We start from the raw sequence: 122,210 nt of genomic DNA on the forward strand, positions 1-122,210 counted from the left end.
GCAATGTCCCTGGTTCTACATGTGTGTTAATAGTCTTCTTTAGGATTTGGAGACACACAGGAGATGTTAACACTTTGATGTTTTGGTTTGCTCAGACGTGCAGTTTTCTGCTCTTTGTCAATGTGATTGTTGCACATAAAAAGTATCATATTGAACCCCGTGTCCCTCTGTTAAACCCTGCTTCCAGCTGCTGTCGTCTAGAATTATTCTTGAAGACACGATGATATTTTTAAGGCATCTTCATGTTTGATGTGACAGCGACTTTCATCTCTCAGCACAGTGTATATTGAAATAGCAGAGTATTAATAGACCAAAGCAACACAGACATCATTCATGCTCGTGTGCTGCAACAGACACATCCTTGCTAAAGGTGAATGCAGAGATCCTCCCTTCACATGTTACCTTTTCCCTCCCCTGTGCTTCCCTCAGTGATGGCCTCTGCTGAGCAGCCGTGCTCCAGCCTCCACCAGCAGCACTGCGCATAAGGCAACACACCCACCTTTGCCCTCCTGCCCAGAAGTGAGAGAGACACCACCATGTACAGCGTGGAGGACCTCCTCATTTCACATGGATATAAATTGCCCAAGAGTGGCCCTCCGTCTGCCACGCCTTATGACAAGCGCCCTGCCGAGTGCCAGCGTGAACTCGTGGACAACAGGGCTGGCCGGGGGACGCTGAACGGGTACGAGGCGGACAGGGGGGCATCTATCAGCGGCATCTACGGCAGCAGGCAGGCACTGGTGAAGGGCTACCCTGCCACAGACAACGAGAGCCTGATCCAGAGGAGAAAAGAATTCGGCATTGGTATCCTAGGTGACGCTCAGCCCTTGGGTGATTCTCTTGCCACGGATAGTGGGTGAGTGTTTTTTCCCTCTCTTTTGTGATCCCACACCCCGTACCTTCCCTTTTTTCCCGCTCCCCTCCTTCTCACTGGGGCCCTTTGGTATTGCATGCAAAACTGAGTCTGCACTGCGCAGGGTTTTTTTTTTTCTCTCCTCCTCTTTCCTTTCCCCTCCTTCCAGAGCTGCAGAACATTGTGGCTGCAGCAGCACCACTGCCATATCTTATGCAGCGATATGAGGAATTATGAAAGGTGCCTTTGCACTCGTTTGAATTGTTTGCATGCCCGTATCTAAAGCTGGTTCACATCTTTGCCGAGCCCACCCATGCACCAGTGTCGTCTCCATTACCTCCAGCAGGCAGGCAGGCAGATGTGAACAGCGGCGCTAGACGGTGAAGAGCACCGAACATGCCTCAAGACAGGCACGTAATCACTCCACTGTAAACACTGGCACACTGAATCACACCCAGCACGTGCTCTGTGATGTAAGCATGTTGCTGGGCAAGTGTGCACAGTGCAGCTCCCCTCAGCCGTACAGTAGCATACGCTGCTGAGGATGAGCCATTGACTTTGCTGCTTAAACCAATGATCCAGGGAATAAGACACTGCAGATGTGAGATGAATCCCTTGAAAGGTTAATTGTAATTCATTCATTTTAGATTTTGTCTTCTACATTATTTTTATTAGAGCAGATAGTTTATTATTAATGGGAATTCATTCATTCATTTTTTATTATCAGGCAAGGAATTGTTAACCATGTATCACCAGTTTTAGACAGCGCACACACACACACACACACACACATCTGATTGATTGCATTTTTTTTCAAATTTGTGTTTTATAAATTCAAACGAGGGCCTCAAAGCCATGAACTTGCATTTCACCGCAGCTGTCATCAGGGTGTGTTCTAACATGTATGGATGGGACTGATGACTCGGGGATGTGATGGAGATCAGTTTCATCCATTTCCACTCAGCATCAATGCACCAACACAGCATGAACATCACCACTACTACTTGAGCGAATGAAACAGTTGAAATGACGGCATAATTCAACAGAATCTCCTTCCCCACAAAGTAGAAGCAAAGCTCTGACATTTAGACTTAATCTGTAATGATTAAGTCTCCTACCAAAATTGTTTTTTTGGGCTGTGTACAATACATTTACAGCCAACAATCCAAAAGCCCCTCAAGGCTTCTTCAGTATTCCTCCTGAATTATGCTCTATTCTGATATACTGCTTTAAAAGTTCAGTTTATAGCCGTGTTATATTTCCCAATTTCCTAAGAGTTAATGCACAGTTTTAATCTCTCTAATTGAGTTATGTGATCAGTAAACGTAAGGTATTGGAAAGAGGTATTTCTGATCACATAATGAGATGTCTAACTTGTAAACAAAGCCAATTTTTGCTTTCGACTTTAAGAGCCACAGCTGCTGCCCAGATGACCAGCTTCCAAGATAAGGTCAGCACAATTTAATATACAGATCATATTGCAGGAGCCCCACAATTTCATGGTGTCTTCAAGCGACTTGGAAGCCGCTGACTTAAGCACTTCTGCCTGGTATATGCCGGCCACCCTTTGATTAAGTTGTGCTGGGAAGGCTTTAGCTCCAACGCCGAAAAACAAAAGCACACAACCGACATGGGCATGCAGCGCTTAGCAGTACCTCAGCTTGTGTGAAATTTAAACAAAGGTGAGGTTATTGGCCTAGTTTGGCCATGTTTAATGTGGCAATGATATGGCATTATTGGTTTTTTTAAATATATCTGTGCAACACCTCTTTACTAATTATGTCTGTACCCTCATTTACACCTTAACATGTGATGTGAATGACTTGCATTTACGCCGTGGATTAAAAAGTGTTCTTGTTGTCTTGATTCTGGCTGCATTGCGATAGGATCTACGTCAGCAGGTCATTGCAATCATATTATATCCAAACATACTTTGACGCAATGTTACCAGATTATTGTGTACATTTGAAAGAGTCACATGTTAGACTGGGTCCTACTGTTGGGAGTTTGTGTTACTGTGGTACTTCAGGACTAAATAACTGTTCTTATATATACACTAGCATTCTTTCTTTAGATCTACTATGCACCTAGAAATATATGTAAGTAATACATACTGTGTCATATATAACTTGTACAGCTTGTAATTGTGTAACTTGTTTATTAATGCATGAGTTATTGTCACACATCCACATTGTGTAGAGTCAGTGCACAGTACATGGTACGCTGAAGAAGTCTAATGGAGCTCTAAAAGGAGACTCACTCCGATCAGTCAAATCTGTGACAGTGGAAAACTCTCTGCCTCCAGTGCTGCAAAACTGACATGTTGGAAATGTGTAGAACATTATTTATCACAATGTCCATGGGATTGATGTGTTTGCTAGATTCTTGAAACTCATCTTTACCAGGACAAAGGGACATAAACAGAACCTATTGGTCCTCTGGGTTGGAGGTAGTCTTTGTGATTTGCAGGCAGTAGAGATTTCCAATACCACACAGAAAAAGCTGGACATACTGAAAATTGCAGTGAGCAGAAAATACGCAAATCCTTAAAATGGCACTCCCAGCCTTACATGCTTTCCTGCAGTAAAGCCTACGGTTGTGAGGCTTCAGAGGTTTTAACTCAACTATATGAGCGTATCGGCCAAACTAAGTTAGTAAATAATGATTCTTTTGATCTGTTTGGAATTAAAGCAAACTAAAAATCAAATAAAAGAATATTGACTTTTAGACACTTGAAGCTTGAAACACTCCTGTGCTTGTTTGTGTTTGAATAAACCTGAAACTTGACTGCCAGCTGACATACAATCCATCACACTCTCTTTCTGTTTTATTCTGTTGTTAACATTGAGGTTTCTCTGTATTTGCAGGTTCTACGATGTTCCTAGTTTGACATATTCAGAGCCGCTGAGCCATGAGGAGAGAGACGTTTCCTACTGGAGAAGGAGAGGCCAGGACTTCAGCATCCTCCTGGACTATGCTGATGGCAGGGAGCTGAGGGCTTCTGCTGGTGCATGGAGGCCACAGGCCTTGATCACAGCAGAAGAATACAGGGCAGAGAGGCAAGCCCAGCAGCTATGGGAGGACATTTCCTGGCTGAGGGACCCAGATGCTGCACCTGGTCAACTAAGGGTGACAGGGGAGAGGAAGTGCCAGAGCCTTGGTACAGAGGAGTGGAGGCCTGCTGTGGGCCTGGGAAGGCAGCTGTCTGATGGGGACGGGGACAGGTGGGCTCAGGACCAATACCGCCTGAGGACTCCTGAGGGTTTTTTCCACCCCAGAACTAAAGGAAAGTCCCAGTCTCTCCCTCGAGTTCTGTCACCTGATGGAATTGAAAGCAAAGAGCTTGTTCCATCCAGGCCAAGCTTACCTGACAGACAGAGGTTAAACAGCACTGTCTTCTCTGGGCCTTATAGTAGGTATATTTATAGCGGTGCTTTTGGTAGGGACCGGTGGGGCAGGAACTCCGGGCCAAGCAGCCATGTTGCACTTTTACCAAAGCCCAGGTTCAGCAGGCCTTTAAAGCCTCCATCATATGAGATTCACCAGCAGACTCGGGGTAGTGCGGAAATGCTTGCTATAGACCAGGGTGCCAAACAAAAAGACAGGTCTATTTATTATCCAAGGAGCGGGGATCTGAGACAAGACTATTTCGCACAACACTCTGCCATCTCTGGAATGGAGCCGCCAGGCTACATCCCACCCCCATCTTATAGAAGAGCTCCACCCCCAAGAGCAGTTTCAATCAACCGCAATGAGGTAGCCAACCTAAGATGGAGAGGCGAGGCTCTGCATATGCCCAGCTCAGATGCTGGAAGGTGGTTTTCCAGACAGGCAAGTGGTTCATGGCTGGAATATTATGGGGATCGTGGCCCATTATATCGGAAACAGGTACATTCTGGATATGAAGAACAGCCGGGTCCATCTCGGCAATTACCCACTGAAGACCCAAGAGTGAGACAAATCTCAGGAGGGCCTGGCGGAAATTCTCTCACTGACTCGGACAAGATCCGTAACATCAACAAAGAGATTCCGTGCTCTAAGAATTTAGGACAATCTACTCATGATAGTGCCTTTCCCCCTCAACAGGGGCCAGCTCTCAATACTGAAAGCCGCAAAACATCTCTTATTGATAACGACAGCAGTAGTCGATGGTGCAACAGGGGAATAAACAAAAAAAGTGACGGTGTAACTCCCGAACAAAGCCGTAGTCAATTTTTTCCTTCATCTATTCTGGGTAAACCACCACCTCCTCCATGTAAGCCGGCCGACCAGGGTGTCTCTGAAACTGTGCCAGAAGTAAAAAAGGTGGAACAACCTGAGCCACCACCAGAGAAAATAGAGAAAGCAGAGAAAGACAAATCCAAGAATCTGAAAAAGAGACTTAGTGAGACAATATTTTGTTTGGTATCTGTTCCTGTTACTCCGCAGCTGGTTCGTGATCAAAATAACAACAATGAGAAGTCACCAGACCCAGCAGACAGTCCGTGTGAGAACAAAACTGGCCATTTAACAAACCAAAGTCTCCAAAGCACATCTTCAGCTGAGGCTGAGCTGCAAGCACTAACTGGTAGCATGGTGAGCAGCAAAAATAGCAGCAGAGCAAGCAGCAAATTGGTGAAACGAATACAGTGTAGACCCCCTAAAATAAACCATTACAAGGAGCTGAAATTGTCAGGTTCCTGGCCAGCAAACCAGTATCGAGATATGGAGACGCAAACTAGCCCAGAGGCCCGAAAACCTGCCGCAGATAACAAGGAAGCACAACCAGAACCTGGCCCACAAGGCACTGATGCCTCTCTTGACAACAGTTTAGTGGGCACGGCATTCACCTTTCCTATAAAGGGGGTGAAGAGCCTGAAACTGTCGAGCAACAGCGCCTTCTCTCTAACCGCAACTTTCTCCAACCAGCTGAACAAGAGCACAGCTCAGCAGCCAGCAGCACCGCCCTCAGGAAATGAGGAGGAGCCTCAACCAGCAGCAAACAGCGAGCCAGAGGAATTTGATGAGTTTGTGGTGAAACCGGCCAGCCAGCGGCCATGGGACGCTGTCAAAGAGTTGGAGAACATCAAAAAAGAACTCCAAGAACAGCAGCAGCAGCAGAGCAGCAAGCAGCCCAGCAAGCAGCCCAGCAAGCAGCCCAGCGTGGACAAGTGCATAGAGGACCTCAATGAAGCCTACAAAGACATCTTGGAACTAGGCACTGCAGGAAACAAAGCCCCAAGCGCTTCTGTGCCCGAACGTATCAAGATCCGGTTGACATCAGAACCTCTCAACAAGCCCAGTAGTCTTAGGCGCAGTGCGGTAAGCTGGTCAGTTGACCCAGACTACAGGGAGGTGAAGAGCGCTTTCTCCAGGCCAGCAACAAAGTCAGTCACGTTCAGCAAGCAGCTTAGGGAGGAGCTCCCTGTCCCACCTCGGGAGACCGGGTTCCGAGAATACAGGGTTGTTACTCATCTTTCACGAAGACGAAGCAATGATGGCAGGACGGTCAAATTAGACCTGTCAGATGAACCGGTTGAAACACCACTGTCTGACTTCAGTCCAACCACTAACACCACAGCAGCTGAGGTGCCCTGGGCAGATAGACAACCCATGCAGGATGCCTCAACACTCACTAGTCCTCCTGATTATGAGGACATATGCCAGGCTTTCCGTCAGTCTAGAGACCCAGCTGATGCCAATAAAGCGTCTACGGGCAAATCTAATGATGGAGAGCCACCTCAAGAACTCGGCATTGAATCAGAGGAAGAGTGCCCGATTTGTAAAAGAGAGCTTGAGAATCAGATGAGACAAGCCCCATTGCCTCCACTTCACGAAGAGAACAGCTCAGATAGCTCAGGCACTCAAAACGGCAGTCCGCCACAAATCGCTGGGTTAGAAAGTCCATCAGAGGATCGAAACACAGAGGAGCCAACAGAGTCGAGTCCGATTCCTTCAAGATCTGACCTGTGTCCTCAAACCAGGGAGCAGCATTCATCAACAGACGAACACGAAGGAGGGGCTGAGCAAACAGACTCTAGTCAGGCAGAAAACACAGACGGTACAGGTGCGACAATGCCTGACAAGAACACGACAGCGAATGAAAACTCAGAGAAGAGGGCATCCATGATATTAGAGACTGATGTGCCTACAGATGCCCAAGTCACAGAGGAACAGAGTGTCAGTGAACTAATCAGTACAGAGGTGGAGTCAGCAGAGGGGGATGGCGTTGCAGCAGCAACACCTGAGGGCAGTGCAGATAAAGAAGCGAGTGAAATGAAAGATGAATGTGAGGGACAAGACAATGCAGATGCTGATGGCAGGGAGGAGCAAGAGAAGAAGCCATTTACCGTCCCAGAGCATAGACTTGGTCTACGGACACATTTGGGGCGAGACCACCCAGGGTTACCAGAGTTTCCACCTGACAGACTGCCACTTTCAGTGCCCCCGAACCAAGATCGCAGGCTGTCTCTCAGCTTGGAGGGGGAGAGGAGGAACAAGGGCCCAGCCCAACGCATGGAAGCCCTGCAGAATAAGCTGGCTATTTCGCCGGGCCGGGCGGCAGTTGAGCGCATGGCACGGACGAGAGAGGTGGACGTTATGTATCGTATGAGGCGCCTCAGCATCAGGAGCACTGACTCTGGGGAAGGGGAGGCAGAGGTAGAAGGTGAAAACAAGGAGGAGCAAACAGAGGAGCCCCTCTCTGCTCTGCAGGGAGACAAGAAGGATGATGAAGAGGTCACACACTCTCAGCAGCTCTCTGAGCAGACAGTGTTGCAAGATGAGGAGGCGCCATCTCTCTCAGGTAAGATAAGCTAATTAGATGAAATGAAACTCTGATGATCGTTCTGGAGGTTTTAGTTTGGTGGTTGAGCAAACTTTAGAGGACATTTTGCTTATTTACAAAATTCACAGCATCTGCAACAGGAGCTTTAAAATAAACAAACGTAACCACAGAGACAGAATGAAGTAAAAAATAATATATCTTCCATATTCCAAATTGCTTCACATTAAACAAGAAGGAACTAGAGAGGGCAAACCTCTGCCAAGGCCCCACATTTCTCTCTTACATTGACATCCAAGACACCAAAAACATGCATTTCTCTATACATTTGATCTATAACCTGACTCCTTGGTTTGAAGGTGGGCTGTACTGTTGTCTCTGATACCATCTAGTGGTAAACTAGTGTTAACACAGGACAAACAGTCTGAATGGTTGTCCATTACATAAATCTAATGTATGACATACATTTAAAACTATGATCCAGATCGGCTTCATAATACACTTTAATGATCCTTGGCTTGTTCCCTTATACCAATACACAGATTTAGGTGATCAAAATCAGTGGAGTTCCTTTTTGAATACTGATAAAACCCATCAGTGTTCATTTTGGCAGCAAATTCTGATTTAGTCATATGTTAGTCAGCCGTTTTGTTCTGGGTTTAGTCTAGTGTTTGTTCGTTACAGTAGATTTAGCTCAATTTTAGATTCACCCCAAATTCAAACGTAATACATTATGGTTCTGAAGAATTATGTTTATAAGTAATATGTGGACGTTTCTTTCGTCCCCTCCCCTCCCCTCCCCTCCCCTCCCTTCCCTCTCTCACACTCACTCAAACACACAGATCCATCTTCCTCCCGGCAACAGTGTAACATTTAGTATACTACAAGTGTGTATTGTTTAATTACAAAGATGTACCGTATCGTTGGAGACTAAAGATAGTACGTGTTGTGCTTTACCTTCGCATGAATGTCGGTGTGGCTCGTCTGCTAATGTGGCTTCAGGTTCGTCATTGCCGGTTATTTTCGCTCCATACGGGTTGGAAATGGTCTCTTATCCTTCTACATAGAATGTGAAATGTATCTACATGACACTCCTGCTCTTTCTCCCAACAACCGCTGACATTTTCGTAGCGTTACAGCAGCTTATTGTCACACTGGTCTACTTCCCGGGTAGATTCGAGTCGGAATCACATGACTACAAACGCACTTCTCATTGGGTATTCGTTTTCCTCTTCCGTGGCGTTTAAGGACAATTGGTATTCTGATTGGCTCCCTTCCCAACTCGTCCCTCCCGAACATTTTCGGCAAATCAGTTTTTCTTTTAGTTATCCTCTCGTTTTCGACAGTGAACAACGGTTGTTGACTAAAACTATCAGTCAACGAAATCAACACTGCCATACATAAAGTTCACTTTATAAGAGGGCAATAAGAGACATTATAACTTGCCACAACAAAGCAAAACTAGCTAATAGGTCATGCTGCTCAACCGATTTCCACAGGATGGCGATATTGTTTAAAGAGTACATTCGCGCTACCATATGTATCATTTGTTTGAATATAAAACTTTTTACATTCATTTTTTATGATACCGTCACAGTTTAAACATTTCTTTGTCATATCTATAAATGGTGGGGGTTTGCTTGCTTGCACCACATTGGCCTTCACTTTCTTCACTTTGAGTTGTGTAATTCCAGCATGTAAAAGATTCGTTGTATGTTCATCATTTCTCTTCTTTCTGTCCCAGAACCCAGTGATCCCAGCCAAACGGAGACAGTGTAGAAAGAGTGCGTCCATCATCTCCATCTGAGGTTTTTAGCTCCAACACTGTGACCTGGCTGCCTACTAGAATGCCTTCATCTCATCTTGACACTTAAATGGCCTTCTTGTCCGACAAGAGCATTGTGTACACCCTCACCCTCGGCGCTGCGTTGACTACTAAGAGTGCTGTTCCACTGCCAAAGGGAGGTGCCCCATCAACTTGGGGGGGCAACTTCTACCCTAACCCTCTCCCAGTTCTCCTTCAACTAACTCCCCACTTCCCCATCTCTCCTCCACCCCCCAACCCCATCCTCTTATAGGGTTTCTAGTAGTTAGTCTTCTTGTAGCGGCTTGTCCTTTCTATTCTATCCTCCCTATGCTTTTCTCATTGGCAGGCATTATGCAATTCTGTCATGCATTACTAGAACTTGGGAGATGTCCATGGTGAATACAGTCGAGTCATTCTCAGCATACCTAGCAAATCTGTTTGTTTATGGGAGAAAGCTATTACTGATATGAATGTAAGCGCTTATGTTTTACTTAAGGTAGACATAGGAGAGTTATTGTCACAAGCCTGTTTTGTTGCTTTCAAACTACACCAAAATGAACCACATATTTGATTGTCGTGGTGAGGCGACGGCTATTCTCGAACTGGACATCACTGTCTCTGGCTCAAGAACTGTTGCGGTTTTCATACCAGATCAATCAGCCTTTCTTTTTTATGACATCCTGCCCTGTCTCATTGCTTTCCCACACATTGTAACCATAACCCATGGAGCTCTTCAGTGAAGAGTGACTCTATACCATATGACGTGATCGATCAAAGACCTATTCTAAGACACATTGGTTCTACACGGGAGAGCTGCCTTCTTTATCCTGATGTGGGTTCTTAGTTGGATCAGGTTTAGTCTCTGGTGAGTCCCCTGATCAGTCGGATGTACAGCTCCTATTCCCAGGTAATTTCAGGAAGCAATAAAGGCACAGTTTGATTGGAAGCGGAGGTCAGCAGCTTTGGTGAACATTAAAGATGGATGTGTGGATGTAGAACTTAAAAAAAAAAAAAAAAAAAAACGATACGTAGAGCAATATTGTTGTACAAACAGCTCAGTGGCGTAGTGGAGCTACCTGTAGGAACCATTGTCAGGCGTTTTAATGTGAACGTATCATTTAAATCATATTACAGGGATATGGAATCGTGTCAGGGTATATGGGCGCTTAACTAGGGGTGGGTGCTTAACGTCATTATATATATCTATGTTCATACATCTGTATCGCAAAGAGACGACATTTCACCGAATATTTATTTTTGTTATCATTGAATTGTTAATCAGTTTGCATAATGTACAAAATAAAATATATTTTAAATATTTTAAGAGATATTTTGTATTTAACCATGAAATTTTATTTCCTCACACTTCTATCAAGCTGAAAGTATCACATGTCTGTAAAGTATCACACTGAGATTAGACCTCATTTCTCTAGTGCTTTAAAGTCTGGCAGCGCGGCGTGGGAGGGGACGGCCCTGCGCTCTTCTTCATCACACCAGTGGGTTCTAGTGAGCGATAGGGTTGACGGTGGCGGGCGCTGATGGGGAACTTTCTGATTGTGCCATAATTTGCTCTTTGATAGTGCTTTTTCATACGCTAACAGAGTCGATGTTGGACGCTCCTGTGGTATTTGATACGTCGCTCCATCTCGGCTGTATTTCCTGTGTTGACGGCCTTTGTCTTATTTTTGTCTTTGTATGTCTTCCAATCCAAATCATGTACTGCTCTGTTGTTGGTTCATAGCGTAACGTTTTTTAAATAAAATTGGGAACGTCTTTTCCTTTTTTCCTTCCTTCCGTACACCCTCAGTTCTTTCCCCTTTTCTTGCTTCATTCCTTCCTTCCTCCCCCTCCTTTCTTTCTTTCCTTCCTTCCTTCTTTCTCTCTAACACAGCTTGTTAGCACAGGATACAATGCATTATGTTATTTTGGGCTTAAACCACCTATTTGCACATGAAGAAATGATGGCTTCATCCTGATACCTGTGCATTTTAGAGGGAATACAGTGGGAATTTAGATTTATGAAACTTGAATAACTGCAATCTTTCTACTGGTGGGAAAGAATGCAATTATATGGTTTTTGTGCAATCAACACTGCGTTGGTGTAATGTATCAACAACAGATCTGCAGGAGCTCATCAGTGTGGACTCATTGAACAAATATCTCTTAATTGTTATGTAGCATTTTACAGTTGTAGCATTTTATCCACTCAAACTGACATTTCCTGTAAATTTGGAATAATCATGTCGCCTTATTATGTATGCGTTACATTTGACTCCAGGCAATGCCAAATATGAACTTACTAAGCACTGTTTCATACCTTAGGTTTTTACAAACCACGTAACTGTTCTGCCATTCCTCCAGGTGTAGAGGTGCAGTAGCAATGTGGATGGTGTCTGCTCGTCATGTTGTTTATCTGTAGGAACGTTGAATCAAAACTGTGAACTTCACACAAGGCTAAAACCATTCATGTACTAACCACAGGAAAGGATTCAGTGAACAAGCCCATAGTCAGCATCACAGGGAGGACAAGCTGGCTCGCTCATCATGTCTCACATCTCTTTTTCACCTCATTTGAAGGACTGACAGGCTCGGCCTCAGTCTTGTGTGTAAACTGCCCCTGACGACACTAAAACAGCTGTTTCAGTACATGCAAATATCCCCCCCCCCCCCCCCTCCTCCCCAATAATTGGCGTGTCAGGTACACTTGAACATAGTGTCATAGTGTCATTGGACTTTTTGTACTGCAGGTTATGTGCAACATGAAGTAATTATGCACACTTGTAATATTTTCTATTTTCATATGAGATTTAAGTGCTTTTTGTACTCACTGACATCTTTTTTTCTTCCTTGCATGAAACGCAAGTGAGAGAAGGAAAAAAAATGTTTTTCATAAAGTATATTTGCATTTGGTACTCCAATAGTTCAAAGTGGTGGGCAGGACATTATGTTTCATAATATCATTTACAAGACTATGCCAAGTATTTAAAAGCTATTTTTAGAGTAAATGTAAAAAAAAAAATTCATTCATTTTTTTCCTTTCAGACATGCCTTTATCTTTGTATCTATAGATATGAGCATAATCCATAGTCATATGATTGTGCCACTGTTGTATGATACTGCAGTCCGATTCATAAATAAACTCTTTGCATGAAAGTTTGTTTGTTGTCGTTTGCTTATGTGAACTGGTTCATATGTGAACGTGACACACAACACATCCACACGGTGTCATCTGTTGACTTGTAAGCAGAAAATGGTGAATTATACTCATAAAGATTTAGTTCTATCCCATTGAGCTCCCTTCGATAGTTTCTCTTGTTTTGTTGACTTGTAATGTTGCAGCTCATGTTGCGTTACTTTGGAGGGAGCGAGCGGGATGACAGATAGAAAGAAAGAAAGTGTGTTTATATGTGTGTGTGAAACTGTACCAGCTTTCACACGTGTACTTGTGCGGCCTAATTACGCCGCCAGACTGTCACACTGAGCTCCGCTTGCTGGATCAAAGTCATGGCGAGACAATATTTGAGCTGAACCCTGTAAAAACCTCCCAGCATGCTCTTGGAGGCTTGGAGGGCTTCCATCCTCAGGCAGTGTTCACATTCTCTGTGTGCCGCTGAGTGGAGTGGGCACTCTAATTAGTATTTCCTTCGTATTTTATAATAATACTTTATTGATCCTCGTAAGCTTTCCTTTTAATGCCCCCCTTTGCTTTGCTCAAGGGAGCTTTGGCAGAAGTCACACTGACACAGCAAGAAAAGGGCAAACAGGAGAGGAAGTTTGATCAGGGTCGGAATAAAGTGGAGCTCCATCTCTATCTTTCTGAACTCTTCATGGGAAAGAAGCTTAAATGGCTCCCTTCATCCCTTTCTCATCCCTCCAGTTGTTCCTCTGTCACAGCTGCTTTATTCTCCCAGGGCGGCAGCAGTTGGTGAGTAAACTTCATGTGTGTTGTTGCTGTGCAGCTGCCAGGCCTGCATGCTCGCCTCGGTCGCTGGGGGAATCAGTTATTCCACTCATGGCGCACTGGCAGTTGTTCTTCTTCTGCGCTCCTCAGTCACCACACTCTGCGGTCATATAGGCACAAATGTAAATATGACTGGAAGACAGGAATTAAAACAGCCAAGAGTTACACACAGGGCTGTCCGTCAAAATAATAGGAATGGAGGAATTGGAGGCTAGTTAGAGGATAAATGGAGTGAAATAATGATTTGAATTTAATATACCTAACAGAAAATGATATTCAGGTATGTAAGTATGTTCACTTAAGGGACATACAAGCATGATTAAATATGTATCAGTAGCATAAAGTTAGTAGTCTGTCTCTAACATTCTTATATCATTATTGCAAAAAAAGGTCAGAATTATTTTTGTCTTTGACTTTTTGACTTTTATTACATTTTTTTCTTTCTACTAATCATGGCAGGAAACAGACACGTTATGCTGCTGTAGCCACTTTATGCCCACAAGATGGCGACAAATCTCAACAGATATTCTCTGATTTAGACCCTTGAACCCTGATGTGATGTCGCTCCATCAAGTCCAAAGCAGACAGCAGACAGCAGATGCAAAGTTTCAAAGCCTTATTAGCAGCAAAGTCAAGGATTTTGTTTCCGTGGTGACCCTGGTCTTCATTTCCTTCCTTACTTTGTGCAAGAGATGTGTTTGCATGCCTGTTCCCTTCTCGTTCCCATTTTTGGAGATGAAAACAACAATTGCAATTGCCCACCATAAATATTTAAACTTCGGTAAATATTGAGTGTGTGTGTGTTTACGTGTGTGAAGTGAGCAGCCCGACATTAACAACACAAAGACATCTTGTTGATCGTGTTGTGCGTCTCTTATTCCCAATTTCGTTGGGAACTGGGTTCAAAGTTCAGGCAAAAGCAGAGGCAACATTTTTCTATAACCTGTATAGGTTGAAGCTCAGGCTCAGAAAGCTCAAGAAACCCAGACTCAGAAGCCCTGAGGCTCCTGTACTCATTCAAACTTCATATTTGTGAAATTGACGCAGCGAGGAATGCAAGTTCAGCTGAAATTAATATAAATGTCACAGATGTGAGATGGCTGAGCCGCGCTGAGAGCGCTCTGCGTGGGCTGAGCCCCCCGGTGTTGTAGTCCAGAAGCTGCTGCAGTGACCGAAGCACGGCGTGTTGCAGGATTGTAGTCCTAACAGCTGATTCGACCCCGCCGAGCTGGGAGCCCAACACTCCCCGGCTATTTATGGCCGATGCCCCTCTATCAAGGCTGCTCTCTTCAGCCCATACATGGTTGCTGTGGGATGAGGTTACCACACTGGTTTTGGCCCAAGTGCTGTGCAGGAGGCGCGTGTGAGTGTTGCCTCTCACCATCAGTCTAACATGACAGTCAAGGGTCCAAATCCTGGATCACCAGAATGGACTTTTTAAAGAAGTACAGCTGAATAAAGGTGTTTTGACCTTTGGAACACTTTTGAGCACAGCTTGGGAATATCCACTCTCCTTTCACCTCATTCCCCTCCTCTCTCGCTCACCCCCTCGCTCCTTTCCTGCATCTCTCCCTCTCCCTCTCCCTCTCCCTCTCCCTCTCCTCATCGCTCTGGCCTGATTTGAGCTGGTGGGAAAGCACCAGGTTATATTTGTCGGCCGATGAGGTTGGACCCGCTTCAAGGTGGATGACTTTAGATCCTCTGTTTGGGTTTGCCAGCTCACACCTGCGCCTCCTGCTCCCCCCAGCACAGGCTTCTACTCTGACTAAGGAGCTACTACAACCCTTTGTTTGGTGCTTTCCTTGAACATCACCATAAGGATACAAGGACTCAAAACCAGTCCCGTGTTGAACGAAGGCATCGTAAGTATCACTTAACTTGGCTCTTGTTTAGTAGCTTTTGAGTTTATAACTTAAAGATCAGTGAAGTCAATGAAAGGAAAGGAGCCCTTCTGCTGCTGGGTTCCTCCTTGTCACTTTGGTAGATTCCAAGCTCTGGTTGGTTTGTTTACTACAACAGCAAGTTTAGGTGCTGCGATGCAAGATTGTGCTTTTAGAAATCTCTAGTAAAACGTTCAAACCCATTGCATAGATGATAGAAGATCTCATCATTGTCTTCAGTATTATGAAATATCGCTCATAATCAGAGATAGAAGAAGAACAACACACTGACAGGATTTGCAGAAATGTAATTCCAAATGTAATCACAGGGGTTGTTTTGTTGCACCAGCATGCAGAGATCCATAACACAACAAAAGATAACACAAGTTTAACTGCCAGCCAGCATGATGATGTTACATGATAAACTTATTTTAAGATGTGAAGTCCATTGTTTTCCTGTTAAACTATCTGGGAGAGAGGTTGGTCTGAATCGTCTCCCCTGAAGGACAGAATGAGGCTCAGAGTCCTGAGGCCTCTGTCTCTGTCTCAAGTAACCACATGGGTATTGACATTCCACATCACGGCTGTATGTGTGTGCAGCTGATCTATCAGCTATGTGTGTTTGGTCAGGGTGCTGCTGCAAGAATGACCAGACGTCATTTCTGCACAGTTTTGTTTTTATAGTGTGTGTGTGTGTGTGTGTGTGCCTCCAGGCTGCAGTTGCTTGGTGTCCTGCACCTGTTGCAGCCATCAGCAGGACCAGACAGGTTTACTGGCCCCATGCTTGACCCGCTGCCACAAGACGCTTCATCTCTAATATAAGCATACAGACTCACACAAACAAATGTTATGAGACACACACAGCATACAAGTACAAATGTGTCAATGAGTGATTGGCATTGTGTGTGTGTGTGTGTGTGTGTGTGTGTGTGTGTGTGTGTGTGTGTGTGTGCGCAGTATACATATTTGTAGACTGATGGAATTCTGGGTAAAGAGGAAGGATTATAAACACCATTACGTTATTAATGTCAGACCTCAGATTTAACTTGTCATACAGCTTAAACATGTGCAGTAAATGGGGGTAAACAGGGGGACAATAGTTTGGACGCCTGGTGACACATGTGATAGTTTCATAGACATGACTATCTGATGTTTAAGGGTTTGCTCTGGTCCATATGTGGCTGTTATGACCTCAATGAGATGATCAGGGTTTTTAAATACGTTGGCATGTTTTGATTGACTTTGTTCATTCTTGCCAAACGTATAGAAGCTATTTAAAGAACTCTGAGACAAAGTACAGCACCTATGACTGTCTGATGACTAACTCAGTGCTGCCCCGACTTTAACAGATCGTCTCTAACATCAGGAGGATGAGCCTGACTGATGGGGCTTAAGAGCCAAACAGCCTAAACTTCACGTAACCATTTCTGCCGCGAAAATCATCCCCTTCCTCCTTTACGCTCTCTGATAGTTTTCTGTCTTTCTCTCCTCATTGCTCTCTGCCTGAAATATGCAGAGTGTCTGAAAAGTCTCTCCTCAGCAGCAGCCTCTATCCTCATCATCCACATCCATATAAGAGCAGAGCAGGCAGCTTTCTGTGCCGACTGTCAGGCCCAGCTTGATGCAAGGCAGCAGAGGAACGCAGATCTGGATCTAGAGGAGAAGGGAGGGGGGAACTGGGCAGAGTAAATGTTTAAGTAAGGAGGAGACGTAGAAGTTCTTCCTCTGCTGCCACAGGCTGTCACATCTGTACGTGAGAAAGAAGCTTTTGCGTGTGCACTTCCTACATTCTCTGCACATTTTTTGTGTGTCTGTGCGTTTGTCTGCAAAGTGTTTATGAAAGCATTTGTACAGGCTAGACCTAAACACAGAGATCGTTTTCCTAATAAAGGCAGAGAAGAAGAGCAGTTTGAGACCTCTGCTGCAACTTTCAAAAGATGAATTTCATCCTCTTACATACTCCAGAGGGTAGAAGGATCGACGTGTTAGACAGGAAACAGAGGAGTGGTAAGAACAGGATCACAGACCCTGGGGTTCCTCTGTAACCGTGTAGCTCAGGTGATCAATGTAAAGGTTCAAGGCAACCTTTACAAAGATGCTGCAGCCTTTCCTAACATCAGGCTCAGGACTTGTCAGTCAGTCCTGGCGTGCAGCCTGGAGTGTGTGAGGACAGACTGGAACAAAGGGCCGATGGTGACTCCAGCCCTCGTGTGCACTTCTGTCCCGCTGAGCTCCGCAGCTTAAGCTTGATTAGCTGAAACATGCTTGGATGGAGTTATTAAGCTCCTTCACCTCACACCATGTATAGATGTTGTCCTGGGTGTTGTGTTGTATTTATGAAAGAGGTCCATAGGCTAATGTTTCAGTTTTGTAACATCTGTGTGGAGTTTCGTAACACTCTTACAGCTGTAGATCACATTTGTTTTGTAGCTAAAACTCAAACAAACATAGTAACTAAATGATAGCTAAAGCGCAGCAGCTGTGCTAATTACTGCTAGTCATGGTGTCTGGCTCAGGTTTGCATATTGAGTCCCACAAACACCACGAGTTAGTTTATAATGGGTTTATTTCTGGGAAGAACCCTTATGAATGACGCAAGGCCTGTTTTGAAACAGTACTTTTGTATGCAGCCTGCAAAACAGAGAGGCGGCCCTGTATCGTGTTTGTTTCTGTGGAGGCTGCCAGGGAAGACGGGATGGGCGTGGCCACAAGGGGGGGGGGGGGGGGCAAGATTAACACTGAGAAGTGAAAGATGGAAGGATGAAGAGGAGATAGAGAGAGAGAGAGAGAGAGAGATGAATGAGACTATGAGACTGTTGACAACTCTGCCAAATGAAAGGGAGTATGAGTGGGAAAGAAAACAAGGCAGGAGACGCTGCGCTGGTAAACACGGGACCGGGTGGCTGACAGAGTGACCCCCCCCACCCCCCCTGTGAGGTAGCCACTCACAACACACGTTGCCTTATTAGGGGCGTCTACAGAGGCCGGCAAGGGAAGAGGGCGGGAGGTGAGAAGGGAGAGAAGGAAGGAAGGTGGTAAAGGAAGGAGGGGTTGAGCGTGTGTCTGTGTGTGTGTGAAAGGGTGAGAAAAAGCATCAGATGAGGCGTCAAAGACCTCGCGCACCAAACTGAGGTCACACAGCACAGGATCATCTCTCTCGGCCCTCACAAGCCTGACGTGAGTGATGATGACGAGCTGTTTGCCTTCATCTGCAATGTGATGACTGAGGATGAGGAGGAGTCATTCAATTCAGTTCAAATGTCAACATAAACACCAGTAAAGCCATCATGTTGTTCTCTATAGTATGAGACAGTACGATGAGAAAACGGGATGAAGACGAGGAGCCCAAAACTATTAAGTCTTCACTTTTGAGATCAGGCCAACTTGCTGAGTCAGAGTGTATGTAAATAATCGCCTGTACCTGTGCGAATGTGTGTGTGTGTGTGTGTGTGTGTGTGTGTGTGTGTGTGTGTGTGTGTGTGTGTGTGTGTGTGTGTGTGCGTGCGCGCGCGAAGACAATGAGAAGAGAAATACGAGGAGAGGGCTGAGAAAGGTCAGAAACCGTCACAAATTAAGTCCCATCCAATTAGCTTTGGTCATTGTGTGAGACATTTATAACGTCATTCTTTCAAATCTTAAACCCTGGGTATAAATTACATCGCCGTGTCACAGATGCACACCGCTGCCTGTGCGACTGAGTACATCATAAATCGCCCCATTTCAGTTCCACGCTGGAAGTTATGAATACAGCTTTACTGCACGGATGTGACAGTTTAATAGAAGCTTTCTACCTCAGTGAGCTGGCGTGGAGGCGGGGCCATCACTAAAGCCTTACAACCGCCAGAACACTTAGGGGCATATTTAGTGAAACCCGACACAAATCTCTGCCAGCGACGCTAAATCTACCGCGGCTGCAATTCTTTAATTTTGTGGGGTATTTACGAACACTGATGATGTCATTTGGCACAGTCGCAACGCCGACACTTTAAAATAAAGTGCTGCCAATGAGGAGCAGCTGCTGCGAGCTTTGAAGACGCCACCACACAGGCAACAGAGTGCTCAAGTGTCTCTACACCGGGAGTCCAGCTGCATTTTAAATCAGAAAATGAATTTGGAAGATTTCATGGTTTGCATTTGTATTTTGCATTTGTATCCTGTTGACTGGCCATTTTTGCTGATGCGTGTGCGTGTATGTGTGTTAAGACCAGGTTACTGTCTGACTTCCAGTATACTGAGACCCATAGCGACCCCCTCTCAGCCGCGCTGGCATCCTCATCCAATCCTGTTCCAAGGTTTTTATCATCAAGGCTAATTTCTGCTTGTAATCTGATTAGGGCTCTGAGCAGCTTTAGTACCCTGCTGTGCTCTCTCTCTCTCTCTCTCTCTCACTCCTTGGCACTTGCACACAGACACATGACAGCGACTCTGTCTTGGCTCTGCCTTGCCTTGTGGCCGGGGCATTCGCTGGGCTAGGTTGTCTCTGTGGTCGTGCCACCACCTCCGTCCCTGCTCGTCTTCCTGGCAGCAGCAGCAGCAGCTCTCCTCTCCTTTCCGCCACTGGCACTCCGGCTTGTCTGCCATCTTCACTAATACGGTGACCGGAGGGGAAGATCCGTCTGTCCTCCTAACCCTCTCTCACTAAACATGTTTCGAAACGCAGGGATCCCTAATTTCGATGTGAACCCTGTGCAGCACTGTGGCCCAGGTAAGGCCTTTGGCTCCATCTGGCCATAGGATCACAAACTTAACTCAATTGAATACCATCATCCATAGAGGAGCTGCAGGGTTAGAGGGGGGGTTGCTGTCTGCCTGCTTACTTTGCTACCTGCTTTACATTGTTGGATGAGTGGAAACGGGGATACGACCATCTGCTCAGGCCTGTGTCATGCAGTGTACAGCAGAGTGTGGCTTTAATTGTGTTTCTGTGGCTGCGGGTTCAAATGCTGAATGACAGATATGCTTTTTTTACTCACACGTTAAAGTGAACCAGAAATGCCCTTTACAAATGTCACAAGGTGAATCATTGGCTTTCCAGGGCGGCCTCTTCTTACAGATTGTTCGCATTGCATTTTACTCACTGTTTGTTTTCCACTTTGGCCTCCCTTTTATAGAAATTCTGTCCTTTGAACAGGCTGACATTAAGACCGTCAGCACTCTAAGCTGATCTCTGGCACTGCAAGCCCTCTCACTGTCGGTGCTGCACGATTGGTTGACAGAGGAAAAAGTCACAGTTATGATTTCTTTCCCTGTTGCCACTGTTGAAACATGTTGCCGGCTTTGTGGCCAGAATAAGCTGGAGGTGCTCTAGAGGCATCTGGAGCTGTAACATGATCTATCTCCTATACTGGGACGCAACTTTACAACAGGCAGCGTCTGCTGTGGCATGTGAACCAGAGGGTCAGCTATGAACCAAGAGCTGGGAGCTGGACAGGAGCTTTCTGAGTCCCTTGTGACTCTTACACAAGTGATTTAGGTTTGGTTCATGCCAACATGTGAGAAACCCCCCACACACAGTGTTTAGTACCTGCAGCGTGTGAAGAGCCAACACATAGAGCAGTGCAGAACACACACATGTGTAATTAACAAGCACAGATCATGATAGCAGCAGCGACTTCACCCTCTATGACGCTGCTGACCTGATGACTTAATTTTGACTTAATGGTATGATGTGTTAAATGAATTCATCATTATTTAGGCTTGTTTTGTCTCTGCAGGATTTGGATCTAAATCTCCCCCCAAACTTAACAGCTCAGCCTCATTTCCAACGGAAGGTTTCAGGTGAGGAAACAGGAAGAAACGCTCGTGTCACCGTACAGAACAGTACAATCAACTTCATCGATAGAACTGATCAGATATCTAACAGCAGAGAGATAAATCAATAATGTGATATCTCTTCAAGTCTTTTCCGATTCCTTTGTGCTGGCATAGAGGAGTTTGGAATAACATAATCCAAACTAGCAACTGCAAAGCAAGCTAGCATAGTTACTCAACACTTCCTCATATTAGCGTGTTGGATAGCATGTCGCATGGGCTCAATTTAGGATCCTCCTTCTTCAGCCATTTAAAGGCAGCACAATGTCTAGATGTAGTCACTCAGTGCCTTGACATGTTCCAAATGATAACTATGCTCAAGACCTGTACACACATTCTGCCTTTGTTTGGTGTCACTTAGCTACGTCTGCACATATTAGCTTCTTCCTGTTTTGATTTTCTTGCTCCCATACACACACATAGTGTTCTCACATGGCTTTTTTGTTGATACATTTTTGTTTGCTTGAATGTTTTGAGTGTGGAAATCAAACTGAGGGACAACAACCACAAAAGCAACGTTAGCAGCCAAAGGGTCATCAAAACCTTCTGTGTCGGTTGATTTGAATATCAACCTTTAGGCAAGATTTCATGTTTTAAAGACACAGAGTAGCATAGGGAAACTTTGCTGTGCATTTGCGTTGTCATCACTATAAGTGTATGTAGGGAAGGTATGGGATTATTGGTTTACTACCGTGCTTAAACCTATTATGCCTAGTAAGCATTAAAAGCTGGGGATGCCTGCATAAGCTTATCCTAACACACTGTTCACATGGAAATAAGAGCCAAGCTTCCTCCAGGAACTTGTAGCGCCAAGCTACCTTTAGCATTACTTTAAACGCTGATAGAGAAAATGCATTGCTGACAAATACTGATGTAAACTAGATTGCTGGAGAGTCGGGACATGCTGATGTTTATCTAACGTTTGTATTAAACATCTTGTTGTGGTTGAGAAGCAGCTAACTCTGCTCTGCTTTCACCTTTAGTCTCCAGAGTGACTTCTCATTGGGTGACGGGGCCACCTTGGTCAAGAGCGTGTCCGATATTGATGCTAAGCTTCTGGGTGCTCTTCCCAAGGGTTTGCATGAAATATCTTTACTTTGCTAAATAATGTAAAAAATTCTTTTACTTTGTAATTTTTATCCAACTGAATTTTCTTTTCTAATGCCCAGTTTCAGAATTAAAGAAATACTTTGAGGAACCGGCCCCTGGGGATTTGATAATGAACAGGTATCTTAGAGGTTCAAAATAAATTGGTTTCTTTCAAACATCTAAAAACCTTCAGAAAACAGCTGCTAAATCTCGCCCCCTGTAGGAAGGAGAGGATAGCCCGACGCCTGGAGGGGATTGAAGGCGATGCTCCCCCGCCACTAATGCCCGGTGGTCTGGTAGCCAACAGAATGCTGGAGGAGGATCCACCACGTTACACCCGCGCCTCAGACCCCTGTGAGCCTTGTGGGATGGGTAAGCATGGCACGCAACTAATGGTTTTAAATTAGATCTTATATCACAAAAAACAAAAACAGATAATTACCAATGATAATATCTGCAGTACATGGTTTCTTCTGTGTGTTTTGTTCGTATGTGTGAGACTAATTGGCTTTTGTTAGATAATTACAGAGTCATCATGAACAACGCTTGCATGCCTTGCTAGGAAAAGTTCTTTTGTAGATCCACAATTACACTCAACACACCCTTGAACAGACTTGGTTGCTAGTCTGTGGCACCTTGTGTGTGCTGAATGTAAACATGTAAACATAACAGAAATATATAGTCGGCCTTCTTGCATGTTGCAAAACCTGTGACGTAAATAGTTTGAAGCATGTTAAGAAGAGCTCTTAGCTGAGTGATGTTGTTGATAAACCTTTAGTGTATATTATACCATTATCTACAGTGAGGCGCTACAATCGAGAAGAGAGGGAGGCCCCACAGAAGCAGGTGTCATCTCCAGACAGATCACCCCATGTCAAGGGTGGTGGTGGAAGCGGCCGTCCAGATCCAGTGTTGGTCTACGTGGAGCCAGTAACAGTTTCCACCTCATCTGTGCCTACCTCTGGCTCCACAGACCCCGCCAGCCTCAGTTCCAAAGCTGAGCGAATTGCCCGCTATAAAGCAGAGCGCCGCCGCCAGCTATCAGAGCGCTACGGCATCCTCCTGGACCAGGAAATGGACATGGACTACACACCCAGGTACCGCTCCCGCCGCGAACCAGAACCTTCTGACCGACAACACTCTACAAGGCGAGACAGAGACAGGCAGGAAATGGAGGAACCAGGGCGGGACCCCAGGGTGCCATACCGCGCTGGAGTTGGCAGAGTTTACATGCGGACTCACCCAGATCCCACCCCCACTTCCACATCTAGCCCCGCCCACACAAATCAAGCTCCTCCCCATACACAAGACAGATCTAGCAGATTCTCTGAGAGAGAGAGGATGACGAATGTGGAGCACTCTGGGGCTCCACATCGTGGTGGGTCTCAAGAGCACTCTCCCAGATCCAGAGCCCAGGAGCAGCATCCACCCCAGCCCCAACAGCAACAGCAACAGCACCACCAACAGGATGCCGGTTACCAGGCGTCAAGCCCTACTTCCACCAGGGACTACAGCATCGCAGCAGTGCCCAGCTCCCCGCGCACCGCCCGCCGGGCTTCCCTGCCTTCTACTCGCTACGGTATCTCGCCTGGGGATTTATTCATAGAGCAGCAGGCCCAGAGCATCCTCAACAGGCAGGGGTGAGTTTACAAAGCTTGGAATATAACGTTCAAAAACATGTTCATACCAGTCACATTTGTTCAACAATGGATTTTTGACTGTTGACCAATGAGGCTGCTTTCACATGACGAGCGTTGAGTCAGCAGGGCGTTGTGAGGCAAATTTATGAATCCTACTGTAGCAAAGGTGCTCATGAATATTGAATGCATAATCTGTAGCCAATATGGGGGGAAGCCGGAAGAACATTCCTAGAAATGAAGAAAACCCTTGAATACTGACAGTTTGTACATTTGTAGGGTTAAGATCAGTGGGAGGAGACCACGGGACAGACCCAGAATACGCTGGAGGGATTATATATCCCACATGGCCTAGGAACATCTTGGGATCCTCCAGAAAGAGCTACAGAATACGGCCAGAGAGAGGGTGGTGGTTAGGGGTAAAGGTACGACAAATTGGTGTCACGTGATAGCGATTGACCAATCACATCCTTGGAGCCTTCGTCATTGTGGGGTTAGTTAATTTCTCTGTGGGAGTTTAGGCAGTGAGGTATCATTGAAAGCAGACCAACAGCAGCTCTTGTTAGATATGGGATTGGCCAACATCTGCCTTTGTAGCACTCTCACGTTATCAGATTCCTGTTGATGTATTATTTGTTTTGTATGAAGCTTGACGTAGTTACTAGCAGCAGCAAGCTAATTAGTGATAAAGTGAATTGCTGCTGTCCGCGCTGTCTTCTGCTAGCTGACCTGCTGCTTCCACTGCTATGCCAGTACTGAGATCTTTCTAGACTCTGGGTTCAGCTCTGTCACGCCTGCTCCAGTTTCACATTGGGAAGGTTATCTGGGGAGCTCATCAGGGGCAAGGGTCCTGTTCAGGGGAGGGCGGATAGCATGGTTGGGATGGTTTGTTAAAGAGATACAGTTTCCCTGCTTGTGCGCTGATTTCACACAGCTTGCTTCGTTAGCTAAGAGGTTCTGTCACTTTCTATTATGAACATGACTCCGCTACCGGAATAGGAATCAAGCTGATCCCATGCGCCATCAGATTACAGTATATGACACCAACAGTGCCTGAAAATAGCCGTAAACTTTGACAAATGATCGTCAATTTGCCTCGGTGTTTGACATTGTCACCCCATAGGCTGGCAGCCCTGTCTAAGAGCGACTGGTCTCTTGCCACAGACTCAGAGAGTGACACTCGCACGGCAATCAGCTGGCCTTCAAGGTAGCCTCTGTGCAGGGGGTCATGGGTTTGACGATACTACCAATAAGCACATGTCCACCGGGTAGCTGTGTGTGGAATGATGGCACCATGAAAGCAGGCAATGAATCTATTTAAATGTGTCCAATGGAAACCAGGTTGAAACTATTTTCATGTAATTAGTATCAATCACTATATATGATGATGGCACTTTCATCAGAATATGTAAAAAGCTAAAGCCCCATTACATTTTTCTTTTTTTATTATTTATTTATTTATTTTCTTAGTTTGTATCACATTATTTGCAATCCAGTTGGTCACATTAGCGCTGAGAATAAACTAAACATTTATAACTAATGCAGTTTGCATTACAACTACTTTTGGGTTTAATAATAAAGCTCTCAAAAATTGCCCATCAATTTTTTCATATTTAAGTAAATCACTGCCTGTTTTTGCTATTTTGTATCTTTCTTTTTTTTATCTTTCATTGTTGTTTTTTTTTATTTAAAAGGCTAAAATTTCATTACATATCTCTTCTGTCAAAGATATTGACCAGTAAAATCCCTTAAAACAAATCCCCGGTGGATGTGTAGCTCACCTGTTCCCCGTCCATATACCTGATTACCATCCATCCAAATCCTTCCTTAACACCTTTCCTTATAACCCTTTATTTCCCAACTAAACTTTCAAACTTTTGACCTTTAATTATCCAAAGATTTAATGCTCACACGCTCTCCTTTTTGTTTTTTCCATTTAATACGATCACTTTAATGATTTGTGACCTGTGGTGTGTTATAACTCTCTTGTTACGTGATGTGGAGAACTCTATAAATACACAGGGAACTCTGTGAAACCATTTTCATTTACACAATGCTTCCCCACATTGTTGAGGCAGTGCGGCCTGGGTTTCATAAGCTAAGGAATCGTTTCTATGAGCCCCAGCTTATAGGGTGAGAACATTAGTCAGCTCCAGGCCCTGACCCAGTCAATCATGCACCAACTGACTCAGCTCACGTGGCCCTGTCTCAGAAACTGGGCTGTTATCCCCCTATGAATTACATCCTCTGACTCTGGTGCCCTTTCAGAGACTTTGACAGTGTTGCTGCATAAAGCACATTTCCTCAGGAGTTTACATGTATGATTGAATTGTTAATATCTTGATATATTTGTGTTGAGAGGGAACGTGATTATCGTTTCATCTGAGTCCTTTCGAGCAGCTATTTATTTTTGTGTCAGACAGCGACCCAGATATGAGATCCTGCTGGCTTGCTGATTAGCAGTGAAAGGCTGAAGGCCCACGGGGACTTTTGAGCTGTGTGGTCGGGTGAAATCTACAGAGTTCTGTTTAGTCTGGAGAAGCCTTTTCACAGAGCATTAATAAAGCCTGGCTGGTTTGGTTCAGACAGAATAATATGTTGAATGGCAGTGGTTTGCTTATGAAAGCGTCCAGGCAATATTACATGCTTCTCACTGGAGCAACAGCTGGAGCTCATTCATAAAGCCTCGTCAGGTTCAGGAGCACACTAGTATCCTGTTAGCTATGACTCGCTGAAAGGCGTGGCTCAGGTAAAACCAATGAAAATCAGCATGGTAATGAACTGGCGACATGTTTAAGGTTCAATACTGAATTGCTGCTCTGGTGTCAAATCCACAAAGTAAACCTGCATTCTCAGCATCAGAACTCTGTGTTATCAAGATAGTCACTGAGGAGCAGTGGGGCATTCTGGTTTCTCAACTTGTATCACTGAGGTAAATTGCCAAAGTATGTCACTGGCACTGACTGCATGTGTGGCCTGCTGAGCTGCTTATCCTTGCTGGTATTAGGTCACAGTGTGTTCTCATGTAGCATGAGCGCTGTGTAAGTCAGATGCCAAGTCAGATAAAGCAGACACCCATCAATTATGTCTGGCTTAGTGGTTTACAAAGAGATTAATGCAACTTTGGCTAGTGGGGGTCAGGGAGTCACCGATTCAAATGTTTTGGCTTTCTTCTTTGGCTTGGAGACATCAGAGACAGAGGAGTTTGAGCTAAGGCTCGTTTCACACTGCCAACGTATCCGTTGTTCCGGTGCGGCTGTTAACAGGTTCACAGCATTCACACTGCACGCTGGTGTGACCCAGGGATGTGTCCCATTCTGCTGCAAGCTCAATGTGCAGGGCAAAGTAATCCCTTGCAGGTTCTGTTGATGTAATGATAAATCATACACAGACCTGCACTGTGACAGGAAAGCCAAGAACTGAGTATATAACATAGCATGGATATTTGAACAATATCTTCAGTGCTCTGTTCTGCCCACAGCAGCAATGCTTCTAGTGTGGAAGACAAATTTACTCCAGCAGTGGCAGATACGTCGGTCGGTGTGCTACTTCTGTCGTATGCAGGCAGTCAAATGGGCATAAAACGCAGATCTATACCCATAGCATGCTGCTAGTTGACTTTGTTAGTTGACTCGGATGTTGGATTTGTCATATTGGTCCTGTGAAAATATGATGTGGTAACATTGTCTGCCATATTTCACACTAAACTGATGATAATTACATCCCCATTTAAATGCAGTGCTTTAATTTAAGTTGAGTGGAAATTAACACTTTACTTCAAAACTTTTAGATTTGATTAGTGGCTGGTTTGTTTGTCAGACTTATCAGCCATCTTGGCATTAACCTGGTGAGCTGGGACTGCAATTTCAGTGTCCATTGTCCATTCCTTTCTCTCAAGAATCCGTGTAAGGGAACGATTATCCAGGGATGAATCTGTCCAGAGGCCCCTTGAGTGGAGTCCAGAGAGCCACCAGGCCAGCAGACAACAACGGACTGGTCCCCAGCATCAGCCCAGTCCAGGGCACCAGCCTAACCACGGCCAAACTGTCCACCCACCCTCAGTTCCTGACCACTACCATGCTGGACTTGATTTGGACTACCAGCCCTATTTAGCCATGCCTGCTCCAGCATCCAGCGCTCAACTACCTTGCTCTCCAGAGGTACAACCACGGAGGAGAGTGAGTGCTGACCAAATGCATGCCGCCCATAGGGAGGCTAGGTCTGAGGCCAGGCAGGCTCTGAAGGAAGAGGCCCATACAGAGGGTCTACTGAAGAGCAGGAAGGCTGTGCTGCCATCAGAGATCCGCCGCAGAGAGAAAAGTGTGGATGATCCTCACAGGGGGCAGCATGAAGACATGGACTGGCAGGGCTACAGCGCAGAGAGGAGGATGGCAAGTCAAGCTGAGGAGGACTGGAGTAGTGAAAGACCCAGAGAGAGGGGGAGGGAGAGAACGGCCGAAAGGATGCGAGACAGAGGAAAAGAGCGCCTCTCCAGCCATGACAGTCAAAGCGAGAGGACACATAGATCCATGGAGCATTCTCACTCCTCTCCACACCAACAGCCCAGGCACCGGCAAACTTCAGATACTGTGGGCCACCAAGAGCCTCAAACGCAGCATCATGAGCTCCCGATACCACAACACAACCCCCAAAAGCTACAGTATGGGGCTCCAATCCATCATCAGGATACTCAAATGGAGCATCAGTACGATTTCTCCAGACACCCACCCGAGCGCCGAAGACAGCAACAGTCTCAAAGACAAGAAGAGTCTGAGACAAGAGCTAAAGACAAAGAGCTTACACGACTGCAGGAGGGCTCTTACAGAAAACACCAAGAGTCCCAAATAGACCAAGATTATGACTTGCCGAGGCAAAAACAACAGGATCCCTCGGGGCAGCAGTGTGACTCAGCTGTTTACCTCCAGAAGGACTCATCTTTGCCCCAGGCCAAACACAGGAGCATGGAGACGAGCGGAGGGCCCAAACCCAAGATACGAACCCGCTCCATGTCGGATATTGGAGTAAGTGAGCATTCTTCAATGTATCGGATGGAGAGGGCAGCTGCCAGCAGAGAGACGGCGCCGACAGGCCAACATGGCAGGGACGGCGGGTTGGCTAATGGGGACGTGAGCACCCTGGACACGAGGGTGTCAGTGGCACAGCTACGGCACTCTTATCTGGAAAATGCCAACCGGAAGCCTGAATTGTAGGTCCACTAGCATGGGCACTGTCTTGAACTGGTGTCTAACTCTGCATTCGTGTGCCGTTCCCATGTCACAGTAATACAAAATGTGCAAAACAATGCTGATAGAATGGCCTTATGTGGCATGAGATGTGGCAAAAGTAGTAAATACTGTGTTCATGGTGTCTTTATAGCAGTGGATTGCTGCTGCATGTTGAGTGGGGCTGATAACGTCACAGTTGGGTTTGCTCGGCTTATGTGGCAGTGTGAATGTGTGAGTACACGTCTTCTAACTTGAGTGCCGTTTCCTTTTAATCCACTAAAACGAGCAGCATCAAAACCCAACAATCACATCACATCTCTCACCGGTGCTCTCCTCTCTTGTTGTCTCCAAAAGTGAGACCACTAAAGTCGACCTATCAGCCACCATGGAGGTCGACCCTGCCGGCGGGAGCGAGCGGGGCGGGAGCGAGCGGGGCGGGAGCGCTCGGAGGCCTCGGCGCTACATCACCCCAGGGGACAGTCGCATGTCGGAGAGGTTCAGGACTCAGCCAATCACCTCGGCGGAGCGGCTGGAGTCTGACAGGTATAGGAAGGCCTTACTGTAGAAGTCTAATCCATAATCTATCAATGCTGTGGTTGATAGATGTTTGTTGACCTTAGGGCCCGTCTGAGTCCATCGCAGCTGCAGGACCCTGAAGGTAAGTCGTCTGCCCTTTTCCTCATGTATATAGCGGCTGTATTTTCAGTATTTGACACTGTTTTTGCCTTGTAACATTATTCTTTGCTGTTTCAGTCGATGAAGGGAAACTAGACGATAGAGCCAAGATGAGCGTGGCTGCTAAGAGGTCCCTCTTCAGGGTAAACCTCCTACTTTAACTACATCCCAGTAATCAGGACAGATGCATGAGATCGTTGTTTGGAATATGACTTCATCTAAAAATATGTGTGTGTGTGTCTGGATACTTCTTATATGATTATTGCAGCATCAAAACAATCAGGAATCCTCATGTTTTGCTGATGTTTCCCCCCCCCCCAGGATCTGGAGAGGGCATCAGATGGAGGAGCTCCCAAACCACACTCTCGCAACGCCGCCGTGGAGAGACGCTTGAGGAGAGTTCAGGACCGCTCACACACACAGCCCGTCACAAACAGGGAGGTGGTCAATGCTGCAAGGTTGGACTTTATGCATTTGCCTTTCATGCTTTCACTTTTGGTTCCTCTCCTCTCCTCTCCTCTCCCTTCTCATTGACAATATTTATTTTTCACAATCATTTCCTCTCCTCCTAGTGATCCTGTCATGTCCTCACAACCTCCGGGCAGCCCCAGTGCTGTTGCTCGTGTCCCCAGCCCCACTATAGTCAGCGCCAGCGTGACAAACTTCAGGTACAGGCAGACTGAGTTCTTAGTTTACTCTCTTGACCTTTCTTACCAGCATCATAGGAGAGTTTATTCATAGTTAATCACATGTTCACAGTTTCTCCCAATGATTTGCACTCTCACTGAACCACAAACACGTTATACTCCAGCGCCCTCTCCTGGCTGCTCCGCTAGCTGTCTGCGTTCATGCATCTCTCCTTACTAGTTTGCTATTTCTGCCACCTCACGCGTCGCTTCGTTCCCTGTCATAGACGTGTGCACCTTATAGGGGAAGGGTGCTGCTGCTTACACAATAGCTCATTCAGGACTTTCCTTGCTCTTATCGCAATCAGTGTTTCTCATGCACAGGTCAGTAAATGTCAGTGAACACACAGGTCATATGTCTTACGTAAAGGTCACAGGTTGAGCCCATTAAAGCCCTCAGCAGGTCTGGGTACACGTGTCCTGCAGTTTGTTTACTGACCGAGGTTTAACTTAGCACACAGCTGAGAACTAAGAGGATCACAAGTCCTCTCAAGTCTGCAGAGATTTGATCAATATGGATCATAAAGTGAGCGAGAGAGCGATTATGATTATTTTTCACGTGTGCACTGATGTACTTATAGCTCTGTTACCATGGTGACATTCACATACTTTGCCAAATAATGCTGCTACATGAAAAGTAAACAAGTCATCTTTTGATGGCTGGATAAGTTCAATTGTATTTCCCCCTCACGCTTACTGTAGCCACTGTGATCAGACTGTGATCAGTGCCACATGCATGTGTCTAACCTGTCGCTCTACTTAACTCCCTCTCATGCCTCCCAGCCTCCAGACCTTCTCCCAGCAAGGCTCAGTAGTCAAGGAGCAGGAGATGGAGAACCAGGAGCTCCAGGAGCCTCAGAGGGCAGCTCAAGCTCCGGGCGGCACGGTGGAAGGTCAACAGCTTGACCCAGACGAGCCTGACCTGTCCAGCCTAAGTTTGACCGAAAAGATGGCCTTGTTCAACCGCCTCTCTCATAAGAGCAAAACTACTGAGGGGGCCGAGACTGGGGCAACCGGGGCACCTGGGGCCCGAGGAGACACCCGCCAGCGCAGGGCCAACGCTCGGTTCCAGACGCAGCCCATCACCCAGGGAGAGGTGTATCAGGTACAGAGGATTGTTCCTATTCAATGTTTTATCAACATTTTTTAAGAAAAATTCAGGACCAACCTGCCCAACAACTGTCATTGAAATGTGTCTATACCTTTTTGAGCTGTCCTGCTAACAGACAGACAGGACAGGAAACTACACATGACACATTTCTGAACGTATATATAAAGTTCACAATTGTACAATGAAGACACTCAATGTAAATGTGTTCACGTCGTCCATAACATTGTTTAAGTTTCAGTATCAGTATCTGAGATTGATTGAGCTTTTCCATGTGGCCTGCAGATCCACACGAGTCACTTTCAGGTCCTTCACACTTAATGCATCAACATTTCTTCACCCTGCAGTCTCTGTGTCCCTCTGGGGATTAACAACACGGTTCACTGAGGTCACACAGTTCATTCCCCCTTTTGCTTTTCAACACGGTCTGCAGGCACAGCTGATTTCATCACGCTGGCTCATAAACGTTCTAGGAAGGACATTGAATCTCCCTGTGTGCCTGTTGCTGGGATTTGATTCCCATTTACGTTGCCAAGCGTTGCCAAATACGTTTACGCAGACACACTGTTCAATATGTTGAAAGAGTGTTTACATGCTAGGATTCCTTACAGTGCTGTCAGTGAAGAAAGTGACAAACATGATATGAGTCTGAGCATTTGGTCACCTGACGACTGAACACTGAAAACCATACATGTCACACAGGAAGCTGAGCCAGGGGTCACTTCTCCAGAGTGTAACGGCGACTTAGAAGCCAATCAGGGAGAACATGTAAGATTCACTGCTTCTGGTTGGTTGCATCTGTGTAGAGTTCTAGAGAAGCCTGCTAGTGAGCGTCATCGCCTTCCTGTGGCCGTTTGAAAACACATTGATGGTCGCAAATGCAAGTTTGCCAGTAGTTTAAAAGGGTGAAATGACTGTGAAGTGTTTGCTTTGGCCTAAAAACTTAAAGACGAGGGAGATTTCTGGTGCCATGTTTTTTTTCTCTGGACCCTCATTTCTGCTCCTTGGCCGCTTCTTTGAGATGCTTGTTTACTGCATAGCAAGCATGGGACATTTGAATGCAATGTGGTGCATGCTGGCTTATTCTGTTAGAAAAACAAGGTTTAATCTGAGAATATAGAAGAGATCAAATCTGGCTTCGATGCTGAGGAGCGAGCAAAAACAAATGAAAGATAAGATCAGCTGGTGATGAGATGTTCTGTATAGTAATGGATGTTTGTGGCTTTTATGAAGTTGTTCAGTTTGTTTTGAGTGAAAACTACTGCTCAGTTTATTTCTCCTCCTCTGCTTTGACTGCCGTCTGCCCCCTCATCCATCGGCTCACCCACCCATCCCCCTATTTGTTCTCCTCCCCACCCATCAGTGTTTGTATTCAATAGGCTCTAATGTTCCTGCTCTTTCTGCAGCTGCGGAATGGAGGAGGCATCAAACTAGAGCCCCTGTCCGCCTCCCTCGTTCGATCTGTGGCGGCCGTCACCTCTCAAGCTTCAGTCACAGCAGTAACCATGGCGCCGCCTGCCAGCCATGGCGACGGTGACCATGAAGGGAAATCCACAGCCGCCACCTACATCCCTGCCCAACAACAGGCCCCTGCTCCCAGCCACCAGGAGAGGGCGCCAATGTATTTCTCATTGACCCAGAGCAGGGACCCGAGCCACCCTCCTCAGCCCTCCTCCTCCTCCTCCCCTGACAACCGAGAGAGGGGGGGGGCTCCTCCGGCTCCCACCCCACGCTCCTCCAGTGGTCACAGGCAACAGGGAGAAGTGGAGGAAGGCTGGAGAGAGCGACAGGAGGAGGAGGAGGTGAGGGGGAGACAGCGGGGAGGAGCAAGAGGAGAGAGCCAACGCAGCAGCAGCAGTAAGGGAAAGCCACTCTCCCCCAACAGGGACAGGGAGCCTCAGCCTCAGCATCAGCATCAGCCTCAGCCCTCTGCCGAACCGGAACTTCTCCTCAGCCGGAGAGCCACAGACAGAGATTCCCAGGAGAGCAGGGAGAGAGGAGGCTCAGGAGGTGCAGGTGCAGCAGGAGGAGGAGGTCACCTGAGAGAGGTTTCTCCATCCCACAGCTCCTCTACACAGGAGCTGCAGCACGCCGAGAGGAGCGGCGGACGGAACCAGACAGGCATCTCAGGTAGGAGGCTGCTCTGAAGCTACACCGAAAATGGATGGCAGGGGAGAAAATGGGGAAGAGAGAGGTGGGAAAAGAGGAGATGAGTTGGGATGAGGGAGGAGGAGAAGTGGGGAGGAACAGGGAGTGACAGGAGGGAAAGGGAGAAAGTGGCTGGTCTCATTATGCTCATTGCCTTATGCAGTTTGCTCCCACGCATGACTGCTTTCTGCCGGCTGCACACACTCGTCCCAGCTGGGGCTATTTGATTTGGATAATACACAGAGAGGGAGTGTGTGTGTGTGTGTGTGTGTCAAGAGAGAGAGAGGGTCTGCATCTAATTACCATATTTTTCCATGCATTTGCCTCACGGCCTCCTTTGTCTGCAAAAGAAGCATTTTACATGACATGTGTGTTTGTCACCTCACACACACCTAAGATTTTGATATCTGTGTGTGTGTGTGTGTGTGTGTGTGCGTGCTCATCCCTGACACGGCCTATTTAAGGGCTGTGGCTGCTGTTCACAATTTCATGCCTGTGGGACATACTGTAATGGGACTGACCTGCTTTCATGTCCTGATGAAGAGTGTGTCCAGGGGTGGTCTTTTCCCATGCACACACACACACACACACACATGCACACACACTGAACACGGAGAGATGTAAGCTCTCTGTGAAAGAGCACAGAACAATCAGCTGGTACTCACGATTGAGGTAGAGGGCAGAGAGGACACAATGGAAGCCTTGTGTGCAGCCTGGACTCTTTTATTTAGTCCGGCTCTGCTAAGATCTGGATCTGGACTCACTGAAGTGTAGTCTGCAAGCAAACACACACGCAGACACACACACACACACACATACACACACACACAAAGCGTAGATGCACACACAGGAGGCTTTGTATGTGATGAACACTGATTACTCTCATTTACAGTAACCTAATGTTGTTGTGTGCATTTAAACGCTGTCAGCAACATGTTCATATAAACTCACACACATTTCCAGCATATTTGTGTTTTTACCAGATTGAAATCCATTTTTTCTATTGCGTGCTGTCTCCTGTTTGACTTATATAAGACAGATACAGACGCACATCAGTTGTGAGCATTAGTTAGGTCCTCAGTGACTGTGAACTGCACCTCTTTGACGATTTCTACAGTCAATGCTTTTGACGCAGAAGATGCGTTTCCTGCCAGATGAGACCCATGTGTATGTTTTGCACATTGTGTTTGTTTTTCCTTCAGACTCGGCGGAACCCGCTGAGCCGCACAGACCGCTGACCACCGCAGCGTCTCCCCGGACCGCCACTCATGTGTCAGGCATCCAGCCTCCTCCCACGCTTCCCAAGCCAGTAACCCAGCTTCCCCCTCCGACCCAACCCAAACCTCCGTCCTACACCCAGCCCCCCCAGCCCCCGCCGACGTACCCCAAACCTTTCACCCAGTCGCCGCAAACCCACCCGAAACCTCAGGGGCTCGTCCTCCCGCTCCCTAAGCCACACCCGCAGACGCCACCCCATCTTCAGCAGAGACCCCAAGTTCCCCCTCAGACGCCACCCAAGCCCCATTCCTTCCCCCAGGCGCTGGTCAAGTCCCAGTCCCTGCCCCTGGACCACGGCGAAGACTTCAGCAGGCACAGCGTCCTTTCTGCAGATCTGCTGTTCCCTACAGACTTGGAGGACGAGCTGTCTGAAAGCATGTCCATTAAACAGATGTCCATCAGAGAGAGGTGAGCGGCAGACGAAGGTTGTAGTCGTGTTGTAATCAAGTGACTGATACACGAGGGTGTAAAGTGACGCCGGGCGAAGCGTTCCCGTTGTCCTTCTGTGGAAACAAATCCACTCTGATTCTAATCACAAATACACAAGGGTTTGACGTTATGTAAGACAAAAACTGGGATGAGTCAGCGGCCAAGAAATGTGAAATGTGTGACAGAATCAGGCACTGGTGTCTTCACTACATTGTGCTGCAGGTTTGCTTCACCATTTCACATTTTTAGAGGTGGCAGGAGATTCATTTTTAGCAGCAGAGTGTTTGCTGAGAGTGTTTTGAACCAGATCCATGGCGCTGCCCTCATTTCTGCCCTGTCCGCCTTACAGAGCAGAAACAACCATGACACACTTTCCGCCGTCCCTTTGCCATCCATCATGACTGTTACTCGGCGAACGGCGACTTTGCTGGCTGTGCAGCAAAACTCTCTGATCCCATTCTCAACCGGGGAAAGATTTTATTGGTGCATGACCTGGATAAGAAGGTTTAGTTGGTTGCAATGGTGTTCAGATAGTGAGCAGCTCTTCACACAAGTTGTTTTCCTTGAAATTGGCACCGCTGTGTTCTTCACCGTCGTCCGTGCCAGAGAAACCCAAAGGGCCCCGTTACACAAACACACTGTTCTCAGCAAATTTGGCACCGCGGTAAAGTTCACCGTCCGGTGACATAAATGTTTGTTTTCTGTCAGAGCTCTGCGCATTCTTCTTGCTATTTTACAATTAGTTTCCACATCAGAATATGTTGAAACTTATCTTTGGGCTTTTCTGGCATTGCCGTCAATGAAAACCTCTTCATTAATCCATTTGTCCACACTCAGAGTGGCGCTGCTGAAGAAGAGTGGCGAGGAGGATTGGAGGAACCGGATCAACAAGAAGCAAGAAGTGGTGAAGGTGGCGTCCACCGAGCAGGAGGCTCAGTCATGGGAGGCCACGGAGCACAAGGAGGTCAGTCTCCAGTGTCAACAACAAGCAGAAAGTCACGCTGTCATACCCAGGATACACAGGAGCAACACCACACACATATACGCACAGCTGGATATAACAGTTTGGACAAATTCCTTGTTTACCTTCAAATAATGTAATTGGTGAGAACACTGCCTGCTTTTTAAAAAATAAATTGTTCCCCACATTGTGTTATATGGAGCCTCGGGGTTAGACAGCTTCGCCAAAGTAAACGCCAGCGCCACATTACATCCCTTATCCCTCAGGGTTACCATGCCAGCCTCTGTTCTCACTCTTTCAGCTAAGTGCTCCTTTCATTTCACCCTTTTTTGAGCCCAGTGGTCCAGATCAGGGCAGCGTCCATCCAGCCCAGGAAGCCACAAGGGCCAAGCTGCTCAGAGAATTGGCAGTAGTAGTGTATTTCTGTGGATCTCTAGTGATATGACAGTAGCTAGAATGTATTAATAATCTGATGCTGCCTTGATGATTTTCAACACTGTCATCATTTGTTTGTAAGTTGGAGGGTTTTTGATGATTTTTACGATATTCTGCCAAAACCAAAAATGCTCCAATTTTACAGAACATAAAATGAATCGAGTTCATAAGCTATCTCCCCAGAAAATCACTTTCAGATGACAGACTTTGAGGACTAATTTTGACAATAACTCCTTTTCCTGCTGCTTGTCTACGTCACATTAACATTCTGTTTGTCAAACCTGCCTGCTTAGACGAAATCCTGCAGGCAGTCACACCCCTAAACCCATTAGGGCAACATTGACATGGACAGGGACCCCCGTCCCTGTCCCCGTCCCCGTCCCTCTGACCTTGTACTTCCCCTGTGTTTAACCCCTCAGGAGGAAGGGGTGGTCATTCAAGACTACTCGGCCGTGTCTGTGTCTGAGCAGCTGTGGGTAAGCCCTGTTGGCAGCCGCGCACCAAAACCCCCCTGAACCAATCAGCTTCACGCAGGCGCTGCGTTGGCCAATCACAGCTTTGTGTGTAGAGTGTCTGTGTGTGTGTGTGTGTGTGTGTGTGTGTGTTTGGTGGCGCCGTTAACATGAAGCGGTGGGTTGTAAAAGTGTTCAAAACTGCAAATCTAAGCTTTCCTGCATGTTTGCTGATTCTGATTTAGAGAAGCATTCAATAATCTGGGCTCCGAATAATGTATTGATTTAAAAGTCCAAGCCGAAAAAACCCAAACCCTGCTCAATAGTCTAAACAAGAACTCGAACTACTATACCTATTACTACAACATAGTAGGGATTGGTGAGCAAAGAAGTGCAAAGTTAATTGGCAGAAACACAAAAGCTGCAGTCTCATTTAAAAACAGCTAAACTAGGTTATTTAAAGTATTTATGTCTTCTTGAAAGTCAGTTAAAAGTGGACCTGACTCCAAAACAGAAAATAATGGTCACGCTTACTTCCCTCACCTTTCAGCTGCATTTAATTGTGTCGCACAGAAGGCATGTGACATGATATGAGCTTTAACAACAGCCGTTCATGACTTGAAGTGTGATTGACATTCGGGCTAAATCTTAAATAGACGACACAGTGACATTTCATCTTTGCATCCCTCCTCTGTCTGCATGCTTCCTCACTCTGCCTCCCATTTCCTACTGTCCTTTTGCTCCGCTCATCTGCTCCACTCTGCCTCCTCCAGGAGCCTGTCTTCTCCTCCACCTTTTCTCCTCCCATCTCGCTCGGCCAAAAGTGTCAGTACGTTGACCATCACAGTCAGGTAAGGACACGTGTCCTGGCACGCTACCACAGGCCGCATGTCTCTGAGGTCTAATCTCCTCTCGCTTGGGTTGATGCCTACGTGTGTGTGTGTGAGGCTATTTTGGGGGTTGTTTGGGTGAAGTAATTGCTCCCTTAGGAATCGAGGAGGTTCAGTGAAGATGAAGCCTTCACCTTAGCGTGTGATCATAAGGTTTTGCAACAGAGATGAGCGGTGTTTTTGATTGTAATGCACGTTTTTGTTTTGGCTCCACAACGTCACTTCTTGATTCCAACGTGACTGAAAATACAAGTAAAGAGTCTCAGACAAACTCAAGCACTTGAACGCATCGTTATATGACGATGATCACGGGGTTTCATCTTCTCTTTTTGTCAAGAGGGAGGAGGTGGAGTCCCAGATGAGCATTGAGGAGAGAAAACAGATGATTTCAACTCGCGAGGATGCTTGGAAGACAAAGGGCCACGGAGCAGCCAACGACTCCAACCAGTACACAGTGGCCGCACGTATGGTCAAGAAAGGTCAGCACGCGGTCAGAGGTCTGCTCGCGTCTTGTCAGTCCTCTCTGTCGCGTTCCACCATGTTGAAACGCTGCGCTCTTTGTCCGCAGGTCTGGCGGCCTCGTCTGCCGTCATCAGTCCCATCCTGTCGCCCATCTGCACCAAAATCAAAAGCGGCACGCCTGCCATCAGCAAGCCACAAGAGGGTAAGAGTGCTGCGTCATAACCATCATGCTCCATCACGTTTCTGAACTCTGCAATTGACAGGAGTAGAAGCACAATCAGTTACACAACAAGTTGGTGTCACTTTGTTTTTTTCGTCGTTATTGAGACAGAATTATTGCCTTTCTAGAGATTGAGGCCAAGCCAGACATGGAATCAGACAAGAAACTCGACAAGCTGGAGAACTTCCTGGGACGCCTGAACAGCAAAGGTACAGGCGTCCTCAAATCCGTGCGATTGTTGTTTTTCTTTCATCCAGTGAGGTTTGCTGAGTGAGGGACAGTCTGGAATTTTAAACCAGCCAAGCTTGAATCACTCATGGCCTTTATTCCCATGTTGCTGTAGCAACAAACTCTCACACTCTTTGCTTTTCTCAGTGGCTAGTCTGCAGGAGACCACCCTGACTGTAACTGAGAAAGCAGTGAAGGAAGTCATGAAGCTGGACGACGAGATCTTCTCCAAGTTCTACCGACACGTTGCTGAATTCCCCCGCATGCCCACCAGGATCGAGCTCAGCGATGACTTTGACGCCATCTTTGGTTCTCAGAGTCCCAAGTGAGCAAATGGCAAAGCTCTTATCGCTTGTGCTGTGCGTATCGCATGTCGCAGCTCTCTAATACCTCCATGGCTTCTATGACCCCAGGTTGGCGTCGGCCATGGTGCAGCATAAGAGATCGGTACGTCCGTCCAGGAACGTCCAGGCTTCTAGAAACCCCCTGAAGATCCTGGCAGCCAGAGAGGACATCCGACACGAGTACACAGAACAGAGGCTCAACGTGGCACAGCTGGAGAGCAAGAGGATGAAGACAGAGAAGAGTGAGTAGATGCTGATGGACAACGGGACAAGACTGAAATGGACAACTTCTTTGTCCTGCTCAGGTTGAAAAGAGTAGATACTTGTGGGCACTTGTAGTTCAGCGTAGTTTGTCGCTTGCTTGACTATACAATGTCTTCTTCTCACTGAGCATGCGTCTTGCTTCTGTGGCTTTGTGTGCTGATAGAAACGTTCACTATTGTCATTGTAGTGAACAAGACGTCTGAGTACTCAGAAGCTGCTCTGGCAGGTCTGGCCAGTAAGGAGAACTTCAGCAGCGTGAGTCTGCGCAGCGTCAACATCTCAGAGCAGACGTCCAACAACAGCGCCTTGCCCTACAAGAACCTCATGCTCATGCAAATCAAAGGTAAGAGACCTTTGTGTTCTATAGTTATATACAGCACAGTCAGTCGCGTCAGTGTTCTGAACGTTTTAACATTCAGGGTTAGGTGATGAAAATGGATTCTGATCTTTTGTTCCCTAATGATATAACTGATATCAATCCGGTCATCTGCTGGTATCGTCCTTCTGACATTGAGCGTTCCTGTGTGACATAAAGGAGTAACTTTGTAGATTTGATTGATTTGATTGTGATTTTGTTCCAGGTCGCCGCCACGTTCAGACCCGGCTGGTGGAGCCACGAGCTTCGTCCCTAAACAGCGGAGACTGCTTCCTGCTGGTCACTCCTGAGCACTGCTTCGTCTGGTTAGGCGAGTTCTCCAACGTCATCGAGAAAGCCAAGGTGAGTGTAAACAACACATACACACGCGCGCGACTACACACAGCGCCCTATACTCTTTAGAGCTTCAGTTGTGGTGTGTAGGTGTAGAACTATTATTGTAATTTTTGTGTATAGGAAAGAAGAAAAGTGGATTCATTCTCTCTCTTCCTCTCACACACACACACACACACACACACACACACACACACACACACACACATTACCTCTCTGGCTAGCCTACACATATTCCTTTTCCCCAGAGATCCATCTAGACGTGTTTTTGTATTCCACCTCCACATTCTGTGCCGTTGAATCATTTCACTTTATTTATGATTTCACACACAAAGCCCCACGCTTTGTTTTGTCTCCAGTCCGTCAGCATTTACACCTCCAATGCATTTCATCAACCTAATGACAAAGAGACATTTGTGTTTCCTCCATAGAATGATGTTTAGGCAGGTCTGTCTTAAGTGCACAATAAGAAAGGGTGCAATATGTTTTTTTTCTGGACTACAGGCAATGGATCTGGCCACTTTCATCCAGACGAAGAAGGACCTGGGCTGCAGGGCAAACCAGGTGCAGACCCTCGAGGAAGGTGTCAACTCACAGGGTCCTGATATGCAGGAGTTCTGGACCATCCTGGGTGGACAGGCTCTGTACCAACGTGAGAACATACAGCTTCGTCGTTTGTCTTGTAAACTTTTGGTTCCATGCAGATACTCAGTCATGTCTTCTGTCTGTGGAAACAGCGGCAGGCCCGCCCGAGGAAGATGAACAGTTTGAGAACGCCATCGTTGAAACTAACTGTATCTTCCGATTGCTGGAGGATAAACTGGTTCCCGATGATGACGAGTGGGGAAAGGTCCCACGGAGCTTTCTGCTGGCACCCAAAGAGGTACAAGTCAGTCCAGAGAAGCGTCTCCTCTGATCGCTGTAAATGAAGGAGAGAGCAGCAGCAGTGGACAAATTTGGTGTCGGTGTGTTTGACCTGACTGATTGTTCTTTACTCACTGTTCATCCTGCAGGTGTTGGTGTTTGATTTCGGCAGCGAGGTGTATGTGTGGCACGGCAAGGAGGTGACGCTCGCCCAGAGGAAGGTGGCCTTCCAGCTCGCCAAACATCTCTGGAACGGAACCTTTGACTACACCTGCTGTGACATCAACCCACTGGACCCCGGAGGCTGCAACGCACTCATACCTAGGTGGGGGTGCAGGCAGACACACACACACACACACACACACACACACACACACACGCACACACACACACACACACAGACAGTGACAAACAGTTTGCTGCATTTGCTTTTCCTCTTTTAGCCTGATTCAAATAGGCTCCTTCAGGACTAGAGCACTGCACCACCATCTGCTCCTTTATGTCGTAGCTGTAAGAATTAAGTAAATAAATCTCTAGGATACAAAATTAGACTTAGACTAGACGAACTACGCACAAAAAAACCCCCAAAACTAGACAGACAACTAGACAAACTAAAAGACTCTGTACTGCTAGACAGGTTGGACAGTTTGAGTGACAGCTAAAGCTAATTTGAAGCTGTTGATTGTTTATAAACATCAGGTGCAGCCAATTAAGCAGGGACACAGAGCTGAGTCAGTGTGAAGGCAGAAAATGCCTGGAAACCACATGTGGAACAACTGGCTCTCACGCCAAAAACTGTAACTGCCATCTGAAAATGATGTCATGTCCACACAGGAAGGGCCAGGGCCGGCCGGACTGGGCCGTGTTCGGGAGGCTCACAGAGCACAATGAGACCATCCTGTTCAAGGAAAAGTTCCTTGACTGGACAGAGGTAAAGGCGCCATCGCCAAAGAACGTCAGCGAGTCGCCGTCACCAAGTCTGCCTGAACAGAAGGTATTGTTATTATTATGAACACCAACCAAACAGGCTGATATTGATGTTGTCTCCATAGGGCCAGAAGAAGAGAGCAAACTACATCATTTGACTTCTTTCTCCATCCTGTTCTACAGGAAGCCCCCGGGCGAGCGTGTCTGCCCTACGATGCGACTTTGATGCTGCCCGTCCTCCAGTCATCCATCTCCACCATCTTGGACGGCGTTAACGTGGGCCGTGGGTACGGCCCCGTGGAGAGCGAGGACCACATGAGGTCACAGGAAGTCAGCACAGTGGCTGTGGACGTCTGGCACATACTGGAGTTTGATTACAGCCGCCTGCCTCGCCAGAGCATCGGCCAGTTCCACGAGGGAGACGCCTATGTAGTCAAGTGGAAGTACATGGTCAGCACCTCAGGTTGGTCAACGTGGTGTCACTACACTCACACACCAGAGAGTTCACTTACAACCTCAACAAAAGAAACAGCTACTTTCAATCAACAGTCTTTATGAGTCATAACGTTGCATTTGTCTTAATGTTGCTCAGACCCACTAAGCGCATGTAAACACAGATGCAGTGAACTATCGCGTGTCGTTCCACTTTCTCAACCACTCGCTGATGTTGCATTGTGTGTTTCGGTTCATCCCAGTCGGTCGCAGGCAGAACCCTGACGCGAGGAGCACCGGGCCCGGGAAGGAGAAGTGCTGCTACTTCTTCTGGCAGGGCCGACACTCTACGGTCAGTGAGAAAGGAACGTCAGCGCTGATGACTGTGGAACTGGATGAAGAAAGAGGAGCACAGGTAGGAAACGCTTCACACTATGTTTGATCTTTCACAGCCAGCCGGAGAAACACAAATACTCCATTAAGTTGTGTTTCTATTGAATAGGTGCAGGTACAACAAGGGAAGGAGCCTCCGTGCTTCCTGCAGTGCTTCAATGGGGGAATGATTATCCATGCGGGAAAGAGGGAGGAAGAGGAAGAGAACACCCAGAGTGAGCATTGGATTCTTTTCTCCAGCTGATGCAATAATAATATTCTGCTTGTATTCATCAGACTTTCACTCATTTTAAAGTCATGTGTAGAAGTTTAACTCACGACTTCACACTCTTCACACACACACCTGCTGGTTTGTGTGTCACAGATGAGTGGCGCCTGTACTGTGTGCGCGGCGAGGTGCCGGAGGAGGGCCACCTGCTGGAGGTGGCCTGTCACTGCAGCAGCCTGCGCTCCCGGGCCTCCATGATCTTGCTCAACATCAACAATGCCATCATCTACCTGTGGCACGGCTGCAAGACCCAGTCGCACACTCGTGCTGTGGGGGAAAACGCAGCGCTCAAGATCAAGGAACAGTGAGTACAATGACTGATTGTCCCAAGCAGAGAGGGAGACAAACAGGCACAAAGAGCAATGTCGCCCCCTCTATCAGTGAATTTGATGTAAATAAACATGATTGAGGTATGACCGGTCTTTCTCTCTGCCCCCCCCTCCTCAGGCGTCCTCTGGAAGCAGGTCTTCACAGCAGCAGCAAGGTGACCGTGCACGAGTGTGACGAGGGGATGGAGCCCACAGGCTTCTGGGAGGCACTGGGGAGGAAGGACAGGAAGGCCTACGACTGCATGCTGCAAGGTACAAGCAACGGCATCGCACACAAGGGAGCACACATTACATCTCGACTGGACATATGTGGAAATGATGCGTTTGTGATCCTTTTCCCATTTTCTCTGATCTCCACTTCAGATCCTGGTAAATTCAACTTCACTCCCCGGCTCTTCCAGCTGAACAGCTCATCGGGAGAATTTGTGGCGTCAGAGTTTTTCCACCCATCCAGAGGTCCGGACCTCATCAGCTCTCTGCCCTTCCTGCAGGAGGATCTCTATAACGCAGCACAACCTGGTGAGACACACACACACACACACACACACACACACACACACGCACGCACACACACACACACACACACACAGGCCCTCCACCTCACATCTCCCCCTCTCTCTGTGACAGCACTGTTCCTGGTGGATAATTTCCACGAGGTCTACCTGTGGCAGGGCTGGTGGCCACAGGACAGCGAGAGTCCCGGCTCGGCTCGCATCCGCTGGGACGCAGACAGGAAGTGTGCCATGGAGACCGTGCTGCAGTACTGCAAAGGTCGGGCGAGGGCGTTTGAACTGAACAATTCAGGCTCAGAAAAGAAGCACAATTGCTTTTGGAATTGGAGAAATTTGCTCTTGTGTGTAACTAGAGTAGAAGTGGAACATGTGTCTATCTGAACATCTTCCATTTCATTCTTCAAACTGTTGTCCACACTGCCAATGTGGCAACAACCACCACAAACGTTTTCACACTGCTCCATTCATTTTGCTGCAGCTATATTTAAGCACTCATGCATTCAGGCTGACATTAACTAGAAGGCATTTAATTAGAGTGTGAACTTTGACCTGGCAGTAAGTGCCTTCATCTGACGGTTTGCTGCGCTGACGTTTCTCTTGCAGAGAAGAACGAGAAGAAGCCTCAGAAGTCGTATCTGATCCACGCTGGGCTGGAGCCGCTAACCTTCACCAACATGTTTCCCAGCTGGGAGCACAGAGAGGACGTGGCTGAGATCACAGAGCGGGTTAGCAACTCACACAAAAGTCGGTGTGTGATATTGTTTCATACAGTTTTGACCGAGAACACACTAACGCAGCTTCCCCCTCTGTGGTCCACGTCGCCTGCAGGAGGCTGAGGTGTGTAACCAGATCATCCTGGTGGAGGACGTCTTGGCTCGGCTGTGTCAGAACGCGTTCCCTCTGGCCCAGCTGCAGGCCCGGCCCCTCCCTGAGGGAGTCGACCCCCTTCGCCTGGAGATCTACCTGTCCAACCAGGACTTTGAGGTCAGCACAGCAGCGTTTATGCTCGTTTATTAAAGTTCAATAGGTTCTAAATGAAAAGTCAGCAGGTAGAATTTGCGGAGAGTAGATTTTGCAGTAGAGACTTAAGCTCTTTGTCGAGTAGCTGACACAAAAATATAATAATCATCACTAACATGTGAATAAGCTCCCTGGTTAATGGTTCCAGTCTGGCACTTTAGTTTTGTCATGATCATCTCCTTTAAATTCATCTCTAGTTCCTGTCGCCCGTCCTAACACCATCTAACTCTCGCCTTACAGACCAAGTTGTAGGTGGATTCAGGTAAGGAGAGTCTCTCGTGTCCAGTGAGCACTGACCACACCTCCTTCTCCTCTGCAGCACGTCAGCATTGTGCCCGCGGCCCTCTGAAAACTCTGAATAACTTCTTGCAGTGTGGCGCTGATTGGGGAGGTGGTGTAGGAGAGGGGAGAGGCTCTGTGCGGCTCTGTGCGGCTCTGTGCGGGTCTGTGCGGCTCTGTGCGGGTCTGTGCGGGTCTATGCAGGGCTGTGCGGGGCTGTGCAGCTCTATGCAGGGCTGTGCGGGGCTGTGCGGAGTCTGACCAAAGACTCGCTCAGTCGCTGTAGACATGGAGGTTTGACAATGTCCAACACAAACTCTCCACAATATTACACAAGAACAATGGCCATAAGAAGGAGCCACATCTATGCAGTAATGTGCACCAATCAGAGAGCAGCGTTTCATTCGTACAACATCATCGACTCAAACTCTCCTGTTTCAATCAATCTATTGAGGTAATGATCCGGCTTTGGCACCGCCTTCCTGTTCAGCTCCACACTGGCCTGTTTCTCTTTGCACACCTTTTATCTGACACACTTTCCTCTCAACTCACATCAATGCACCGGGCGCTGATTCATGTCCTCCTGGGGTCAAACAGGAGCTTTGCTGAGGTTTGGGTGAACTCTTAACAAACCACTGAGAAAGTGGAAGACATTTTTGCCACTCAAATCTTTTTGTCCAATCAGATTCCACCAGCGGGCGGCGCCTCAGAGACGTGAGAGTTTACACAGAGTGCTGAATTTATGGATTCCAATCAGGACTGCAGCAAATAAACGCGGAACTGGGTTTTGAAAAGTTAAAGTAAAGGATCCTAGACAAAATATTTATCGATCACGTTCTTCTTCTTTAGCAGCTGCAGCTCCGGTAAAAAGCTTCCAGGATGTAAACAGATAAAACATTAGAGACATCTGAACCTCAGCAAAGTCCCGGTCCGATGCGTCCTCGTCCATTCCTAACCAACAAACAGAAAACGTGCTCTCTGTTGCAGGAAGCTTTGGAAATGACAAGAGAGGAGTACGAATGTCTGCCGGGATGGAAGCAGGTGAACGTGAAGAAGGCCAAAGGACTGTTTTAAGAAGATGGTGCGCGAAGAGATGACGGCAGAGGAAGAGGAGGAGGAGGAGCGAGAGGAAACGTGGCGTGAAGCTGTTTTTAGTTTGGATGTGGATGGACGTTGGCAGAGGAACATGCTGGGGGATTACATGGATCTGAACACATGAAGGAGGGATGAGACTCCATATGCACTAGCCTTGCTTTTAGTCGTATTTTACCTTTTCAATTTCAAGTACGTGTGGATGTGAAGTCGCCTACAAGCACTTAACCCTCTGCTCATACCATGGACAAGACAAAGTGCACCCTAGAAAGCTTGGTTGGCGTGTGTGTGTGTGTGTTGGTGTGTGTGCGTGACTGTATATAAAGTTTGTGTGCGCATTTGTGATGTGGTAGGCGCACACATGTGACTTTGTATCAACCTGAAAACATAAAGCACATAAGGAGCAGGATGAGGTCCACTCACTCGGCCCAACCTGTGTGTTTGTGTGTGTGTGTGTGAGAGAGAGAGCGAGAGAGAGAGAGAAACGTGTGTTGTTCTTGTTGTTGTTGTTGTTTTTTTTTTGACTACAGTGTCTGGAAAACTGTGGGTGCGAATTCTCCCATTGCGTAAACGCGACACGTGAAACAGTTGAGGTGACGCTGACTTGCTGAGTGACCCGAGCACAAAGGTGACGGTTGTAATCTAGAGTTGTGACTTTCACCAGAGGGCGACGGCATCCTGATGAATTTGAATGTATAGTGCCTTGCTTTTGTGTACAGTTTATATACAGAAATTCTAGTCTGCATTTTTAAAGACTTTCTTTGTGATATAAGACATAGTGGATTAAATCATGACAATGCCCAAATGAAACAGGCGACTCAGTTTGTGACTCCTGCAAACACGTTATACGACATAAAGGACAGGATGGGGAATGCAGAGGGACGCACAAATGGAACCTTTAGAGCTGCAGTGTGTAACGTTAGAAAGGAAATGTGTGGAATTATACTCTAAAGCAGCAGTGACACTTTCTTGTAATATTATAAGTGGGATGAGTTAGATGATAATTTTAAAGTGTTGACCCACGTTTCACAGGGTCAAAGTGGTTATTGGCAAGCTGACCTGAAGAAGCACATCTGTCCAGTGGTGTCATGTTAGTCCCTCCATGAATGATTCTACATCATATCATTATTTCTGGCGTCTCATCAAGAGACGAGTTCACTCAGGTTCTCATTCCCCGACGTATCTAAGATGCATATCTTGATGAGCTCCAGGTAGAGCTGCCAAATAGTTACCCATAAACTCACACGCAACTTGAGCGTGCTGCCTAAAACGGCTCCTTTAGAACTGAAATATGAATTGCTTAACTGAGTAAATGAATTACCTGCTTAACTGAAAGTAAGATCCAAATGAATTTTGGCAAGAACTTACACAATCAAGACTTCAACCTATAGGAATATTGTAGTTCCTGCATTTTCCAATACAGATGCAAACACTATGAGTATCAAATTCATATAAACATGTTGATACATGTTGACACAACCCAGAGAGGTTACTGGCACTATCACAGGGAATTGTTCAGACTCGTGTTCAGACAGACACCTGTCCGTCGGTCTCCCTTCACTACATTGAGTCAGCATCTGTATCCTGCATGTAGCCAGGAATGGGGAACAGGTCTGGTTGTGCAACGACCACCTGCTCCAGTTGAATCTCTGCCCACCTTGAAACTGCTTAACAAGAGTCTTTGCAAGAACACGTCTCAGAATGGGTACGATGCAACACATCAGCAGCAACTAGCACCCCATTGTATGACCTTTTAGGGTCTAGCTGCCAATCCAATGCTCAAAGATGCAAGACACTTCGGGCGGTGGTTTGTTTGGTTTGGATATTCAAGGGGAGTAGTAAGGAGCTCCTGCAGCATTCTGTCATCAGCACTCCCTGACTACACTGTGTGTAAGCTGCTGCTGTCTGCTAACTTTCCAGGTATGTCCTGTCCATATTTAGGGTACATTGGGAACTTGTTTTTATTTTCCTTGTGACTTGTGATTGCATTGCAATTGGATGCTAAGGTTACCTGGTAAACCTAATCTCTGGGCAGTTACTGGAGTAGTTTAGAGGGACTTGTTATTTCAGCGATCACAGGAGGGGATTAGTTCTTGTCCAGAAGGACACATTTGGTTCTCATTCATTTACAAACATATATACTGTTTATATTTGTGTAAACTGGCTGACATGACACCTTGTGGGACCTCAGGTAACAAGTAATACAGCTATTAAACTAATGAATTATGTAAAACAGGATCAGCCGTCTGAATCTAAATGATCAGCATTGAACCCTTTGATATAAGGAGTCAGATCAGTAAAGTTGTCGACCTGTAAATGACAAACATTTCTCTCTGAAGCCAGAGTGAGATCACACCACCAGGACACTGGAGTACAGCATCGATCCAGCCGCAGCAGCAGCTTGAGGTTTTGGTAGGTTTAACTATACCTTGCCAGATAAATATCTAGTTATCATAGCAAAGTATTTCACGTATGTGTCACTTTCACATCTGCATCTGGCCTTCATTGCCCCCTCTGTGTCGTTTGTTTGGTGGGAAAGCTGCAATCATGGTCCAAAGCCACACGACAGGTTACTAACTAAATCTAGCCCATTGCAGTGAGAAAGCAATTTGACCCTGATTCAGCCCAGTTTCAGCTAAATCGGCATCACTAAATTCTATTAACAATAAAACAAAGTTTTATTCTGCCCTGAATAATAAGTTCACTTCCTAACAGCTACAAAGAGAACAAAGATCATCGGTTCCAGGAGAGATGGCTTCACTGATCAGACTGAGGCTGCTGCCAAGGGCCAAATGTTTGTTCGATGAGCCCATTCAGGTGAAGGTGGCTGGGCTGAGGTCAAAGCAGCTGGTCACCATGAAGGCCACAGCCACTGACGACAGGGCAGTGATATTCACCTCCTCAGCCACCTACAGGGCTGATGACTGTGGGGAGGTGGACCTGCAGAGAGACCCCTCCCTCAGGGGGAGCTACGTGGGGGTGGAGCCCATGGGTCTGCTGTGGTCCATGAGACCAAACATGAAGCACGGATACTATTATAAGAAAAATGCCCTGAGTTCCCACTTGGTAAGATTCTCTGTACATGAGGGGGAAGAAGAGGGAGGGATGCTGGCAGAAGCGACCAATGAGAGGCTTCTGATTGGAGACGGAGTCACTCGGCTCCCTGTCAAAGAGGGAAAAATTAAAGGAGCCCTGTTTACTCCCCCAGGTTAGGGACTCAACTTTTATCTTCATTATGATTCCATTATTGCAGCCTCTTGGTTTGTTGTCATCCTACATTCTGTTTGTAGTTATCAGCTATAAACCAAAAACACTGATATCTATAATCATCTGATTCTGAGTCGTTCTGGTTCTGGTTCTGTTGTAGGAGCAGGTCCGTTCCCTGCTGTGCTGGATATGTGCACCTTTAAATGTGAAAAAAGAGCCTCTCTGCTGGCTAACAAAGGATTTGTGGTTCTGAGCGTGGCTGTGTACAATGACAAACCTGAAAATGTCACAAAGGTGCAACTGGACTATTTCAAAGAAGCAATTGATTTCCTTAAACAACAGCCAAAGGTGAGTCATTTGAAGCTACGCTATTTAAAACGTTGCCCTTAGTTTCATTGTGTCAAATAGTGGAGTGTATGTGATGACTCTTATAACAAAATAACATAATCACATCCTGCACATTTCTTTCTCAGGTGGGCAGTAAAGGAGTTGGTGTGTTATCGCGATCAAAGGCAGCAGATGTGGCTCTTTCTATGGCCTCATATCTGTCAGGTGTTGAGGCTGTCGTCTGGATCAACGGCTGCAGTGCTAATACGATTGTTCCTCTCTACTATAAGCAAAGACAAATCCACGCAGCGTTAACGTACGACTTCAGAGGCATGGTTCCTTTTGAGTCTGGGGGCAGTGTGGCCGATTGTCGAATGAGTAATTCCATGTCAGAGGAGAACCGGGCCACCCTGATCCCTGTTGAAAAAGGAAAAGGACATTTCCTCTTTGTGGCTTCGGAGGACGACCTCGCCTGGGACAGCAAAGCTTTCATAGATCAGATGGTAGAGAGACTAAAGGGTCATGGTAAAAACAACTTTAAAACAATAAGTTATCCTGCAGCCGGGCACTTATTAGAGCCACCCTATGGGCCCTTCTGCTCCTCCTCTGGACTTGGAGTTTTGCCATATTCAATCCTGTGGGGAGGCAATCCCAGGTCCCATGCTGCAGCAGAAGTCCATCTCTGGAAGAAGATCCAAGAGTTCTTTAGAACTCATCTCACAATCCAGAATTCAAGATATAAATAAAGTCGCTTAAACTAAAGTGTAAGATCAGAGGATTCTTGTTCTCATCTCCCCCCTGCTGGAGAGTCCAGTAGAGCCATACCTACTGATGAGTGTGATCATATTCAAGCCTGCTGACACAAAGAGAGAGAGAGAGATTCTGAGGAACAGGAAGCTCAGTAACAAGGTCCAACTAGGTGATCTATAACTGACAAGATCAGATTCTTCGTCTGTCCACAGCGGGGAGGTTCAAGGTTCACATGATGAGTCAGTTCATATGAGTGGACAATGCAAGACTATAAAGAGCGCTGTGTTGTTGAGTGTAACGTCTATCAAAGGACAGCTATACCAAGTCCAGAGGTTTTCAGGATTAATGAGTGAACCAAAGGACTGAATGCATTACATGTCGCACATCGAGGTATCGCACGATGTAATCATTGGACCGGGTTCACTGGAAGAAGTGGGGATTAAATAATCAATATGGGGAAGACGCCACTATCATATCATCTGCAATGAACAGGATGCATGAAGAGGAATGTGCCGAGTGGAGTGGACTCGCCAGTGACCACCAGCCAGAAACCAACACAAAGGAGGAGACATACCCACATTTGAACAGTACATATTGTATGAAAATCCTGACTTCTGGGCTCATTGAGTGGAGGTGTAGACAGTTAACTGGATGCAGTGTGTGGACCACTGAAACAAATTGAGACCTCAGCTGAGCCAAATACTTTGTATCACAACTGTTACCTCTTTTGCTTAATAAACAGCTTAAGTGTGATCTCTCTCAACTTGAAGTCCTTCTTGCCAACCTGAAGTATTTTGAACACGACACTTCATACACACATTACATCAACCATGTAGCCTACCAACTCATGAAACACGTATTTACATTATCAATCCATCTTTGGCAATATGCTGATCCACATTCATTCATTCTACTCCACTGACACTATGACAGCCCCTTAGCTAGTTGGTGTGAAAGCTGGACCATTGGAAGAATATTAAGTTTCCTAGAGTAACAGGTTTAGGGTTTATTAAGTACTCGATGTCACTTACGTACTATTCAATGGATCAAAAAAATAGAGTCTCTGTCCCGAACTCAAAAGAGAGCCCACAGTGCCACCCGCTGCTTAAATGTGGTAACAGTCCTCAGACCTGGAAATCGTATGTGTTTAATGCAGCCCGTGGATACATCGACCGCTCAACTGCAAAACAAACACTGTCCCTTTGAGAAACAAGGTCGCGAGAGTATGGTGTTCGAGAGTTTGTGGTATAGGGAGGGTGACGCGGGAAGCGTGTGAAAAGGTAAACGATGGAGAAGCGGCTGACCTAACTTAAGTCTCATGACAGACAGACAGACCTGCGGTACTTAAACAGAACTTTGGACGGACATTTAACGGTGTCGCTCCAGTTTATAAGCGTGAGTTTGGTCACACTTAGGCAATTTAGCATTACATACAGTTATCATCGTGGTGTAACTATTTGTCTTCTTACAATGTGGATATTCCTGTGTGTGTACAGAGGGGAGAGGAGGAGCGCCCCACTAGCTGTTCAAGTGAGTTTGGCCTCTGTTTTACCTCTGAACTAGACATTCTAATGTGTAAATAAATGAGAATGACATTCCAGTTAGGTTTGTACTGACAATTTTCCTTCATTCATGCTTGTGTACATTTAATGTGGTGAAGTTTTTATTTGTTATATATCTGTTTTGTGCAGAAAAAGCTAGAAAGATGAATTCTATTTACTTTATTTTCACCATTCTGCCTATCCCTTACAGCTAATAGTATTAAAGCTGTTTAACCCTTGTATTAAACGGTCAGGGAATAAAGATCCCCAAAGTGTAGCCCGTGTGACTGTGATTCTTTCCCAGCTTCATATCAAAGCACTTTATTATTGTAAATGGAGGGCAGATGAATGTAAATAAAACAAAACAGCTGCCAAAAGACGTATGGCAAACATAGTGGCACATGAAACGATAACGGAAATCGACCAACGAATCTGTCAATAATAATTCAAGTCTTCATAAAAGTGGCATAGTTGGCACATAGCCACTGAATTTAGACGACCGATGTTGCATTCACTTACAGCACATTAACCCAGCCATTGCTTTGTGCAAAGAAGTCTACATACTGTATGTTTCTTTTAAAACCGTCCAAGAAACAAAACATACTGTACAATAAGTAAGCAGGTGTAAACAGGATAGTTAGTTCTGTACAGACGGCCTGAAGGTTTCTTGTAAATTTTCAAATTTTTGTGTCGCACCTTTAGTCCAACCCATAACCACAAACATTTCCCTTAATGTTAGAATTTAGTGCTTGTTTACATAAAAGTAGGTAAAGTAAGGCAGGGATTTGGGCTTCTGCCGCACCCAAAAAATGCATGTTCCATGGACCTGGCATCGCATGCTGCCCATACCTCTTGTTGTCCCATTATTAAATAACCATTGCTTGACCACACACATCAAACATCCAAGATCAGAGATGTGTTACAAAGCAGTCTGGTGTGACTTTTTGCCCCATTACACCAATTTGTGCTTCGGACCATTTTGACCCCAGGAGCAAAGGAGTTATAAAATTCAATAAAACACCCAAAATCCAATCAAATGACTTCAAATTTCTTCTAATCATGAAGAGCATTGTGTCAAGCAACCCCTATACATTTCAGACCATTTGATGAAAGAAAACACATTTTATCAACTTTTTTAGTCCAGTTCAGTCGACAAACTTCCTGTGGTCAAACATTAATGCTTGGTGGCTTTCGCTTAACCCTCGTACTGTCCTTGGGGTCAGTTTGACACTTTATTGTCCTTGGGGTCAAGTTGACCCTAAAGACAGTACAACGGTTAAGCCAAAGCCACCTAGCATTAATGTTTGACCACAGCAAGTTCGTTCACCCCAAGTCAGGTACCTGGATGATCAGTTATGGCAGGGGTGGGGAACCTCTGGATATACGGCCTGCGAGACAATAATGGCTCTTTCGATGACGGCATATAAATAATTATACTGTGATTATAATCCCCCCCGTCAGACCGGCTGAACGCAACGCAAATTGCGAAGTGCACCCCTCCTCAGACCGGTGTGTGTGTGTGTGGGGGGGGGGGAGGTGTTTGGGAAAAAGCCTTTAATTTCTAACACTTTCAAAAATCTGTTTAAGACTAAATTACTAAAGGCACCGGGGCGATTCTTACAGACTCTGTTGCAGTTTGGTGGTCGGACAGTGTAAGATGTGCTGAAGGGGCCATACCGGACAGGGCCACAATGAAGGTCTATGGTTACTTTGCATCCCCACTCTAAGGTCACCAGGGGGCAAGGGACTGACATTCCTTCACCATTTGTGGGGCTGTTGAAACCTGCTCGTATGGTTTTCATGAGCTGCAGTGTGGAACTTTAGAAGGAGAATTTGTGGAAATACTCATTTATACCTTCAGAGACTTCCAGAAGAATATCCCCTTTTCTTTATTCCACAACTATTTAGTCTAACTACCATGGGTTGCATGTACAAATAACTTACAACAATAAGTGAAAATTGTTGTTCACTTGCAGAGAATGTTTGTCAAAGCCACAGAAGGGCCCTGCAGATGGTCCAAAGGGGTCCCGCCCCTGGGGGAGGGTGATAAGGTCCGCTTATTTCCTGTATTTAAAGGTTATTCTCTATATATTATAGTACATTTTTGCACTTCTAGTTGAATGCTAACTGCATTTCATTGGCTTGTACCTGTACTTTGCTCAGTGACAAAACAGTTGAATATAAATAATCTAATCTAATCAAAGATGCAAGACACTTTGGGTGGGGGTTTGTTTGGTTTGGATATTCAAGGGGAGTAGTAAGGAGCTTCTGCAGCATTCTGTCATCAGCACTCCCTGACTACACTGTGTGTAAGCTGCTGCTGTCTGCTAACTTTCCAGGTATGTCCTGTTAATTCACTTTACGGTACATTGGGAACTTGTTTTGATTTTCCTTGTGACTTGTGATGTATTGCAATTGGTTGCTAAGGCTACCTGGTAAATAAATTGGCAATTGTGGCATTGATCTACCTAATCTCTGGGCAGTTACTGGAGTAGTTTAGAGGGACTTGTTATTTCTGCGATCACAGGAGGGGATTAGTTCTCGTCCAGAAGGACATGTTTGCTTCTCATTCATATATATATACTGTATATATTTGTACAAACTGTCTAATAGCTGAAAACAAGAGTGTGTCTTTAATGCCAAATTAATGACAAATAAAGTCCTTCTTCCCAGTCCCTGAACAGAGAATTACAATTCTTGTTCAACCAATTTAACTAATGAATTACCTAAACCAGGATCAGACCACTGAATCCAAATGATCAGCATTGAACCCTTAGATATAAAATCTAACCCATTGCAGTGAGAAAGCCATTTGATCCTGATTCAGCCCAGTTTCAGCTAAATCAGCATCACTAAATTCTATTAACAATAAAACAATAAAACAAAGTTAACCGTCTCTGCTCTAAATAATAAGTTCACTTCCTTACAGCTACAAAGAGAATAAAGATCATCGGTTCCAGGGGAGATGGCTTCACTGATCAGACTGAGGCTGCTGCCGAGGGCCAAATGTTTGTTCGATGAGCCCATTCAGGTGAAGGTGGCTGGGCTGAGGTCAAAGCAGCTGGTCACCATGAAGGCCACAGCCACTGACGACAGGGCAGTGATATTCACCTCCTCAGCCACCTACAGGGCTGATGACTGTGGGGAGGTGGACCTGCAGAGAGACCCCTCCCTCAGGGGGAGCTACGTGGGGGTGGAGCCCATGGGTCTGCTGTGGTCCATGAGACCAAACTTGGAGCACGGCTACTTTTATAAGAAAAATGCCCTGAGTTCCCACTTGGTAAGATTCTCTGTACATGAGGGGGAGGATGAGGGAGGGACGCTGGCAGAGGCGACCAATGAGAGGCTTCTGATTGGAGAAGGGGTCACTCGGCTCCCTGTCAAAGAGGGAAACATTAAAGGAGCCCTGTTTACTCCCCCAGGTTAGGGACTCAACTTTTATCTTCATTATGCTTCCATCATTGCAGCCTCTTGGTCTGTTTTCATCCTACATTCTGTTTGTAATGATCAGCTATAAACCAAAGACACTGATATCTATAATCATCTGATTCTGAGTCGTTCTGTTTCTGGTTCTGTTGTAGGAGCAGGTCCATTCCCTGCTGTGCTGGATGTGTCCAGCTTTAAATGTGAAAAAAGAGCCTCTCTGCTGGCTAACAAAGGATTTGTGGTTCTGAGCGTGGCTGTGTACAATGACAAATCTGAAAATGTCACAAAGGTGCAACTGGACTATTTCAAAGAAGCAATTGATTTCCTTAAACAACAGCCAAAGGTGAGTCTATTTAAAACGTTGCCCTCAGTTTCATTGTGTCAAATAGTGGAGTGTATGTTATGACTCTTATAACAAAATAACATAATCACATCCTGCACATTTCTTTCTCAGGTGGGCAGTAAAGGAGTTGGTCTGTTATCACGATCAAAGGCAGCAGATGTGGCTCTTTCCATGGCCTCATATCTGTCAGGTGTTGAGGCTGTCATCTGGATCAATGGCTGCAGTGCTAATGCAGGTCTTCCTCTTTACTATCAGCAAAGACAAATCCACCCTGCGTTGATGTTTGATTACAGCAAGTTAATCCACACCCAGTCAGATGCCTGGATGATCAAGTATGGCATCCATGATCACCTTGCAGAGGAGAACCGGGCCACCCTGATCCCTATTGAAAAAGCAAAGGGACATTTCCTCTTTGTGGCAGCAGAGGACGACCTCAACTGGGACAGTAAAGCATATATGGAGGAGATGGTAGAAAGACTGGAGAGCCACGGTAAGAAGAACTTTGAGACTGTGAGTTATCCTGGGGCGGGGCACATGTTGGAGCCACCCTATGGACCCTACTGCCCCTCAAGTCCGCATGGTGTTCTGCGAAAACCAGTCCTGTGGGGAGGGAAGCCCAAGGTCCATGCAGCTGCTGAAGTCCACCTCTGGAAGAAGATCCAGGAGTTCTTTAGAATTCATCTCACAATCGAGAATTCAAGCAATGCTATGTAAAGTCGGTTAAGCTAAAGTGTGAGATCAGAGGATTCTTGTTCTCATCTCCCCCTTGCTGGAGAGCCCAGTAGAGCCATACCTACATACACACCTTAAATCAACCATGTAGCCTACCAACTCATGAAAAAGTATTTACATAATCAATCCATCTGGCAATATGCTGATTCACATTCATACATTCTACTCCACTGACACAATGACAGCCCCTTAGCTAGTTGGTGTGAGAGCTCGACCTTTTGGAGAAGATGAAGTTTCCTAGAGGTTTAAACAGGTTTAGGGTTTATTAAGTACTTGATGTCACTTACTTACTTTTCAATGGATCAAAAAAATTCAATCTCTGTCCCTAACTCAAAAGAGAGCCCACAGTGCCACCTGCTGCTCAAATGTGGTAACCCCTCAGACCTTGAAATCGGACGTGCTTAATGCAGCTCGTGGTTACGCAGACCGCTCACAGCCCAGCAAACACTTTTCGTTAAAGAAACAATGTCCGTTGTTAACTTGTCGCGAGAGTATGGTGTTCAGGAGATTGTGACGCAGGAAGGTTGACTCGACGCCCGTGCTAAGGTAAACTAAGGTGAGGCGGCTGAACTTACTTAAGTCTAATGACAGACAGATAGACCTGCGGTACTAAAACAGAACTTTGGACGGACATTTAACGGTGTCGCTCCAGTTTATAAGGTTTATAAGTTTATACTGACTATGTACCTTCATCCATGCTTATGCACATTTAACGTGGTGAAGTTTACACTTGATATATATATATTATATGCAGAAAAGCTAGAAAAACAAGTTTAATGTCGGTGCGTGTGGTAATCTGTGTGACTATTATTGTTGTTATTGCTGCTCCACTTGCGCAATTTAGGGCACCGGAGGAGTGGAGGTAATTATTTATGTAGTCTATAAGGGAGAGTCACAGGTGAACGGTGATTTGGGGAATTAGGAACTGGGAAGCCACACAGTTTTTCAACCGTATCGTACTGGTGCGGATGTGGTCTTGGCTTGGTCCTGTTGTTAGTTAGTGGTTTAGTTTGCTTTACATTACGAGCTCGATTTTGTATTCGGTGCACCAGGTGTTTTTGGGTAAAGCTTCCTTCAATCTAAAGCAAATTAAAATGTCAAACGCATATCAAATGGAGGACCTCATTCTTGCATCGTGACGCGTTGGAAATGTCCTCAAATTCCCTCAAGTGGCCTTTTTTTGAAGTTCGATTGCCACTACAATTGTATTAAACGTTCAGCGAATAAAGATCCCCAAAGTGTAGCCCGTGTGATCGTGATTCTTTCCTGGCTTCAAATAAAAACACATTATTATTATTATTGCAAATGGAGGGCAGATGAACGTAAATAAAACAGCTGCCAAAGCACATATGGCAAACACAGTGGCACATGAAACAATAACAGAAATGTACGAACGAATCTGTCAATAATAATCCAAGTCTTCATAAAAGTGGCATAGTTGGCACATAGCCACTGAATTTAGACGACCAATGTTGCATCCACTTACAGCACATTAACACAGCCATTGCTTCGTGCAAACAAGTCTACATACTGGATGTTGTTTCACTTAAAACCGTCCAGGAAACAAAACATACTGTACTTAGACTTAGACTTAGACTTACTTTATTGTCATTGTACAAAAAACACAGCAGTGAGTCTTGGCAACGAAATGTCGTTGCTTGGCAACCGAGGTAGCAGCGCTAAAGCTATCCCTATACAATAATAAATACATTTATGTACAAAATATTATTATTTAAAATTAAATAAAACAAGATGAAATAAAATAAAAATGCTTACTTACTGTACAGTAAGTAAGCAGGCGTAAACAGGATAGTTAGATCTGTACAGACAGCCTGAAGGTTTCTAATTTATAAAGGTGTTTATGTATGTGTGACTCCTCTCTACATGTTTAAGCCAAAGCCACCCAGCATTAATGTTTGACCACAGCAAGTTCGTTCACCCCAAGTCAGGTACCTGGATGATCAGCTATGGCAGGGGTGGGGAACCTCTGGATATATGGCCCGCGAGACAATTATGGCTCTTTCGATGACGGCATATGAATAATTATACTGTGATTATAATCCCCCCGTCAGTCAATTGTTTTACAACTAAGAACGAACATTTCCACCACATCAACAACAACAACAATATATAAAAATGTTTGTATGATGTTCACTTTGTCTGTGTCACATCTTGAGTCACAGGGTGAAGTCCAGCTTGAAGAGAAAGAAGAACTCCCAATGAAAAGATGTCAAGAAGCACACAGATATAAATATAACCAGTTTTAAAAACAGATTCTTATGACAAAACAGATTCTAAGTCCTCTTATTGTAGTTGTGTTTTTCTTTCCACGCTTGTATGTTTGTGAACCCGTTTCTGCAGCAGGTAGGAGAATTACAAATGTCCTCCTTGGTGTTAGGATCTAAACACCTGCTTCTCCTTTTGTGAGTTTACATTGATCCATTATTCATAGATTACATCAACAAGGAGGCTGCTGCTTTAGAGCATTAAGATGGAAGAACAGAGGAAGGAGGAACCACTGGTAGGTCAGAGGAAGAAAAAAGTGGCGCTTTGAGAATAAAAGGAAACGAGGAGCGAGGTGAGCTCCCCTTCAGTGGCTCACGTCTCCTCGGAGACGGGAGATAACAGGTTATTGTCCCTGGCAGGCTGGGGTTCATCACGATAGCAGGAGCAAGCTGTGATCTACCTCATCTACCTCATCTCTCTCCTCTCCGTCTCTCTGTCTCCTATTCTGTCATCTCAGCTCATCCCCCGCTGCTCCATCAGGCCCTGGCCCTCCAGAGGGGAGCCAGGCAGGGGAGTGTCTTGTCCTGGCTGCTTGTACTAAGACAGTAACGGCACGGGACGAAGATGCAGAGGTTGTATTGGAGACGTTGGAGGAGTTCTTTGGTTCTTCAACGATTGGTTTGGAATGATAAGTGCCGTCTGGACTGTTAACATGCTGACAAGCTGCACATTCTATCACACAGCCAATTTGAGCAAACTATTCTGTTCATTGGTGTAGCAGTTTATCAGCGCCACCCAGAGGCCGTGTTCAGCTTTACGCCCAATCAGGACCAAGACTTCCTCCCCTGCTTATCATGTTACGACAAATGACTCTCCTGGCCCTTCAATGAGTCCAATGGCTCCATTTGACTTCGGATACTTTTACTGGGATTTTTCATTCTGCAACACTGAGCTGAAGCTAAATTATCATCATCTTGCAATTGTACTTGAATTTGACTTTGACTTTTATTACAGTAGCAGTATTACAGTACACGAGTACACGACTGTGCTGAGATAAGGAGAGAGAAGTTTATTTCCCTGTTGATTTGAATTTAAACACTAACCTTTAATTTCCTGACGCAACCTTTAATTGTGAGTTATGCCGGACACGCGCATGCACACACACACACACACACACACACACACACACACACACACACACACACACACACACACACACACACACACAGTGTATTTATGAGAAACAAAGGAGCTTGGTAGACTGAGCTGAACACACACACACACCTAGAGTTTCCCTTCAGATGCTGCACCTCCAGCTTTCCTCGGCCTCCTTATTATTGCCTGGGATGAGAAACTTCTCATTTGGCTGTCAGTGTGTCGCACCAAAATTATACACCTGCGTTCTGCATCTGAACCACACAGCAGCAGCATGAATAGAGTCAGAGAGAGCTGCGATACACCCACACACACACACACTTTTAAACTCACACTTGCATTACAACAGTGAGTCGTTGCTGTTTTGATGAAGAGCAAATGCCAGTCTACCCCTGACAAGCTATCCATCATCACTTTGTGTTTTGGTGATCGTTGCCCCAGGCAACCCTGTGAACAGCTACACCTGCTGGATTATTAATCAGGAATCAGGACAGAAAAGCAGGAAGCAGGAAAAGATCAAAGGCTGAAACGGCTTGAGAGGGATTTGAAGTCATTTGGGGAAAGAGAGACCTAGTTTAGAATCAAAGTGCTGAACTACAGAGAGAAACTCTAATAATACACAAGTTCATGTAAGGAGTTAAATTAGGGGTAAATGTTTGTTTTGTGTACATGCCAAGATTTAGTTTAGTTATTTTCATCAGTGTCCTCTTAGTTTGATGAGGATTCTGTTTGTTTACTTTTGGTGATTGGTTTTTCTTTTTTGCAATTTTAGTTTTAGCCATTTTTAAATAGAATAAATAAAATAAGATACAGCACAAAGTTAGTCTGTGTCCTTATTTCTCAGCTCATTCGCTGATAGATGAAGTTTCTGTTACAGCTTCAGTTTCAGCTTTGAGACAGATGCTCACGCACACATTCACACTGAAGGATCTAAAAACAAGGCTGAGCTGGAAAACAATCACCCGGTGCTGTAAAGCTCACAACAAAGAGAAAGAAGTGCTGCTGGTTTACTGTTTGATTGTTATTTTGTATAGTGCAAAGCCTGAATCTGACCTTAACACGCATGTACGCGAGTTAAACGGCGATAATCAAACCCATGACAGCGCCGTGCAGGCTGCCGTGCTTCACTCTTCTCAGGTTACATCGTAAAAAGACAACAAGCGTGTTTGGGAAACACAGCTGTGTTTGTATCAGTGTGAGCTGTGTGTTCCCCTGAAGGAAATTACCAGGCTAATGTGTCACCTCTGTGTATCATTAGGCCGTATATATAGTCTATAGTAGTAATTAGCTCAGCAGGCTAATGGCAAGGTTCTGTCTCCATCTGGTGCACATTTATTTATTTATTTATTTATGTATGTGGGTGAGTTTGTAAAAGAGAGAGAATGTTCTGGATGCCTCTTCACACACGCATGAATCAGCTGGTCTATAGGTGGAGTGAGCATGGAAAGACTGACAGATGCTTCATGGATTTGTGTTGTTGGAATAGAGAGCAGGTAGCATGTTTGGCTAGCAGAGTGGCGTCGTGCTGTTTCGCTCGCTGCCTCACGCCAAAAACAAAGTCTTTGCGTCGCTCAGTCTCACTTTAACCAGCTTTATGTGTTTATTATGTGAATTTCAGTGACTTTTGTGATTCTCAACTACTTGAAAATTGTGAAAAATAGAGCCAAAAAAGGAGCTTTGGTCTCTCTGTTCCAGCTTTTACCTTTTAATCTCACAACCCTGAGCGCCTCCGCACCTTCTCCTCCTGCTGCTGTCTGGTGATACGGCGTGAGGATCTGCCTTTAATTCATTTAACACCAACACAAGCAAGCAGGGAATCCAAAAACATTTACTCAAATCCCCCGGCAGCTTAGCAGCCTGTGTCTTTGGCAGCTCTCGTGAGGCCTCCGCCAAGACGCAGGCGACAAACCGGGCAAGCCAGACTGAGTGAAAACATATAAATAAATAAAAAAGCAGATCAAGGACTTCCTCGGTTTCTGGTTAAAGGATAAAAATCGTTGGTTGCATATCAGACGTTATGGACGTTTAACTGTTCCCTGTGAGACCTGCAAGGGTTCAGTGTTTGTGTGTGTGTGTGTGTGTGTGTGTGTGTGTGTTACATCCGTGCATATACATTCTCTTACATGTTTCGAATCCATAAATTCAGCTCTTCTTAAACTTTTCCTGCCTGTCAGCTTGTGAGAGATACAATACATCAGAGGAAAGGCTGTGATGATGTAATGCGTGACTTGGCCTCACGGGGGTGCTGTAATCAACATGCGCTCAAGCGTTCACCATCCACAGAGCTGCTGTTAAAGGATGATACATATCCTCATCTTATCCCTGCATAACTCCTATACCATCCTTTGCATTACAGGCCATTTCTCTCCAGTATATTATTATATTATTTCATTTATAACTCTCTCTTCCTCTCTCCTTGTGCATTCCTTCTCTGGTATTTTTCCTCCTCCTGTAACATCATTCTGCTTTATTCTGTCTTTATGTTTATGTATCTTGACTCTCTTCTTGAGGTTTTTCTGTAATTGATACGTGTGCTATAGGAGCTCCGGGGCATCTGATTCCCCCCGGGATCAATAAAGTGTCTGTCTGTCTGTCTGTCTGTCTGTCTGTCTGTGTTACAGGGGTGAAGTGAATGCAATGTTACTTTAAGCCTTATTGATGTATCCATATACAGAGCATGAACAGAGATGTGACCCAATGAAACTGATTGGGTGATTTTTGCTGTGCGTTACATTTCTGTAAAATCTATACACGTTGTTTAAATGCAAATAAAGATGAGATGTTCAGCTTAAAATGAAAGAATAGGAGTAAAGCTTCAGCCTGGCAGAGCAGGTCTATGAATGACGAATATGTTTGAAGTGATTTTTGATCAATATATATGAGGGCTGCAGACGGTAAAACCAAAGGAACGGCACCATAGTGTTGCTTCATCACAGCTACACTGATGAATGAACACGCACACACGTTATTAAATAATGGATCAAACTGACTTAAATTAAGTTATGAAATTAAATCAAACCACAGAACACAATCCACATCTCAGCTTTAAAGAGGAAGGAACTCCTCTGCTTCTCTGCGTCTGTGCGTTTACGTCGACAGATTTCACCAGAAGATTCCATTAGGGATGAGGAAGGAGTTTTTACATCCATTAATTCGATTCCTACGCTTGAATAAACACACCTAACATGTTTCTCTGTCTCGTGTGTTCACTTGGATATGACCGACATGCACAATGAGCCGCCAATTAGCTGACAGAATTATGCAAGGCTGGATTTCATGTCTCTCATTGTCTTTTTTGTCGGTAATGTCTCGTCTGCGTCGCAAAGATTAGAAACCTGCAGGGTTGCAAATAATATCAGAGGCAGCAGTTCCATGAAAAACAATTGAACACATTTTCTTCCCACCTGATGTTTATGTAACCCCCATTTTGCGTTATTTGCTCCCCGCTACAACCCAATTTCCCCACCGAGATCATTAAACTTTCAGTTAAACGTATTGCTTGAATTGCAGACTCACAGAATTGATGATAGCCATTCACACCCAGTTTTTAATTTCCAAATCGACTGCTTTTCAGGAAATATGAGCGTGGAACTACATGAAATTGCGCTCTAGTGCTGTAAGGCACTTTTTGTTAAAGGCCAATTCTGGCGTTCTGCAGACACCAGCTTCAGGTGCAGCGGCGGCAATAACTCAGCGCCGCCACGGCAACATAACGTGTGAGTGAGTGTGACTTTGCTCAGGTTCTTAGGAGAGTCAGGCTTAGTAAATGGATCTCACACCTCACTGCTTAGAGCTCGCAGCAAAGAGGAAACACTGGAGAGAGGATTGGCATAATCTAATCACTAACAACACACACACACACACATGTATGCACACACACACACACACACTCCCATGCATATGCACAAACACGGAGTGCAGAAGTACTTCTCAAGTCATTTCTGTCAAAGTGTGTCAGGCAAACAAACATGAAGCTCCAAGGTCTCTCGTCGGGGTGCATACCTCCGCCAATGCCGACCAAGCACAGACAAAATGATTCTTGCTCTCATAACATACTGGCCTAAGGAATCAAAAGCTTTTTAGGTATTGCTTTTCTAATACTTTTTCTTCTAAAAAGAACGCTGCAGAGATTGTTTATGACCAAGAACGACTTCAAATGGCGATTTAGTCACCGTGCACGGCAGCGAGGAAGTCACTCACACACACACACACACTCTCCTCCTCCTGCTCGCCTTCACTGATGACTGAATGTTGACAATCGGTAAGAACTTTGAGGTAGACTCAGCGTCTTTGAGAAGGTACCACATTGTGCAGCACACAGATTCTTGCTCCTGCACGCGGTCACGCCCTTTGCTTTGCTTTAACATCAGCAGGGCGGCCTCATAAACAAACACTGGAGGTATTTTTCATCTCTCTCTCATTCTCTCTCTCTCTACGTGTGTGTGCGCGTGTGTGTGCGTGTGTGCGTGTGTGTGTGTGTGTGTGTGTGTGTGTGTGTGTGTGTGTGTGTGTGTGTGTGTGTGCTTGCATGACGACGGAGAGGCCTGGAAATAATTAAGATAAGGGCTTGAGGGGACAGGCCTGGTAAGGGGGGGCGGGGGGGCTGACAGACATACATCTCACATCTATATTTAGATGAGTGTGTGTGTGTGTGTGGAGGGGAGGGGGGGGGGGCAATACTGCTTGATACTGCAGAGCATTTTTCTCTCTACCTGAGATTCTGTAATACATTTTCCACGGACGAAATGTGGACAACAGATTGGCGAGATGTCAGAGAAACAAATTCCCACCACTTCCTGCCTTGATGACGTCACGTGATCACACGGCTGCAAGATACGAGGTTCACGCTGTGGGGTTAGTGTGGCTGCTCCAATATAAGCCAACAGATAGTAGCTGGTCAGGTAAGATGCAGTAATTCTGGTTAATCCAATTGTGTGTTTAGAACTCTGCAGAGTAGAATCATGTACCGGTTCATACAGAACCCTGGGATATGATTCATAAGTACCAGATTTGCTCAGAGGGCTTCGTAATCAGACTCCACTCCATGACTCACCAAACCGAAAGAGTGAAGTTCAACCACAGTTGCTGCAGCTGCCAGCACGCTGAGTCAAAGCTTCCACCCCAAAAACCCAGAGAGCCTCAGAGCCCCGCGACACCCAGAGGACGAGAGGAAACGCTGTCCTCAGGTTCACTGTGCTTCACTGACTCACACAGAGAATCAGATGTTTATTTGTTGACTGTGGTTCATCTTCTGTATCTGCAGGCATCATTTGTTTTCCCTGTGTCACCATTGTGCTCTCTGTCTTTGAACCTAAATGCTGCTCCTCATTATGCAGCACTGATCTGAGGCATGTTGTGCTCAGCCAAGCAGGTTTGCCTCCGTTTCTGAGGGGAGGATCGATGTGGAGACGGCGAGCCTGAAGGCATCGCAACCAGCACATCGTAAAGACGGACGAGTCTTTGCCAGAGCAGCACAAACGCCGGCGCAAAGGCCGAGCGAATGAAAGAGAGAGAGAGGAAAGAGGATATGGGGAAGAGGGAGGGATAGAAAAAAGAGCCGACAACGACAGAAGAAAGAGCAAAAGGCCGATCGATTGAAGCAAGCGGTGGGAAAACGCTGTGAGGGAGAGGAACAGGAGGAGCGAAAACGGGAGATTTCTGATTTCCGTGGAGGAAATCAGCTTGCAGTCACACACACACTCACCTGAGAGCTGCAGGAAACTGGGAATGGTTCACATCAAGACAGGAGCCCACAGCCTGGGGAATACAGCACAGGAAACATGTAACCCAAGCCCTTCCTGCCCCACTGAGAGTGTGTGTGTGTGTGTGTGTGTGTGTGTGTGTGAGAGAGAGCGTGAGAGAGAGAGATTTGTATCATATCACTTTTATATGAATGGTGTCAAAGAAAAAATTAACATGTTTATCTACCTGCACATATGTTTCATGCTTATTTAGCGTGTTTGCATCCTTATGTCCCCATGAACACACACACACACACACACACACACACCACTTCATCTGTGAAGGAACTTGATAAGAGAGATTTTGAATTCAGATTGCCAAACATCTGAACAGCAGAAGGAGCAGGGATGAAACTCATGAGCTCATCATAACGATTTGACTTAAACCTGAGAATCTAAAGAGGAAATCTCTGCTGATTCTGGTTCAGGTGGAATCAAAGGGAATAACAGGTACGCTCCTTCATTTTGGTCAAAGAATCGTAGCTCCTGAGTCATTTTAGCTCCCAGTTTAGCTCTGGTTGGTTCCACAACTGCGGATTGGTTGTTGTTATTAAGTTGTTAAGTAGCAGAAGACGTAAAACCAGAGGAAGCTTTGTACCGAGCGGCTGAGGAGCTGTGGAGAGCCTTTAAGATGGAGGACGTGTTGGATCTAACCAGGTGTTTGGTGATGCCAGCATGAAATGGGAGCATTACATCCATTTTTCCCTGTAACTCCAGATGACCTCATCGCTCTCTGAGTCAGCTAGTCGCACGCGTTCAAGAAGGTTTCACGTGCCTGTAAACATTTCCAAACCTGCCGAGAAGCGATGAATCCCTTCAAACCTAAACAAACAGAGGATGACAGGCAGGGTGAGGAGGTTTGCTCCTGACGTCAGCAGCCAGGACACTTCGGCTCGCGCTGGCTGCAGGTACGACACGCCTGTGGCAAAGACAAACAGCCACATGTGGCTTTAATGGAGGACGGGCCTGCAGCAGGACCTCCACGCAGCCTGGAGAGCTTGAACACACACACACACACACACACACACACACACACACACACACACACACACACACACACACACACACACACACACACACACATTCCTCCTGCCTCTTCAGCCTGCCATCTGAAATATGCACTGCGGTTTGACTTCAGCGCTTACCTGCAACACACAGAAGAGCTGCAGTAATGCTGTCAATATGCTCTCTCCTCCCTCTCTCTCTCTCTCTCTCTTCCTCCCCCTTCCTCCCCCTCTCTCTCTTCCTCCCTCTATCTCCCCCTCTCTCTTCCTCCCTCCATCTCTCTCCGTGAGTGTGTAGATGTGAGTGAAATTGAATTTGCCTTCTGGTGGAAATTCCAATAAATAGACCGTAAAACTAAATCTGCCTACCTAAACAGGCATTTGCGTCTCTCACCTCTGTCAGACCAAAGATGCTGAATGAGTGAAAACGATGCCCTTCTAGCCCTCAAAAGAGCTATTGCGCAACATCTGTGCCGATGACAAAGACTTTAGAATTCAGCCGTTGCACTTTTTATGTGTCAATGGCACATGGAGTGACGTGTAGGGGTCAAAGGTCACTCTCACTGCAGCAACAGGGGGTTCAGTTCAAGTCTGCTGCTGTTGTTGTTTACTTTGTAGCGCACTTGCTAGGCTAGCAGGAACCCTTTGGTTACGTTTAAGCGTTTATAAATGAGATAACGTTATCAGCGGGTGGTTGTTGTGGAATGAACCGACTGATATCAGGAATCACCCACTTCCTGTTTGATTCCTGAACTGTTCCGCTCCTCTTTTATGGGAAAGTCCCGCACAGGTGAAACACACACACACACACACATGTGTTTAAATCATTGCCCTGAGCTCATGTAGGTGTAAAGTTTCCTGCTGTTGGACACAAACACACACAGGGACACACACACACACACACACGGCGAGGATTTCTCACTGTCCAGCTGGAGACGATTAGTCTTTCTCCAGCCCACAGGAAATCAGCCATCATTTCAGGCTGACAGGTACATGGAAGGATCTCAGCGCTCTTTGCTCTGCCGCCCTGTTCACACACGAGACATAATTCCTTACAGCGTCCTGGCATCCGCCGGGATCATCTCTGTGGTATCAGCTGGAGGGGAAACGGCTTGTTCTCCGGTCAGTTTTCCGACAAGATGTGATGCCGAGTCCGACTGTGATACAACGGGGTGTTTTCCCAACGTGCGCTTCCTGGGAAAAAGCTTAGCATGGCTAAGAAGGTCCAGCAACAACTCCAGTCTTCAGCCAGGGGACGCCGAGGACGCTGAGGACGCTCGTCCAAGTTAAGCAACAAGTCTGTGAGAGTCTCAAGTCTTCACAAACAAACGAGAAGACAAGATCACGTCCACCAGCTAGCTGCTACCGACCAATCAGGACGGAAGTGCAAATCAATACCCAATCATAATCAAATACTGTCTACTCTCTTAGATTCACTCTTTGAATGGATTTGGCTGGTGGTGAAATGATCCCAGCACGCTAGCTTGTTTTGTTTTGACGCCGTCGTGCTGCACCTTTACAAATATCCAGTGACTTAAAACTATCTGACACCACAGATGGTTAAAGAGAACAGCTGGTTACTTCTCCCTCTCCCTCTCCCTCTCCCTCTCCCTCTCCCTCTCCCTCTCTCTCTCTCTCCAGGAGGTCACGGCTGTCTCTCCACATTAGCTCCCCTGTAAATGCCAGCGTACTGAGCCAGAGGAAGACGAGGCAAGCGACTCCCCTTCCCACACCTCATCACCGACGACGCTAATGAGAAATCAGACCGTTTACGCGAATCACCTCGTTAATCCACAAAATAGGGATCTCCGTCTGGGCGACGTGGCCCGACGCCATGGCTTCCCCCCTCCTTCATTCCGCTGCTTGCTCTCGTCGGAGCGTACAGCTGAGCGGTAACCAAAGGCTGAGGAGCAGAAGGCCGTACAGATGTCTGCTATTGACGGGACAGGAGGCCGAGTGTTGGGTGTCGTCCCCACATGGACCTTTGCAGGAATATCAGGTTTCAGCTATTTCCAGCGCTCACCTTTGCACCACTTACTATTGTCATGTACTATATTACACCCTAATACACATCAGATCATATATTTGTACGATTTCGGCCGGATCCCCTGGCGTCCGTCGCTGCCTGGGACCAAGGCGGAGCACTGACTGGTGGCTCTTGATTGTGAAGCGCCTCCAAGGGGGCAGCTGTGGTAATGCAAGCCTGACACACACACTTACTCTGTACCTTTGTGTGTGTGTATGTATGTCAACAGAACGACCACAATTCTTCCAACCTCAAGTCGCCTCAAATCCTTATTTTCTTATTTGCATTTCCAGGTTAAAGTAGCGGGGGATGGGAGACCAATGAATTTTGAATGATGTTGCAGGTGTTAATGACATCATTGACCCAAAGTACATCAAGATCATGAATGATGTCACAGCTCTAAATGACATCATGAGTGATGTTAGAGGGGGTGGAGCAGGAGGGGGAGGGGTGAGGGGAAGGAGGACGCTTCATTTACCTCAAACCCCCCAAAATGTATTCTTCCATTAAGGACATTCTATGAAATGTTTGTACTAAAGGTGCAATTGTACAAAATTAATCATTTCATGAGTATAAGACATTCAGGTGCTGTAGCAGCAGATTCAAGTGACTGTAAATCATTCATTTATGTTAGGTTATTGTGGAAAAATTAAGTTTTTGTTCTGTGTACAAATACAAATTCCAGGTAAACAAACACAGTCTACAAAGAGAGACGAATAATAATGAAAATCTTCCTCTCGTATCCTGCAATCCAATGCTGACACAGTTCAGTCATGTTCGCTTTAATCTATCTTTCATTTCTTTAGGTGTTTCTATAAAAGGTGACAACAGCTCTGATTTGGCCGTTTTCATTCAAAACAACAGTGCAAGACAAATTCTTTTAAAAGGCCCCAAAGTGCAATTACCTGCAAATTAAATATGCTCTCATGCCATTATCACAAGCACTTCCTTCCGCCCGGCTGGACCTCCATTCATAATTTAATCCTTTATGCACTTCCTGTGTTCTAGGTGTTTCCAGCTCTCCTGGCAAGGTGCAGGGAGGAGGCAGCAGAGCTTAGAGCCTCACACAGCCTCTGATGCAGGCCAGGGAGCCGCTAACATGGCCACAAGAGAGAGAGAGAGAGAGTGTGTGTGTGTGTGTCCACATCCATTGTCATTTCTCTGACTGCTGAGCTTTTCTGTGATCTTGCATTATTTTGAGTTTTAAATTTGTAGAAGTAGTTTTTTCTGAGTCTGACATTAAGAATGTTTTCACTGACACTGGATTTGAAATCACACATAATTACAAAGTACACCTTCTGTCATTTCTTTGCATGTTTGATTTAGGAAAGTTAAGGCAACCATTAATGCAACTGTTCTTCACAGTTCATTCTGCTGCAAGGAGTCAAAAAATAAAAACTCTGAGTCTGCCTGAGTGTGTTTGATGCGTTTGGTTACAGTTCTTCAGTGGCAAACCAGCATATCAAAGTCACAAAAGGGTAAATCTCCTCTGCCTCTTATCTATTCCAAGCAGCTCCGGCTCGCATCAGATAAATGAGGAGTTTGTCAAAGCTCTACCTGCATGATGCATTGTGCAGTGTAGTGCTGTAGTGATAAGAGGGCGTCTGAGAACAGTGCAGACACACCGGCTTACTACAGCCTCTCTGCATCGCTCCACAGTAATGCCTCATCAGCTTCACAAGGGACATTCACCACTACTACCATTCAATGTGCAAAGAAACACTGAGATCTAGTTTGCTGCAGCCCCACCATGCACACAAAGTGTAAACAGGCCTTCACTGTAGGCCCACGTACGTCTCTTTAAGGCTCCTCCCCCTTCTGCCAGTTGCATCAACGCCCATGCACACCAGAAATAATTGTTCGCTTCCATCAAACATCCTCGTGTGGGTAAATTCAGGCGGTGCGAGTTCAGTCGTGCCGCATGTTGATGTCAACATGTTGGAGAACTGAAGGACTTTGGTTCATTAGCTGTAGATAACAAATGGCCTGGAGCGAGTGTATTGATATGACAGGTACCAACCTCCTCCACAAGGATGGATTTTTGTTTTGGAGCCTCACTTTTTTCACAAATGCTGAATACAGAACCAGCGAGCTCTTTTAAGAAGCCTTCATGTCAGTGTTTTCTAAGTACATCAAACAGAGCAGACAACACCATTCCACTGCTTCCCACTTTGAATGCCACTCTTCCAAATAAGACCAGGTAGATCAATGTGTCATTCTTCAGATGGGAAGATCAGATGAAAGTGTGTGCATGTGGTGGTGGAGGGGGTGGATTAGAAAAAAAGTATTAATATTAAATATGGCTTTTATCACACAGCACTACTTAACTGCCAGATGTGCCAGATCGTGAGCTCTTCACAGCAACGGTGAAGTGTCAGAGGGAATTTTAGGGTGAGGAGAGAAAACACAGTGAGGCGGTTTGATCTTGACAAAGTGCAATTAGTGTCAAAACACAGGGAGATGCAGGCTTGCTGCTCTGTGTGTGTGTGTGTGTGTGTGTGAGAAGGAGAGAGTGTTTCACTGAGCGGTTGCTTTGGTGGGTTGTGTGTACAAATGAATGTGTATGTGTGAGTGTTTTCATTGGATGTTGGGACCTCCACCCAGGCCAATAAAGTGACTGATCAGAGTGAAAATGGACATAATCACATAATAAGATTTTCTGATAGGCAGCGATCAATTTATTGAAATGTAGGAGCCAAAGATGCAGAACACAGGCACAGGAACATGGAATCAGGTGGATAACAGATATAAAATGAAATAAACAAACCTGGATGAAGCTGGAGACATGGAGGCTGGGCTCTGCTGCTGGAGACGCTGACAGGCGAGAGTGAGTAGATCCCAAAAACCTGGAGAGCAGGAACAACAAAAGGTCCACTCACTAAAACAAAACAGGGCAGCATGCAAGGCCCAACTAAAAGTCCCATGAACAAAAGGGGTTTCAAAGAGAAGGACGGATAAGGCTGCAACTCCAACTGCAACTCGAACACAAACTGGAACTCTCTGGGGCGGCATGGCTGGATCTCCTCTAGAATGCTACCACTGATGAGACCCTGACCTTTTCTGAACTCTTTATATATCTTATCATAGACCTTAACTGTAACTTTTACCATCGTACACACACACTTATGCATGGATCACACAAAGGTTACAAGATATTCATTCATCTGTGAGTCTGTAGCCACTCAAGTCATTCACAATTTCTCTATTAACTGCTATCTGTATGAATTATAGATGAAGCTCCTCTCCTCTCCTCTCCTCTCCTCTCCTCTCCTCTCCTCTCCTCTCCAGCTATTCATGACAGTATGACAAGTGGCTATTCTGACTTTCATCTCAAATAATGTCAACTGGAAAATGAGTCATGGGGACGTCTTTGCAATGACAAGACATGCTGTCCTGCTCCTTGTCCCATCATGCACTGGGGCTGAAGGAGGGTGAGGTCATTGCTGATGGGATGCCAGGCCACAGGAGATGGGGTGGGGATGATATCATATTTTGTCCTGTTGTACCTTGTAACAAAAAAAGGAGAGAGAGAGAAAACACAAACAGATCTTATGCTGAGGCCTCAGTGGAAATGTTACCTACTAATGCATACTGTACATCCATCATGGCGAGGAGACAGAGAGGAGACATTCTGTTTCCTATGCAGCCCTGCCTGCTGTATAAACCTGCATATGCATGGAAATCTCACACTGTAGCCTTGAATACATTTAGCTGCTGTAGGAGGCATAATTCAGTATCATTACTTCATTACTTCATCTCCCACTGAGCTCAAACCTTACACACATCCCTGTAGTAACACAACTGACACGCTGAATGTAAACAATGGCATATACTGTAGCATGTGAAGTATTTGGAATGACCTGGAAGTATGGTTATACACTGTTCAAACTGAATCCAGGTCAAAGTAGATATGAATAAATATACCCCAGGGTTGTTTTGATGAATGATTGTGCGTTGATTGCGGTGGTTCAGTCTGATCTTTTTGATAGCGTACCTGTGCTGTTCAGGTTGCTTCCTGCCACCTGAGATAAGAGCTGTTTGACAGGACAAAGTCTGGAGGTTTTGGTCTGCTGGCAGGTAAACAAGGGTCAGCAGGCCGACCTCGTCTGAGTCACATGAGGGAACCCAGAACTCAACCCCCCTCATACACAGACCAGATAGAGGGACACACTCCCACAGAACACTCATGTAATACACACACACACACTTACACACTCGTCAGCTTCCATCACAACGTTCAGACGGAGCATTTCCTCTCACGCGACCATCAGCATCTTTCCATCACGCTTGTGATCGATACACACACAGTGCAGGGATGTGTGCAGTGATAAGCTGGCCTGTTTGCTCCAGCAGAGATAACGCTGAGACGTCAGTGATCACTGTAATGACTCACACACACACACACACACACACACACACACACACACACACACACATACACACAAATGCTAAGAGCGAATGATGGCATTTTGAGTCAGGGCCTTCATCTGCTACACACTATGTTAATGTGTGTATGCAAATGTAGGTGCGTGTGTGTGTGTGTGTGTGTGTGTGTGTGTGTGTGTGTGTGTGTGTGTGTGCCTGATGCCTTTATGCATGCCTGGTTGTGTGATTTCACGCTTTTCTCATGTACCGGTGTGTGTGTGTGTGTGTGTGTGTGTGTGTGTGTGTGTGTGTGTGTGCGCGCGTGCGCCTGAGGCACTGCCTGCTGTTCCGGCTCATACCTGGAGGCTGACCTCATTTGTTGCAGCGCTGGAGCTCCGGACACATGAAAGTCACATGACTAAACCCTCTTAGCTCCATATGGAACAAAAGAATCCTGCTAAATGCCCAACTGACCCTATTCTTTTCGCTTGATGTAGCACTAGAGGAAGTGGAGTTGAGTCACGCCAACACAGAAGCCATGACCTCCGATGGATTGACCAATTACAGCGACTGAATTCATATTTTGGAGGTGTAATTAAGAGGGATGACTGGTGTTGATTAGCTTCTGCAGGATTCCATCAATCGCCGTTAGATTATGTGCTTGATCAGCTTTTGAGGAGAAGATGAGGAAATCCATGTGCAGAGGTCAATGGAGGTCTTACTGCATCATCATCTGATTATGGTCTCAACATTGGAGGCAGGGAGAGAGGAGAGAGCTCTGGCTGTTCAACATTGTGAATCCTTCATTAAAACACATTTAACAACATGTCATGCTGGGTCAAGACTTCTGCCTGGTTACTCTCTCTCTCTCTCTCTCTCTTTCTCTCTCTCTCTCTCTCTCTCTCTCTCTCTCTCCCTCTCCCTCTCTCGGCCAAACATTGCAGAGCAAACATGTTCGGTTAAATGTCAGTTGCAAAGTTCGCTGTTGTGGTGTGAGGTTGTGAGGTTGTGAGGCGACGCAACAGTTGAGTTGCGGTTGCTGATAATTCTTTGATGTCTGCTCGGAGCGTCTTTGACTCAATAAAGCTTTCAGCAGGGAATCTGTGATAATGTGAGTTGGGAGTTTCACCCCAGTTGTCAGTCAAGCATTCATACGAACCACCATGGAAACGACGTGCATCTCATTGTCCCGGTGCCTTTCACAATGCTCATTAGACAAGAGGCAGGGCACGACTTAACCCACCCCGGGGGGGAACATGGAGACCCCACACAGCAAAGCTCAGGTTGAGTTTGAACGCAGACTACAAAACTGCTGTCCCCTGCTAATGAATGACGAGTCCGCCCTCCATCTGCTCCCTGTGAACTGACTTTACACCTTTAAACCTGCCGCCACACACAGGGAACACAGGGAACACAATCCCACGCATAGAACATTCAAACATTCAAACCACACCTGGCCAATCGTGGCAGGAAGTGGGCCTGACAGTCAAACTTTTTATTGGACGCGCTCGACCCAATCTGATGACGCGACAGGCACTTAAGTCTTAACAATATCATGGTTAGGGGTTCAATTCCCTGTCAATGGCTTCACTGTTAAAGGTAGAACCCCTTACTGATTCACGACAAAGGACAGTGCTGAGGAATGAAAGAGCTGGCATTTAGCCTGAGGGGACAAGTCGTCTTCAAAAGGACAAGCCGCCGGCCGCCTCTTCGCTGAGGAGGATTTTCCAGCAGAAACACAAATGAATTTACTAAGGAAGGAAAGAAAAGTCCTCACAGGCCACAATATTCATTTCAATACCAAATTAGCATTGCATAATGGCGTCCGTTTCCTCTTTCGCTTCACAGGCAGCAGGACGGCGGTTGCCTGTAGAGACGTTGTGATGTAGTCGGTCGGGACTCCCGAGACAGCAGAGGACTCTATAGCCCTTCATATCCTGCCAGTGGGAGATTCAATTAAAGTATTAGTGAAGCGGCGCAGGGCTGGGGAGGGAGGTGGGGGTGCTGGTGGTTATGGGGGAGGGGGGGGGTAGTTCAAACTGATGGGCAGATCACTTTACTACAATAATAATGATGTAGTGTGCGTGTGTGTGTGTGTGTGTCGGGGTGCTGGGGGATAAAGAGAGAGTGGCAATTATATTCTGATTGAATTTTCAAAATGCGATAACACACACAGTGTACAACCCTGCGGCCCTGTTCAGCCTTTATTTACACCACAGTGGCTCTAAACACTTGCTTTGGTCGTCACTTCACATGTTTTGATTATCTGATGACTTGATAAAGTGAATAAATGCGATCACAAGATGCTATAACACCAAGTGAACTTAGATTTACTCTAAAATCCCGTCTCACCAAATTCACAAACACAAACAAACAAGCGTTGATTGAACATCTCACTTAATTTTGTAACGATTGACTAATTGATTGACTGGGTATCACAGAGTGAGTGTTATCCAAGGTAGAGAAAAGCTTGCAGCAGAAGAAAAAGTATAGAATGGAGTTGGAAATGATAACAAATCATGTCAAACTGCCTGTGCTGACGTAAAATAGTGCAACATCACTTTCAGAGGCCCACAACTTTGTTTTGGATTCTGGGTCAGTGACGCATCTTTGCACATTCTTCCCCGTCCTGTAGACTTTTGGCGTACCGATATGGAAAGGCTCTCAAGGGGCCTTGGATGTGGGGTCTTGTAGCAAAGCAATACATCCTTATCTGGTGATCGATGTGTGTAAGTCCGACACACGGAACAGATGTAAGAGCATGTGGGCGTCATTGTCTGGGCCATTTCAGTCCCTGTTCTTGTTATAGTAAAACCTTGAAAATACAAAAGAGGAGAAGTAAATATATGTATAGTATATATGTAGAGCTACTTAACTGCCAAATGGAGTCTTTGAGGAGACTCACGATTAAAGCACTAAAGCTAATCCTCCAGAATCTAACCTCATACATGAGGGTCAACAGTTGAATGACTCAGCAAAATAGAGCAGCAGCGCGCCCACAACTGTAAAGAAAGCGCTGTTATCTCTGCCAGGCGCCCTCCGTCTCACTTCATCCCCGCCGTCCCCTGAGCTGCGTCAGAGGAGGCCTGCAGCGCCCAGCAGCACCTGGCGTGTCCAGGGCGGCCCGAGCTGGAAACCCGATCATTGGCAGGTACAAGAATAGCTCGACGGAGCCGCAAAAGGCCGCTCCCCTGACCCGCAGTGAACTGTCACTGAACCTACAGTATGTCCCAAGAGAGGAAGCCACCAAACAAACAAAGCCATGTTCCATATGTAAAGCAGGACTCCCCAGGTCTTATGGCTCCTCTGGCCTCAGGTTTGATTCAATTACAACTCCAACAGTCTTGATAAATGAGTTTCTTTTTAAAGGAAATCCATGTAGTGTGTTGTAACGCTGTGGGACCTGTAGGACCTTTCTACATATGATCATTTGCAAACACAGATGTTTGTTTGATCCATTGTGCTGTTGTGTTATCAGCTGGTTTAGTAATCACTTCAGGCTAATACTATGATCGCACTGTTGCTCTTGATAATAAAGTCAAACTGAAACCCTGAAATATATGAAAATGTTCCTTCCATCTACTGCGCAGTGATGTGGCCCCAGTGAGGGAGAGGTGAGAGGGAACGGATCAGATCACACAGAAACCTCAGAACCGCCAGCTCTGCTTTCACTTCATCTCATTATCTGACTGGAGGCAGCAGAGGGAAGAAAGGATTCTGTAGGAGGGGAAAGTCACTTTTCTCATTAATATGTTGCTGTCTTTTGAATTGAAACCACTTCATCTTCCAGGAATCTTCATAATTCATAATTATTATATGGAAGTAAAGTGAAACCAAATCCATTATAATTACTACTACTTCTTCTAATTATACTAATAAAGTGATAATAACAATATTTTAAGATGGAAATCCCAATACAAAAAAAAAAAAAAAAAAATCAACTATGACGTAATTATTGTTTACAGTCGTGTTCAGAACTGGCCGACTGGGTGTCATCGTATAAACCGTGAACACCACACGCATGTTTTTATTTACATTATAAACTTTACTATTCCTCTTAGAGCGCCACCTGTAGAGCTGCACCTTGAAAGTATTCTTGTTTATCTCCTTCTTTCAGCGACAGAACAGCACAGAGGGGAAACACAGCAGCCATGTACGGCCAGTAGGAGGGGCCATGTGCTGAGGTGTACGAGAAGGTGATGCCGTAAAAGCGGCGAGTGTGTCGCAAACCAGGTGTTTGCGGGCGGGGGGAAGGTGATGTCGTAAAGCGGACAGAGGAAGGGAGGGTGAGAAAGGGTGAGGAGGAGGAGGAGAGACAGGAGGTGGCGGTGGAGGAGGAGGAGGTGACTCGAGTGGCTGCGTTTCAGACTCAGCGAGAGGATCATGGCGGATGGCCCCAGGTGTAAGCGCAGAAAACAGGCGAACCCGAAGAGGAGCAGCGGTAAGTCGAAACTCCTCCGTGACCGTCCGGGAGCGAGCGGGGCGGGCGGGTGGAGAGCTTTTCTCTCGGTAAACTCGGGTGGAGAGTTTGCGGGAGTGAGTTTGAGCTCGTTCCGCTTAGTTTTCGGGAGTGTTGCTGTGCTGTTGTAGCGGTGCGGTGTACCGTTATACCTGGATGGCTCCGCTCCCTCCGCCTAGCGGCGCATGGGGCCGCCTGCCTGGGTGAACCGTTATCCCGCCTGCTGTTAGAATAAGCTGGGGGAGCGCTCGGTTTATCCGTATTAGTTGTTTCTCGCACTTTCCTCTCCTCTTTTCTGCACTTTTCGGCCACTTTTCTCCCCGCGGACGCGCTTGACGGCAGGATGTGAGGCTTTCAAGTACAACAACGTGGCCCGTTCAACGCAGTTTGATCCAGTTGTAGGTGCGTTAGATTTGGGGCGAGGTTGCGGTTCTTTCACTTCGGTTGCTAACTTGCAGCACCGGGCCGAGTGGGTTCACTCCGAGCTCACTCCGCCCGTGTTTGTTTGGGCGGCCGGACGGTAAACGGACTTGTTACCGGAGCTTTTCCGGGATGTTTTGCTTGAGCTCCGGTGATGGGATGTTTCTGTGATCTCCGCTTCACTCCTCCCTGCTTCAGCTACACTCACACACATGTTTCCTCGCTTAAGGTAAGAATGGAAATTACGTTGTTTTGGGCTTTTTTGTAAACTCCACAAGTCGAGTTTAGCGGTTTGATATTTGCTATTTCTGAATTTCTTACTACTACTTTACGCTTTCTTCATACTTGGTTAGGGTTTTCCCTCATCGAGCATAATGTATTTAGTCGCCATTACGTAATATCCCAGTGTTGTTTTTGCACCTGCGAATCGCAAAAGCAAAATGTGAAATAGTTGCTTTTGTTGCAGTGTTTGTTTTGTTTTCAGTTTGGATTTTAGCTTGCGGGCTGATTCCCGTTACAGTCCCGCTGGTTCTCTGTGGTTGTGCTCTTCTTATCTGGCTCGATGGCGTTCATATCTGCTGTAATATCTTCGTAATTATACCTTAACATCACACACGGGGAGGTTTCTGTAAACGTTTCCTCTCTGAATTGCGATTTCTCATTGTGGCCGCGGTGTTTTCACTCATAATTACAGCGATTAGCGATGTTTCTTTTTTGTCAACAACAGAATCCACCTGTTATAAACGGAAGATGAATCCCGTTTGTAAGTTTAGTTTGTCGTTATTGCTTTAAATGCGGACCGCTGTCGGCAGCCAGTCTTCCTCATTGGACGGATTCTTTACCTGCGCTCTGCCCCAATTTAGAGCAAATCAGCCAATAAAAGCTGAAATCCTATAAATACATATCGGTACAAACCGTTATGAGGCGCGCGCGTGTGTGTGTACGGGGAGAGAGAGAGAGGGGGGGAGAGAGAGAGAGAGAGAGAGCCGAGGGGCTGGAAAGCACCTTTTTTTTTTTTCTCCTGCTGACGACACGACGGTGACTCGGTGCGTCCGTACAGGAGCCACCATCATCATCATCATCCTCATCATCATGTTTACCTGAACGCGGATAACGGGGCTGACAAACGGCCTAGAAACAAACAGACGTAACACCTGCGGCTGCCGCCCAGTGACGGAACCGGACCCGCGCGTCGCTTCCTAAGGCTCAGCGTCTCACCGGGACTCGGGAGAAAAGCGGCCCAGATGTCAACTTGTGCAGGTAGAGACGATTGTGCGTGTGTGTGTGTGTGTGTCGCTCTCCGCTCTCTGTGAGCCATGATGACATCTTTGCTCGGATGCTCGTCTGCGCTCATTCTCGCGGGATTTATCTCATCCGCACGTTTTTCTGACCCACTTTGGACGCGTTTTTATCCGCGTCCCTTTTCGCGTTTGTGCTGATTTCGGTGCTTTAACCTCGTTTTCTCTCCCCCCCCCCCCCCCGCCCCTCCTCCTCCAGCCTGCAGCTCGGTGTCCGTGCCCGGGGAAGCAGCGCTGCGTGTGCGGCTCCGGGGCTCGGGGCTCGCAGCGAACACGCTCCGCTCCCCGTCTATTGTGTTGCGCTAATTCGTTCTCCAGTTCCCTGAGCCGTGTGCGGGAGGGGAATGGCGGTCAGCCCCGTTACTGCAGTGAAGGCGGGGTCGCTGCCGTGTCTGGCTCGCTTAGGGAGAGCCAGCAGGTACGCAAGGTGATGCAACACCTTTAAAGGTGCATCCAAAGCGGCGGCTCCCATCGGACACACGGCGGGGACATGACGTGACCGAGCAGCCCCGCTTTGGTTTCACAACCCCCGTCGATGCGGGACCGGACGAGCCGAGTCCCGGTCCTCTGTAGCGGTGTAGCGGGGCACGATCCAAGATGGCAAAAGGTGCCGTGATTCAGCACCGCGCCGCTGCCGCAGGTGGAGCTCAGTCTTCCTCCCTCTCTTCCTCCTCTAACGCGCCTCGGCCCTTCGGATGTAGCAAACATGATGGCGCGCTGATGAACCGTCACCTCTGGCCGGGACGAGGAGGAAAACAAAGAGCAGCTTTGTTTGTTTTCATCCTCGTCAAACATCATGTGATGTGCAGCGGGAATCAAACCCAAGACGGATTAAAGATATACAGCTGATTAGAAGCTGTTTAACCTCTTAATTACTCATAAAGAATGTGATGTAAAGAAGTGAGACCGAGTAAAGCCACTTTAACACAGAAACATCACCTTAGACACACTTAGGGTCCGTTTATATGGAAGAAATGATTATAAAGAGCAAATGAAACAATACTGTGAGCTTTCTTTGGTCCAGAGCTGTTGCATGTCAGCAGGAGTGAGAGGTTGTGTGTTTGCTCTCTGGATAAACACAACCAGGGCCCCAGCTTCTTCTTCTTTGGTGTAATTTAGTGTCAAATCTGCTACCGACGAAGAAGAAGAAGAAGCTGAATGTGAGCATCAGTTTGTCTTTGGTTCATTTATTTATGCTCAGTTTTGTTTTTGTTGGTCGTTTCTCATAATTATGTTCTCCCTCGTGATGACCAGCAGGGGTTTGTTTCTGTGAATGGCGTCTTGTTTGTTTTGAGGAGTAAAACATAGCTGAATTTGAATCGTGTGTGACAGAGCAGCGTTTCTGAACCTTCATCTCCTCTCCATCTGCAGACCTAAAGCCAGGCCCAGACTCCACAGATTAGACTTCTTATCATTACTAACTTCATGCTTGGCACTGATTCCTACTCCACATTGTTGTCATATGCTGATGCTGGGGTTCAGAGTGAAGGATGCTGCAGTGTGCATTTGTTTCTTTTCTTAAATTAGCGAACAAGGAGCATGTTTGTTCCCTTAGCGACGGCGTCTCAAGCCCCCAGTAGCCTCACACTGGCTGGTGTGTAACAGATAGATTTGTACTAAACTGCTACCTTTACCCACTTATTTACAAGTACTGCCACACGCTAAAGTACCTGCAGCCCTGCAGCCCATTAATACTGCAAATGGAAGATGTCGGCTACACACACACACACACACACACACACACACACACGGGTTGCTGCGGCCGCTTTTGTCGCTGTGTCGTCATCCAGCGCCTCTCCCCTTCGCTTTACAGTGCTCCGTGCTTGTGTGTGTGTGCACGTGTGTGTGTGTGTGCGCGCTCTCAGCTGGGCTGTAATCTAACACTGCAATTTAGGGACTACAGGAATGCGGCCTGGTGTTAACATACCTTTACAGGATAAACACAGCGGCCTACTCCCATGCAGGAGCGAGGCAGGGCCCTGTACGCTGCCTGCACGGGGGGCGGGGCTCGGGGGGGGGGGGGGGGGCTTTGGTACCTCTTCTATTTCTAGTGCAGGATTCCAGGCTCAATCTGTTGTTAATTGTCAGACGTGGTCATAATCCTCAGGCTTGTTTAAATTGCAGCGATTCGTCTGCTCACAGGAAACACAGCGTTTTCATCAGCAGTTGTCTTAATTCTTGATGAGGTGCCGCGTTTTGCCCGGGAAAGACCCGGCAAGTGCGGCGTGTGTGTGTGTGTGTGTGTGTGTGGGCACATCACAGCAGCTGATCTCACAGCTTTCTGTCAGTTAGATGAGCAAACCAGACAGTTGTTTGTATGGAGATTGCTGTGTGAATGGCTGCTAATGCATTCAGATCAGGGCCCAATAATGGACTCCTGGCCCCGGATGCTGCTGCTGCTGCTCAGGTTGCTCAGGTGGCCCAGGTTGCTCAGTTTGCTGTGTCGCTGTGTTCATCTGTGTTTCTACACGTCGTCACTCGCTGACCCGTGTGATCCCGTATGATCACACGCTCAGGAGTCACGTGACCACAAAGGCCGCAGCGTGTTTATACAGCGGCGCTACGTTTCCGCCTACATGAACGAAGCGTGTGTGTGTGTGGGAATGACATGTATGTTCACCTCTACATTGTGTGCATGCAGGTTCCCTCTGTGGAGCCGGTGAGTGAGGCGTCAGAGGGAAACGGGCCTGAGTGCTGTTAGAAGCCGTCATGCACAACAGTAGCTGTTAATTGATCCTTGGCCATCGCTCATTCATGTTACTTTCTCTAAGACTTAAGAGCCTGAGGCCGTGTGAGAGTGCGTGTGAGTGTGTGTGTGCAGCTTCCCTCAAACAAATGGGCCCTTGGAATGACAAAGCACTACAGGATGTCTTTAGCGAGTCAGCATTAACCCCTCCCATCGCCTTTTATGGTCCAGAGGGGGAGGTGCGTCACGGCTACTGATGCTGCTACTGTGACTAATTGAGAAATGTGTGTGTGTGACAGAGAGAGTGTGTGTGTGTGTGAGTCTATGTGCATTAGTTAGTATCAAGGTGGGAAAGTGCTCCTTTCCTCCAGGCTTTGCATAACAACACAGGCCTGTTTGGATTAACATGCATTAGCTGGAGGCCGTGAGGGCCGGAGCGCTCGTCCTTGTTGTGGCCGTTGTGTGTGAGGAAGATGACTTTGGTCGATAAAGGCACCTTGACACGTCAGGCGGCGAGCGATAAGGCGGGCGACCCGATCGAACGCAAACCATTTGCATTGCGTTTCAATGTTTTACGTGTTATCGTTTAAAGAGACTCTTAAAGGCCGGATCGCCGTCACAAACACAAATGAGCTGAAACGCGGCGCACACACACGCACTCACACACACACACACACACACACACACAGACACACACTAACATCACGCTCACTGATCAGAATCGATCAGAAATGTCTTCAGTGGCAGGGAGAAGTGGAGAGAGGAAGTGACAGACACATGACTGAGAGCAGCAGCAGCAGCAGCAGCAGCAGCAGCAGCAGCAGCAGGGCCCGGCCGGCTGTTGTCACACAGGTGAGGAGTCGACACCAGAGTGGCATAACTTCTCCTTTTAAAGTGGGAGGGTGAAATGGAGCGGAGCCGGCCGACTGAAACTGAAACTGAGAGCGACTGGCTGCCGCTGCTGCCCAGAGACCTGAAACATGCTCGATACGGGAAACTTTACAGTCACTCACACTCACACAATACACAGAGCTGTGAAGGAGGTCAGAGGTCAGAGTCGCTGCCCTGTGGGGGGTCTGCATGGACACACGAGCCACATGGGCCCAGTTTGCTGTTCTGGCTCTGTTTCTCACTTCATGCTGGATTATCAACTGGTTTGGAATTGTGTTGCGTCTGCACAGCTCTGTGGATTCTGTGTGTGTGTGTTTGTTTGTGTCGGGCTTAATGTCCATCATGTGACAAGTGCCTTGCATCACTCACCCGTCTGTCTGTCTGTCTGTCTGTCTGACTGTCTGTCTGTTGTCTGAGCACAGGGGTTGTGCGTCTCCTGGCTTTGTTTTGGTTTTGTTCCGTCATTTGCCAGAGGCCCTCCTAAGAGTTCACAGTGAGAGAGCGGGAGGCTGCTGATGAGCTCGCTGACCGGGACAGTGAGCCGCTGCACTGGGACCAACTTTGACCCGTTTCACAGCGTTACTCAGCAGAGAGGCCGTGTGTGAGAGGAGTTTAGTGCTCAGTCCAGGCTTCAGCCACTTCTCTACATGTTTCAGTGTAGAACCGGAAACTCAGACGGATGGGTTTGTTTCTGTACATACAACAAGTTCATGTGACGGCAGGTTGGATGTTGTCATTGTGGCGTTTCCACGGTGCAAACAGAGAAACAGAAGTGAAATTCACCCCTGAAGTGCCGCTGCTGATTGCAATCACAGAGGAAACGCCGGGTGCTTCTTCCTGAAGGCCTCGTCGCCTTCAGCAGCTCCACATGAATATTCACCCTGTCAGGATCCCCACCAACAGTTTAACAGCTGAGGCTTTAATCTATTGTGTTGCTAACTGAGGCTTAGCTGAGCCTGACGGCCTGTGGAGTGGAGACAGTTTCTCCCACAAACGCTGACCAGCATCCTGCTCACATCATCGGCGTCACGCGTGTGACGACACCAGCACATGTGTGTTTGATGTGTGCGTACACATCTTTGCGCGTCTGTGTGTGCGCAGGCCGATGTGTGTCTAAAGAAAGAGTCCTTTTCACAGTCCCTTGTGTGTGTGTGTGTGTGTGTGTGTGTGTGAGAGGGGGAGCGCTCTTTCACACTGTGGGAAACTCCTCTCCCTCTTCTTTGGTGGTGGTACAATTTGCATATCCTGCCGTCCTCCATTCTCCTGTTTTTTTTTCTCCCCATGCTTGGCTGAGAGGAAGAACAGAGGCTGTGAGCGCCTCCAGCTCGGAGGAAATGAGTGAAAACAGAGCGCGGCGCTGCTGCAGGGCTCCGGCCACGGGCGACGCCAGCGCACTAGGGACCGCTGGAGCCGTTTGAGCCGTTTGAGCCGTAATCCCGCGCACGGTGGCCATTGAAGTGGAATCCCGCCGGCCTGTGATTGGCTAATCCCTCTGATTGAGCTCCATTTAAAGTGGGACACGTCTCAAAGGTAAATCAGAAGGATGCAATTGGAATGAAAAGCGCAGGAGCAGCGGAGAGACATAAGATATTAACACGTGTATGACCGTATCCAAGGTAACAAGCCCCAAATATAAGGCGCCTCCTGTTAGCAAACGCTGTCAAAATTCAATAACAATGAAAACTCCAGAGTTCCTTTGTGCAGTTTCACATTTATTGGACCTTCGACTGCAGCAAAGGCAACAAATGAATGAGTGAAACGTGTGGTTAACCTGAAATCTGCATAAATCAGCAGAAACAGACGAAATAAGATAAATAAGATAAATGAGTCCTTTAGTGTCAAATCTAAATGTAAGAAGAAGAAGGAAAGACATTCTGCTTATTCTGTGCCGCCACCTGATTAAATATGAAATATAACGCTTTAAAAACACAAAGAGACGCTGAGGGGAGACAAAGGAGCGGGCGAGGCGAGGCGAGGCGAGGCGAGGCGACTGCCCAGCGTCCGCCCGCCGTCTCCGGAGACATAAATCAGGAGCGGTGGACAGGTGGGGCCAGGACTCGCTGAAGACGCCCCAGAGACTCCAGACCGCCACAGCTTACACTGGGATGACTACAGTACTCCCACGCTTGAGTGAGAGCAAGGTGTCGACGCCCACTCACTGGTGGCTGCTGCAAGGCCTTCTGGGAGACGAAGGCGCCCACAAACTAACGCGAATAGAAAGACACAGGTTTCCTCCTCCTCTTCTTCTTTTTCTTCTTCTTCTTCGCCTTTAAAGACGGTTAAACCTCAGAGTCTGAATTGGTTTTGTTTGTGGGACGGGACTGAGGCCGCCGTCTCGCCACGCCGACTGGGACGGAACAGAGAATTTGATTAAGAAGCTGAGCGGAGACATGCAGCGTCTCTCTCTCTCTCTCTCTCTCTCTCTCTCTCTCTCTCTCTCTCTCTCTCTCCTTCCCCCTCTGTCCATCTCTTTGTCTCCCCCTCCTCCCTCCGTGTCCGGCGGGGTTGATTTGTGGCACGTAGGCTCCATTCTCGTGAGAGAGAACGCCGGCGGTGAGGCCGAGATGGAAGGCGAGCGTCTCTGAGCGACTCTGAATGTGTTCAAATCCCCGACTGAGACGGTCGCGGCACATTTCAAAACAGTTTAGTGATGGAGGAGAACGTTAAGAGTCGTCATTTGAAAATCACATAGGCAGAGAGAGAGAGTGTGAGAGAGAGAGAGGGGGCGAGAGAGGGTGTTGTTATTGAATTACAGGTGATGGCTGCTAATTGGGCCCTCCAGAGGTTGTGTGTGTGTGTGTGTGTTGATGTGTGTGTCTGGCTCCAGGGATCCAGTGTTGATGAAGCTGTTAGGGTAAAGTGCAGGGCCGCTGTGCTTCAGGGGCGGAGTCGTCCCTGTGGAGTGGCGCTAATGGAGGCCACCCAGCCCTGATGAATGACGCCGCCACCGCCGCTGGACGGGCGGACTGATGCAGGGCCGCGCCCTCGACGAGCAAGGCACCTGCCTCTCTGACGAGCTGCGGGCGTGAGGCGACACGTCTGCGCCGCGGCCGTGACCATAATTGCGTTACTGCCGCACCGCGCTCCTTAAAGTAAACAACACGCCAGAGTGAAAGGTCATGTGAATGGCGTGATGCATTCAGGTTCTAAAGGTGGTGCAGAGGGGGACGTTCAAATTGTGGGTATCCATGGCTACAAATTGCTCACAGGTGAAACAAGTCTCAGCTTTTATGACGGGCGGTTTCTCTGCGGTTGTTGTGGATGGGATGAGAGAGAAAAAGGTTCTGGGTTTGTGTGTGAAGACGCTGCTGCTTATAAACACGTTTCCTTCTTTTTGACTGAGTCAGCAGAACTCATAATCAGCTAGCAACCAGCACTGGTTACCCATAATGCAGAGGGGCTCCATCTTATCTTAAACTTGTATAACGTAAAGTGTGTGTGTGTGTGTGTGTGTGTGTGTGTGTGTGTGTGTGTGTGTGTGTACGTGTACATGTGTACGTGTGTACGTTTGTGTGGAATTGCGCCGAGCACAGTTAGTACAGTCGCTTCCAAACAGGCCAAACACATTGTTTACATCTTTATTTGCATTATTGCCAGACACACTCAAGCTCCATGATGTCATAGGCCCCAACACTTCCCCCACAATGACATCATGGAGCCACACCAGCAGCCCGCAATGACTTCATGAATGATGTCACAGCTGTAAATGGCATCATGAGTGGACCCACCCATGAGTGGAGCCACCTGGAGCCCCCCCCCCCCCCCCAAACATGATGTCACAGTTGATGGGAGTGTGAGTGTGTCCTCGTGTCCTCGTGTCCTCGTGTCCTCGTGTCTTCCTCCTCCAGTACAGTAGGTGGCGCTTTGCACCATCTAAGGCAAACATTGCAATAGACTTGAGGGTGGAGGGGGTGAAACATCAGGCTGGATGGATGGATGGAGGACGTTGCGGGAGGGGCGGCTTTGGCTGTGACCATCAGCAAAAGGTCAGAGGTCAAGAGAACAAGTGAGTTGCTGCGGCGTCGGGCCTCCTCTTCCTCCTGCCCGCCGCTCCCTCTGCCTTCACAGGGAAACCTGTGAGGCAGGGTGAAGAGGGCACCTTCATCTGTGTGTGTGTGTGTGTCTGTGTGTGTGTGTGTGTGTGTGTGTGTGTGTGTTTGTGTGTGAGAACAGCTGCTATCCATTTGCATCACTGAGCTGTTTTGTAACCCTGAAGCCTCCATGTTAAAGAGACTGAAGTGACCAGCCAACTATTTGTGATTGCGTACGTGTGTGTGTGTGTGTGTGTGAGCCAAGGCAGAATCTGAGTGTATTTTCCACTGCGGGGCTGAATCGTACCGACCCGGGCCGCCGCCGCCCGTTTCCCCTCTGCACCCAAACACCAGGAACATCAAGCAGTTTGGACTCGGATCAGAATTTCCCTTTTTAATCGTCGGCGGCGCTGAGACGGGTCACAGAGGTGGGCGCGCGGTGGATAGTGTGTTTGCTGAGCTGCTGAGTGATGCGTCCCTGGTGTGTGTGTGTGTGCGTGTGTCTTTTCTGGCACGATGGAAAAGCCGAAACATGTATGACAAAGAAGCGCACGTTTGGCTTGTTTGACCGTAGGCGTAGATAACACAAGTGTCGGCTTGTCGTCGACGGGCAGAACCTCTCGCTCTGCGCCCTGGAGCGCCGGTACCCGGCTAAGCTGCAGTTTCCTTTTTGGGGCATCGACCGTAAAGAGTTGGCACAGGTGCGGGCGGTGTTTTTTTTTTTTGTTTTTTTTTTACGTCTGGACTGGGTTTCATCAAGGCTGTTTGTCCCGCCACACACACACACACACACACACACACACACACACACACACACACACACACACACACACACACCGCCTCCCCCTCTGGCCTCATGCAGCAGGCATCTTAATGTGAGCTCAGAGATACTTGGAGTTAATCTCGCCAACCTGCAGTAAGCGGGCGCAGAGGCTCATTAGTCACCGGTTGCTCAGCCTCCAGCGGGGCGCCGGCGGTGCTTCGGCGGCGACTCGACTCGGCAAGCGTCTCTCACATCCGCAGCGTGTACGGGCGCCTCTCTTTGCCGCTCTGTGTGCAGGCGACCAAACTCAACTCGGCTCAGAAACTGCATGAAAATGGGGTCAGACCTGCGAGTGTGCTAATGCTGCGTGTGTGTGTGTGTTTGAGCATAACAGGTGTGTCTGGGCTTCGTCCCGGTGAAACATCTCATAAATACCACCTGACACGGTTACGGCAGGCAGGCGTGGGTATAAACTCTCTTCCTGTGGTGCGAGCATGAAGCCCTTCAGCACATTTATATTACAACACACATCAGGGGGAGGAAGGCTGCACTCTAAGCCCTCACACACACACACACACACACACTAACACACACACAGGCACATTCGGCCTGTTTTTATGTGTCTATTTACATCGTGAGTAACCTGTTTTCTTAAAAGCTCTTGGTGAATTTGCTCAACTTAATTATATGTATAAAAGCAGCTCGTGCTCCTCGGCTGCTGTGCGTGTTCACTACAGACGTAAATCACACACACACACGCGCGCGCGCGGTCGTTCCCCCCCTCTCTCCTCTGGAAGCATTAAGTGTATTTCAAACTTAATGGCGCTCGGTGGAGAGAAAAGGATCCTGCAGGCGATCATCATCACATTCTGGAGTTCAGCTCCTCTCAGATCTCGGCGGTAAACGGAGCAGGTTTGCGGCCGGGATGTGTTTGTAATTGCAGGTATTTGTTTTGCGTCGCCGTGGGCACAGACGCGGACCCTCCCGTACCCACCCCCAAACCTCCCTGCCGACGCCGCACCCGCCTGACATTTAAGTCGACCGGCCATTTAGACGCGTATGACATTTTGCTTAACTGCACTGTGAAGGTCCTGCCTGTCCTCCTGCTTTCCTTCCCCACCTCCCTGCATTGTGTGGCTGCGTAAACACACACACACACACACACACACACACACACACACACACACGCGCTCACATCTTCAAACACTCCCTGCACATCTATCTGGGTAGATTGCTCTGTACGCCTGCAGGCTGAGGATGATGTCATTGTCTTTACTGTTCGCTTGCATAGAACAGCCACCACTTTCTTCTTCTTCTTCTTCCTCTGTTTTCCGTAAACACACCTGTAAGTAGGCTAACGGCTCATTATACTCGCTAATCAGTGTGATATTTTTACGCGGCTGCTTTTCACTCCAGCTCCTGGACGGCGCTCCTGCCTGAGGTTTGGCTGTAGGCGGCGCCTTAGAAGTGGAACAAACTCTGAGCCTCGTTTTTGTCTCGTCGCTCAGGAAACGTTTCGCTCCTCCCCCGCCCCCCCTTCCATCGGAGCTAGGATCATCTGAGAGGTTTGGTGGGAAGCGTTCACAGAGATCACTGTGGGACCCAAACACCAAACACTGCGGCGCTCTGTAGCCAGGTGACGCTCTTTGACGATTTCACGCTGCTAGCTGAGCCTCCAGCCAAGCCAGAGGCTCAGTTGAATATTTGATCCAACAGCTGCGAGCATATGGAGATCGTTCCCCCGTTTTTTGGTTCCACGCCACCTTAAATACGAAGCCCCTCCGCGCTTCTGCCAGCTCTCCGGGCCTCACAAGCCAGCGGTCCGGCGTCCAGACGGCAACAGATAGCCTGGGTTTAATGAGGACGTGCAAACCTGGGGCGGCGTGCCAGGATGCGGCCCGCAGAGCTCAGCGCGGCTGCTGCAGTCACGCTGCCAACTCCTGACATACAGTAGACGGGCGGGAAACGCTCCCACTCGCCAAAAGTACAGTGGTGTGATGAAGATGATGTAAGGAGGTGGGATGGTGTGACGCAGCCTGTTGGATCTGCAGAGGGAGGAAGAAGCTCCTGAACGTTCTCCGTCTGTGCCCAGATCACGAAATGAAACAAACACTAATCTGATGATGGAAGTGAAGGATTACCAACAGAAACACAAAACGATGATGAAATGAAGGAAATGGTTTTGCTTTGAGGTCAAATCTGTCTCAGTGAGTGTAAACGCTGCTGCTGATAAAGTCTCTTATCTCTTTGGGAACGTTGCTCTGCTGTATTTAGGGAACCAGTGACACCTGACCTCAGGTTGCAGCGTTGGATACGACCAGCGTGTGCTCCGGCATGTTTACAGTGAAACTAAAGCACAACACGCATGGCCGAGTGTTCAGATTAGAGCCTTGATTAGCGTAGCCCAGCGAAGCGTAGCGTAGCACAGATGCTGCTCAGGCCCTCACAGGCTAGCATCCCAGGCAGCGTCCTCAGCTAACAGCTAAACACACAGATGTTTGGCACGTCACAGAGCTCATTGCCTCGGATGCTAAGCAGCTCTTATGTCTCTGGTTCCGCTGCCTATTTCAGCCCGAGAGCAAACACACGTGATGAGAATACTGAGCAGCTGAGGACCGGAACAAAACCGTGAAGGAGCCGGTAGAGAACAGGAGATCATGACTACAGCCGCGCTGCAGCACCTGCCGGGCTACAGGTCAGGCTGCCGTAGATTATTCCTCATGGTTACCACGGAAGCGTTCACTTCAGGTTGACCAAAGTGACTGAGGGGAGAGATTGTTGTGCAGTCAGGGAATCGCTTGCCAAAATGGAAAATTTGCAGAAAGCCACTCTTAAGATCAGAGAACACAGCGAGAAAGGGGGAGAAAGGGGGATGTGAGCATGTGAGCGAGGTCACAAGGCAACACTGAACATCCTTTCACATCCTTTATGACGCCTTGGACTGAGCTATCGGTCAGGCCGAGATCCATGCCCGCTGGGAGAACCTCCACAGCGAGGTCATTGATCGGCCGCGTAACAAGTCGGGACCGGAGGCCCGGGCGCACTTCACACAAGGTGCCACTATCAGGGGCGAAAAGACGGAGGGTCAGGCTCCTTCAGGGCTCTTTGTTCAGAGCCTCCGAGCAGAACCTTTGCCTTTTGTACTTCCTTCTATACCTTCCCCTCGGCCCATAATTGGCCCCATTATCACACTCCTGCGTCACCATTAAGGGGCCGGCCCGGCAGAGTCTCCACCTTTGTTCCGGTCCATTCACTACTTCCTCGGCTGTTGGAGCGACATGCCTGAAACATTTGGCGAGGAAAAAAAAAACAAACCCCTCCGTCTCCCTCCTTCCAGTCTTCTGTACCGTCCCAGTCTGAGGAACGGGAATGTTGTCCACACAGGCCGAGGTCCTGCCGGTGCCGGGGAATAGCTAGTGAAGCCGCCGCTTTTAGTCTTTACTCCACGTCGCCCATAATGCATAGTGACGTGCGATGCAGCGGTTGTGTTCCAGCCGACAGCGTGTCATTATCAGAGTCAAAACCACATCAGTCAGCAGGTGAAGTCGGTGTGGAGGCAATCGCCCCGGCTGCCACTCGTGCAGAGGTGCCCAGGAACTGACAGTATAGAAACAACATTTAATATATATAAATATAGCATGAAGGCTATAGGCCGGGTGCAGAAAGAAGCCTAAAGTGTCGCATTCGTGTCGTTAAAACTCCACATGTCACACGTGTTACCGCCACACATGAGAGTCTCATGGTAGATTAGGTTACTCAGCTTCTATAATCTCTGTTTCTACATTTCTTTAGCACCTGTAAATTGCACGACTTGTGTTTTTCCAGCCTCACATTCAGACACGGAGCCGGCCCAGCAGAACCACAGCGCTACTTTTTTTTTTACCTGTTTGGCCGCGGAGTTATGCAAATATTTTGGAATATAATATGCAATAATTCAGTGCTAGATGTCTGTGCCTATGAGGAATTATAGGAGTGTGTTACTCAGGCCTCTTTCCCCCCGCCAGACTTTCATAAATCTTACAGGAATTTGTGAGCAGTGGCCTGTTTGGTTTGGGGCTGATTTGTTTGACTGATTCCTTCTCCGAGGCCTTGAATGCGTCCGTGTAGGGGCTTTTTTTCTTAGCAGGTCAAAATCTGGATTTTTCATTTCTCTGGCTTGGCTTCTCTCGCGTGTTCCATAGTTACGATGCGTCGGAGACCTTGCCGTGGACTCGGGTGACATCCAGTCGAGAGGGTTAACGTGAATTTAGAGCAGCGGGGAAAAGTTCCAACTTCTTCTCCTCTGCTGAAAAGTCTCCAAAAAGCATGAAAGGACCTCCGGCGACTCGTCAGCGCTGTGGCTCGCAGTGTGACAGCGTGAATGCTGGGGGTGGGGGTGTGTGTGTGTGTGTGGGGAGGGGGTGGGGGGGGGAGGGGTAGACCTCAACACCTCGGCGGTCAGAAAAGTGCTGTGTCGTGGGCGGCACCGGGCCACGGACTCCTGCTGTGCAGAGCATTCCAGACACCGGGACAGCAGTGACCTAGATTTCCTCTCGTCAGTCGCCGTCGCTCTGGCAGAACAACAGGAGAGCCCAAGAGGTGGGAAATACAAATAACAAATCCCGAGCACCTCCGTAGCTTCACAAACGTGTCGCCCGCTGCCTGTTTGTCGTTTGTTTTGCGGATCAAACGGCACACATGGCACGGCGTCTGTGCGTAGCGTGGAAAGCGTCACGTCGGCACATTTCAGGGGAATCTGGGACTCTGGATAAAAAGCTGGTTACAGGACGTCTCTCCAGATGTGCAGCACGTCTGACAGACGGCAGAGATTCGTGTGTTGTTTTGTAGACGTAGGAGTTTAGAGCTCTCTCTTTCATACGCCGATTGATTTGGTTTGAAGTTAAAAGAGCAGGAGAGATCGGTGCGCAGCAATCACCAGGAATAGAACGCAGTGAAGAGAAGCACTTTCCTCTTTATGGCTGGTGTACTGCTGCAGCTTACGGACCGACGTGAGGGTTTGGAGAACAGTTCTGGTCCCGATATGTCAGATCGACTCGTCCAGAAGTAGCAGTTATGCCTGTATTCATCATCTTTGTCTTTATCGTCAGACACGGCCTCGCTTCCCAGGCGTCATGGGTTAGTTTAATTCAAATATCTTTCTATGTGAACTATCCAGTGAGGAACCTCCATAATGAAGACAAACGTACAAGGAGCAGGTTCCTACAGGGGCTGAAGGTTCTGACCACATGTTTACCTTTATGCTGCCTGACCTACATTTTAACAGGATACAGGTCATTCTTTGGTTGGCTTACCAGCCTTTTGTTGTGTGCAGTCTAAACCAGTTTAGTTCTTTGGCCATGACAGCCAGTGAGTTACGTTCACTCGGCTCTCTCTTGGTTTGGAAGCAGGAGGGCTCTCTGGCTCAGTGGGTGGCTGTTGGATGAAGTGTGGTTAGTGTGGTGGGTGCAGCAGCTCCGTCACCTACATGCTGCAGTTGGTATAGCAACACCAGTGCTGCTGAGTCACTGATACACACTCTGCGCCGCTCAGGTGCTATTTCCAGGTGCCAGGTTTTGGCAATTGTTCCAATTGTCGGTTGTCGGTTGTTTAAGGCAGCGTGCGTTTTCTTCAGGATCTCACCTCCCTGCTCCTGTAGTCCGTGAAGTCACTTAGAACTAAAGCTCCTCACTCAATCATTAAGCACCGGTGTTTGACTTTATGGGATGTAAATTCGGTAAGAAGGAGGAGAGGAGGATCTGTAGAATATTTGGTGTTTTGATGTCTAACTTTCCGAATAGTTTGTTAAACAATCGCTGGCTGACCCGCTTTATTCTCCCCTCCAGTGTGTCATGTGTCTAACTGCCATGTGCTTGGAGTTCCTCCCCCCTCTCCCCCCTCCCTCCGGCTCTCCTCCTCCTCCAGCTCCTCCTCCCCTCACGCAGCGGCCTCTCCGTGCTTTGTCGCTGCTCGTTCCCAGTCAATGGGCGCCAGCGGCCGCCCAGCGACCTTTCCGACCTCTTTAGCGCTGATTAGCACAGCGTGGCTCTTCACCGGGCTGCACTCTCTCTCTTTCTGGCCTCTGGTCTTACACTGCTGCTCAGTGGGGGAGGACACTGGGTCGGTGGGGGGGTTTGGGGGTGGAACAGGCGGTTAGTAACCATCAGCGTGGTGGTGAATAGCTGCAATCAGCGCTGATATACTCTCAACTGGATCAACCTTGGGGAGGATACTGTGTAATGTGAGGGAGGCAAACTCTGTCTCTCACACTCCCAACTGAGCATTTACAGGAAAACACTTCTGATAGTCGATGCTCACCGGTTGAAAACGCTGATTCACCCGTGTAAGTCCCACATTCCCAGAACTCCTGCAGTAAATCCGGTTCTGTTTGGACAGGGATCTACTTGGCAACATCTGAATTGTTTCGAGCGGCATAAAGCAAACACTGGACAGCTACACGGTGCAGCGCGGTCACGCTCCAAGGCCCGAAGGACTCGGCTTTCCCTGACCTTCCTCTGCCCCGGGTGTCACATCTCATCTGCTTTTTGAGCAGAATTTGCCTGAAACAGAATCTTCAGTAAAGCCGGACTGGGACGTCCAGTCTGGAGACAGGTTTGACTTTGGGACAGTCAAGTGCAGGCGAGCGATCTGATCTGGAGACACGGACAACTAACTTCTACCAGACTCAGCTGAGCCAGGTTGGACTTCAGCGGTCCAAAGAGGGACAGATCTGTCCTTCCTCTCAGGCTGCAGGCAGTAACACTCCAGAGAGAAGCAGGAGGCTGAGTGTGACTGAGAGGGTCGGCCATCCTGTCCACACAGGCACTGCACTCTATTTGTGCACGTAATTAAATCAGGGAGCCTCATGCACGTGATGCACAGATAATATATGACTTGTCATGTGCCAGAGCACAGCATGCGTGGGTGCACACACACACGCAGGCCGAGACATTTAGTAACCCAAAGACATCCTGTGTGGTAGCCTCGACTTTGTCTGCCAAAGTGGAGCCTTACATAAAAATGGAATTAAAAAGAAGGGGAGAAGAAAGGAAACTGCTAGTGTAGCAATTTTACTTGGCACTTAAATATACACACACACATACACACACACACTCTCTCTCTCTCTGAGCAACAGCTGGGCTTCTTAGGTAAATTGAATCAGTTCCTCCTGGTCGGTGGGGCTCTTGTGTGGCCCCTGGCGTAGAAACTCGAGCTCTCTGATTGATTTTCGCTCTCTTGCAGTCATCTTCCTCCTCCTCCCGTCTGCTGTTTCATAGCCTGGAGTGAGCGCTCAGCTATGGAGCAGAGCTGGATGCCCGGCAGGCCCGTGACCGGCTGCAGCCACAGGGTCCAGCTCATCAGGGTCCTCTGCTTATGCCTTAGCTCACGTGCATTATGCAAGCATTCTGTCTGTCTGTGTCTGTGTGTGTGTGGCTGTTAGTGTTATACATGTTAGCGCCTCCTGGAGGAAAAGAGCTTATGTAACCTCCCTAGTCTCTGGCCTCCCGGGCCTGCAGCACAGAGTGGTAGGAAACCGGGTCAGCTCAGCTCCTCCTAATCCCATATTCTTGGCGTAGGCACATGAGCACACACACACACACACACACACACACACACACACACACACACACACACAGTCACATGTGTACACACAGACACACACACACACACACACACATGTATATCTCAGAGAGCCGCTTCACGCCTGACTTCAGATCCTGCCCGCCATTCCAAGCGTCTTCAGACTCAGAAGGCCATTAAGGAGATACTTCACCCAAACCCCAGTCGGGCCCTGGGATCCCCGGGCTGTTTCAGAGGGAAGCAGGTCAGACAGGCTGCATGGCTGTGATTAGCCTCATGGCCGCTCACTCACGGTCGACTGAAGTTACAGTAGCAGAAAGCCAATCAGCTACACCGTGTCATTAAACAGTGTTACCCTGCTGCTCACATGTGTGTATGGGAGAAAGCGTCTGACACAATGCGGTGAGGAAACATTCTTGCAGATTGCGAATTATCGGCGCGTCCCGACTGGCACCGCCCTCTTTGTTGTGTCACCGCGCGTCCTTCTTCTTCTGGCCGGAGCACGGGTGACGTAATGTGTGGCTGTATTGTACTGTATTGATGTTGTAAACATGATTTGACTGTCAAAGGTTTATCATCTGTACACATCACATCATCCGTGATAGATTACTGCATAAAGCCCTGTAATCCAGGCGCAGAGCTGGTATGGATGACCTTTGGTGGAGGAGATTAGAACGTGTGTGTGTGTGTGTGTGTGTGTGTGTGTTTGTGTGTGTGGTCCTGCTATAGATGGATGTGAATGAAGTTGCAGCTCGGTGCCCCTCTGCAGGCTGTGTGTTAAATGGAACAACGCCCTGCCAGAGTGGTTAAGTGCGCGAGGGCGTTTCATGTTCTGTGTGTGTGTGTGTGTGTGGGTGGGTGCGTGTGTGTGCGTTTTATGAGTGTGAGAGAGTTTGTAAGTGAATGTGAAAGTGCAGGTTAGATGACTGTCTACCTGCCTCATCACCTCTTACACACTCATCTCTCTTGTCACACGCACCCACACACACACACACACGCGCGGCTATGGGCCGTTAGGCATTCATTGTTCTTAAGTGAAGACTTCTGCTTCTCCTCTCCTGCGTTTAGAGGAAAGGGACTGACAGCAGCAGGGAGGTTCCTCCTCTGCCCAGGTTCTTTCTCTGTCCACGTTTGCATTCGGTGTTATTCTATATCGGCCAAACGGGCGTGAAAGTATGCAGAAGCGCTGATGTGAAGGCCGCTTTAAAGCCAGACCAGAGTTGAGACCGGGGGACGAGGTGGAGACGGGAAGACAGGAGGAGGGCGCTAAGGTAAACAGGAAGTGACCAGGAAGTACCCCTCTCTTCCCTATATATCATTTCCTGTGCGGACGTCCACTTATCGTCACATTCCTCAGAGAGAGGGAGAGAGGATACACAGCCCCAAGTGAGGTGTGTGTGTGTGTGTGTCACTGACAAGATGTGATAGAAACATTTAGGTCAAAACTGTGTTTATAACTGTGTGTGTGTGTGTGTGCTATGTCATGGAGGCAGTATCAGGCTGTTCCCTCATGGTAGATGGATGTCAGTGATGCATGGAGCTGGCCAATCACATTTTAGAAACATAGATAAGAGAGTAAATAGGAGAGAGAGAGAGACCTCTGCTATTCATTGTGAAACTCCATTCACAAGCTCCCTGTTTTCTTTTTGTCCCTCGCCCCTCCTCCGCGGGGTCAGAGGTCAGTGTGCAGGCTCTCATGAGGCGGCAGTGACTCGGGGACGTCGCGTGGAAAGCTTAAACAGTCTCACAACAACATCAAGACGCACCGGCCCAAAGGAAAGGCTCGGGGGCCGTTTAAGGTCCATTCAGCATTTTTAAACTGAGCTCCCCGTTTGCTGCATGACTGAGGAGTTGGAGTTGTGCTCCGGCGTCAGTCCGTTTACTTAAAGAGCCGTCAGTCAGCCCCGAGGTGATAACGCCGTCTGATCCTGTTTGCTCTCAGCCATCAGAGGACCCTTTTGTTTACATTACTTTCAGATTGTGCCTGTAGAATTTCCCCTCGCTTGTCCGCATCAAACCACACAACGGGATTACGTACGGCACAGGATTAGTTAGTAGGTGGTACTAATGTTGATCCACATTTAGCCTAATTTAGTGCTTTTACAGCTTCCATCCATGTTCCGATTGGGTCTGGAGTCTGGCCACATTCCGGCCTAAACGTGCGTCGTTTCCCTGGTGCGCCCTCGCTCGTTACGTTGCGTGCGAACTCCCGAACAAACTCTTAAACGCCGATTAGAGCGTCGGGATTGTTCAAGCTCTGCACAACAGAACCAGGATCAATGATGACACTGTTACGTAATGCTCTTGCGTGTCCTCCCACCCCCTATGGAGCATGAATCACTACTACTACACACACACACACACACACACACACAAATACAAACATACCACTCACATGTCTTATTACCGTGGTGCATAGTTTCAGTTTCAGAATGAGCTGATCATACCTACATGAGTCACTGCTGTCCGCTGGTCTGGATTGATTGAGCAGTAATGCATGCCCACTCTTTGTTTCAGTGACACTCATGCAAACATTTGGGAATTTCCCAATTAGCCTTCAGCTTTATATTAATCAGTTAGTTTTGTGAGGAATAATATCATCTAATTACCCACAATCTGTTGTCAGTGGACTTCCAGTGACAAGAACAAAACTAAAATTAAAACAAGGTGTTATGGCTGTTTAAGTGCTCAACACCCCTCTAATGCAGTGAAACACACACACGCACACACACACGCACAGATTGTGGCAGTGATGTCAGTAGTTTGCCAGGTACGGTTGCGTCTCGTGAGTCATGGCCCTGTCAGTAATGCCGTGCTCAGTAAATAGGAGCTTTAGGCCGATGACATCAGCCATCATTGTAATACCACTGATGACCTGTAAGTCAGTGAAGAACATCTGGGAACTTTGGAAACGACCTCGGCCTCGTGTGGCTAAGAAGCCGCGACGCAGAGCACAAGCGAATGAATTGCCAGAAAAGTCTGGTAAGGATTTGCTCCTTCACTCAAACGCGCCTCACAAGGGGCACCTTTAAGGGGCGGGGCTAGGAGGGGGAAACGTCAAGGGGTCCGGCATTTTGATAAGATGCTTTTCACTTCATTCACTTAAGATTAGCAGTTTTACTTTTTTTACTGCCAGTACCCCCCCCACCCCCCCCGGCACCGCCCCCCCCCCCCGCCCCCATAATGACATCATGGATGATGTCACAGTCGCATGAATATAACCACTGTAGAAATCTCCCACGGTGACATCATGAACGAAAGGGAAATCCGTTGGCACCATGCTGAGGAAGAAGCGGCCGTCACTGTCAGCAGGAAGCTTCGGCGACGCAAAGAGTTTGGCTCGAGCGAAACAATCTCCACAAACGCCTGGTAAACATCAGCCAACGCTGCTGCTTCACTCAAACGCGGCCTCACGGGGCACACACAGGGCGGGGCGAGGGGGTCAGGGCAGGCTAGGGCCAGGGGAGCAATCCCTTCAGTCAAAAACAATACAAACGACCAAACACTCATCCAGAATTGAAATTTTGACTTGTGGTGTTGAAATATTTGCCGATTGATTTCAGGGATGTTCATTTTCACACTGATCTTTCATCTTTACTGCAGGTCTCGCTTGTAAATCATAATCTTTCAGTCTAAACTCACATTCATGAAGAAAATGAATTACGCCCTGAAGTGGGTTCAGCAGGAATCCACTCTGAATGAACTTTTGGTGAAAATAAACAGCCAATAATCGGCTTTATTTTGGAATAGACACTGGAACAGAAGAGTCAACGTGGAGAAGATGAATGACATTTTCTCTCGCAGTCTCAATGGTTTTAACGGCTTTATATGCGACCACAATAAACTGTTTTAAATAGTCAATATTGGCACTTACTGGCACCAATGAACACACAGGTTGCAGGCGTGTGGCTCAGGAGGGGCGCCCCCTTGTGTTCGCTACGGTGAACAGTTTTCAACCCAGGACTGCGGCCATCAGGGGCAAATGTTTGACCTCTTACAGAAAACAATGAGTCTTGGCCTAAATGTCACTGGAGTGTGTGTATGTGTGTGATTTTGGGCCCTTATTGTTTGCGTGTTACAAAGACATAGTTTGGTCGTATTTATTTCAGCTTTGTCTCTCCGAGCACCGGGCCTTCCTACAGGCACTGCAACATCCTGGTCCTTTCTCTCCCTCGGCCCTTCAGCCTTTCTTTGGTTCCACCTAATCTATGCTGAGGGGCCAACCCTGCTGTGTCCCTGGGGAGGGAGGGAGAGAGAGAGGGGGGAGAGAGAGAGAGACAGAGAGGGGAGAGAGAGAGAGAGGGAGAGACAGAGAGGGTAGAGAGAGAGAGAGGGGGGAGAGAGAGGAGAGAGGGGAGAGAGAGACAGAGAGGGTAGAGAGAGAGAGAGGGGAGAGAGAGAGAGAGAGAGGGAGGTCTGATTGAGCACCTGGGCTGAACAGGAAGCAGCTGGAGAGTGGTGATTACTCTCAGAACACACACACACACACACACACACACACTCACGCAATTGCTAAGAAACTTTAGGCTTCACTGACCTAACACAGTCAGTTTTAAAGTTTCAGTGTAAAGTTTTTAATCACACATTTGCACACGTTCTACTCTGACACACACACACACAAACATATGGACATACACGTGGCAGATGCTCTCCTTTTTTGGTGTTGTGTGTGTGTGTGTGTGTGGGGGGGGAGTCCCTGGCCTCTGGCTTACATTGCTGGCTGCATGCAGAGGGGCTTTCCTTTGTGTGTGTGTGTGAGTTGTGTGTTGCATGTTTACAGCTCTGAGTGCTGGCCCAGAGGTTGTCGGTTGTATTGAAGGTGGGCATGGAAACCTGGCGCAGCGTGCCACAGAAACCAGCAACCCCGCCCCTCCCCTGGCCCGGCCTGTGTGCGGATGACGCAGCCTCAGCTTTACCTCATGCTGTTGACTTTCACCCAGACGCTTCAGGAATATGACTTAGACGGGATGACTCAGTGCTTCACATTTAACAACTTCCAGTCCCCGCAGCAGGGACGGAATTTTGACTCTACGCAGCCGTTTCTCTTAACATGGCAGGCGCTTCAAAGTGGCCCCAGCAGTTTAACCGTGATAACCCGTGGCTCCGACTGAGGGCCGTCAGCCCTGGCTTCATGCCTGGGGGTCACAGGTCGCTTCTGTGACGGACGGACACTCTCAGCTCATACCTCTGCCAATAAGCAGGTGCCCCCCCTCCTGTTGGCTCTGTGCACCTGCATTGGCACTTCCTGTTCTCTCTGTATTCAGGTCGACCGCGCCTCAGATTGATTGATTAATCATCCGTTGTCATTTCTGCTCTTGGGTATAAGTTGTATTGTTTCTAAGGTTCACGTAGATAAACGTCATTAACAGGCATCCGCGGCTTCACAGGCTGTTGTGGTCTCGTTTGCTTAGTTTTGCGTCAGATTTTATAGAAGATTCTGTTCATCATGGAATTAAGAAGTCTGTCTGGTTGAGAACCAAAACGATGCATGAGAAAATGTGTCACTGTCCCTTTAAGGGGGCCGTCTCTCTCTCTCTCTCTCTCTCTCTCTCTCTCTCTCTCTCTCTCTCTCTCTCTCTCTCTCTCTCTCTCCCTCTCTCTTGTCCCAGCTGCTCACCATGTTCAAGTCTGGTCACATCTAGTAGCAGACAGACAGCGTGATGTGCACTCTGTCACTCACACACACACACAAGCACACGCACACACACAAACACACACACACACACACACACACACACACACACACACACACACACACACACACACACACAGTGGGGTAATTGTCTGTTAGGGGTTTGGCAGAGGGCCCATGCTGCACAGCTGCACTGGGTCAATAACACACACACACACACACACACACAAGCTAGCTGTTGTCTTGAAGTTTTAAAGTGTTTAATTTCTCTAAACTGCAGACATAAGTGACTTCAGATCTGCTTTCCCCTGATGTCAGATCACACACACACACACACACCTCGTGAAGATTTATGTTTTTCCTTAAGACAATGGAAAGGATATACATAATATATGCTACATGCACATACAGGACATGTCAATCATTCAACTCGGTCTGAATTTAAGTGAATGGGAGTAAATTAGGATTTGTATGGAGGCCACTTCTGTCCTGATCTGCATGTCTGCAGGCCGGCCATCCGCTCACACCCCCGACCCCCCGACCCCCCAGCCCCCCTCTGCTCGGCACAGCAGCTGACCTTTGACCCACATAGCAGACCAATCCAGCGAGGGTTCTGCGGCGGTGTGTTGCACAAACACAATTTCTCCTGCAGGGGTCACGTGCGGTGACGTCGGCCTCTCCCTCTCTCTCTCTCTCTCTCTCTCTCTCTCTCTCTCTCTCTCTCTCTCTCTCTCTCACACACAGCTTGTGTTGTTGTCCTATCGTGGCTCATGTGACGTGCATTGTTGGGATATTTCACGTTTTTGTTTACCTTTACCGCTTTCTTTATGATGCACAATATGGAAGTCCTTTAATGTGTGTGAGAGCTTTAAGTAATGGCAGCAAACAAACACCCAGTTGTGGCTCTATTGGTGCAGTTTGACAGTGCGGCTTTGTGACATTCTTAGTAATAGTCGCAGGATATTGAAGTCAGACGCTTGGCGACAGTAAATACCGAGCGATGAAATATAAATAACAGCCATCAGCAGCAGCTATTTGTGTGACAGGCGAGTGAGCGAGCGAGCGTCACACCTCAGCTCTCTGCTCCATAAAGCGTCTCTGAATAGACCGTCTCTGTTATTAATCGCTGTGTGAGGCCGAGGCGCCACACTGAGCCACTTCCTGTTTGTGCTCTGAGCTCAGTGCGTAGTTGTGATTGTGCTCGCCAGTGAAATGGGGTTTGTTTTTTGTTTTTTTATACAAGTACGCCGGTTCCCATGAGCCCTAGAGGGGCTGTAGGTGCACTGGCAAAGCATCATGGGAGTTGTAGTTGCTTGGAGGTTATTGACCCTTTTATCTTGGTAGAGACGGTGCTGAGTGAGCGTCAGAGTAGTTCCATCATTCAGCTTAGAATATGAGCAGAATGAGCTCTTATCAGGTGTTTGTGACTCTGTTGTTGACTTCTTTGCCTCTTTGTTTAGTATTTTCTATCTTTGAACAATGACCTGATTGGCAGGTTAAGGGTTAAAACAGGAGTTCACTCAAACTGAAACTCATAAATGGGCTGGATTCAGTCAGAGATCTGATCAGTGATCCATACGTGTCCGGGGGTCACGTGTCGACGCTCGGCTGACGTTTTAATCTGAGCTAAAAGGTGGCAGGAGGGAGGAGCGAGAAGGGAGGACCTCCCTCTTCCTCTTCCTCCTGGCTGGCCTCTCCTTTTTACAGGCTCCAGATGGAGCATTAACAGTTCACTTGACACATTGTCATGATGATGTGGAGGAGTCACACACACACACACACACACACACACACACACACACACAAGAGAAAGAGGTGTGTGAGGCATTGTGTGTGTGTGTGTGTGTGTGTGTGTGTGTGCATAGTCCTGCTTGCACCGTATGTGTTTGGGAGCAGTTATTATCTGGTGCTGCTCAGTGCTGCCCCCTGTCTGCCGTCCTGGTATCTCTCTGGAAGCACTCACACACACACACACACACACACACACACACAGGGCAGGGACGTCTGTGTGTTTGTGTGCCGTGTGTCGTCCTGCACTTTTATCAGACTTGGTGTCCGACGGTACTCAGAGAAGCTTGTGACATGTTCAGTGTTTAGCAGCTCCAGATCACAGAGCTCCGGCCTGCAGCTGCTTCACTGCCAGGCTTTTGCTTCGTCACTGCGGGTAGGCGCGGCGGCCCGGAGCTCGGGCTGGACGTGGGCCAGGATGTCGTTTAGACCGACCCAATTTACGGCGCAGAATTAAAAGGAGACGGAAACACCGATGTGATTTAGGTCGGTGGGTTTGTGAGCCTGTAGAAATCACTCAGAGTGGAGCTGAGAGTAAAGTTTGGAGTCTTTTCTCAACATTGTGCAACAGGAAAGGCTTCATCTTAAAGTTACTGAGGGTCTGGAGTTTGATAGTTTGATAATTCCGTCGCCTTCACCATACGCCTGTGTTGTTTAGCATAAATCGTTTGCAACAGGAGGCCTCAGGTGTATAATGCAGACACTGTACACACACACACACACACACACACACACACACACACACACACGATGCCAGAGGCTGCATTTACTGATTACGTCTTTTATTGGAATCGCCACGAGCCCGGTCTGGCTAACAGTGTGTGTTTGTGACAGAATGAAGAGAGTCGAGTGTGTTAAAGTCGCTCTGTGGGTTTGTTAGGAACTCGCCTCCACACACACACACACACACACACCGGCCTGTGACCAAACCAAACTCATGTACACGTCAAACTGTACTTTGTACATACAGTACACTTGCATATGAGAGTGTACCTCTCTCTCTCTCTCTCTCTCTCTCCCTCTCTCTCTCTCTCTCTCTCTCTCTCTCTCTCTCTCTCCCTCTCTCTCTCTCTCTCTCTCTCTCTCTCCCTCTCTGTCCCTCTCTCTCTCTCTCCCTCTCTCTCTATCTCTCTCTCTCTCTCTCTCTCTCTCTCTCTCTCTCTCTCTCTCTCTCTCTCTCTCGCCCGCCCGCCCGCCCCGCCCCATGACTCATCAGACACACACTGATCGCCGACACAAATGCACTCACACACACCTTCCATTTCCCAAATCTACTGGTCTGTCCCGGGCAGTGATAGAATCGTCTCCACCAGCCGCGCCATCATCGCTGGAGAGATTGGAGTTCAAGTGTGTGTGTGTGTGTGTGTGCGTTTGTGTGCGTGTGCGTAGAGGGTGTGTCAACCCTCTAAATAGGTTAGGTGTGTGTCATTTGTCCTACTGCGTGTTCCTGCGCTACCTGAAATAACTTCCCATTTCACACACTAATGGAGGTTGTATTGAGATTTGGGGCCTGTGTGTGTGTGTGTGTGTGTGTGTGAGAGTGTGTGTGCGAACATGTCATATAAGAACAAACAACCACAGCTTATCTCCTCATTAGCCATATTCAGCACCGCCGCCAGGGTGCACAGCTTCCCTGCAGAGCACACACACACACACACACACACACACACACACACACACACACACACACACACTGATCTGACGTCTCAAAAAGCTTCTAAACTCTGCGTATTGTTTCCTTCATAGCTTGATTTTAGTTTTAGAGAAGCAAGTAGTTCCAAACTGGCTGCGCGCACACACTCACACACACACACACACACACACACACACACACACACACACAAACACACACACCTCCGGGTCGGACCAAACCAGTGGGCTCAGGTCCATTTCTCACCCCGGCCTCTCATTAAGCAGACGCGCCCCACAGACAAACTGGCCGAGCGTAAAATAGATTTGCTTTCTGGAGTTGATAAACAGGCGATTAGAACTCCCGTGGCTGCCGCGGCAACCAGAACCTCAGGTCACTGATGGATCGATGTGAAGATGATCCGCACGGCGGCTGCACACACACACACAGGCGTGTGTGTGTGTGTGTCGCGTTGCAAGTGTAGTTACAGTCATGCAGACACTGCGGCTTGCATGACTGAGACGGACCGTTTCTTCTTCTTCTTCCTCCTATTTTTTGTTGGTGATGTTTCAGCGCCGCAGTTTGCTCGACCTTCACATGTGTCCCGTTATTTAAAACCTCTTTCTTTCTCTCTCTCTCTCTCTCTCTCTCTCTCTCTGCAGTGACAAACTTCAACAATGGCTTGGAGGCCAGCTCGGACTCGGATGACGAGGACAAGCTACACATCGTGGAGGAGGACAGCCTTCAGGACCCCGAGGCGGCCAACGCGGAGGCCGGGGCCACGCCGCAGGACAGCAAAGCCGCCGCCGCCGCTGCCGCCACCACCGCCACCGCCACTGCAGTATTACCACATAACGGCTCGTGGAACGGAGGTGAGAGCCCGGCACACCAAAGAAACGCTTGGTCCCATTTTCAGACTTGTTTTGCACAGGGCGCCCATGTGGCCTCTTATGTTCCACAGACATTAAAGGAACACGAGCGCCGCGTCTTCATGCGGTCACGTGCTGGTAGATACGTCGGAGCAGGTGGCGAGATTATACACGCAACTTTTATCACGTGGAACCGAATCGGGACAGATGCTGAATTACAAATCATCTGCCGTGTGATTCTGTTCACTGCTGCATGAACTATAGGACACACACACACACACACACACACACACACACTCTCTCTCTCAGGCCTCTGTAGAACATGTGAAGCCGTTATCAGGCCTTCTTTGTTTATGTTCTGCCCTCCTGGAGCATGACGTCATCACTCTGCCCGTCCCTATCTTCCTCACCGGTGGGTGAGAGGATTTGATTTTGCGTCGGTTTGCTGCATAGATTTGCATAGTAATCTGAGTAAAGCCCTTTGTGTGTCAGCTGAACGGTACCGCGCCGCATTGTAGCGCTCATTCACCGGCCAGCCAGCGCTTTAATGAGTTTAATGGCCTCGTTAGCGTGGTTACGTACGGGCGTGACTACGGAGACATCAGTCAGGTAAAGCAGAGGGAGAGAGAGAGAGAGAGAGAGTTTTTACTTTCAGATGAATTGAAAAAGGGGGTTAATGACACCGTATGCATCATATCCTCTTTATTACAACATGGCTGGACTTAATGTCCCTAAAACATTAAGCTCCTTCTGTCCCTCCTTTAGTTTCTGCCAATTTGTAGTATCAGAACTAGCTGCAGTTTAGAAAGTGTTTCTTCACTTTCACCTCCAAGGAGCATGGGAAAAAAACAGCTCTTGACACACACACACACACACACACATACACACACACACACAGCCATCAGACACACACACACACACATACACACACACACACACACACATACACACACACACACACACACACATCCACACACACACACACACAGCCATCACACAGGACAAAATTCAGAGCAGAGGCAGAGCAGAGGCAGAGCAGAGCGGGACGACCGGCCTGCAGCTGGGCCGGTATTGCACCGTTGCACTGGAGGCCTGCTTTAGTTGTTGCCTTGTAGCCTTACATGGACCTGCTCTCTTCCCTCCCTCGCTCCCTCTCTCCTTTCTGTTCCATTTCTTCCATCAATGAGGTTCCCTTTGTTCCTCTCTGTGATCCTGCTCCAGTCTTCTTGGTCTCTGGCTCTCTGAGGTGCTGCGGTGGCACGCGAGTCGTCCTCCGGTGTTTAACGTCGACTTGCCAGTGGGGCTTAGGGGCTTTGAGTATTAGTGCGTGAACCTTGACCTCCTCTTTAGCTGGACCCTTATTTCTGCCTCAGGTGATGACATCGTGTCGGGTTGCGTGCGATGGTTTCGTGACAGATCCCCCACGCCAGACTCAGCTTTGCCAATCAGGCTCAGATTCATGCAACAGTTAATAATGTCCTGCGTCAGGATGTGGCACCCGAACCTCACAGGGTCAAGGTGCACCGCTTCTTTAGTCACATTTGTGGAATCTGATCAGTTTTTAAAGAGGAATATAGTTAAGAGTCTATAAATACATTCGATATGCATTATTTTGACTTTTTCAGCCTCCTGCTTTAGAGAAACATAAACAAAGCAGGAAGTGAGCCGGTGTCGGACCTGTTCAGCTCCTGGTCGGGGGGGAAAGTCACTGTTGTAGGAGGGCCACAGCAGGAACCCTTCAAAAGGCTACGTGGGATATTTTTGGAGCGTCTGCCTCTCACTCCCTGCTCTCCTCCCCGTCTGAAGGCCAGAGGAGGAAGCGGGAGGAGCAGCTGGCGGCGGCCTCGCTCCTCCGGCCCAGCGACTCCCCCTGCAGTCTGGGCCGCACTGCAGCTCCCAACCTCTGCCACTTATACATTCACCACCGACACAGAGTGCAAGGCTCTGGCGGGGTGTAGGAGTGCAGTGGCGTGTGTGTGTGTGTGTGTGTGTGTGTGTGAGTTTGTCCAGCTCTTTGTGGAAGCTTCTTCTCATGAATATTCTGGTGTGCATGCCGAGCGCCTTGTGTGTTTATGCAAGTGTGTCCACGGTATTGGCTGTGCGTGTGCGTGTGTGTGTGTGCGTGCGTGCGCGCCACATGATTTCCTGTTTTCATTCCATTCCGATATGCCACATGTGAGTGTGTTGCAGGGTCCTGTTCGTCATTACTGCGCGGCTTATGTGGGGCATTTAGTGTAATTGTAGAGTTTGGTGGGAAAGTATGCAGAGAGGTGTATCAAGAAGGGGGGGGGAAGAAAGGAGGGGGGAGGGAGAGAAGCAGAACAACAGAGTAAATGTAGCTTTAGAGAAACAGAGGAAGAGGTGGGTGGAGGTAACAGGTTAAGATGGAGGGGAGAGATTACTAAGGAGAGAGAGGGGGAGAGAGAGAAGAGGAGAGAGAAGGAGAAGGAGAGAGAGCGAGAGAGGGGGTGACATGGTCAAATAAGGAGCTTGAGAAAGAAGGAAAGCAGCTGAGGAAGCATTTAAGAGAGAGAGAGGAGTGAGGTGAGTGTAAGAGTGAGAGGGGAGGGGGGGGAGGAGGAGAGGAAGAGGAATGATGGAGAGAAGGAGAGAGGGAGAGAGGAGGTAGAGGTGGAATGAGGTACGGGGAGATTTGGATGAGATCATGGGAAGCAGAGATCTGTGTGTTTAACATGAGGCTTAGCAGGGCTCACACACACACACACACACACACACACACACACACACACACACACACTATTCACCAAAGACTCCTCCCCTCTGTTTCAAGACTGGCTGTGAGATTGCAGATCTTGTGGGCTTATCCACACACACACACACACACGCACACCAAAGCTGCACCTGTCCCCGACGCGGGTCAACAGGAAGAGGCGTGGCCTTTGATCCCGCCTCCTTTAATCACGTTTGATCTCTGAGTCACATTTTTGTCCTTTGGGCTCCTGCCACTCGAAGGCTCCCAGGGACTCTGAGGAGCTCCAAGGTTTGGCGTGTGTGTGAGCCTTGTAATGAACGCACGGCCCGTCCAGAGTGTGTCCCGCCTCTTACTTAACGGAGGCTGGGATGGGCGCCGACCCCCCGTCACCCCCAAACAGGATAAGTGGCGTTTGGATGGACGGATGGTTTTGCTGTCTGATATCTGATCTGAGCTCCAGACGGTTCTGTTGTCTTGGAGATGATCTAAGCTGATGATGAAACTATAGTCATGACATCACACGGTCAAATGAAAACAAAGGTCCGACTGATCTAATCCCACTTCATGATTGAGGCAAATCAACGCCGTTAATCCAAAAGCATATTCCGTCTCCGTGTCACTTTTGTTTACATCACATTAAGAAACGATTGAAACATTGTGTGTTCTTGTGTACGGGTTCACCCCGTACGCACGTGTGTGTGTGTACAGTGTGTGTACACCCTGAAGTCAATTCCAGCGGTGCGTCGCGCTAATGAGCAAAAGTGTGGGATGGGAGGAAGGCCGGTGCCGCCGTTGTACCAGCGCCGTGTCCCCGGGTCACATTCCTCTGAAGTCTCACATTAGACGCCATCCCGCCGCTGTAATTACTCCCCTCAATCGGCTCATTACAGCCACAGGCGAACACGTGCAGCCAGCTGCTCCCGGGGAACCCAAACACCATCAGCGGGTTTGGTCCGTGCCGCTCAGCTGCTGCCTCAAATGTCTCAGATTACCTGCAAGAGCCGCATGAACGAGACGTACGTGAAGATTCTCTCCAGCCTGCGAGTGACGGCCAGAGTCTGACTGAGCCACTGATTTGGACGTAAACGTGCAGGAGAGCGTCCCGTTCAAATATCCCGCTCAGGCTTTGATGCTTGTGCGTGGCCGTGGTCGTCACTCACTGGGCTGCTACTGTATTCCTCTTCGCAGCTCTGTTAGCCGTCTTGTAAACAGGGATCAGATAACCGGCCGCACCCTCGACAGACGACCATGAAGCGACCTGAGATTGACTTTAGAGACCATTTTCGAGAGTTAATTGCTCGCGCGAGAAACAACCATTTCTCCAAAGCTCAGTCCGTACGGATCAGAACACTCCCATCTAAAGGAGGCAGGATGCACTTTGCACGTGCCGGGCTGCTTTGTCAGGCGCGGCGCTGCAACGTGTAAACTCAAATGGAATCAATCTAGATTTCGCCGCAATGAATAATGTATGTGGGAACTATTGTCTTTCACGGATGGGAGAGGAACGGAATGCCGACGCAGGTGAAGACACTGAAGTCACGCCGGCGTGTCAGCAGTACTTGTTCCTTTTTCAGAGAGACGCCAAAGACGATTCGGGCCCAACAGCAGTTTAGATGTTTTCTTTGTAGAGCTGCGGCAGAAAGAAACGGCTCGAGTGTGGAAAAGAGACGGAGGCGGCGTTTGGCTTTGTCTCCACTCTGTCCCGTCATCCAGAGGAAGGAACTGTTACCCTGCTGGTCTGGATCAAGGCCCTGGATGAAACGCAGGGACCTAAACTGCAAAGCCCTGCAGTGCACTCTAGTGGCAGGGCTGCGTTGCTGCACCTGACACAGCCTCCTCCTCAATCATCTGCTCTTACTCTTTATTTACTGCAATCAAACTGTCGTGTATCAAAGCAAAGCAATGAAAGTCAATCACAGTTTGAGAGTGATTTTCTACTACAGCTAAACTTAACCTAAAATGTTTTTTTGTGCATTTCAGTGAAGGAGGAGTGTGTGTCAGAAGAGGAGGAGGAGGACAGGGAGGGGGCGGCGGAGAAGAACGCGATGGTGGAGGAGATACTCCAACAGGGAGACACGCCCGTCATCTATCCCGAGGCCCCAGATGACGAGCAGAACACGCCAGAGTCGGGGGGCGCCGACGAAAACGGTACCACATTACACACACACACACACACACACGCTCACACACTAAAGGCCGATCAGGGTCGTTCCAGGGAGATTGTGACCCTAAACGCGCCTCTGTCCTCTCTCACACAGGCACGCCGGACTCCCTCTCCCAGCTGCACATTTGCACCTACTGCTCCCGGGGCTACAAGCGCAACGCCTCGCTGAAGGAGCACATCAAGTACCGCCACGAGACCACTGAGGAGAACTTCAGCTGCTCGCACTGCAGCTACACCTTCACCTACCGCTCGCAGCTGGAGAGGCACATGAGCCACCACAGGGGCAACCGAGAGCAGGTACACAGGACACACCGATTACACACACACACACACACACACACAAGGACCCATACAGGCACAGAAGCTAAAGGGAGGAGATAATAACCTCCATGAGTACCAAGAGGACACAGTGTTCTGCACGTTTACATGCCCTCGCTACTCTTAAGCCACACACATGGCGATTCAATGCATGTAAACGCACTGGCAAAACGGGCCTCAGCCAAGGCTAGCTTGAAGCGTTTCCATCAAAACGTCAATATAAGTCTAGTCTAGGGCGTCTAGGGCGTTTTGATTTTGTTAACGTCCCCAGCAGAATGCGTTGGGGGGCGTTTTGAGTTTTTGCTCATCTCAGATTCTCGTCACAGCGCCAAAGGGAACTGCCTTGCTCATCGGCTCGTCTTCCTTTATGAACTGAAGGAATGCAAACGCAGCATTTAACACCGACGGCTCAATCGAGGTAACAAAGCAAGGCCACGGTCGCCATCGTTGATAATCCTGATGATCCCATCAGGATAAAGGTGCAGACTTCCCAGCACCAGGCACAATAGATGAAGCTCTTCTGCCCTAAATGGCCTCTTTAAATTAGCATTCGACTGAACACTTTTACTCCAGCCTCCATTGGAAAGTTTTCATCTTCTTTTATTGTTGTATTTAATTTGTTTTTCATCTTTTGTACTCTTTAAGGCACTTGTCGTCATTTTTCTTATTTACTGTTACTCCATACACTGCTTGTTTGCATTCAAAATGTCAGACAGATTTCTCATTTTGGACGTTAAACGCGTGAATGTGGGGACTCATTTTGTACATTTGCACCCATGTGAGTGTATGTACACGATGATTATGATAACACGTAATAACACATAAATAAACAAATAGGAGGCCAACATTCGGTGTGGCCTGATGCTGCGTTCATGTTACCCTCGGAATTCGCATATTCAATGAAAACGCCCCTCAACTCAGAAATTCCCACCGGTAAAGTCGGGCAGAGTTTCCCATCCCTGGACTAAGAGTCGACGTCATTTCCTCATGGCGTCTCACGTTGTAACGTTTCACTTTCCGTAACATCTACGAAGGACGAACTGCACGCAAAACGCTTGTTTCTAGAACAGCCGATGGTCCCGTTCGACCTCACACTCCCGAGGTCTGATTAACGCAGCACGACTTGTCCGCCGGTAACCATGTGTGTACCTGTGCACACCGGGAGGCGGGGCGATAAGAGTGAGGTCACAGGGGAGGCGTGGCGTGGGAGCTTGTGCTCGTCTTTGTCCGGGATAACGGCACTAACTCTCGTTGTGAAGGAGGAGAGCGGCGATCTACCGGGAGTCTCCGTCCTCTGCGTATTTCTCTCCACGCGTGTGATAAAGAACTAACTGCAAGAGCTTTGACGCACATTTTCAAAGAACGAACGCGTTTCGCGACCTGACCGGAGCACGAGGGAACTCATCCAGGTGAGGAAGCAGAACGGGGGGGGGGGGGGGGGGGGCACCACGTGAACGCGCCTGAGTAAATCGATTGAAAGCGTAAAAGCAAACTGATAATCTATAGAATAACACATTAGAACACGTCGCCCTCAATCCGTGTTCACTCGGTGATCACTTATTTGTCCAATGGGGGAAAAGAAAAGAGTCACGAGAAACCAGAGACCACGCGAGCAGAATTGGGACCCAGCCCACATGAACACCTTTGCCTAGGCGGCCAATGGGCTGAGGTGACGCGCGCTGTGTGGTAACCTTTGTTGCGTCATCTCAGGTTCACATGTAGGTCAAAACTTTACTGCTTTGTTGTTATGCATGGTTGTGTTTTCATAAGTAAGGGAATATAGAGGCGCACAATCACTGTGCTGCGTGCGTATGAAGGGTTAATAATCTGTACGGCCTCTTCACGTGAGACCTGAAGGAACTCCAAATCGCGTTTGTGCTTTTATTTTGAAATAAAAATGCCTGAGCGGACGTGTCGGATTTCGCCCTTTAACGTGAAATTGATACAGAAAGTGGTCATCCTCAGTGTGTGGTTCAGCTGCGGACGAAACCCACATGAGCCACAAACGTTTATCTAAGCAGTTTGTAAACCAGAGCAGCACCAACCCAATGCAAACTATTACAGCGTGCATCTACAGGGCGAAACATCTGGATTTAGATGCGCTGGGTGCCGCTACCTGCCAAAGCTAACGACCTTTAATTTCATAGTAATTTTAATATGATTAATAGATAGGAATCGCGGTTTGGTAAAGCTTCTCTCTCTGGTGTGGTGCTTTAGCTCAGCAGGTTGAAATGGACAAAGAACAACAATATACGTTCGTCTTTCTTGTCATTTCATTATTTGCAGCACTGCAGTTCAGTCATAGAACACAGCTACTTTTACTTTTACTGCGTTTTGAAATGACAAAAGTGGGATAAATGTGTTTGTAAAGTTGAACTAGATGTAAGTTTACCTCGAATTTTATCTCTAAACTCAACAGGATAAAGTTCATTTTGTTAAGTTAAGTTTGTTTTCAATTGGTTTACCAGAGAATGAACGTTGGAGAACCTCTATTGTTTGTGGTGTGTCACCCAGGTTGGCCTCGGTTCAATGATAAGGATCCTGCTTGTTCCTTTACTTAAAGTAGAACTATGTTCAAAATCAGCATTCAGCTTCATCGCCTGCTGATCTCAGCAAAAACAAAAAGCGCCACGTGTATAATTAATATCCCCTTTATACCTGTGGCCTCAAACTGAAGCAATGTAGATCTAAAGGTCAGAGCTTTTACTCCGGATCGTTGGCTTGATTCAATTCCACTTTTCTTGTTAAATGTGTTTTGCTCTTGAACACCAAACAGCTCATAGTGACACTGAAAAGGAAAACCTCACAACTGACGTGGACAAACTCTTTCTGTTTCAGCGCCACGTTTCCACGACTACAGGAACGGTAACAGCAGGAAACCGCAGGTTCAAGTGTAACGAATGTGCCAAGGCCTTCAAATATAAGCACCACCTGAAGGAGCACCTGCGCATTCACAGCGGTAAGCGGTTACCCTCGCAACCACCACTCTTTATTTCATGCAGACAATCTAACGTGGCACAGTAAGCTCACGCTCACAAGCCCGGGCAGTTTCCGTTTCACACTTGTGTTTGCTCTATAATCACCATGTTTAAATCATAGTTATTACCCAATCTGAGCAGACCCGGAATAGCACAGAATCTAAATATCAATTAAACGTGAAAGAAATGCTCAATGAATGAAGTAGGGAATATTAAAGAAAACTCACGTTGATGGGAAATTCTCACTCCCTTTCCTTGACATATTGCAATTTTTGTCTCTGGCCCTCACAGGTGAGAAACCTTACGAATGCTCGACCTGCAAAAAGCGATTCTCTCACTCAGGCTCCTACAGCTCGCACATCAGCAGTAAAAAGTGTGCGGTGCCTGTCAACGGCCTTCCTCGGACGTCCGTCAAGCCCACGCCACCCACCACTCAATCTAAACCTGTCAGTATTGCCCCAACCAATACGATTCTGAAAGACAAAACTGAAAGCAAGCCCCTCCAGGAGCAGCTCCCAATCACCCAGATCAAATCCGAACCTGTGGAATATGAGTGCAAGCCTGTGATGGCGGCGCCATCGGCTGGTACCAACGGTGTGGTAAACGGAGGGGCGCCTGCTGTGGTTCCAGGCACAGCCCTGCCTCAGGGCGTGGCTATGGTTCTACCCACAGTAGGCCTAATGTCACCCATTGGTATTAATCTGAACGACTTGCAAAATGTACTCAAGGTAGCCATGGATGGAAACGTGCTCAAGCAGGTGCTGGGCACAGCCAACGGGGCGGTGACACAGGGGAAGCAAGGGATTCTGGTCCAGCAGCCTCAGCAGCAGATCATCAGCCTGCCGGCTTTCGTGGACCATGACGGCACCACAAAAATCATCATCAATTACAGTATCGGTCCTACCTCCGCCACCACTGCCACAGCTCAGGCTGCTTCATTTATTATCAAAAACAACCCTGCCACTCCCACCATCACCACCCCTGCAGCCCCCACCCCCAGCAAAACAGATGAACATCCAGCCCCAGGGGAGGAAACGGCCCCCTCCGATCTCACGGTGGTCAAAGAGGAGCCAGATTCAGTGCCCATCACAACCATGGCAGAAAAGCAGCCGGAAAAGCAAACAGCTATGACTGCAAACGCTAAAGCAGCTGAGTTGCCAAAAGCCAACAACACCAGTACGTGTATACTATGTGACGACTGTCCTGACAACTTGGAGGCTCTGCACCTCCTCCAGCACCGCAAAGCAGCCAACGGGGAGGCCGTTGACTCCGCGGCTCTGGACCCGTCGTTCGCTGCCCTGCTCAGCGAGGCGGGGGTGACGCTGGAGGAGCCGCCTGTGGATGACCTCCTCACACTCCTCAAGACCTACTTTGCCTCAAATGCTAACCCAAGCAAAGAGGAGTTGCAAAACATCTCACAGGAGGTCAGTATTCCGGTGGACGTGATGAGGAAGTGGTTTGCCAAGATGAACTCTGGGAAAGGCAGACGCCGTGATGGCATCATGCGCCTCAGAAATTCCAGTCTAGCGGTTGCATCAAAGGGGGTCAAAATCACATCGTCTGCCAAACCTTCACCAGAATTCGTTAGCACTTCCCTTTCCCCATCTGCTCCTTCGCCAAACCTCACCACAGGGGACCTTGTCATTGTCAAAACTGAGCCAGAGGAGCGTGAAATACAGAACAACCAGGCAGAACCGTTAGACCTCTCCCTACCTAAGCAGAGCGCCACTGAGTCAGACACACCGCCACCTACCAAACAACAGGAACAGCCTCTGAACCTCACCTGCCTGAGGAAGGAGCAGCTTGCAGGCAGAACGATCTACGTCACCACGCCTCAGACCGGCAAACCTGTCAAAATCGTCACCGCCGCACAGCTGCCCACCCTGGTGGCCATCACGAGCCAGGGCACGGTCGGCTGCCTCAACGCGATCAACACCACGACCAAGCGCACCATCCTCATCCCCCAACTCACCTACACCTACACCACTACGGCGGGCAGTGCTACTGGTGCAAAGACTGTTGTGCTCAATGGCCATAAGGTGAGTAGAGTGGACCAGCATTACCTAACATGACTGTTTGGATGTATTTGTGACCGTTACGGGTGCATAAACAAACTGCACTCTTCCTCCACTCCTAGCAGGAGGTAAAGCAGGACAGCAGTTCCGAGCTCTCCACCATGGAGGAGCAGAACGACTCGGAATTGTCTATGTTCCCCAAGAAGCGGCAGAGGCAGCACGGCATCTACCCCTGCGATCTCTGCTGCAAGGTCTTCCAGAAGGGCAGCTCCCTGCTCAGGCACAAATACGAACACACAGGTACGTCTTCTGTGTGCGTTTGTACTATAATGTGGATGACACAGGAACTGTGGATATGTGTTCTTCAAAACTTAAGAAGCCCAATTTGAAGTCTGAACATTCATTTAAATCCCATGGCTTTGTTTTATTTGATGGATCTCATTTGTAGCCCATTAGACATTTAGTTGAAAACACAAAGATGATGTTTAACGTATTGGCATGCTTCTCTATCCTGTAGGAAAGCGACCCCATGAATGCATCATCTGCAAGAAGGCCTTCAAACACAAGCACCACCTGATCGAGCACTCGAGGCTGCACTCGGGCGAGAAGCCGTACCAATGCGACAAGTGCGGGAAGCGTTTCTCTCACTCGGGTTCGTACTCCCAGCACATGAACCACCGCTACTCCTACTGCAAGAAGGACGACGCCAGCCCAGGCTCTGGCTCCGGTCCTCTAAAGGTTCTATCTCACGTCAGCAGCCCCGTCAATGTACCGCAGTCGGACAGCCGGACCACGACCCCTCCCTCCCAAATGGACTCGGACGAGAGGGAGAGCGAGGAAGACGAGGACGACGTGGAGGAGGCCATGTGCATGGACGATATACGGGTCGTCCAGGTGGATGACGGCGAGTGCGAGATCTACGAAGGCAACTTTGACGACGAGGAGGAGGAGGAGGAGGAGGAGGAGGAGGAGGATGATGAGGAGGAGATGGCAGAGGACGAAGGGAGGGGAGATGACGGAAGAGAGAAAGTGGAAGAGGAGTTTCTTTGCGAGGTGGTAGAGGTAGAGATGGGGGATGACACGGAGGAGGTGGAGGTGGGCGCCGGAAAAACAGATGACGCAAGTGAGGATACAGAGGAAATTGAGTGCGAGGCGAATACGGACAAAAGCGTCAGCGAGGGTTCAGACGACAGCGAGCCTGGGGCAGAGGCGACAGCGAGCGGTGAGTGAGCGGAAGCAGAGTTCTCTTGGGACGGTTTCGCCGGTCAGCGCCGGGTTAACTGAGACAAAGCCGCCCCTCGCCGTCGGAAGGAAGTGGCGGCGGTTGCCTGATCTTAACGGTCCACTACTGTGTTCAAAATCCCAGGTGTGCCTGAACTTGAAAGAAGAAGAAAAAAACGAAACAAAGCAGTGACTTTTTTTTTCTTGTTGAAATGAAATATCAGTGTTAAATTTGTTTTGTTTATAGACGTACAGATTTTGAACTCACCCACGAACTTGTCAGATTCGTTACTGAGACATCCCAGGTCGTTTATTGTTTGTTTGTTTTTGTTCATTTTGTCAGTGTTACTAATCTTGTGGTTCATGTTTGAAAACATTTTAACCTGTAAAGATGAGAAAGATTTCTATACCTTTTTATTGCCAATGAATTTTCCTAAATCAGTATTTTATTGAGTTTTACGAACAAAAACCTCTGCACTACAGTATTCCTGGTTTACCTATGGATACAACATGCCTCATGCATTGTTGCCCTTCAGTGTTATATACATACACTAGCTAGCAAGATCTCGTTCGTGTTAGCGCAAGTTAGCCAGTGCTAGCTAGCTCAACCTTTGTGTTTCAGTTTTGACTGTTAGCCTTAAGGAAGTGTTCTTGGGGAGGGTTGCGGGCGGGATGGGGAAGTCCGGTATGGCAAGATGGCTTCTGCACGCCGTAACCAAATTTGTCCTATCAGGGAAGTTAGAGTCACAACCTCAAAGCCAGCATCGGGTGGGTGGGGAGGGGGGCCTCTGTTTTGCGCACCAAGTGAAGCCTGAGTGGGTGGAGCTAGGTGGCGACGATGAAATTCAAAAACGGGCTGGCCTGCTGGGTAGGGTCGTGCGACATGATGCTATCCTAGCACGCTTGCCATATGTTTAGAAATAGTTTAGGTTGTGTTGTGGGAAAAGCGGCGTTTTTACAGTATTGATCAAAAACAGGCCAGGCTAACGTTAGCTGTAGCTTGCTAACGTTTCTCTGCATTCAGCCCCGGCACACCTTACTGTCATCCATCACCGCAGCAGTTTTAATTGCAATTACAAATTATTGTATTTATTTATCTGTGTTTATTATGGTTTGCATGAAACTTTGCAGCATTAAGATAAACGTTTCTTTTCGTTAGCCAAAAGCGCTGCGTCATCTCGCCTCTAAAATGGCTTCTGGACCGGATTTTTCCCCAGCTAAGATCTCGTCCACGTGGCTCGCCGCTCTGCTGCCAGGCTTGGCTTGAGGTCGCAAAAGAGGCGCACCCATTCTTATGGAGCTTCTCCTCATTTCTGTTCATTTCTCGAATCAGCCGTCAGTGTTATTAGCTTATATACGTATATATGAAGTCATACGTGAAGGAACAGGGCTGTTTTCCAGCTCCACCCCAATGCCTCCAGCCTTATGCAAGACCTGTGTGCTGTTAAAAGTGCCATTGAACAGTGTTATCATTTCTTCTTCACAGATGTAGCCAGTATTGTTGTCATTCTGTGTCACCAAACCCATATTTACTAATGTTTGTTTACTTGCTCAGATTTTGCAGTGTTGCGTATCTCAGAAATGGAAAGTGGAGCCGCGTGAAGGTCCAGTAAATAAAAGTATATATGTATTTAAGGCCCTTTAACAATTCCTGATTCATATTTGGAGGAAAGAGAAGTACATTTACATGAAATGATGCTGCGTATATTAACACCATAGTCGCCACCGTGCGTACACAACACTACTCAATTCATATCTATGAAATAAGATCCATTAAACAGAGGAAGTGCAACAGGAAACCCTGTTTTGAAGTAAAATTTTCAGCATTTACAGCACATTCACATGTAAACTAGCTAACTAACTTGTCAATGTGGTTTGTTTTGCGAATTGGAGCATTCTGGAGATATTTGTGTGTGTGTTGACCTCTGAAAAGCCTCTAAAAGCGTCTGTACATGAATTACAGGTACATACGACATCTTACCCTGAAACCATTCTATTCTTTTTGTGATGTAGCTCAGAGGTTGTTGGAGATAAACACACAAGGCCTTAAGCTTTTAAATTGTGCCGATCATAATCTTCATTTTAGCACAGGGGCCATAAGATGATAAGTGAAAGTCAAATACCTCCAGAATTCTGCAACTCGCATAAAAACCAATATAGGCGTCCAGATGGAAAGGATCTGATGAAATTTGGTCAAATTGTCAGAATATCGCTGTAGAATCTAGAATAATCTGGACTGAGCGCGTCTGTGGTTGTGATTGTAAATCAAATTCAAACTGATGTGTTGATTGACGCCGCCACACTGGAACGTTTCCAGCCGGCCGTCCAACGAGTGGATTAGAAATAAACAAGAGCAAGTTTAAAATGGTGACAGAACATAACCGTTGAGTGATTTTGAGTGCACTTGTTTTTGGACATTACTCACAAATGTGGCAAAGCTGTTCCGCACTTCAGGTAACAAACTTTAGTGAATGTGGTCCCTGTTTTATTATGAAGTATTTTCAGTTGGTTTTGCCGAACAGTGTTTATAGTTTTAGTCTTTTTTTATTTTATGTGTGTCCTCTTCTTTTCCTCTACAATGGCAGTATTAGAACCCTTTTCACAGATTTAAAAAAATGTACCTGTTTAGTTTTTAGAAGACTTTTTTATATTTATGTGTCTTATTTTTATATTTTCTTTTATGGTTATTTATTACACATTGTAGTGTACATTACTGTAGTTGGAATTGATACAATAATATATTTTAGTATGAAAAAAATAATCTCAAGGCAAACAAATATCCCAAAATGTGGTTCTGGGAACTGAAGTTTGTTTTAACAAAAAAACGAGGAAAAAAAACATGTAATACGTAAACCCGACTTCTGTTTTAAGCTAAAAGAAAAAAGAGGAATGAGGTGAGAAATAAGAAACTGTTACATGTGCATCTGCTCCTTGCGTTGTTATGAAGCTACTGAATTCTAAAACTCTGTGATTTTAAAAGCATGAGTCGTCGCCGTTTTAATGAAGGATCTTGTCATGAAGACGTTACTCCTCCCCCTTTATTTCAAAGCCAAATTTAGATCATCCCGCACCATATTTTTCTGTTTTGTGCCAACTTATTCCATTGTACTGTCGAGGCTGCATATTGTTCTTTCTCTGTCCTGACCCTTTGTAAATCCACTGTCGTTTTCTATTGTTTTTATGTTGGTTTTGCTCCATTTGTATGACTCCCCATCACAATAAAATATAAGAAAGTATTTCGGAGTGAGGTTTTTACTACCAAACTGGGACTCCATCTGCACACAAACATATATCTGTATTAACATGTCTTTGCAGGAGACAAATGCAGGACATTGTACTGCAGGTTAGGCAGTCCAGCTGTGATGTGAATGGGTCTAATCCCCGTTTAAAGGGTGTGTTCACACATGTTACCAGGTCTATTCTGATGGTACATTTAACATGCATGGCTTAACATCCCTGAGTAAACAAATACCATCACATATTCGTACATGACTCTCCTGTCAGTCAACAATTTAATCAAGACATCACTGAGTCATAATCTACTTCACACTATGAGATCAGTTCATCTGCAAGTGAATCAGATTCACACATGCATGGAGTCAAATAATGAAGAAATACATTGTTATTTCCCAGATCAATCAGCAGGTGGCACTGGAGGACAACCCTGAGCTTCACCTTGTAACACTAAACCATGAATAATCCAGTGATCATATTCATTCCCTTTTACTAGCTCCAGTTGAATTCCTGTTTACCTCTTTACATTATTAAAAGTGCCTCTTATTGCTGCTGATTGACAGAATTGAAAGAACTGCGGTTTTATAGAGCTCTTTAAAAACTCTACTAAAGAATGAACTTTCAATGTTGTCAAATATTTTGCATTTTGTGTCTGAAGTCCTTTGACATTACTGATTAAATCCAGTAGGTGGCAGTGAAGCTTTGGCCTTGTGTAATGGATTTACATGATACTTCCTGTTTGAGGCCTACATGACTGCATTCTCTTCACTTTGGGAGTAAGAACTGTGGACTTGAGTAAATATAAATGTACTCAACTACTGAATAAATATATTTTTTACAGCTACTTAGGTGTATAAATGTATGAGGAGTGACTTTAGACAAGTCCACCCATACCCATACATAATGTGTGATCAACATACACACACAGTATTAATCTGGTGTCATATGGGTGTCAGTCCTCAGAGATCCGGGTGTGTCAACACTTGATCTTGTGACAAACTGTGTTCAGTATTGATAAAGATGTCGACGACATTCTAGAGCTGGAAACTTGTGACACAGATTAACTAAATATTGAAATCCTTTATCTTGGTTCATTCTTTCCCTCACCAAACCCTAACATGTCTGTGCTCAGTGACAGACAGTCGACAGCACGATTGGTTTTGTTCTTATAAAACAGCTGTGACACAAATCTGCATTTCCAGACACATTGTGGATTGATCTTTGTCATTTTGGTCATTTTTTCTCTCTCTTTCCAGATGTACACAAAGGCTTTCCTCTGGAGCTCAGCCTCATAAATCTAATTTAATTTCCTCCATTTCAGGTCTCTGGATCTTCTCCTTCAGTGTTTTCAGGTCGACTTCATGCCTGTTTCCTCTAAACTTTGTCTTTCATCCTTGTTTCATCCTTACTTGCAGGAAATGCACATTATTAAACATCACTAAGGTCTGTTCATGTTAACTTGAAGGAACAACAATAAAAGAAGGAAATGTATGTTAATTAATGCACAATGTCCAAAGACAAACTGTTGCATTGTGTCATACTGTGATGCAGCATCACACATCCAGCAGAGCTCAGACTGGTTCCTATCTGTTTAAGGAGGAATAGAAGAGTGATTTTTGGATGATGACTAATAAGTGTGTATGTCTAAGTGGTGTTAATATTTCCTCCAGCACAGATGATCAGTGTTTGATAAGGTCCCTGTTGTCAGTGTGACGTCATTGTAACATTGACTGTTAGTCTCGATGACATCATAACTGTTCAAAGGTCAGATGTCCTCCAACAAACAACTGTTGGATGACATCACTTTGATCGTATATTACTAAGCTTCAGAGCAAAATACTGTGTCAGCAACACACAACACACGAGCGAGCAGAATGAGGCCCATCACTCTTCTCTGGATTGTTTGTCTGCTCTATCAGCTTCAAGGTAAATCATTCTTCAATAATGCGAGGGTTATGGATCTGTTCTTAAACGTTGGTACAGTAACAACATGAAACAAAAAGAGGGACATTCATCATTCCTCTGTGTCTGTCTGTCTGTGTGCCTGTCTGTCTGTGTGCATATAACAATATCTAAGTTAATACATTATAATTGTACATAAGATAGTACACAGGCAGAGTCTCAGCATGTTAAGGTTTAAATGTTGAACTTTTCTCTCACATTATACAGAAGAGCTCCTTCCTCCTCATTTGGAACATGAAAACAACTTTGTGTCTGTCTGCTTTCTTTGAATTCAATAAGAACTTTTAAACTGTAGATGGACCAACTT

General features: G+C 47.4%; 4 protein-coding genes across 6 annotated transcripts; all 4 read left to right on the top strand.

The window, feature by feature from the left end:
- The first annotated feature begins 22,279 nt into the window (after positions 1-22,279).
- LOC142996574 (supervillin-like) lies at positions 22,280-47,208 on the top strand. Its single transcript, XM_076147534.1, has 37 exons — positions 22,280-22,302; positions 22,388-22,536; positions 22,967-23,804; positions 27,700-29,007; positions 29,381-29,569; positions 29,647-29,684; positions 29,789-29,844; positions 30,023-30,159; positions 30,274-30,369; positions 31,171-31,492; positions 32,198-32,263; positions 32,902-33,625; positions 34,846-35,329; positions 36,188-36,314; positions 37,169-37,222; positions 37,972-38,049; positions 38,426-38,567; positions 38,657-38,752; positions 38,899-38,979; positions 39,146-39,323; positions 39,412-39,584; positions 39,794-39,949; positions 40,188-40,324; positions 40,820-40,967; positions 41,053-41,198; positions 41,329-41,504; positions 42,014-42,173; positions 42,290-42,569; positions 42,802-42,953; positions 43,041-43,146; positions 43,296-43,503; positions 43,647-43,780; positions 43,892-44,047; positions 44,156-44,299; positions 44,644-44,765; positions 44,869-45,024; positions 46,327-47,208. The coding sequence occupies exons 1-37, from the start codon at positions 22,295-22,297 to the stop codon at positions 46,411-46,413; spliced, it is 7,812 nt and encodes a 2,603-aa protein (XP_076003649.1). The 5' UTR covers positions 22,280-22,294; the 3' UTR covers positions 46,414-47,208.
- Positions 47,209-48,774: 1,566 nt separating this feature from the next.
- LOC142998932 (acyl-coenzyme A thioesterase 6-like) lies at positions 48,775-50,757 on the top strand. Its single transcript, XM_076148395.1, has 4 exons — positions 48,775-48,843; positions 49,147-49,639; positions 49,799-49,986; positions 50,112-50,757. Exons 2-4 carry the CDS (start codon positions 49,183-49,185, stop codon positions 50,709-50,711), a joined length of 1,245 nt encoding a protein of 414 aa, XP_076004510.1. The 5' UTR covers positions 48,775-48,843; positions 49,147-49,182; the 3' UTR covers positions 50,712-50,757.
- Positions 50,758-55,194: 4,437 nt separating this feature from the next.
- On the top strand, positions 55,195-63,275 carry LOC142999299 (acyl-coenzyme A thioesterase 1-like). The gene is made up of 4 exons (XM_076148785.1): positions 55,195-55,678; positions 55,838-56,025; positions 56,137-56,700; positions 61,047-63,275. Exons 1-4 carry the CDS (start codon positions 55,222-55,224, stop codon positions 61,110-61,112), a joined length of 1,275 nt encoding a protein of 424 aa, XP_076004900.1. The 5' UTR covers positions 55,195-55,221; the 3' UTR covers positions 61,113-63,275.
- Positions 63,276-77,601: 14,326 nt separating this feature from the next.
- zeb1a (zinc finger E-box binding homeobox 1a) lies at positions 77,602-119,943 on the top strand. 3 transcript variants are annotated; one of them, XM_076148773.1, is made up of 9 exons: positions 77,639-77,715; positions 79,214-79,413; positions 105,092-105,301; positions 109,992-110,159; positions 110,270-110,472; positions 113,332-113,452; positions 113,763-115,510; positions 115,609-115,786; positions 116,004-119,943. In XM_076148773.1, exons 2-9 carry the CDS (start codon positions 79,398-79,400, stop codon positions 116,714-116,716), a joined length of 3,357 nt encoding a protein of 1,118 aa, XP_076004888.1. In that variant the 5' UTR covers positions 77,639-77,715; positions 79,214-79,397; the 3' UTR covers positions 116,717-119,943. The 3 variants fall into 3 exon arrangements, with proteins under 3 accessions (XP_076004873.1, XP_076004882.1, XP_076004888.1); XM_076148758.1 differs by lacking the exon at positions 79,214-79,413 and having other exon boundaries at positions 77,602-77,715; XM_076148767.1 differs by lacking the exon at positions 79,214-79,413 and having other exon boundaries at positions 77,602-77,715; positions 115,612-115,786.
- The last annotated feature ends 2,267 nt before the right edge of the window (positions 119,944-122,210 follow it).

The sequence above is a fragment of the Genypterus blacodes genome, unplaced genomic scaffold (genome assembly GCF_046128005.1).
Source record: "Genypterus blacodes isolate CSIRO-AG114 ecotype Tasmania unplaced genomic scaffold, CSIRO-AGI_Gbla_v1 ptg000005l_1, whole genome shotgun sequence".
In the NCBI taxonomy this organism is placed as follows: Eukaryota; Metazoa; Chordata; class Actinopteri; order Ophidiiformes; family Ophidiidae; genus Genypterus; species Genypterus blacodes.

What these genes read in the sequence shown, in the direction of transcription:
- LOC142996574 (XM_076147534.1), top strand. An exon ending in GAGGATGAAGACAGAGAAGA is followed by an intron (nt 39,585 to 39,793) that starts GTGAGTAGATGC and finishes TTGTCATTGTAG; the next exon opens with TGAACAAGACGTCTGAGTAC. An exon ending in CTACGACTGCATGCTGCAAG is followed by an intron (nt 43,781 to 43,891) that starts GTACAAGCAACG and finishes TCTCCACTTCAG; the next exon opens with ATCCTGGTAAATTCAACTTC.
- LOC142998932 (XM_076148395.1), top strand. Translation starts at nt 49,183, where the DNA reads ATGGCTTCACTGATCAGACTGAGGCTGCTGCCAAGGGCCAAATGTTTG. An exon ending in AGCCCTGTTTACTCCCCCAG is followed by an intron (nt 49,640 to 49,798) that starts GTTAGGGACTCA and finishes GTTCTGTTGTAG; the next exon opens with GAGCAGGTCCGTTCCCTGCT. An exon ending in TCCTTAAACAACAGCCAAAG is followed by an intron (nt 49,987 to 50,111) that starts GTGAGTCATTTG and finishes TTTCTTTCTCAG; the next exon opens with GTGGGCAGTAAAGGAGTTGG.
- LOC142999299 (XM_076148785.1), top strand. Translation starts at nt 55,222, where the DNA reads ATGGCTTCACTGATCAGACTGAGGCTGCTGCCGAGGGCCAAATGTTTG. An exon ending in TCCTTAAACAACAGCCAAAG is followed by an intron (nt 56,026 to 56,136) that starts GTGAGTCTATTT and finishes TTTCTTTCTCAG; the next exon opens with GTGGGCAGTAAAGGAGTTGG. An exon ending in AGATCCAGGAGTTCTTTAGA is followed by an intron (nt 56,701 to 61,046) that starts ATTCATCTCACA and finishes ACAGATGCTCAC; the next exon opens with GCACACATTCACACTGAAGG.
- zeb1a (XM_076148758.1), top strand. Translation starts at nt 77,658, where the DNA reads ATGGCGGATGGCCCCAGGTGTAAGCGCAGAAAACAGGCGAACCCGAAG. An exon ending in TAACGGCTCGTGGAACGGAG is followed by an intron (nt 105,302 to 109,991) that starts GTGAGAGCCCGG and finishes TGTGCATTTCAG; the next exon opens with TGAAGGAGGAGTGTGTGTCA. An exon ending in GGGGGGCGCCGACGAAAACG is followed by an intron (nt 110,160 to 110,269) that starts GTACCACATTAC and finishes TCTCTCACACAG; the next exon opens with GCACGCCGGACTCCCTCTCC.